The following is a 102,524-nucleotide window of genomic DNA, read 5'->3' on the forward strand; positions in this document are numbered from 1 at the left end:
AATAGTGGAGAAGATAGGAAGATTAAATGCCCGGGCCTTAGGGTCAAGCAGACCCCTGGTGGAATCGAGCTTTACCACTTCCTAGCTATGTGGTCTCAGCCATGTCACTTTACCTCTGTCCCAATTCCCTTGCATATTCAGAGAAATGGCCTCCAAGTACCCAATCAAGGGCCAGGCTTAGTGAAAAAAACACATGCCCATTATATTTCCATAGTGCCTGGCCCGCTACAAATGGGTGAAAGGACTGGATACCGAAGGTACAGAAGTTTCAATGCCAACCACTCCCAATCCTGCAGTCACTGGGCACAAGTGCCCAGTAGGGTTGGGGCTAGCAGGTCAAGTCCATGACGCAATCACAGCTTCCTGCTAAGAGGTGAACCATGACCCTTAGGAAATAGAAAAATAGTCCATTAACAAGCAGTACAAAACAAAACCTCGGTGAACTTTTATTTCTCATCATACAGAACTGGTAACAAAGCCAGACTTGTGCACTTGAACACTGAATACCTCTCCCTATCCACCCACACGACATTTACAGAGTCATCATGTCCTCTCTCGACTCTAAACCCAGGCTGGGGCCTCTTCCCTCCTGCCCAGCTTCACTGCAGGGAGGGCTGTGAGGTCTGAGGGTGCCAGTCGCTTCCCCATGCCTGCATGGGTATGAAATGTGGCACACTGACCAGGCTCCTCTCCTGCCCCACCCCAGGGAGGAGGGTCAGAAGAAGCAGCATCTGGCCCTTGCCTTTCTTCAGTCACCTCCAAACTGGTCAGAGAGGAGGCACATACTGCCGGAAGAAGGGCAAGGGAAGTCGTAATTCACAGCTTGTCTGCTATAGAAAGTGCCTGGGGTCAGTCCTTGGCTGCTTCTGCCTCCAAGTGATCCACCTAAAACTGAGGAGAGGGGACAGAATCTGGGTGGTCCTCGGAAGGCAGCCAGGAGACTGGCTGCAAGAGTGGGAGTCCCCGGAGGCCTTCAAAATCCTGCACGATTTGCAGTTCACTGTTGGCAGGTTGGCCTGAGACACCCAGAGTGAAGACTCAGGCATGAAAAGTATCCCCTCCCCTTAGTCTGAAACCCAGGAAATCGGGGTTAAGGAGGTTTGGCAACATAGCCATGGTCACCCAGCCAGTGGCAGGGCCCAAACAACCCTGGGGTCTCCCATCTCTCCCACTGGGCCATGTGCCACCTAGAAAGGATCAAGTTTTTGGCAAATATCTGCAGCAGAGCTCAGGAGACAGGAGAGGCGCAAGCTCTGGGGAGAAGATTGCCCCGTCCTCCTCCTCACAGCCATTGACTGTGGCTCTAAAGGTGAGGCCCTGGAGAGGTTTGGACTTTATCCATAAAGGACCAAAATACAGAGAATTTATAATCTAATACTCCCTACACTTCAAAAGGCAAAGTGACCCACAAAGCTACTCAAATTCTCTAGAGATCATCTACTTTTTTGATGTGCTTGGTCTCTCCTCTGGGGCCTCACACCACCAGGTGTGGGAGAAAGGCGGGGAGGTCAGAGGAGGTCAAAGGAAATGAAATAGGATTGGGGCAATGAGGAAACAAAGGGCCTTCAGGCTGCCCAACTGAACAGGTTTTTGGGGAGCCGGATGCACAGACCAGCTGTGACCCCGACTTTCACATTGATGGGTTAATGGCAGGTGAGAGGTAATGAAATAGGAATGATGGAGGAAAAGGAAAGCTGCTTGGAGTGTCAGTCCCTGCAGGTGTTTGCCCCTCTCCCTCAGGGGCCAGCCGGGGACCTTCCTATTCCAGGAAGGCCACAGTACTTGTGGTGGGCCCCACCTGGAGGTACATAAATCTGAACTCAGCCCATTTTACTTCCTGTGCCTTCTGACTCTGGGTTCAGGGGCAGGAAGAGGGCATGGCCCCTGGGGATCTGCTAGTCCTCTTCCAGCTCCCAGGGCCAAGGCTGAGATCCCAGAGATCCTGTCCATTCCAGTGAGAAAATGTAGGGTGTGGCTTGGGGGCTGCACCTCACACAAAAGCCCACCCCCTGAGTGTGGTGGGTGGGCGTGGGACAGAAAGGGATTGGGTCTGTCTCCAGACAGAAAAGTTCCTGCAGAGAGGATGCCCCGAGAGTTAGCTGCTCCGGGCCCGGGTCCTATGTGGGAGTCATGTCATGTAGCGGGTGATGGCACGGAGGGCATAGAGCAGGGCAGCTTGCATGCGGGCCTCCAGGAGCAGCAAGTTCACGTGGACCTGGGGCACAGAGGAGGGCTTGTCAGTAAATGATGTCAGTCCTCGCCATCCCCATCCCTCCCACATTGCCACCATCCCTGACCACTCATCTCATCCTTCTATTTCCTATGGCTCTGAGCGATTTGGGGCAAGGACTGCTCAGGAATTTCAAGCATATTCATCTTTGTTGTGACTAATCTCTTTATCCCCAAAGCTAAACTAAGAGCTAACACTGAGCACCTGTTTGGGACTGGAGATTTACGTTCATTTTCCCATTTCATCCTCCCAGCAATCGAAATGCAGGTAGTATTTATTCCCACTGTCAAAATAAAAAAGCTTGAGGAGGCAGAGTGACTTGCCCAAGGTTATACTGCTACTGATGGGTTATGGTTTCAGCTCAGATCCTCCTGGCTGCCATGGAGGACCCTGCAAAGCACATTCCCCTCATGTAGGTGCATCAGTGGAGTCTGAAATCACTTTGTGGAGTAGTACTTAAACCCAGTACAATATACCCAGGTATCTTAGCTGGCAGTACAGACTCAGTCTGGTGTACCTTATTGGACCCTGACCCCTTGCCCTCTCCACTGGCCAGGCTTATCCAGTTCCACCCGGCCCCTGTACCTTCTCTGAGTGGCGGAAGTGCCTCCAGAAGAGTCTGTACATTCTCTGGGTGGTCTTCTCTGGGTAGCAGGCCACTGTCTTGATATAGACTTTGAGGTTCCGCTCCAGGAGCTGGTTCACCTCCCCATAGTCATAGTCATCATACCTAGATGAAAAGGCACAACAGCATCACTCAGCTTCCAGAACTAGCTCCTCTCTTCCAGCCCCACCCTGTAAAAGAAGGAACAGAGAGTAGCAAGAAAGGCAGAAGGGAGGAAGCAACTAGAAGCTTGGTTCCTCTTAGAAAAATAGCTGATGTCATATGTCACGGACCAAGAAATGAATAGAGAATAAGCATGCTTTATTTGGTATCAACTATGTACCATGTGAACATATACTCAAGGAATCCTTAAAACTATTCTACACTACTGTATACAAAACTATTACATACAATATACTGTATTCATCAGCCTCATTTTGTAGATGAAACTGAGATTCAGAGAAGTAAAATCACTTGTCCCAGGTCACACAGCTGGGAATGGGATTCAAAGTCAGCTCTACCTGGCTCCAAAGTCATATTTACTACTTTACAGTAAAGGCCTGGAAGATGGGACAGGAGGTGAGTGCGAGTCTTTACCCTGGAGAAGGAAGGTGGAAATGGCAAAAAGGAGATGGCACTCACTTTAGAGATGGGCAAACTAAGGCCTGGAGAAGACAATTAAATTGTTCAAGTCAAAGAGCAAGTTGGTGACCAGTCTAAAGCTACTTTATCATTCGCCAGTCCTGTGAGCCAGTGAGTCAGCTCAAATCAGTGTGGATGGGGAAGATTGGTTAAAAACTGGAAGACAGATTCAGTAGATACAGGTATCACATCAAGGACTGTGTTGGAGAATTGAGGATCCTGGACCTGAGAGCTGGGCAGGAACTAGCCTGTGCCTATCTATCCTTGGTCTCCTCTGAGTTAGAAACCTAACAATGGCGAGTGGGATGGCAGCCAATTAAGTACAACTCAACCCACCCAGTGAAATATGATTAACAGTTAGGAATACACAGAAATTTACATTTATACCCTTTTAAAAACTGGGGGATTTTTTTGATGCTTGAACTAAACTGTTAAATGAGAAAATCAAGAAAAGAATCATGGTTCACTAAAATATGCTCATGTTTGTGTAAGTAAAATAGTGACACACGCAAGAAAATATTGTTTTCATAAAATTGTACGTATGTTTTGGTTATTTGTGCATGGAAAACAGGAAGGAAATACTTGACAAGAAGAAGAAAGGATGGTTATCATGGATAGTTTTTATTTTCTTCTTTTTGTTATCGGTTTTCTAAATTTACTAAAAATCAGGCTGTATCTCTTTACAAACATCAAGTATATATATATATTTTTAAAATGAAATAACCATTATAATTTCAACTATACAAAAGCAACTACATAAGAAAGAAAAGAAGCAATATAGAAAAATGTCACAGCCCAGCCTGTGTGGATCAGTGATGAGCATCAACCTATGACCCAGGAGGTCACGGTTTGATTCCTGGTCAGTGTGGGACATGCAGGAGGCAGTCAAACAATGATTCTCTCTCCTCATTGGTATTTCTCTCTCTCTCTCTGATTACACACACACACACACACACACACACACACACACACACACACACGTGTGGCCTGGTGCACGAAATTCGTGCACATTAAAAGGGGATTAAGCCCTAGCCAGTCTGGCTCAGTGGATAGAGCATCGGCCTGAGGACTGAAGGGTCCCAGGTTTGATTCCAGCCAGGGGCACATGCCTGAGTTGTGGGCTCGATCCCCAGTGGGGGGTGTGCAGGAGGCAGCCGATCAATGATTCTCTCTCATCATTGATGTTTCTATCTCTATCCCTCTCCCTTCCTCTCTAAAATCAATAAAAATATATAAAAAGGGGGGATTAATTAGAGGAAATATTTTAATATTGCATTTGCCCTTTCTCTATAATAGAAGTGTCAGAGATGAAAGAAAATTAGTAAAATGTATATGAAAATCTTCCTCCTGTCAGAGTCTGAGGCGCACCACAGGACCCAGAGTTGTCCCTGCCCACCCACATGTGCCTCAAAATCGCGGAGACCCAGACCTGGCTGCCCCCCACCCCCACCCCATTGGGCTAGATCCAGACCTGGCCAGTCCCACCCTTGTCAAGCCCCACTGGGTGGGGGGGTGTGGCCTGAGGTCCCCTGTCAAGCCCTGCTAGGTGGGGGGGCGGAGCCTGAAGTTCCCCAGCCTGGCACCAAGGTGGGGGGCGTGGCCTGAGGTCCCCTGTCAAGCCCCACAGGGGGCGGGGGGAGGGCACGCAGCCTCAGGTCTCTGCTGATTGCTCGTTAAGGCTCATTATAGGAGCTCAGCTTCAGCTGTGGGTGCAGCTATCTTGTGTTATAGAAACCCCACCTCTGCTATGGGCGCAGCCATCTTTGTGGCAGAGTGACAGCCAATTTGCATATTCCCTCTTTATTATATAGGATAGCTATCTCTATGGAGTGGGATTAAAGTGTTTCATTTATGAGGTTCAAACAGTAAGCATATTTATTATCTTTTGTAATCAGCAAAGAAAAAAATTTGCTTTGAAAAATAGCACAGGCAGGAAGAAAGGAAAAGGAAACAACAAAAAAGGAAACCGCTGTGAGTGCAGACTGGACTTGCAGCGCACACATGTCCTGGATGAGGAGACCTGTGCTTACCTGATGCCAAAGACGCAGTGGATGTAGTTCCAGATGGCCCTGCGGAGCATGGAGGTGTCCACTCCGCTGTGCATGGCCATGGTGTTGTAGGTGAGGCTGTAGGCTGCCTGGAACTTCTCATCCAGCAGCTGCCCACCCTCCGGGTAAAGCCTCTGGATCAGGGAGTAGCCATGGTCTTCCCAGGTATAATCCTGAGAAACGTGGGAAGGGATCAATAAATGGCTCAAGGCTGGGCAGAGAGACCCCCATCCTCTAGAGCACACCTCCCCACCCCACAGGTCTAACCTACTGCTTAGTCTGGGCCTGAGAAGCCAAGAGGGACGCACTTAAGGCACAGAGGGGTCCCTTCATGATCCAGGGTCTCCCACTTCCCTCAAGGAATCTTGAGGGAGAGAAGGTAGCCAACTCTAATCACTCATATCATCCACCCTTTGATTGTAAATCAGGAGCAATGCCAAGTTCAGTGGGGAAAGCCCACCTGGGCACGGAAGGTAGGGGGCGCCTGCGTCCCTCGCCGGGTGAAGTCCTCATATCCGAAAGTGGGGTCTTCTACAAAGCACAGCATGTCTGGGTGTGGAGAGGACTCCAGAATGTCAGCTGAGAATATCAGAAGGAGATCACAGTGAGGCCAAGGCATGGAGCACAGAAATCTTCAGTCCTGAGTAATCCTCAATGTGGGGCCAGGCAACGCAGACTGTAAGGCCAGAGAAAGCCCCTCCCTACAGCGAGTGGAACCAGGATTCCCGCGGGAGGAGGCGAATCAGGCCCAGGGTTGAGGCTCCCAGTAATAATAACAGTCATAGCAGTAGGAGCCACTCATCCTGGGTTGGGCTCTGTGTAAAGAGCTTTGCTTTTCTTGTTCCATTTACCCTACACATCAATCCTTTATGCGTGAGGAGACAGGCCCCGAGGCAGGAAGTGATTTATTAGTGGTCACTCTGACAGAAAGGCTAACACAGGCCAGATTCAAACTCAGGTCTGACCCCAAAATACAAGAGATGCAGTACACAGAGGTGCCTACTCCTCAACAGAGATGGCAGAAGAAGGGGGCAGGCCCTGGAACCTGGACGCCTGTGATCCCGTACCCGAGGGGGTCACCAGCAAGCTCTCCGACTTCTCCAGCTCAAAGCGGCTCTCCATCTCTTCCTGAGACGCTCCCTCATCCCGCAATAGGTTCTCCTGCAGCTGCCTCATGCGTTCCATCAAAGCCTCCACGTCTCGGGCAGCCTCGAAGCCCTGCAGGGGGGACCCAAAGATGACCATCTACTCCTCTCTTGGCTGCCCCAAGAAATCCCACACATCTTTCCCACATGCCAGGCCTTTCTGAACAGGCAGCTCTTGCTTGGTCTATGCTTCCCCAAGTGAAGTTTAAGAAGCTACAGAATCAGCCCTGGCCCAGGTAGCTCATTTGGTTAGAGCGTCATCCTGATACACCAAGGTTGTGGGTTTGACCCCTGGTCAGGGTACATACAAGAATCCACCAATGAATGCATAAATAAGTGAAACAACAAATCAATGTTTCTCTCTCTGTCTCAAATCAAGCAATAATTTAAAAAACACAAAACTACAGAACAGACATGTCTTCTCTGAGCATCAACTACCCTCACAGGTAAGGGACTTTTAAAATACCTGTATTTTCGTATTAAAACAAGCAAGGCCACTTTACAAAATAAGAAGCAAACTTTGTATTTTGAAAGTGGTAAATCCCAGGAGACTTTTAGTCTATGGAGCTACATGTTGAGGGGCCAGTCACATGGTTATTTCATTTAGTCCTCACAACTCATTATGAAGTAGTGGTCTTTACCCCCATTTTATAGATGAGGAAATGGAACTTCAAAGTCAGATAACTTTTCTAAGGCTTATCACTGTGAGGTAGTGAGGCAATGGCTTCTGTCCAGGGATGACAGGCCATGCCAGCTTCCTCTCCCACCCAAACCTGGGCCAGTGACTTACCCCAGAATTGTTCAATGAGTCTCTGCTGGGGGGGCTGCTTTGCTCGCTGGGGGGTGAAGGTGCCTGGGGTACAGGGCTGCCCTCCGGGTCCCCCTCAGGGAGGATGCCACAGCCAAACACGAAGGAGGCCAGTGAGTGACAGTGGGTGAGCAGGACCAGGGCCTGGATGAGCTCAGCCAGGGACCAGCTATGCTCACCCGTCTTCAGCAAGGCCTGGAGAGGAAAGAAGGCCAGACTTGCTCAGTGCCTGCCCCTGGGCTAGCGGCCATACCCCAGCCCGGCCCCTGTGCTGCCTGGGGGACCTGCCTCTCTACCCACTGTACCTGGATATGCTCCTTGGTGATGAGCCATGGGCGATGTGCCAGCAACTTGTTGATCTCATTAAGCTTACGCAGCTTCTTAGGGGCACGGTGGAGGCCAAGCAGCCAGTCAGGGTCACCGCCAGTCTGCAGAAACTCGGCCATGTGGGAGCCCACCAGGTAGGAACACTGGTGGCGGGCAGCAGCCTATGGAGGTAAGGGCACATACAGCAGCGTGAGCTTAGGTCATGCTATTCTTTCTGTGCCCTCCTCAGGGTGAGTAGCCCATGGAAGGTGACAGCGTAGACCTCACTGTTGCCTGAGAGGCAGGAAATTTAGGTTTTAAATTTGCCACTGGCTTGTTGTGACCTTGGGCAGGTCATTTACTCCTTTATGCCTCAGTTTCCCAAGCTGTAGAGCAGGCACTAAAGATGCCTCTTTTCTAAAATTCTATAGTCAAATAAAGCCAGGGCTTTCCTCTCCTCCTCCTCATCTATGGAATCAGTTCAGAAAGTCCCCAGCAAAGAGATTTGCAGACTGAACCCTCCGCCATGTGGCCACCCCTAAGAGCAGGGGTCCTCAAACTTTTTAAACAGGGGGCCAGTTCACTGTCCCTCATACCGTTGGAGGGCTGGACTATAGTTTAAAAAAAAAGAACTATGAACAAATTCCTATGCACACTGCACATATCTTATTTTGAAGTAAAAAACCAAAACAGGAACAAATACAATATTTGTATTTGCATGTGGCCTGCGGGCCGTAGTTTGAGGACCCCGCCTAAGAGAGTCAGGGTCAGACAGGCTCACCATGATGGCAATGTAGTGGCGCCAGGAGCTGGCCAGGGGCCCATCTGTGTGCAGCAGTAGGTAGTGCAGGCGCCAGAATCTGCTAAGGTAGTCGGGGTGCAGGCCCATCACCACTGCCAGGTTGTCCACACGCCCACAGGACATCAGTGCCTCCAGCCCCAGGTTCTGCTCGAGGCTCTCAGCTCCCTCCCGTAGGACCTGCCAAGCAAAGGTGAGGAGAGGATGGGTTCCCCTCCCGTCCTTCCCCCCAAAGAGACCAACACATTCATTACAGTGGGATTATAATAGCAAGAAACTGAAAACAACCATGCCCCAAGAGAATGAGAGTAAAATATAATTCATTAAGTGATCAAATACTTACCAGATACCTTATATAATAACCAATACTTTTATAATGCTTACAATGTGCCAAGCACTGTTTGAGCACTTTATATGTATTTACTCATTTAATTCTTACAAGTATGAGATAATTCTATTCTCTATTTTTAGATAGAAAAACTGAGGCACAGAGATGAAAATACAGTTTTCTCTGGCCTTCATGGAGCTTCTGTTTTAACAGTGCAAAACCGTACAGCCATGGGAAGTGGGTGCAAAATAGTTCACACTTCCCAAGTGCTATCTCCATGCCAGGGCTGAGTTTAGAGCATCCCTTGCATTATCTCATTGAATTTTCCCAATTATCTTGTGAAGTAAATACTACTTTCCCCCCATTGACAGATGAAGAAATCAAGGCCCAGAGAGGTTTCATTCCTTGATCAAGGTTACAGATCTAGTAAAAGACAAAACCAGGATTCAAATCCAGATTAACCCCAAAGCCTAGTTCTTTTCTTTATTATAAAAGAGGAGTGGTTCTTTCTTTTTCTAAAAAAAATATGTTTATTGATTTCAGAGAGGAATGGAGAGGGAGAGAGAGATAGAAACATCAATGATGAGAATCATTGGTCAGCTGTCTCCTGCACACCCCTCAGTGGGGATCAAGCCCACAGCCCAGGCATGTGTTCTTGACCAGAATTGGACCCGGGAGCCCTCAGTCTGCAGGCCGACACTCTATCCATTAAGCCAAGCCGGCCAGGGCAGGAGTGGTTATTTCTAAATGAAAATATAAAATACAAGAACAAAACTTGAGCTTCAAATTCTGGGCTGCAGACATGAATAACCAGCTAGTGGTTGTTTATTTCCATTTACAAAGGGTGGAGGGAACTGGGGGCTAAGACATTTGTTAACAGTTCATTAACTACTTGGCCTACACGTTTAGGAGAGAAAAGAGGACAAGGAAACAAACAGTTGTTTCCAAAGAAAAAGAAGAAAACTATTATTTAAAAAATGTTCTGTGCATGTGCTTTGAAGGCACCCCCATACACCAACTCCACACTAGAATGTCAGTTCCATGATGGCAAGGACTTTTGTCTGTCTTGTTATCTGTGGTATCCCCAGCACCCCGGACAGTACCTGACACAGATTAATCATCCAATAGCTATCTGTTAAAAACAATGATGAATGATCTGACTCAGTAAATGAAAGGAGTCTCTGTTATATTAAATGAGAAAACAGAACAAAATAATAAACTCCCCCCAAAAACATGCTGTAAACTATGACCTTGGTTCTGCATGAAAAAAACAAAAAAACAAAACCCGCCAGAAAACAATGGCAAATGGTTAGGCAACACTGATTACTTCTCAGGGGAGAAGGAGATTCTGAAACATTGGGGAAATGTTTATAATGAACATATACTTATGAAGTAAAATAAAACTTTAATATATGCACAGTCAAGAGTGAGAAGATAAACACAGATGGTTCTATCTTCTTGAGGAAAAGCAGGCCTTGTTCTGGGGATCAAAAGTTTGTTCGTTACCTAGTTGTGTTATTACCACTTTATCTCTTTGAGCCTGTTTCTTCCCAGCAAAATGGGGTGAATTTGCCTGCTTCCTAGAGCTGTTCTGTACATTAAATGAGTCAAGAACCTGAAGGGATAGTTTCAAAACTGCTATTTCAAGTGACAGGAAAAGACCCTCCTCACCAACCCAGTGTTGCATGTCCCTTCTTCCCAGCGACCAACAATTACGAACCCCTTCCAAGCTTACCTCCTCCACTGGGATGAAGGCGCTGGGTCCTCGAGGGCCTCCCCGAGCCCACCTCATCCTCTGCTCCTAGAAGGAAACACATCATGGTTAGTTGGAGGTAAAGGGGAGGACTAAAAGGAATGTTCTCTAGTCTTCTCCTCCTACCCAAGGGGCCACATTGAACTTGGAAAACCTCCTTTCTGGTGCAGCCTGCATAGAGGAGTCATTTGGGAGATATACACCTGTTTGGTGGGTGGAGAGAGAACAAACAAGAGAGAGGGCTTAGCTCTTCAGAAACTGGGCAGGGAGTCGGGAGCCCCCGTACTGAGTAGGGAGGGCCTGGGAAAGGGAAATACACAGCCACCATACTGCACATCTCCAGGAGACCACCTGCTTGGCAGCCCTGGAGAACCCATACAAGAACCCCCTCATTTACATCCTGAAGCCAGGTTACCAAGTACCCTAGACCCCTATGATGCAGCTGCTGTCTCTCTCCAATTGTCATTTCTTCATCCCTCCCACCATCACCACCTCACAGACCACTACCATCTCTTGTCTGGACTACCAACCACAGCCTCACCAATGGTCTCCCTGCCCTATCCTACCCATTCCTCTACCAAATTAACAAAAATAAATAAAATATGCCCCCTGAGCACCAACTCTAGGAGTAGGAGCAGATTTGGTGAGTACGTGACCTTAGTGGTTTCTAAAGAGGGCAACCTTTCTACAGCCAGAGTAAACTTTATGTGCAAAACTGATCAACTGGCTTAAAACTCTGCCTCCACCTCCCTTGGCCTGTGAGATAAATTAGTGACTCGGGCCCACTGTCCTCCCACTAGTCATTCCTTTTGCAGAGCTAACTTTTACAGTCTTCCAGGGCCTGGAAAACTTCTTTCAGACCCTCATCTGTGATGCCACCATTCCCAGTGCTTCTGCTTCTGAAAACATTGTCTTCTACTTGTCTGAGTTAGGCCTCCCTGCTACCAGATCACATTTTGTGGAGCGCGGGGCCAGGTCATCATTCACACTGGCCTATGAATTAAGAACACACAAAGAAAGCACAGAGGCTTCAAGAGAGTCAGGACAGGGCATGCATGGCTGACAGCAGCAGCGCTCTGACATGCATGTATTGGAGCTTCTCTGGAAACCACCAATCATGTGCTCACTCAATCCGCTCCTAGTCCTAGAGGTGAGGTTCACAGAGGATGTTTTACTTATTCATTTGTTTTAATAACTGCAAGGGGGGCTCTCAGCACTGGCCTTAGAAAGAGTTCAGCCCGCCCTATTCGGTTTAGCTCAGTGGATAGAGCATTGACCTGCAGACTGAAGGGTCCCGGGTATGATTCCCGTCAAGGGCATGTACCTCGGTTACATGCAGGCTAAAACCCCAGCCCTGGTCGGGGTACGTGTGGGAGGCAACCAACTGATGTGTCTCTCACATCAATAGTTTCTCTCTCTCTGTCTCTCCCCCTCCCTTTCACTCTCTCTAAAAATCAATGGAAAAATATCGAGTGAGGATTAAAAAAAAAAAAAAGAGAGAGTTTTCCTGAAGCAGTTATACCTTCACCGGACAGAAATAACTCTCCCCATCTCATTAAAATCCAGACTCATTACCAATCGACCTACCTGTCCAGAACTAAATATTATAACTGAACCTCCCTTCTCAGATGGCCAAAACCCCCCCATAGGAGGCAGAGCTCTGGGGCTCTGAAAGAGGACAAAGGAAAGAACAATGGGACCTGGAAGTCTCCGATGTGAATAATTCTGCCACTAACTTGCTGTGTGCCTCTGAGAAAGTAACCTAAACTCTCTGGGCCTTAAGCTGGGACAAAAAAAGATAGTTGGGCTGATTACTCAGGTCCCTTTCAGCCCACACTTCTGGGAGCTACCAGGCCAGGTGGGTCCAAGTCTAGCATAGAAACCAGCAGAAGCCCCAAGCACTCCTGTTTCAGCTTCCCCTCCTCCCTCACCAAAGAGAAAAAGCCTAACAGCTCTGTGTGGGAGATAAGAATTGCTGACTCCACAAAAAGGGCCTCCCCCTCAGGGGATGTGAGGACAGAGAGGAAACCACAGCCAGGTGGGGTAGGGAAGGGCAGGATGGAACTGGGACTTGGGGGTTGGGGGGATAGAGGACCCACTAGAGTGCTAGCAAGGTACAGGGAACAGCCTTAGGAGTCCCATTTCACTCTAAAATCTGCCCCATAAGCTGTCAAGGAAAGGAACCTGTGGGTCTTAAGTAGTAAGTCAGCCCTGATGATGAGGATGATGATAATGGAGTACAGTAAAAGATAGGGGCTCTGACAATTGCCTAGGCTCAAATGACATCTCCACCATCTACCTATGTGAGCCTCGGTTTCCTCAACAAATAATGGGGCTAATAGTACCTAGTTTTACTGGGTAGTCATAAGGATTTAATGAGATAATTCCTTTACCTCAGTACCTCTATCACAGTAAGCACTTAATAGAAGTCAGCTATCATTAACCTCCTTGTTTTTTCAAACAATGGCATCTCAACCCAAGCAGGACTTTAGAATCCCTTTAAAAGCTTTTAAAAAATACCAGTGCGCTCTAGCCAGTTTGGCTCAGTGGATAGAGTATCAGCCTGTGAGCCAAAGGGTCCCGGGTTTGATTCTGGTGCATGCAGGAGGCAACCAATAGATGTGTTTCTTTCACATCAATGTTTCTCTCTGTCTTTCCCTCTCTCTTCCACTCTCTCTAAAAATCAATAGAAATTGATTTATAACTGAACCTCCCTTCTCAGGTGGCCAAAACCCCCCGAAGGAGGCAGAGCTCTGGGACTCTGAAAGAGGACAAAGGAAAGAACAATGGGACCTGGAAGTCCCCGTGTGAATAATTCTGCCACTAACTTGCTGTGTGCCTCTGAGAAAGTAACTTAAACTCTCTGGGCCTTAAGAGAGTCAAAGAAAATAGAAATTGCAAAGCTTTGAAGGCAAGACCAAGTAGATTCTAACCCGGAGCTCTGATGCTAGGAATGCTTCTCTGACCTTGACACCCAGAACTTCAGAGGAAGCAGACAGGGCAGGAGACGCCTAGAGATGATGCCTCCAAATCAGCTCTCCCCTATTCCCTGAGACAGGAAGTCAATAATAATAATGGTAGATAACAACCGTGATTACCATTGGCTAAGCATTTATTTCACATGCACTTTAAGGCAGGTACTACTGCTACTAGGGTGCCTATTTTACAGCTGAGGAGTAAGGCTCAGAGAGAGAGTCACTTTTAGTCACTCAGCCAAGGAGGTAGCAAAGTTGGGATCCAAACCAGGTTTCTGCAACAGCAGACACTATTCCCATTCTCTAAACTTTTCAAGGTCTCAACAGCCCCAAGACTTTGCATCTGGGGTTCACCAGGATCCAGGAGCTCCTTCTCCCTGCCCACATCCCCAGAAATCCAGTACCCCCAAGCACAGCACCTGTCATACTGCATCGTTTCTTACCTTGAGGGAGCACACTGGAACCAGTTCCCTGTTCTTAACCCCCATGTCTAGCACAGAGCAGTCCAACAGAACTTTCTGCAATGATGGAATAGTCTATCTGCATGTCAAAGGTGGTAGCCCCTAGCCATGGGGGCTGAGCATTTGAAATGTCACTAGTGCAACTAAAAACTGAATTTTAATTTTTAAAACAATTATCAAAATTTAAATAGCCACATGTGGCTAAGGGCTACCATATTAGACAGTGCAGTTTCAGCACACATGATAAAGGCAAACCCCCCCCTCCCCCCGATTTACAGATTAAAGAAAGGAAACCAGAAGGGGCAGGTGACCTACCAAAGTAACACAGCTAGTATGGGCAGAGGGAAGATCAACGGTTACTATCCCTATAGTTCCAACTGAGGGGGTCCCTCAGGGCAGCAAGAACACTAATCAGTCAGCCCTCTGGGCGGCCACTCAACAGGGAGGGTTTCAGGCAAGTTGTGAAAAGAGGATAATCACCTCCGAGCTCAGTGCCTGGCTCCTAATTTAAGTGCTTGCTAAATGTGAGTTCTTATATTAGCTTAGGCACTTGTATACAGTTTCCATCTAATCTTCATCAGTTCTGGTGTGGGGGTGGGGTCTCTATTTTGCACTTGAGGAAAGATTAAGGTTCCACAAGTGGCCAATCTGAGATTTACTCTCAGTTCAGTCTGGCTTCCAGGGGTTCTGTCCACCACCCATATCAGCCTCTTGGAGTAGCCCCAGCCTTCATTCCTGGTATCCTAGCCGCAGCTTGCAACCCCCAGGACTCAGCTACAGACACCTGCGAAGTCACTCTGCCAGCTGGGAAGGGCAGAGCCTACTCCACCCCACCCCACCCCACCCCACCCCGAGAGCAGCTGTGGTCTGCTGAACTCAGACACATGCCTGGGTTTACACCTGAGGGGGATACATAGCTCAAGCACCCTCTGACCAGCCTTGGGGGAGGGGAGTGTGCCTGGTGCCTCAAACTTACCATGGGCGGGGCACCAGGCTAAGTGCCTTACACATCTGACCTGGCTGATTTCTCCCAACCATGTGCAGGGAAACAGGTCCTATTATCCCTTCTTCAGCGACAGCTCACTGAAGCTCTTTCTGAGTCCTGTTCCAGACTAGCACAGCTCAGATCGAACTTCAAAGCCTGCGCGGTTCACCAGGGTCAGCTAAGCCAAGAGGGGCAAATAGTTACACGCACTTACTAGGTGCTAAGAACAGTGCTGGGGATGTGACCTATAGTGTTTCTAGCCCAGCAAGGGGAACAGACAAGAAATGCCTGGTTATACAACTGTCACACTGTAATTGGGATAAAAAGCTCCTACAAGAAGGGGGACTGGGAGAGGGTATGCAGAGGGGCCTTATCTGTCGGGGAGGAAAGGCTTCCCTGAGGAAATGAGGTTTGAGGAAGTGATTCTTGAGCCTAACAGGGCTCTGAACACATGCTACCAATACTAGAGTGAAGTGTCTACCGGCATAAATGCCTTGAAAGGGTGTGTGAAGTGATGGTGGTTGAGGGGACCATACATGTGGGTTTCTCCTGGACCTCGGGCTACCAGGCTTTGTAAGTTTAGCACCTTGCTGTCTTCTAAGGAAGATATCTTCCCAAGGTCCTCTTTAAGAGAAAATATGTAGAGAGGGTTCAGGCACCACCCACATTCCCCTCTCAGACCTGTGGCTTCCATCTAAAGGCCACTCCCTCACAGCTTGCCCAGACCACTACCCAGGCATTGTCCCAAAGAGGGATGGACCAACCCTCACCTCAGGCAGGAGGGACACCCTCAAACACACCCTGTGAGACACCCTGGGGAAAAGAGATATAAATGTTTGCTGGCCACATTCTACAGGAGCTAGCATTTTTGACAAGGTTACTGTGTTCCAGGTATTGTGCTTTGGCCTTTGTAATCTCAGTCAATTCCCCCAACAATCCCTCCGAGATACTATCAAATCTGCATGGCCAAGTTCACACAGCAAGTGAGTGGGAGGGCTAGTACATGAACTCAGAGCTCTGCCCAGGTGCTCTTATTTTTATTATTATTATTTTTAAGCCTCACCTGAGGATACGCTCACAAAGAGGGAGAGGAAGAGAAAAATGGATCAGTTGCCTTCCATACATGCCCTGACCTGAGATCGAACACGCCACCCAGGTATGTGCTCAACTGAGCCACTCCGGCCAGGCTAGGCACTCTTAATAAATATTACAGCCCTGGCTGATGTGGCTCAGTTGGTTGAGCATCATCCTGTGCACTGAAAGGTTGCCGATTGATTCCCAAGTCAGGGCACATACCTGGGTGGTGGGTTTGATTCTGTCAGGGCACATATGGAAGGCAACCATTGATGTTTCTCTCTCTAAAAAAATCAATTAAAAATCTTTAAAAATATATATATATATATATATATATTACACCAGGTTCTTAAATAACATTCAATGTTTCATTCAACATTGTTTATATCAATTAGCCTATGATAAGGTTGGTTTCCTTATGCATCGTTTTGCATAAAGTCACAGAACCTATAGACCATGTTAAATGAGGACTTACTGTATTTCCATTTTAAAAAAAATACATTTTTATTTATTTCAGAGAGGAAGGGAAAGGGAGAGAGAGAGAGACAGAAACACCAGTGATGAGAGAGAATCATTGATAGGCTGCCTCCTGTACACGCCACACTGGGGATCGAGCCCAAAACCCAGGCATGTGCCCTGACCAGGAATCGAACTGTGACCTCCTGGTTCATAGGTCGATGCTCAACCACTGAGCCATGCCGGCCAGGCTGTATTTCCATTTTTTCACAAAGAAGGTAACAGAGTGGAGTGTCTTGGTCAAAGTCACACAGCTGAGAGTGGTTTTATTCCTCCACGTGTGACTCCTAAACCATGGTGGGGAAGGGTAAACAGAGTAACAGAAAACGCAGGACACAAACCATCCACTGGTGGAGGTAGGACCTCCCCAGAAACCATGCTGCTCAGAGAAGCCCAGCGATTTTCCCAGGATCACCATTTGGTACTAGCAATTGTCTGTCTCCCAACCGCAGTAATACACTTGTGCCACTCTCCAGGCCAGGAAACTAAAGAAACAAACAAAACTCCCTGTAGTGCCAAGCACATTCGGAAATCCTAGAGACACCCAGGCCAAAAAAAGAGCTACTCTGTGGTGTTAGAGAAGGAAGCGTCTCCATACTCCCTCCTGGACCTCAATTTTCCCCTCCTGTAAAATGGGACTACAGTATAGCTCATATTTTGCTAGTTTAGTCCGGAGGACTCAGAGAAAAGGCAAAACCTGAGCCTGGAATCTAATAGGTGCTTTATAAGGTATCCATTATCGGGGGGGGGGGGGGGGGGGGCCGGGGACATGGGGGAGGCGAATGGTCAGATTAGGCCCAGCCTTATTCCTAGCCTCACTGCAAAGAGAGTCCCCGCGAAACAAACTTTTGAGACCTCAGACCACCTAGTCGGGCACAGCCTAATCCGCGCTTGATTTGGGAGCTACGGTCAGGGTTTTCGCCTTCTTCCCGGAGCTTTGGCCGCCGCCGCCGGCCGCGTACCCGGTAGCCGGCCAAGGCCCGGAAGCAACCGCGCCCCCTTCCAAATTGGGGTGCAGGTGGGGCGGGGGACCAGGTCAATCTTCGTTGGCTAGCCCCAGGGGCCCCGCTCCCCGCGCTGGGGGGCTGGATTGGGAACGCATCCCACCCAGAAAGAGCCGCCCGCCCGCCAGCCCCGGCCCGGAGGAGGGCATCTTCGGCGGGGGGCGGGGAGGAGGAGCGGTCGGGCCGCTGCGGCGGAGATTTGCCCGGACTTGACGACTCCCCCGACCAGAGCCCAAACCCCAGGCAGCCTCGAGGAGGCTCTGCTTTCATTGGCCAGGAGTCCGAGGAGCCAGGAGGGCTCCACAACCCTGGGGGAAGGGGAGGGGCGAAGAGGGTCGAGGTTGCCAGTTGATGCAACCCCACTCCAGGTTTACGCGCTCCACTCCTCCTTCCCGAGGCGGGGGTGGAGGAAATGGGGGGGAGAGAGGGGGCTGCGCACCGGCTCAGCCCAGGCTAGCCCGGAGCTCGGACGAGGCTCGGGGTTCAAGGGAAAAGTGGCGCGGCTCGGCCGCTGCTTACCTCTCCGGCCCCGGGGCTGCTGCCGCCGCCGCCGCCGCCGCCGCCCCGGGAGAACGGCAGGTAGCCCTTCAGCTCCGTGCGGCATTCAGAGTCCGCAACGATCATGGTGTGCGCCAGGACCCAGGCGCGGCTGGCCGCCGACCCGGGCACCGGAGGGGTTTGTGGCCGGACGCCCGCAGGAAGCCGGGACCGGGGGCCGCTGGGGAGGTTCTAGAACCCGGGGTGTCTCTCAGGGCTCCAGACGCTCCCAAAGCCCAGAGTCCAGGAACGGCCGCTGCCTCGCCGGACTCTCCTCGCGCCGGGCTTCTGGAGCGGCGAATGGACTCGGAAGCCGGGGGTTGGCCGCGGCGCGCGGGTCTTCACGGCCTGGGGCGCCTCTGAAGTCCTCAGTGGCAGGGGCTGCCGGTGGACACCGCGCTGCTCGGCATCCCCGCCGCGGAACTGCCAGCTTTCGCAGGGCTCTGACACCAGCAGCGCCTCCAGCCCGCTGCGGTCCCCGGGGGAGGGCGGGGACACAAAAGCCCACGCCGCAGCCAATCAGATGCCTGTTTCCTAGGGAGGCGGGGCGACACCCTCCTCAGGAGCCAGCGGCTCGGCCAATCCACGCCGGGAAGCGCCCGGGAACTCTGGGAGCTGTAGTCAGCCCCGCACGAAGGCTGCAAACTTTTGCAAAAGGATTTAGTCAGATTGTTGACAACACCGGACGAGAGTGACAGCCTGGAGAGTCATTACAGCTGCGTGATGAAACGGGCCTTCAGCGGGCTGGGCCGGAGAGCCAGGTGTGAAGTCCCTCCCAAGTACGTTCTTCAGCTTTGCAGTTCCTGGAGGGACGGGTTGGGGTTCAGAGAGGTCGTGCTAATTATAGAGCCAGATCTGGGCACGCCCCTGTTCTCCTGGTCTCCGGGAGGGCTCCACCCTTAAAATGTATCAGACACAGAGCATCCACCTTATTTGTAGAGCCCCTGGGAAAGCCTTCATTCTTTGAAATGTCCTTGGCAACCCCCAGGCTAACTTCAGTCCCTATTGCTGCAGGTGTCCCCCGGGTCCTGTTTTCCATCCCTGCCACCCCTTTCTAAAAACTTTGTGATAAGGCGGTCCACTGGATCTCTCTCACCTCTCTGGCCACACCTTCTCTGACTCCTCTTTATCCTTCCACCCCCTGGAACGTGGTGTTTTCCTAGTCTGTTTTTATCCCTCATCTATCCAGATATAGTCTCCGTCCTTGATCTCATTCCTTTCCTGGCCTTCGACTCTCCCTTTGGGAGGAAGTCTCTTCCACCAGCCCCTCAGCACCTGTAAGCTGATTTAATCTTTGGTCCCCTTCCCACAGATTCTCTTCCTTCACAGTTTTTCTTCGGTGCTCCACTTTTTTTTTGTTTCCATTTTAAAGCCAGTGTTAACTCTGAATAGAGAATCATGGCTGGAGTGAGGGTGGACTAAATGACCCACAAGGTCCCCTCTGAAACTTCCAAGTCTAGGCTTATGATTCCAAAGATGACCCTAATGACTTGGTCTCCTGCCTCCAACTTCTGGGGAGAAGGAAATTAATCTCACCCTCTGCTGACCTCCCAAGGCACTTTATAGGTCTCCTTTATAAGACCTATCACTTTCTACCTTGTATTGTAATTTTCTGTGTGCAGGTCTTATCTGACTCTTTTGATTATGAGTTATTTGAAGGTAGGGTCCACATCTTGACATCTTTGTCTTCTGCCACATGCCACTTGGCCCAATGTTCTGGCCTTCAAGCCTTTCTTCCTTAAGTTCCCTCTGCAAATCTCTGCCTACTGAAATCCTCCTACCCAGCATTCAATGTCTTCATTCATGTTTGTGGCCTGAATGAAGGCTTTGAAATGCCACTTCCTACAGAAAACATTGCTTCTTCAGCTCAGCTCAAAGTCCTCTCTCCCACTCTTCAACACATTGTTTCTACCTCTTTATGGTCTTCAACATGATGCAGCCTTGTTATGTCTACATACTTTACTGCTTCTCTCTAACAAACAATGGAATTTGTTATTGACCACTTTTGCAAAGGGAAGAAACTTGAGCTTACTTAGAAAGGTAAAACTTCACATCAGGGTCATATAATATCTTCTTTTGACTGTACCAGGCTGTGCCAGAGCTCCTTTATTTATTTATTTATTTTTAATATATCCTATATAATAAAAGGCTAATAATATGCAAATTGACCAAACTGCAGAACAAGTGGTTGCTATGATGCACACTGACCACTAGGGGGCAGGCTCTCAACACAGGAGCTGCCCCCTGCTGGTCAGTGTGCTCCCACAGGGCGAGTGCTGCTCAGACAGAAGCCGGGCTCACAGCTGGCATGCCAGCGGCAGTGGCAGGAGCCTCTGGCCTAAGCCGGCAGTCGGACATCCCCCAAGGGCTCTCGGACTGTGAGAGGGCTCCTGAACTGCAAATCTCATGCACTGGACCTCTAGTATTTTTATATATTTCAGAGAGGAAGAGAAAGGGAGAGAGATAGAAACATTAGCGATGAGAGAGAATCATTAATTGGCTGCCTCCTGCATGCCCCCCACTGGGGATGGAGCCCACAACCCGGGCATGTGCCCTGACCTGGAATTAAACCCTAACTTCCTGGTTAATAGGTCAACGCTCAACCACTGAGCCAGGCTGGCTGGGCTGTCAAAGCTCCTTTAAAGCAGGAACTGTGTGCCCAGTTGTGTCTGTATCCCCCACTATCATGTAGTGATGCCTCAGTAAATATTTTTGACTGAGTCAATATGAATACTTTCCTCTGTAGAATAACCCTTTAGAATCTTCAAGGGACTAAATTTTTTCAAGGTTTCACTTACAAAGTTAGTGATTTTGTGAAAAGAAAAGGCAATACTGATATACTAAATTGCATGAGCTTTTGTGACGCAGCCTCTAAGGAAGGAAAAGCTCAGTAGAGGCACCGACACTACATTTTGCTGAACTCCAACAACAGTCCAGGATACATCTGTCATCTCCTGTAACTCTCACTACAACCTGGTGAGGCAGGCATTATTCCCCCATTTGACAAATGAGGAAACTGAGGTTTAAGAGGTGTGTTGGCCATGGTCTGAGAGTTTGCTAAAATGTTGAGTAAGGATTCAAATTCAGGCAGGAATGACTCTACAGCAGAAACTCCACTGTACCACTAATGAGAGAAGAAGCTGAGTGTACAGGTAAGAAGCAGGCTAGCACAGGAACTAGTGCATAAAGCAGAATTCCAATTAATTGGGAGTGAGAAACACAGTGATCAAGAGGCCTATAACAGATGGGCCAGACATGCCTTTTGATAGGAGAGCCTCCATGAAAAGCCAAGCTATCTTCTGAAGGTGGTTAGGGCAGCTGGATTCTGAGCCAAAAGGAACCAATGAAAATAGAAGTCACTGAACTGGCTCCATGCAGAGCAAACCTGCTGGTCAGTGTTCTGGATTCTTCCTTTTTTCTTTCATTCAGTAAATATTTACTGACTATCTAGTATGCACCAGACACTGTCCTGGGCTCTGGAAATCCAAACAGTAAAGCTTCCAGTTCAGTGGGTCATGGCCCAGTGACTCTGGCTGAGTTTATTCCTCCCCTCCCCTATGTCTAGTAGGTTGGGTTCAGTAAGGACCTCTACTTCCTATTGCCATCCTCTCTGTACTCTTGCATCAGCCATGCTGAGGCCACTGATTGACCAAAGTTTTATTATTCCTCAGTCACATTCCAGTCCTGAAGCTACGTCTACATTGCATTTGAAATGTTTTTGGTTTCCTCCTCTTCAGACCCTCTCTCAGATTTTAACTCTAATGGAAGTCTCTTCTGTTTTGTATTCATTCTTTCTGAATTAATTTTATAATCCCAAATTATTTGCTATAATGACTTATCACCCATATGTAATTTTCTAAACTCTTCTCATTGTTCTCAACACACTCCCCCCTACCATCTCAGAATACAATTCCTGCCTTGGGGGAGCTTTCAGGAAAAAAAGCCCAACTCCTTCAGGTTTAATAAAGCCAAAGCGGACTCCCCCTCTGTGGCTCATTCACACATTCATCCATTCAATCACTCATTAAGCAGTCATTGTGGTAGATGCTGAGGGAGGTCCTCCTCGCTGACAGGTGCTGAGCTGAGGAGCCACACAATTAAAATTGAAATTGTCCCCTGGAGTTGTGCACCAGGAGGCAGAACAAACAGACTCTGAATCACAGCCAACTATCTCTTAAGAGCACTGCCCAGGAGTCCTAGTTTTTAGCTATATGACTGAAAGAGAATTCTTTTTTCAGCTCTTAGAACCTGCTTTCTCATCTGTAAAACAAAGGAATTGGAAATTAGCTCTAGCCACCGTGGAGAGGACTAGGCAATGCATATAATTCGGTTTAATTGATTATATACTGGGGACAGAAACCAGGTTTCAAAAAACTCACCGCTCTTAGTAAAAACAAATCAAATACAAAAACTGACCAGCTGGGTGCTTTTGGATAATTCACTAAGAATTTAGGTTGGCTTTGTCGGCTGAATGAGTCCTTAGCGCCCCCTACAGGCAGGAAAGGACTGGGAAGAAGGGTGGATTGAGGTGCCCCACACCATTTTGAGTTTAGAGGATGGTCAAGTCCCATATCACAGCCTGAAGGTTCTGGAAACTGGCCAGGCAACAGCTAAGTAAAGATCGTGTGGATGCTGAAAATTCCCTGCTTCCAGGAGGGACCAGACCAGACTCCTCAAGTACCTTCCAGTCTGAATGCACTTCCCATTGTTTTGGCTTAATCCTGCATTTCACAGACAGGAAGCCTGAGGTCCAGAGAGAATCATTCATTTGCCCAAGGTCCTCAGAAAGTTGGTCACAGAATGGAGACTAGAACCTTGGGGTCCAGACCTCCAAGTCCAGGGCCACCGACAAAGGCTGCCCCAGGAGTGACACCTTTCCAGGAAGAACAATTCTCTTTGTTCTGGTGTCTTCCTCTATTTCCCCCTCTCCACTTCTAGAGGACCTACATCCACTTCTCAAACACCCCGAGGCTGTCCCTGGAGCAAGGCCCCTGGCTCTTATCACCATCCTGGCCCATCTCTTCCTACCTTTAAGATTTCCCTCCTCTCCTCCCCCCACAAAAAAGTTGCGCTTGGATTAGGATAGCAGAACTGAAGGTTTCTAGCTGTGTGAACCTAGGCAAGTCACATCACCTCTCTGAACGTGTTTCCTGTGTAAAATGGGGCAATGAAGTTTACCTCCACTGGGGCTGTTGTGAGGATGAGCGCTAATGCATACAAATCCCTTAACAAGGCTTGATGCAGATCAAGTGCTCAATAAACTGTAATTATTATTAGTATTTGTATTGTTGCTGTTATTTTAAAGTACCTAACTTAGTGCAGGAAGACAGCGGGTGCTCAAGAAAGATGATTATAACCATTAATATTCAAGAGTTTGAAGCACGGAGCCTGGCATTGGGCAGGAACTGAATACATAAACGGTGGTTAGTACTCTGGCTTTTTTCACCCAAAGGCTCCCAGTACGTTGGCAGTCCTGTCTTTTCTTTTTTTTTTATTGTTGACACTATTACAGATGTCCCCAATTCTCACCCCCGAACCCCCGCCCCGTCCTTTGTGATGTCTCTCTGGAGGAAAAGCTGCACCACTTATTTTTGCTCAGCAACAGGCTCCTCTTACGTAAACCGCCCTGGCCAGTGAGCAGGGAGATGGGCGGGGCTACCCGGCAGCCAATAGCAGCCCGAAGCGGCGCGCAGGACTGACCCTTGCCGGTTTCCAGGCGGTTAGAATAGCTAACCCCTGAGGAGGTTCTCGGGGGCGGGGATTGTCTCCAAATGCTCCTGGGTCTGCCTATCAACCAGGCTCTGATTGGTGCGGACCTTGGAGCCCCACCCCTTCGTTCTCCCGGCCCCGCCTTCGTGGGAGGGGGCCGGGACTACCCCGTCTGTTTTTTATTTTTCTCCCCTCTTTCTTTCTTTTTACTTTATTTTTAATGAAATTTTGGTTATAACTTAGTTTTTCCCTTCCAAATTATTTGACATGTATTATGTAAGGAAGTTTGGGATATACAGAAAAGCATAAAAGTACAAAAGAGATGAACCGAATAGTTTCACCTTTTGTTTTTTAATGTGTTCCAGGCTTTCTGACTTAAGCTAGTATTTCACTTGTTCGTCGCGCTATTGTAAAAGCGTAAAACTGGAAGCGACCAAAATGCCCTTCAAAGGGGACTTGGTTGAAGTAATAAACAGATTCGTCCTCACAATGAAACATCACGCAGCACAGACACGGAGGGATGTAGCTCTACTGCTCTACGTGAAATGAAACTGTGTTCAGGATTTAATATTAGGTTAAAACAAAAAGCAAGTTGCACAGTCATACATATGGAATGATCTCAAAAATATATATGTACATGACTATACAGAGGCAAGAAAAGTCTGGAATTAACGTGCAGTTTGCAACAAATTGTTAGCATCCGGTTACCTCTGGGGTGAGGGGGATAGAGAAATTGTAAGACTTTTTATTCATTTCTATAATATTTGTTTTTTTTAAAATTGTTTTAATTGATTCTAGAGAGAGGAAGAGAAATATCGATCTGTTGTTCCATCCATGGATGCATTTATTCTGTTTTGCTTTTTAAAAGAATATATATTTTTATTGAATTCAGAGAGGAAGGGAGAGAGAGAGAGAGAGATAGAAACATCAATCAATAATGAGAGAGAATCATTGATTGGCTGCTTCCTGCACGCCCCACACTGGTTATAAAAATCGAGCCTGCCAAAGGAACTAAATAGGCACTTTTTGAAAGAGGATATACAGAAGGCCAAGAGACATATGAAAACATGCTCAAAGTCTAATCATCCAAGAGATGCAAATCAAAACAACAATGAGGTACCATCTCACACGTGTCAGAATGGCTACCATCAACAAATCAACAAACTGACAAGTGCTGGCGAGGATGTGGAGAAAAAGGAACCCTCGTGCACTGCTGGTGGGAATGCAGACTGGTGCAGCCACTGTGGAAAACAGCCACTGTGAAAAACAGCTGATCAATGATTCTCTTTCATCATTGATGTTTCTATTTCTCTCTCCCTTTCTCTTCCTCTCTGAAATATAAAAATATATTTAAAAAATTTTGAATAAAAAGTTTGCTTCTGTGAACATTATTGATGCTTGTCTTATTCAGCTCTGGCTACCATAATAAAATATCAAAGACAGGGTAGCCTAAACAACAGAAATATATTTTGTCGCAATTCTGGAGAGGGAAAGTCAGAGATCAAGGTGCCAGCACGGTTGGGTTCTGGTGAGAGCTCCCTTACTGGCTTGTAGGTGGAGCCATTGTGGGGACTATGTAGCTGAACTTGTCTTTTCCAGTTCTCAGTTCCCATAATAATAAGAACACACAGACCTCTTTGACTCATTTATTTTATCTGCCTGGCTTCTGTAGGAACCCGAGTCTGAAACCCCTGAATGGGGTCAAGATTATTTAACAAGGTATTCAAAGCCCCATGATAGTCCTGTGCCTTCCTTTTCATCTGAACTTCCTTCTACTCTTGCTCAAACACACTGTTGCTCAAGATCAAAGGGTAAGGCAGTGACAGAAGGGAGATTAGAACCGGAGCTTCTCATCTCACTACCCAGGCACTTTTAACTACCTCATTTGGTTCTTTACTCATTAACTTGAGGTGCTTATTTTTCTTGATAAGACCAGGCCAAAGTCAGCCAATTTGAATAAAACCAAATGGAATGGAATGTGCAGAGGTGGAAATTTATGCTACCAGATGTGCAGTCTCATATATGGCTCTCATCAGCTTCTCACTCCCCTTGCTCACTGTGCCCCAACTTTCTGGCCACTTCGCTGTTCTTTGGCCATGTTAAGCCTCTCATCTCAGGTTCTTTGCCTTTCCTACTAGACTTCAGCTTGGAATATTTTGCATCTTCATAGCTTATGCTAATATAATCTTTAGGCCTCACGCTATCAGCTCATTCCATAAGGTGACCACCTTTTCAGATCACACTATATAAAATAGTTCACCTCCAGCCACTTTAAATCCCTTTACCCAACTTTATTTTTTCTTTCACCTAACATATATATATATACTTGTTTTTTCCTCCCTCACATTATTGAAGCTGTGTGAGGGCAAGATTGTTTTGTTGTTGTTTTCCTGGCACCTAGCACAGTCCTGACACAGTAGGCACTCAATAAATATATATCAGATAGGTTGTGACCAATGGTTTGGCTGGATGGTCAGGGATTTGGAAGAAAGACGTTAGGGGGTGATAAGAAAATGTCTCTAAAGGGCGAGGGAGATATTTGTGTCCAATGTGAATACTTACCAAAGGGTGACCTTGGCAGAGGAAATGTTAATAATCAAGTGGAGTCCTGACTGGCACAGTGGTTGGCGTGTTGGCCTGTGCACCACAGGGTCGAGGGTTTGATTCCCGGTCAAGGGCAGTACCTGGGTTGCAGGTTTGATCCCTGCCCTGGTTGGGAGTGTGGGAGGCAACCAATGGATGTTTGTCTCTCACATCAATGTTTCTTTCTCTCTCCCCCTACCCCCTTCCCCTTTCTCTAAAAATCGATGGAGCTTGGTTGGTGTGGTTCAGTGGTTGGATGTCAAACTATGAAGCAGGAGGTCATGGTCAGATTCTCTCTCATCATTGATGTTTCTCTCTCTGCCTCTGTGAAATCAATACAAAATTTTTTTAAAAAGATAAAAGAGTAAAGATCACAGCAACAGGAGTGAACCTAGGATGAACTACCTAGATCAGTGATGGTGAACCTTTTGAGCTCGGCGTGTCAGCATTTTGAAAAACCCTAACTTAACTCTGGTGCCGTGTCACATATAGAAATTTTTTGATATTTGCAACCATAGTAAAACAAAGATTTATATTTTTGATATTTATTTTATATATTTAAATGCCATTTAACAAAGAAAAATAAACCAAAAAAATGAGTTCGCATGTCACCCGTGACACGCGTGTCATAGGTTCGCCATCACTGACCTAGACTCAGGAAAGGAGGTCACAGAGGCAGAAGTGAGCCATGCTGGGCTGCATGGACTCAGGAAACAAGTTATAGAGGCAAAAGGCAGGGGGGTCCTTGGAGACAGGTTCAGGGCATTAGTCTGGGACAAGCTGCTGCTCCCCTGGTTGCAAGTCTCATGGGACTCCTCAGAGCTTAGGAGAAAGATAGCAAAGTATACACCCTAGGGAAGAAGTGGGGGGCAGGGCCTGCAGGTGTGCTCAAGGCAGATCAGGCACTGGTATCCTTTGTCTTAAGGGTTTTTATGTTTTCTGAAGGTGGGAGTTTTAGGGAAGGTCTCAACAGAATATTCAACAGCTTTCTAGGTGTGCCCTTTAATAAGCTGGTGCATCAAAATGAGTGTATAGGGGAGTTTGGCATCATTCTCTGGTCAGCTTCACTACTTTACTTTTATTTTGGCTCTAATTGTTGTTGTTTTCTGTTGTTGTTATTTATTTCCCTGACTTCATCTGCTCTGGGGTTTGGCTGGCACTAATGGCACTAACTGGGTCCTGTTATCTATCTCCTTGACTAGGGTGATTTAAACTACTCACTCTCTAGTTGGGGAGCAGAGGTGTAAACCATCTGCTCCTAAGCATCCTTGCTTAGGGGAGATAAGACCTTGGTTAGCAGGCTGTTAATTGCTCGACCTTGTTTAACTACTTGTCTCAGTTTCCCTCATTGCACTTGCCAAGTAAGTTTTCCTAGCTTCTTGCCTCAACATCAGAAAGTCAGATACAACAAGTATTGGTGAGGATGTGGAGAATCTGGAACTCTTGTACATTGCCAATGGGATTGTAAAATACTGCAGCTGCTATGAAAAAGTTTGGCAGTTTGTCAATAAGTTAAACATAGAATTACCACATGACTCAGCAATTCCCACTCCTAGGCATATATCCAAAAGGACTGAAAACAGATGTCCAAACTAATACTGGTACATGAATGTTTTTAGCAGCATTATTCACAATAGCCAAAAGGTGGAAACAAGCCAAATGTCCATCAACTAGTGAATGGATAACCAAATATTGTATATCTATACAATAGAATACTAGTCTGCCATAAACAAGGAACGAAGTATTAAAACACGCTACGTGGATAAACCTTGGAAACATCACACTAGGTAAAAGAAGCTAGATACAAAAGGTCACATATTATATGATTTCATTTAGATGAAATATTCAGAATAGACAAGTTTATAGAGATAGAAAGCAGACTAGTAGTTGGGTGGTTGGGCGAATAGAGAGTGACTGCTTAATGGGTGTGGAATTTGGGATGAAATAAAAATACACTCAAACTGCTGGAGGTGGTGTTGGCACGTGTTGAAGATACCAAATGCCACTGAATCTTACACTTTAAATGGTTAATGATTCATTGTTTTTTTAAAAATATATTTTATTGATTTTTTTACAGAGAGGAAGAGAGAGGGATAGAAAGTTAGAAACAACAATGAGAGACAAACATTGATCAGCTGCCTCCTGCACACCCCCCACTGGGGATGTGCCCGCAACCAAGGTACATGCCCTTGACTGGAATCAAACCTGGGACCCTTGAGTCCACAGGCCGACGCTCTATCCACTGAGCCAAACTGGTTATGGCAATGATTCTTTTTTGTTACGTGAATTTTACCCAATTAAAGAAGAGTGGTGAACAAGGAGGAATTTGTGGAATCTGATAATTGTGAATTTGTGCCAGGGGGCACCAAGCGAAGCAGTGGTATATGTATCCCCATGCTCTTAGTTCCTTTGCCTGCTCTCAAGCTTTTTGTTCCTTTCCAGTGCTTGGAGTTAAAGATTCCTTTAAAAAACAAACATATTTTACTGATTTTTCACAGACAGGAAGGGAGAGGGATATAGAGTTAGAAACATCCATCAGCTGCCTCCTGCACACCCCCTACTGGGGATGTTCCCCGCAACCAAGGTACATGCCCTTGACTGGAATTGAACCTGGGACCCTTCAGTCCGCAGGCTGACATTCTATCCAATGAGCCAAAGCAGTTAGGGCAAGATTCCTTGAAGCAGGGTACAAGTGGTTTAGGTATTTTCTGCTCTAATAAAGGACGATACCTAAAGAGAAGAGGTAAAAGAGGGCAGGAGGGAGGTTGGAAAGAAGAAAGGGGGGAGGAGGGGCTGAGAAGAGGGACAGAATGATTATGCTTTCAAGTAGCCAACTCCTCCCTTGGAAGATTGGTGGGATCTCAACCACACTACCTCCTCTTTCCCCATCATTCCCCTCCATGTTCCAGCTGGCCAGGCTGAACTGTTAATTCCCCCAAACCCATGCTTCTTCAAATGCTGTCACTCAGCCTTGAATGCCACCCCTTCCTGTTACCTGGCTGCTGTTACACCTTTTCCAATGTGAGGGCCCTTCAAGCCCCAGGTCTGGGTAGTGCCTGTCCAGTATCCTCCCCAAGCATTCTGTACTCCTCACCATCAGAATATTTCCCGCGTTGTTTAGTCAGTTGTCTTTCCCAGTCAGCTGTGGGTCCCGTAAGGACAGGAGCTTTGTTTTGTAGTTGTATTCCCAGTGTATATCAAGTGCCCAGCATACAGTAGATGTTAAATATAAACTTTATTTATGTATATTTTATTGATTTTGAGAGACAGGGTAGAGAGAGAGAGAAACAACAATTTGTTGTTGAATGCATTGGTTGATTCTTTTTAAAAAATTTTTTTAAAAATATATATTTTATTGATTTTTCACAGAGAGGAAGGGAGAGGAGAGGGATAGAGAGTTAGAAACATCGATGAGAGAGAAACATTGATCAGCTGCCTCCTGCACACTCCCCACTGGGGATGTGCCCGCAACCAAAGTACATGCGCTTGACCGGAATTGAACCTGGGACCCTGAGTCCGCAGGCCGACGCTCTAGCCACTGAGCCAAACTGGTCAGGCTCTTTTTTTAAAATATATTTTATTGATTTTTTTACAGAGAGGAAGGGAGAGGGATAGAGAGTTAGAAACATCCACGAGAGAGAAACATCCATCAGCTGCCTCTTGCACACCCCCTACTGGGGATGTGCCCACAACCAAGGTACATGCCCTTGACGGGAATCGAACCTGGGACTCTTCAGTCCACAGGCCGACCCTCTAGCCACTGAGCCAAACTGGTCAGGGCTGCATTGGTTGATTCTTGTATGTGGCCTGACTGGTGAATGAACCAGAAACCTTGGCATATCTGGACAGTGCTCTAACCAACTGAGCTACCTGGCCAGGGCTTAATTTTTAATCTATACATTTTAAAAGATTTGAAAATGGAATATGTAGGTTACGCAGCAATGCATATTTGAGAATAGTGAATGACCCGGAGTCTTTTTTATGGAAATCAGACGACAAAAGGTGACCCTTTTTTTCAGAATATTACTCTAAACTAGAGTATACTGCTTGTTGAGCAGAATTTCAGTCCTCCCTGGCCCCTTCAACTAGGCGTCCTTATGCAGTGAACAACCCGCAGCCCATACCTTATGCAGCAGATCTGGGAGGATCCTTTACACCAGTGGTTCTCAACTCGAGCCACCTATTGGAAAAACCTAGGGAGCTTTTTGAAAATACTCATGCCCAGGCCCCCACCTCAGAGATTTGGATTTAATTGGTCCTGAGGCATTGGTTTAATTTTAAAACTCCCCAGGTATTTCAAAGCACAGCCTGGGTTGAGGATTACAACTTTGTATTTACTGATGTGAAACTCTAAATTCAGCTCTATTGCAAATGTGTTTGCACTATATAGGCAAGTATTGACATGCTGATGGGATTCACGGCACAGCCAAAATCTAGCACAATGCCATGTACTGGCATTTCAACATTTACTGCCAGGAACCTCTGCCTTTACCACCCGCCCCCAGATGTCCAGGCAAGCTCCCTGACCTGTCTCCCTGAGGAGCGAGCGAATAGGCAGCTGAACCAAGACACTGGAACTGCAACTCGAGATTGTGGGACTAGGAATTCTGAAGTCAAGTCTGGGCTCAGCACAAGCCTGGTTGTGCGACCTTGAAAAGTTACTTCACTGTCCCCTGCTTCAGTTACTTTGGTTATGAAATTAAACTAATGGTATGGACACATTTGCCAGAAATATAATGAGATTTAATGAGTAAAGTATTTGTAAAGTGCTTCATGAATATAAATTGTTGTGCAATTGTTAAGTAACTTCATGGTGTGAAATTCCATTGAAATATTTATTTTTAAAATGGCCCCGTGATTTTTAAAAATATGTATTTTTATTCATTCTAGAGAGGGAGAGGGAGAAACATCAATGATGAGAGAGAATCATTGACTGGCTGCCTCCTGCATGCCTCACACTGAGGATGGAGCCCACACCTGGGCATGTGCCCTGACCAGAAATCTAACTAACCATTCATAGGTCGACTCTCCACCACTGAGACACCCAGCTGGGCTGGTCCCAATGATTCTGACACAGGTGGTTAGGAAGTTGTTTAGACAGATCTGCTCAGAGTTCTCTGGCCCCTGCCTTTTCCAAGTTTTGTTTGTTCAAGTCTTCGTGAGATTCTTAAACAATAGCCCCTGTTCTTTTAATAAATTACCTTTTCTCTTCCTTAAGCCAGCCAGTACTGGTTTCTGTAACTTGTAAACAAAAAGAATTTAAACTAATACAATAAATCAGGATAGTATTTTCCAAATTGTATTCTATGAAAGGCTATGTTCTAAAATGTTAATGTTACTCTGGGCCAGGGTAACTCAGTCGGTTAGTATTTTCTGATATAATACCAAGGTTGCAGGTTTGATCCCCCGTCAGGACACATACAAGAATCAACCAAATAAATCGTAAATGGAACAAAAAATTGATGTTTCAAAAAAAAAAATTGATGTTTCTCTCTAAAATCAATTTTAAAAAGATTAAAAAATAAAATATTCAAGTTTTGTACAAGAATAATGTTTAATATACTTTAATTTTTAAATCCTCAAATACCTTTCATATTAAAAACTATATTATGGGGGGAGAGATCAACCAAAGGACTTATATGTAAGCATATAGGCCTAACCAATGGACACAGACAACAGGGGGGTGAGCGCATGAGTGGTGGGGGGTAGTTAGGGGTAATGTGGGGATAAGGACACATATGTAAAAACTTAATAAAGAAATAAAAAAACCCTATATTATGGTGATGAAAGGATATTTGACTCGGGGTGGTAAATACACAATACAATATACAATGTATTGCAGAATTGTATACCCGAAACCTATATAATTGTATTAACCAATGTCACCCCAATAAATTCAATTAAAAAAAAGAAATATGTATCATGATTATACTTAATAAAATGCCTTTACAAAGGTGTTCTATGCCCAAGGCCAGCAAATTTCAGAAACTATTGTATTTGTAGTATAGTGGTCCTCAAACTTTAGTGCAAATCAGAATCACCTGGGGGAGCTTGTTAAAAGATTGCTGGGTCCCACCCTCAGTCTCAGCAAGTCTGTGATGAGAATTTCCATTCCTAACAAGTTTCCCGGATGCTGCTGGATCATGGATATTTGCTAGTCTTTTTTTTTTTTTTTTTTTAATGTATTTTATTGATTTTTTTTACAGAGAGGAAGGGAGAGGGATAAAGAGTTAGAAACATCAGATCAGCTGCCTCCTGCATACCCCCTACTGGGGATGTGCCCGCAACCAAGGTACATACCCTTGACTGGAATCAAACCTGGGACCCTTCAGTCCACAGGCTGACGCTCTATCCACTGAACCAAACTGGCCAGGGTGATATTTGCTAGTCTTAAATTAGGCTGCTCCAAAAATTATTTTACTTCTTTAAGAATTCACGTTACGATTCTTCATCTTCATTTTATTTTATTTATTTAAAATATATTTTAGCCGAAACCGGTTTGGCTCAGTGGATAGAGCGTTGGCCTGCGGACTGAAAGGTCCCAGGTTCGATTCCGGTCAAGGGCATGTACCTGGGTTGCAGGCACATCCCCAGTGGGAGATGTGCAGGAGGCAGCTGATCGATGTTTCTCTCTCATCGATGTTTCTAACTCTCTATCCCTCTCCCTTCCTCTCTGTAAAAAATCAATAAAATATATTAAAAAAAAAAAAATAAAATAAAATATATTTTATTGATTTTTTTCAGAGAGGAAGGGAGAGGGCTAGAGAATTAGAAACATCAATGAGAGAGAAACATCGTTCAGCTGCCTCCTGCACACCTCCCACTGGGGATGTGCCCGCAACCAAGGTACATGCCCTTGACTAGAATCGAACCTGGGACCCTTGAATCCGGAGGCCGATGCTCTGTCCACTGAGCCAAACCGGTTAGGGCATCTTCATCTTCATTTTAAAGTTTCAACTTCTGTTTGCTTTACCCAATCTTATCATTAGACTTTTAGGGGATTTTGTATGCTTTTTTAATTTTAGTAAAAAAAAAAGAGCAAAATGATCCTGATTGTGTGGTTCAGTTGGTTGGAGCACCGAAAGGCTGCCAAAGGCTGCCAGTTCGTTTCTGGGATGGGGGAACAGGCCTAGGTTTTGGATTCGATCCCTGGTTGGGCGCACACAGGAGGCAACCTTCCCCTTTCTCTAAAATCAGTAAAAACATATCCTTGGGTGAAGATTTTTTTTAAAAGCAAAATGAAAGATATTACTTGTTTCTTATGTCATTTGTAAACTTTCCAAATTTTGTACTGCTGTAAAATTTTCAAAAAGGCATGTGACCTTAGCATGGTCATTTCTTGTACTTTGTCTTGGAGATCATTTTGTTGTTGGCCACTTGAATTTCAGTACTTGTACCTCAGGACTATTTATAAACTGTCCATCAGCAGCATCACGGGCAAGTGTTTTGAAAACGGCCATCTAGTGTCTAGTCTGCAAGATCAGGGTCACTGACTTGTCCAAGGTTTTATCATTCAATGGCCCTAAAGCCTTTCTGTACAAGTAAAAATAGGGTCTTGCAACAAATTGTTCATAGTAATTCTGGGGCAAATGATCTAATGGATTGTTGAATTGAAAATGTCTTGCCAATGGCCCTAAAAATCACCTCAAAAATAACTTTTTTGGGGGGCTTAGAGGAGTTATACTACTAGTTTGTTAAAATCTATTTTGAATCAAGAGCAAACTCGGCGGAGCAAAATATAACCTAGGATATAATTGTGATTCTCTGCTATTAATAGACTTGGATTAGAAATCAAAAACCTTAGATGCCAAATTTCAACTCTAATTTACTAACTGTAGGCAACACATCATTTCTAATTCCAGTTCTCTCCATCTGCACAAAAATAATTAGAACAAGGATAACTAGTTCATATGAAGAGTTCTCTAATCCATTTTATAAATGCAAAATGGACTGATGGTTCCTTGGATTGTACCTTTTAAGCAACTACTCATCTGTTTTCCAGGCTGCTCTTGACCTTGGGTTGGGGTTTACCCTTCAAGAAGCTTTCTCTGACTCAGAGAGGGAAAGGGGCCTCTCCCTATGTCACACCTGTGCCCCCCCCCTTCTCCCCACGTGACACAGCACTTATCCTGCTGTGCTTTGTCTGTAAGTGCAGATACCCTGTCTGATACATTTTAGCATTTAGTGTTCCCACCCCTCTCCAGACCGTAGAAGGCATTAGACACAGTTCACTGATCACAATTTATTATAATCTGCTGGCAGCACAGATATTAGTTACCAGAACTATGTCTTCATAGAAGTGGACGGTATGTAGCCATTCTATGGGGAACTGTGTGCACTTAATCATCACCATGATCTTTCAGTTTCTTGATGTTCTGCTTGTGCCGCTCAATTTCTTTCTGCAGACGCTCAATCTCCTTTTTGTGATGATTGATCTCTTCTTCATGGTGTTTCTTCAGGGCTGCCAGTTGTTCTTTAGTCCGCTCTCTACAAGTAAACAATGGCTCTGGGTTTAATCCTAATCCATCACCCCAAGGAGATCTTTAAGCATAACCTGCAATACCTAAGGTGAAGGAGTCCCAATCCCACGGGAGTCTGGCTGGTCATTCTCTTCTACCTCCTCAAGCCCCACTGGTGAAAGAATACTCCACCTTAACATGTACCCATCTTTAGGAAATGACCAAAATGATTCCATTTTTTCTGGTGCTAGTGCCTGAAATTACACCATTCACGAGCTACTCCTTTTACATTCCTCTCTAGAACAGAAAACTCCACAGAGGTGTGATGTATGACCCAATACATTATCAGAGGAATAACCAAGAGAACAGAATCCCTTTTTGGGGAAATGAGGAATAGACAAAGGGGTATAGTTAAAGGACAAATATTTGCAACCTATCCTAATTTACCTAGGGCTTTCTTGGCCTAGAGAAATGCATGGCCCACTGTAAAGGCCAAAAAGAAGTGGGGAAAGAGAGACCTATTGCATGGGCAGCACTTGGCAGTCCAATTTAGAAACAATATAGCCCTGGCTGGGTGGCCCTGTTGGTTGGAATGTCGTCCTATACATCGAAAGGTTGCGGGACTGCTTCCTGGTCAGGGCACATATCTAGGTTGTGGGCTCGAACCTGTGTTGCAGTGTGTATGGGAGGCAACCAATCAATATTTTTCTCACTTTGATGTTTCTCTCTCTCTCTAAAAAACAAAAAAACAATAAAAACATCTTCGGGTGAGGAGAGAGAGAGAGAGAGAGAGAGAGAGAGAGAGAGAGAGAGAGAGAAAGAAAGAGAGAGAGCCCCCTACTAGCTGGTTTGGCTCAGTGGATAGAGTGTCAGCCTGCAGACTGAAGGGTCCCAGGTTTGATTCTGGTCAAGGCCACATGCCAGGGTTTGATCCCAAGTAGGGGGCATGCAGGAGGCAGCCGATCAATGATTCTCTCTCATCATAGATGTTTCTCTCTCTCTCTCTTCCTGTCTGAAATAAAAAAATATATTTAAAAATATATAGGAGCCCACTTAGGTGGTCTTTAAGGGCTGTACTTTGGATTTCTGGTATGGCAAGGGCCATGGTGATAATTCTTTTTTTTTCCCCTTTAACAATAGTTTATTGATTTTTATAGAGAAAGAGGAAGGGAGAAGAGAGAAACATTCATGGAATGTAATCAGCAACCCTTCCGAACATGGGTGAGGCTTAACCACCTGAGGCACAGCGGCCAGGGTCAAGGTGATAATTCTTAAGAGTGAGGAAGAGAAGGCAGAAGTGAAAAGATGGCCAAAGGAGAAGCAGAGATAAGTTCTATGCTATTCCTTACTGTGCAGAGAAGTCAGTAAAAGATAACTCAGGGTTGGTAAAAATGTAGAGGCCCAGGCCACTCCATACTCTTTTTTTTGTTAATCCTCACCCGGGGATATTTTTCCATTGATTTTTAGGACGAGTGGAAGAGAGAGAGAAAGAGAAACATCCATGTGTTGCCTCCTGCATGAGCCGGACCAGGACCCTGGCGGGGAGGAACCCTGGTCCTGCATGAGCGGGACGAGGACCCTGGCGGGGAGGCACTGCCCTTCCGGGCCCGGTCTGCATGCCAGTCGCTCTGTCCACTAAGCCAAACCAGCTAGGGCCCCACTCCATACTGTTTTTTAAAAATTTTTTTAAAAAATTGATTTCAGAGAGGAAAAGAGGTATGGAAACGTCAATGATAGAATCATTGATCGGCTGCCTCCTGCACAGCCCCCACTGGGGATAGAGCCCGTCACCTGGGCATGTGCCCTGACCGGGAATCCAACGGTTACCTCCTGCTTTATAGGTGATGCCCAACCACTGAGCCACACCGGTGGGCCCCACTCCAGAGTCTTAAGAGAGAAAGTCATCCAGCTGGGCGGAGCCGGGCAAAAGTCTCCAGGAAATGAGGAAGGGAATTTCAAATCTGGAGCACTCAGCTCCTATATGACCCCCTCGCTCTGGCCAAGTTAGGCCTGTGGAGGTCGAGGAGTGGGTCTGAAGAGTCAGGGGATCCATCCTTCAGGGGCCAGAGTATGGAGTGGCCTCCATACTCTAAGGCGTGTGGAGGAGAAAACATCACAGAAGGATCCTGGGTGTTGGCGCAGGGAGCAAACTCGGAGATTGGATCCAGACAATGCAAAGGCTCGGGGGCGTTCCGCACGATCTGGGAAGAGCTCCACGGGTGGGGATGGCAAACGATTCTGGAAGAATCGGGCCGTGGCTTGAGAGTAATGGAGAAGCGCAGGTGGAAATGGCTTGGACTGGGGGCCCTGGGGCTACTCAGCAGGGCACTAGGAGCAAGGGTGTCAGGGCTCCGGAACCCGGGGGCTCTGCGGGGGAGGGGGCGACCCGGCACTGGGGAGGGGAGGGGAGGGGAGGGGAGGGCGACCGGCAGTGTCAGAAGGCCGGCGGGCTCTGCGAGATCGAGGCTGGACTCCGCCCCGGGGTCTCACCGGAAGTATCGTTCCTCTTCAGCCTTCTCTCTTTTCGCGAAGCTCCCACCGGCTTCCCTGATGGCGCCCGAGTCGTTGCTGAAATTCGCTGACTGCGGAGAGAGACATGACATTGGGAAAGGTGTGGGGGGCGGGGGGCGGCGTCCGCGCTCAGGGCGGGGGCAGCGGCCGCTGCCGCGGGCCTACCCGTCCGCAGCCGAAGCTTCCGGCTTGCATGGCCCGCACTCCCCACGTTCCGAGCCGCAGCCGCGACGCCGTCGCCGGGACCGCCATGGTCGTCAGTGCCGCGCAGCTCCGGACGCAAATGGTGCGGGCTCCCGGGTGCTAACAGCGCGGACGGCCGGCGACCAATCCTTTCCCCGGAGGGGCGGGATGAGCCCGGGAGCAGCGAATCATGGAAGGGAGAAGGCGGGGCGGGTGTGGTTCGCGGCGAATCCTGAGCAGGAGGCGGGCCTATTCGCAGCCAACCCCGAGCAAGGTCTCCTGGGCCAAAGGATAGGAAAACAAGAATGGAGGACGTTGGAGGAGAGTCCCCGGCAAGGGAGGGTCAGAATCCAATAGATTGAAGCGAGGCGTCCACTCCCCACCCCACGATTCCAATCCCAAATTTATTATTGTTGAACACCCAAAGGAAACCTTCCCTTTCCTGGACCGCTAGGGTCAATCAGATACTAGACGAGCCTTGGCCGGTAGTTCAGTGGTTAGAGCGAAGGGCCCATGTACGCAAGGGTCACGTGTTCGATCCCCAGTCAAGAGAACAGGTACTTGGATTCAAGGTTGCACCCCCCGCCTTTGGGATGTTTCTCTCTCTCTCTCCCCCTCCCCTCCTCCCTCCCTTCTACTCTCACTCAAATCAATGGAAAAAATATCTTCTGGTGAGATTAACAACAATAGCAAAGATGCTATAAGAATAGTTAGATAAAAAAAGATTGGTAAGATGTTATAGGGATTGGAGTGGGGATATCTATGTCCAAGATAGCCAGACTTAGTTGGTTTGTGGGTAAAAATGTTGTATATATACATGCATATAGTCTCTTTTTTTCAAAAAATATATTTTATTGATTTTTTTTCTTACAGAGAGGAACGGAGAGGGATAGAGAGTTAGAAACATGGATGAGAGAGAAACCTTGATCAGCTGCCTCCTGCACACCCCCTACTGGGGATGTGCCCACAATCAAGGTACATGCCCTTGACCGGAATCGAACCTGGGACAAGGTCAGGGCCATGTATATGGTCTCTTAAGAGGTATCAATGTTGTTTTGTTGCATTGACATTTCACTCTAAAGTCTCAGTTTAAATGTCACCTCAAATAAATCATCCCTGATCTCCTTAGTCATTCTATCATAGCTCCCTGTTTTGTTCTTTCTCTCTCTTTGCACTTTTCACTTTCTGGAGTTATCAGAGTCGTGATCAAATAGGCATTAAATTAATATTTGTAAAATGAATTAATATGTTATCAAATGGTGTGGTGCAATGAAGAGAAGAGCATAAGTAGGAGTCTAGGGAAGGCTTTGCCTTGACATTCCTTCAGCCACGAACAAATATGAACAAGAAAATAGTAGTTTATAGTCTTTGCCTGCCTATGTCATATTTTCTCTCTGTTCTGTTTTTTTTGTCCTGTGGATGAGAGAGTTAGGCCAGATTATCTGTGTTACTCATGATTATAACACTTTTTTGTTTTCTATGAAATGGTAGAACTGTTTTTATTAATCATCTTAAAAACTTTTTTTTAACATTTTTTTATTGATTTCAGGGAGGAAGGGAGCGGGAGAGAGAGATGGAAACATCAATGATGAGAGAGAATCATTGACTGGCTGCCTCTTGCATGCCCCCTACTGGGGATCAAGCCTGCATGTGCCCTTGACCAGAATCGAACGTAGGACCTTTCAGTCCACAGGCCGGTGCTCTAGCCATTGAGCTAAACCAGCCAGGGCTATTAATCATCTTTTGGTTGGAAAAATGCCAGTCCTGTATGACTTGGGAGAGTGGATGTTGGGGCACATTTTCAAATGTTCATTTCAGAAATTTTGGAAAAAGACAAAAGCATGGTAGAAATAATAATCATTTGTAATTTCTACCTGGTGACAATAATTTGGTGTGTTTCTAGATGATCTTTAAATACCATTTCACTTTCAGAAACTCTGTTTCTACTTCTCATATTGCTATTTCTTGACTATCTCCTAGGCTGGGCATCCAGTGGAGGGTCTTACAGAGTTTGTGTGAAAGATCCATCTAGGCCAGTGATGGCGAACCTTTTTAGCTCGGCGTGTCAGCATTTTGAAAAACCCTAACTTAACTCTGGTGCCGTGTCACATATAGAAATTTTTTGATATTTGCAACCATAGTAAAACAAAGATTTATATTTTTGATATTTATTTTATATATTTAAATGCCATTTAACAAAGAAAAATAAACCAAAAAAATGAGTTTGCGTGTCACCTCTGACATGCATGTCATAGGTTTGCCATCACTGATCTAGGCACTAGGATGACTGTAATAAAAACAAATGGAGAAATTGTAAAATTTCAACATTGCTGGTGGGAATATAAAATGTTTCAGCTGCTGTGGAAAACAGCTTGGCAGTTGTTCAAAAGTTAAATATAGAATTTCCATATGACTCAGCAATTTCACTTTAGGTATTTGGTATAGACACCCCCCACCCCCTACCCCCAATAGAAAATTGGTACTCAAATACATGTAGCTTCAGGTTCATAGCGGTACTATTATCACAATAGCCAAAAGCCAAAAGATGGAAACAACCCAAATGTACATCAACTGATGAATGAATAAACGAACTGTGGTATATACACACAGAACAGTGGAATATTATTCAACCATAAAAAGTAATGAAGTAATGAAACATGCAATACCTTAGAATGTGGTTCTCAACCTTCCTAATGCCGCAGCCCTTTAATACAGTTCCTCATGTTGTGACCCAACCATAAAGTTATTTTCGTTGCTACTTCCTAACTGTAATGTTGCTACTGTTATGAATCGTCATGTAAATATCTGATATGCAGGATGTATTTTCATTGTTCGCGACCCACAGGTTGAGAACCTTGAAAACATGCTAAGGTGAAAGAAGGCAGACACAATAGGTCACATATTGTATGGCTGCATTCATATGAAATGTCCGGAATATGTAAATCTATAGAGACAGAACATAGAATGGTTGTCAGGGTTTGGGAAGTAAGGGGAATGGGAGAAACGGCTTAATTGGTGCCAGATATACTTTCTAAAGGCCAATGAGTTGTGCACTTTAAAACGGTTAACTGTATGTCATGTGTGTTTCACCTTAATTAAAAAAAAAAAAAAAGGGGGGCCTTCAGTTAGCCGTGTCAGGCTGGGCTCCGAGCCCTTTAAGGGTCCCCAGGAAGGAGGCGAGGCCGGAGGTGGGGCTGGGAGCATCACGTGAAGCAGCGCCTGCGCAGAAGAGTCACGTGGTGGCTGGGCCCGGGGAAAATGGCGGCTTCTGGAGAGAGCGGGGCTTCGGCCGGCGGGGGCAGTACGGAGGAGGCGTTTATGACCTTCTACAGCGAGGTGAACCACGAGGGATGAGTAATGACACCCGGGCGACCCCTCCTGGGCCCACTCTCCCGCCGGCGGAGGCGGGGGTCCTCCTGGCCTGGACCGTTGCGCGGCTCCTCCGGTTTGGCCTTCGGGGCGGCGCGGGGCCGGGGGTGTGTGTGTGCGTCTCTCCTTGATGGCTGCTGGGGGCTCCCTTGGGCCACGAAAAAGGGGTCGGGGCCCGACGGCTGCGGGTAGACGGCGATTCTGGCCAACGAAGCCTCGGGGCGCGCGTGGAGTTGCCAAGTCGGCGGAGTGGGGGCCGGCCTTCCTGGGGGCCCCCGTTTTTACTTGTAAACGGAAGCACTCTCTACTTAGTCCTCCGTCATGCATGGTATTAGTGGTTACTTCTGCCATTCGCGAATGCCAGGCACCATGCGTCATGCCAGGGAGGCATCTCCATGTTACAGATGACAAACCCGAGGTTTAGGGAGACGGAGTCATTTGTAACGGCTGGTGTCCTGTTAGGACAGGAGTCAGTTGGGTCTGAGCTTCGTTTGCTATCGCATTTCCAGCACCTACCAGCTACGGTGGTTCAGTAAGTATTTGTTGAGCAGGTTAATGAATGAGAAAATGAAGGAAAAGCGTACCATTTGGAGTCAGAGGCCCTCGGGTTGGATTCGTGCATGGCAGTTACTGAATTCTCTCAAGGCGGTGATTTTGCAGATCTCATTTCCACGTCTGTAAAACGAATTAATATTAAAACGAGTTTTTACGAGGGTTAATGGAGTGAGTATATAAGAAAGAGTTTCATAAGCAGCAGCGTCTCTCACGGCGGTTCTCAACCTGTGGGTCGCGACCCCTTTGGCCGTCCAACGACCCTTTCACAGGGGTCGCCTAAGACCATCCTGCATATCAGATATTTACATGACGATTCATAACAGTAGCAACATTACAGTTACGAAGTAGCAACGAAAATAATGTTATGGTTGGGTCACAACATGAGGAACTGTGTTTAAAGGGCCAGAAGGTTGAGAGCCGCTGCAGATGGAGCCCGTTAAGTTGGCATGGATTTGCGGGGCAGAGTTGCTTCTCGCCAGGCTGTGAGCTACTCAGAGGGAAGCACCGGGTCACGCGCATCTTTTGTCTTTGCTCTTTTTAACAGTGTGTTACGTAGTAGTTTCTCCCAAGAATTACATTTAAAAACGGAAATTAGCGCATATAGTCTGTCCTTTTGAAATGCCTGATTCACGTGAAAGTGTTCAGCAATTATAATGGAACTTGTTTCACTTACCAACTCTTAGTTTAAAAAGAAAACAAACAAACAAACAAACCAGTTTTGGTTTGTTTGAATTAGATGAGAGAAAACTCGTAAAGGAGGACCCTTAAATCGTCAGTGTGTAGTGAGCACCTGACATGTACCAGTGTGCTGTTTGTGTGTGGCAGATAGGGTAATGACCAGCAGAGAGAAAAGGCCTGTCTTCATTTCATTGAGCTTGCATTCTATAGAGAAGGATAAACAGTAAACAGACAGATATACAGTATAATGTCAGGTAGTGATTTAAGTGCTATGAGGAAACATAAGCCTGAGAAAGATGATGGGGGTGAGGAAGTGGCATGCTATGTTAAAGAGAGTGAAGAGGGAAGATGCTGAGAGGGAACGGCTTCTTATGTTGTAGGAATGATTCCCAAAGTCATTTGATCAGAGGAATAAAGATGGTAAATAATATACCAGGCATTCATTTCAACCAGCATTCCAGTTCTGATAGTGGCCCCAAAGATGTTTTCCTGGGACTTCCTGGTGCCTGTTCTTCTTCTAATTGTCTTCGGGCCAGGAATTTTTCTAACTCTGTTAGCGTTAGGTAGGCAGAGTTATTTGCTCTCTCCCACATACTTCTTTAATGCTGCCTTTAATCTATATTGCAGTGTAATTGCATTTTTTTTCTTTTAAAAAGTTGTAAATTAAGATCTCATGATGTAGCTTGAGTTGATTTCCTTTCCCCTGAGGGAAAAAGAAGACATATACTTACATTTAATCATAAGAAAATGAGGTTTTGTGTGTGAAATGTAGGCTATCTTTAAATTATTTGACAGCAGCCTATATATCTTATATTCAATAAACTTATAAATTAAACACATTCTTTTTTTTTTTTTTAAGTATATTTTACTGATTTTTTACAGAGAGAAAGGGAGAGAGATAGAGAGTTAGAAACATCGATGAGAGAGAAACATCGATCAGCTGCCTCCTGCACACCCCCTACTGGGGATGTGCCCGCAACCCAGGTACATGCCCTTGACCGGAATCGAACCTGCGACCTCTCAGTCTGCAGGCCGACGCTCTATCCACTGAGCCAAACCGGTTTCGGCAAATTAAACACATTCTTAAAAAAAGTTGTAAATTAAGTATGAACACACTTGAGTACATCTTCTATTGTTAGAGTGGAAACTGAAGGTGGTGGATGTGACTTTGAAATCTCTCAATGGTTGCTCTGGAATCAAACTGTTAAGATTAAAATTCTTATAAGTTGGGTAATTGGGAACAACTCCGTTAACTTCTCTAAGTCTCAGTTTTCTTATCTGTAGAATGGGGATGATAGTACTTACTGTGTAGGATTGTTGAGAGGAATAAATACGTGTAAAGTTTTCATATTATTAAAATTCAGCAGATGGTAGCTGTTGTAATTATTCTTCAGAATGGTTAGTAAAATAGCTTGCACATGTAGATACACAAATATTTGCTGGACATGTCAGTGAGTAACTAGTTAAGGTAACAATTCAGAATTTATTTTTAAACTTTACTAATGAAGTTTTTATCTCTTTTATTTTAGGTGAAACAAATAGAGAAAAGAGATTCAGTTCTAACATCCAAAAATCAGATTGAAAGATTGACCCGTCCTGGTTCTTCCTACTTCAATTTGAACCCATTTGAGGTGAGCGGTTTGATGTTGCTGTGGTGTCATGATGGGGAGCTTTGCATAGTTACAGGCAGACTTACATCAGAACACACAACTAATTTGTATTATAGTTGGAATTGAACTGGGTGTTTTTATTGTGAGCAGAACCTGAGAGGTATCATGTTAAGGAAAAAGAGATAGTCTTTGCTCTATCAGATATTCTCCATCATCTTTAAGCAACCCAAATATATATGGGTTTATTTTCAGATGTAAAGGGATCACCAGCTTTGATAAATTTAGGATTTTCTGTTTACTTTGCTTGTTAAAATTTTCTGTTTCACCACAGTTTAAAAAAATATGAAAAATCCCAACAGCTAAAAAATGATCACAAGATTTTAGACAAGGAGATAGAGTTTTTTGGTTTCCTTAGTTTTATAACTTTAAACTTTTCCTTTTTATAAAAGTAAATCATATTTCTTATTAAAATTTGAAATATAAAGAAAGCAAGAATAAACAGTCATATATAATTCTCCCTAAGAGAAATTCTAGCTGCTCTTTACTGTTTATATTTAAACGTTTTAATAGTTTTATTTAAAAAAAGGAGGATCATATGGATACTTCATGCTACTTATTTATTCAAGCTATTTTAAATGCGTTGTTACATAAAATATAGTTTTTGCAACATGTTAAAAGTCTCTATTATTTAAACAATTCTTTTATTGTACGATTTTTAAATTAGCTTCTACTTATTCACAGTTATAAATTGAAATGAATATTGTTAGCATAAAAATAACACTTATGGAGTACTTAAAAAAACCTCGTTATTGTGGTAAAAGATACATAATCTAAAAGTAACCATTTTAACCAGTTGTAGGTATAGAGTTAAGTGGCATTAAGTACGTTTACAGTGTTGTGCAAACCATCATCACCATTTCTAGAACTTTTTCATCATTTAAAACAGAAACCCCAAAACCATTAAACAATAACTCCTCATTCCTCCTAACCCCTGTACCTTGGTAACCTCTGTTCTGCTTTCTGTCTATGAATTTGCCTGTTCTAGGTGCCTCAAATAGTGGAATCATACAACATTTGTTCTTTATACAAATGTTGGCGTAGTTCACTTATACTGTTTTCAAGGTTCATCCATTGTTTCTGTATTTTTTTTTAATAGTTTCTTTCTTTTTAGACACATTTTTATTAATTTTAGAGAGGAAGGGAGAGGGAGAGAGAAACATCAATTGGCTGCCTCCCGCATGCTCCCTACTAGGGGTGGAGCCTGCACCTCAGACATGTGCCCGATGGGAATGGAACCAGTGATTTAACTGAGCCGCACTGGCCAGGGCATTGTGTCTGTTTTTCAAAGGCAGGAGCCACTGACTAGAATTGTCCCTATCTGGGGCCTATAGGGATTAGTGAGGAAGGGGCATGGATACTGACTGACTGACTGACTCTGGCTGGCCTCGTCTGCACAGCCCCTGCCCAGCCATGTCTTGTGTTGGAGGGGGGAACCTATCTTAGCAAAGTCCCCAGGTAATTCCTCTCACTGGGGTCACAGCTACTTAGGTCTAGAAGTTGACCCCTTGGTGGGAGCAGTGCCACCCTGCTTCCTTCTGTCACTGGCCCCAGAGTTTCTCCCTGAGTTACTAGTTGTTAGCAGAGAGAAGATCTTTTTCCTCCCCTCTCAGATCCTCCACCTTGAAGATATGTAAGGACCCATGTGTTCTGAGTGAGATAGTGCCTCCCACTTGCTCCCCAAGTCTTTGTTCTTTCCCACCTATCATTGTCCCCATTCTTAGTTCTAATAAAAGACAAAAAAAAAGAAGAAAATTTTTATTTTAAAATAATCTCAGATTTGCAGAAAGGTTGCAAGTACACTGTGAAGACGATTTCTTGAACTGTTTGCAACTTAGTTGGCAATACATTTTCCCATCATCCTGAAATATTTTATGCTCTTCCTACAAATAACATTTCCTACTGAACCACAGTATAACCATCTAAATCCTCAGACCACATTCAAATTTGTTCATTGTATCAATAATGACCTTTATAACAAAAAGATCCAGTTAAGAATCTCCTGTTACATTTAATTGTCATGGCTCTTTAATCTTCAGTCTGGAACAGTTCCTCAGTCTTACCTTGACTTTTGTGATCTTGACATTTCTGAAGATTATAGGCCACTTATTTTGTAGCAAGTCTCTCAGCTTGAGTTTATCTGATATTTCTTCATGTTAGAATAGGATTATGCAATATTGGCAGGAATATCACAGAAGTGATACTGCATTCATGTCTTTGTAACTTAAAAAGTGGTACATGGGCCCTGACCAGTTTGGCTCAGTGGATAGAGCGTCAGCCTGCGGACTGAAGGGTCCCAGGTTCGATTCCGGTCAAGGGCATATGCCTTGGTTGCAGGCATATCCCCAGTGGGGGTTGTGCAAGAGGCAGCTGATGGATGTTTCTCTCTCATGGATGTTTCTAACTCTCTATCCCTCTCCCTTCCTCTCTGTAAAAAAAAATCAATAAAATATATTTTAAAAAAAAAAAGTGGTACATAGTTGCCTGGCTGGTGTGATGTAGTGTTTGAGCATCAACCCATGCACCAAGAGGTTGCAGGTTCAATTTCTGATCAGGGCACATGCCCAGGTTATAGGCTCGATCCTCAGTGCGGGGTGTGCAGGAGGCAGCTGATCGATGTTGATTCTCTCCCATTGATGTTTCTATCTGTCCCTCTACCTTCCTCTCTCACAAAAATTAATAAAAACATTTAAAAAAAATTGGTACATGATTTTGATTTATCCCATTACTATTCATGTTAACTTGATCACTTGAAGAGTTGCCTGCTTGCCCTGGCTGGTGTGCTAAGTGGTTATTGCTTTGACCCATGCACCAAAGGGTCATGGGTTTGATTCCCTGTCAAGGGCATGTACCTGGGTTTCAGTTGCATGCAGGATGCAACCAGTGGATGTGCCTCTCTCCCCCCACCCCCATTCCTCCCTCCCTTCCACTTTCTCTGAAAAGCAGTGGGAAAAAAATATCCTCCCATGAGGATTAACAACAACAACAAAAAAGTTGCCTGATAGCCCTGGCTGGGGAGCTCAGTTGGTTAGTGTTGTTCTGATAATGCCAAGTGGTGAGTTCGATCCCCTGTCAGGGCACATAACAAGAATCAACCAATGAATGCATAAATAAGTGGAATAACAAATCTCTCAAGCCAATTAAAAAAATAAAAATAAGAGTTGCCCGCTAGGTTTTTTTCATGAAGTTACTTTTTTTTCCTTTTTTGTAATTAATAAGTATTTTATGGGGAAGTACTTTGAGATTGTATAAATATCCTGTCCTTAATCAGAGTTTCATTTTATTAATTTATTTGTCAGTATGAACTTGGGGTTTCTATATTAGTCACTGGGTTATATTTAGATATTTATTTTGATGCTCAAATTGTCCCAAATTTGGCTAGTAGGTTACCTTTCAAGTGAGCTCCTGTCTTTTTAATATTCTTCATCATTCTTGGATTACTAAGCACTCTTGTACTTTTCCTGACCCAGCCTGAAATTAACTATTTCACAGAGGAGCCCTGGTTCATTTCAGTGAAGAATGGTATTTAAAATCAAGATTTGGCCCTAGCCAGTTTGGCTCAGTGGATAGGGTGTCCGCCTGCGGACTGAAGTGCCCCGGGTTCGATTCCAGTTTGTGGGCTCGATCCCCAGTTGGTTGTGGGCTGATGGAGAGGCTGTTGCTGCAGGAACTCAGGGATGCAGTGAGAGTGCAGGTGGGGCAGTTTACGTGGAAAGAGGCCATGCACCTGCTGGGAAGCCACCACTCTCCACTCTCATTTCCTCTGGTAAAAATCTCAGGTCCAAGCAAGACGGATGTCATAAATAAATCCCTCCCTAAGAGTCAGCGAAGCGGTGCCACGTCGCTGAAGCGCTTCATGTGTTTTCTGCTGGCTATTGCAAACAGGCTTCACCCCTAGTAGGGGGCATGAGGGAGACTGCCGATCAATGAGTCTCTCATCATTGATGTTTCTGTTTCTCTCTCCCTCTCCCTTCCTCTCTGAAATATATATAAAGATTTGAATGGTAGGTGTATTCAATGCAATTGGGATTTCTCTCTCCCAGATTCTATTGGTAGGTAGAGCTAAGGAGAGAGAGTGTATGTGTGTACATACATATTTACACCCAATTTTAATCCAACACCACGGTTTATTCTAGGTTTTTTCCCCTTCCATGTTTATATTTTCCTTCTCTAGTGAAAAATCTTTAATATGTATTTACTTAATTGACCCCTTACATGCAAATGATCTTCCATTACCATGCCTTCCCTTATGTGAATGCCCTCATCCCACTTTACTCTGACACCAGCACCTTGCTGCCTCACTGCACAACCATTCTCTCCACAACGGAGCTCAAAACTCCCACGCCAGCTCATCCTTCCATGCGGTATGTTCCTCACCTGATTCTGGTTCTCTGTGCCCACCCTCCACCCCCAGGGGCTCTTTTCATTCCTCTTAGGCTGCAGCATCCTCACTGCCAAACAGGCACCCTTTCTACCCTCTTCATCTTATTTGGGCTTTGAGTCCACACCCCTCTACATGGAGTCCCTCTTCATTCTGCTCAGGTTCTAGCTCTCTGTGCCAGCCATACTTTACATAAATGCTCTCTACATCCTGCTGGAGCTCCAACATCTTGTATTGGGCAGCCCTTTTGCATTGGATGTCCTCCTGTATGGGCATCTCCCCTACATGTCCAAGCTTCCACACATGCTAGGCCACTCCTTTGTGGAGATGGCCTTCCCTGGCCTCCGGTACCCTGTGCCAGACCGCCTTTCCTGTGGACACTCTTCTTACCCTGCTTAGTCTCAAACACCTGTATTGGGGTTTATTCAGTGGCCGTGCCTCCCTCTTTCCTCTTGAGCTCTCACCCTGCACTGGGCCACCCTCCAGTGTTAACAGTCTCACCCTGCTTGTGTTCTAACACGCTATGCCAGGGTGCCCTCCTTAGCCTACTTCGGCATTTCATGTTGGTCTGCTCTTCTATGTGAATGCTCCTCTCACCCAGGTTGGGCTCTAGCACTGTGTGACTGGCCACCACTCCCAGTGTTGTCACTGTCTTTTTCTTCATTTCAGATGGGCTCTCACACTCTGCTCTGGGCCATCTTGACTCCCCACCCAAAGTAGATGTCTGCTTTGCCTGGCGCCACTTAATGTATTTGTATTGCATTGCTCAGAAAGAGAAGGGGAAGGCGAAAACCTTAAAAAATACTTTTGATAAGATTTTGGGGAGGGTGGGCATAGGGGGAGATAATTTGAGGGGGTAATAAAGAACTTGATGGTATGTTCTTTCTGTCAACTTCTGTTAAGTCATACTTTTAATATATTTTTTTTTATTGATTTTCTACAGAGAGGAAGGGAGAGAGATAGAGAGTTAGAAACATCGATGAGAGAGAAACATCGATCAGCTGCCTCCTGCACATCTCCCACTGGGGATATGCCCGCAACCCAGGTACATGCCCTTGACCGGAATCGAACCTGGGACCCTTCAGTCCGCAGGCCGACGCTCTATCCACTGAGCCAAACCGGTTTTGGCTAAGTCATACTTTTAAATTGAGCATAGTACATGAAAAGGGGACAAGTGATCAGACTAGTATAACTTAGCCATTTATTTGTTAAGGTAATTAGGGTTTCTGTGGAGATCTGATTGCTGAGGAGTGACAGATAATAGGACCAGTATGAAAAGCTAGGATTTTAATGCCCTACTAGTTAATGTGGTTCTGGAAGTGGAACTCACTACTCTGTAGCTCCTGTTTTGACTATAGGAAACATATTTGGATGCATAAAGATATGAGGAGGTGGGCACACTTAGGAAGGTGTGAGATTGTATTTGAGTGGGCAGGATTCCATGCCTGTCCATTAGAACTTTTGTCTTTTCTATTTCATATAAATGTGCTGGCCTCTCTATAGGATGGGTGTCATAAAGTTGCTTTTTCATGTTGTTAATCCTCACATGAGGATATCTTTTCCATTGCCTTTCAGAGAGAGTGGAAGGAAGGAGGAGGAAGAGAGAGAGAAACATCAATGTGAGAGAGACACATTGGCTCCTGCATGTGCCCTGACGGTTGGTGGGGGGAGGGGGACGGTCCAGGTGGGGGATGGGGAGCAAACCTGCAACGCAGGTATGTGCCCTTGACCAGAAATGAAACTCAAGTCCCGATGGTCTAACCACTTAGCTCACTGGCCAGGGTGACACTAAGTTGTTTTTTAACACTTAAGTCAGAATTAGGTGTTCCTAATGATTTAGGAAATCAGTGATGTATTTTTTATGTAACAACTTTCAAAACATCTAAATCAGAGGTGGGGAACGTCTGGCCCATGGGCTCAAGAAATCATTTGGTCTGGTGCTGCCAACGCAACCACAGGTGGGACTCAAAATTCAATAAATCTAGGAGCTTATTGCATAACAACAAATTTATATTAAGTAAGTTAATTATATTAAGTGAATGATGTTATAAATATCCAAATAACCCTTGGCAGAAAAACTTTCCCCACCCCTGATCTAAATGAATCAGATTTTTCTATAGATGTAAGCAGACTGGTCTTTTTCTAGTAAGGAGAAATAATGCAGTAATAGCTGTCCTCTCAGCTATCAATTGAAATGTAAATAATCTTCCTATACACCACCTTACTGAGCAGCAGGTAGAAAAGGCAGAAATTAGTCTGGGAATTAGGAGTCTTATTACAGGAATCCTTTTCCAGGGAGCATTTTTTTTCCTGACTGCCATCTCAACAGCTCTGTATTTGAATATATTTCTAACCTTCAGCCATTATGCAGTCATCTTTCTTATGCATTCTATAATTCTTAGATTAAGAACTCTCTCCCGCTTCCTTCCATAAGCTCCAGTAGACCTGTGTCCCTGCTCAGTCCTACCTTTTTCATGTTCCTTTAAAAAACAAAACAAAAAAAGCTTTATTGATTTCGGGGACAGGAAGGGAGAGGGAGCGAGTGAGAGAGAATCTTGCACGTGAAAGAGAAACATTGACCGGCTGCCTCCCACACGCACCCCAACGGGAGAACACACCCACAATCTGGGCATATGCCCTGACCAGGAATTGAACTGGTGACCTTTTGGTGCATGGGATGACACTCAACCAACTGAGCCACACCAGCTGGGCTCTTTTTAAAAAATTTTAATTTAACTTTAAGGCTCCAGCAGATGGTACCACATATTTTATTTTCTGTTTATCTTGTTCAGCACCTTGGAAATAAAGGTATTTAACCTGTCAGAGAATTCAGGTGTGATGTTAAGGCTGGATTCCTCTTTTAAGTCTAAGGCCCCAAAGGAGGAGACTTACAGTTTATTTGAGTTTGGGAAGTTATATAAATGCCACAGTCAAGCATTTTTGTTGCTGTATGATGATTAATTAACTCTTTGTGTTCCAAGACTGTGGGTTTTTCATTGCAGTATCCCCAAAGCCCGAGACACAGCTCAGAAAAATCTTCCAAGAATGTGAACATCCCGTGTGCTTCCTTAGAGCCATATTGGTAATGTGGCACTTATCATTTTTGTTTGTTTGTTTTTTTTTGAAATTTTATAAGAGTTTATTCGGGCCATACTGATAACATGCAGGGAGCAAGATCTCAAACACTTCCTGGCATTTATCATTTCTGTAAGGGTTACTTATTACTTGTTGATACCCACCCTGCTAGACCTTAAATTCCATGAAAATAGTCTGTGAGCACAGTATCTATGCCCTAAAAGTTTGTATTCAATGTATAAATCTGGCTTCAAAGAGATTTGGGCCACAGGTAATGGTCATTGTCTTCACTGTGTTTCATGGCTACCTACAACTCTAAAAGATAGGAAAGGACTTGGATTAGCTTTGAAGGCACTCGGTGAATATTTGTTGCTGGTAATCAGTGCACACATGCTATAACTTGGAAAAATACCTTTTTGTGTGTGTGTGTTATGTATTTATTTATGTAAGTATACATACCCTCTTCCTTTTTGCCAAATCATCTAAAAGTAAGCTGCAGACATTGTGACTCTTTATGCCTAAAACTTGAGCATTATCTTTTCAAAACAGGGGCACATTTCCACATAACCACAAAACATGACCACACCTAGGAAAAACAACGTTATTTCAATAATATAATCCAGCCTAGAGTCCACTTGCAAATAGTCCCAATTGCCCCCCAAAATATAAATTATGACTTTAAAAAAAAACACTTAGGAACCAGTTTATGAATTATATTTGGCATGATTAGTTCTTGGCTCGTTTTATTGGAGTCTGTGTGTGAGTGTGGGTGTGTGTGCGCGCTCGTGAAGGTGGGAAGTTTACCATCCTTTTTCATTCATTTTGGACACCTTCTGGGGTTTGTTGGACTTTGATTTGCTCTAATGCATTCCTTTTCCCCAGAACCAAGGTAAGGTAAAGTTCTCTGAATATTTGTGTACATACAGTTATCTCTCTTTATCTGTAAATCTTATATGGCTGCATTCTTTCTCTCTGAGTTTTTCCCAATTCCTTTCTCCCTTAGGAAGGTATGAAGGGGTACACTGACTCTTGAAAATTCTGTTTTAAAGTTCTTTCTCCCTCACCTCTGGTTGCATGCCTTGCATTTGAGAATGGGTATGCTCTTGTCATAACCTGCAAAGGTCTGTTGAGCCCTGGCCTGTGTAGCTCAGTTGGTTGAGCATCATCCCATGCACTGAAAAGTTGCTGGTTCGATTCCCATTCAGGGCACATACCCAGGTTTAGGGTTCGATCCCCAGTCAGGGTGTGTGTGGGAGGCAACCGATCGATTTCTCTCTCTCTCTCCCTCTCTCTCTCTCCCTATCCCTTCTTCTCTCAAATTAATAAGAGCATCTCAAAAGTCTTTTGAATGTTATGGTTGATTCAGCTTCATTGCATACCAATAATTCTGCTATAGGTGGGCTGTTTGAATGCTTTGAAAGCTTGCTATAAATCTTGACATTACTTGACAGGTTTTTCTAAGACCCTTTAAGCATCTGATTAAGCTTAGCAGATTACTTTTCAGTTTTAATTTCTCTGGTTTGTATTTTTCTTTTTTTGTTAATCTTCACCCAAGGATATTTTTTCCCATTGATTTTTAGAGAGAATGGAAAGAAGGAAGGAAGGAAGGAAGGAAGGAAGGGAGAGAGAGAGAGAGAGAGAGAGAGAGAGAGAGAGAGAGAGAGAGAGAGAGAGAGAAAGAAAGAGAAACGTTGATGAGAGAGACACATCAATTGGTTGCTTCCCGCATGCACCCCGACCGGGAGCTGGGATTGAACCTGCAACCCAGGTATGTGCCCTTGACCTGAATCAAACCTGTGACCCGTTGGTCCCCAGGCCGATGCTCTAACCACTGAACAACCAGCCAGGGCAGTAGGTATTTTTCATATCAAGATTTATTTTTTTCCTCTCCCACCTCCCTTAATAACTGATCCTTAGTTGATGTTTATCTCTCTCCCTCTCCTCTCTTTCTAAAAAAAAAAAAAATCTTAAAAAAAGTAAAGTTTGCCCTAACCCAGTGGTTGGCAAACCGCGGCTCACGAGCCACATGTGGCTCTTTGGCCCCTTGAGTGTGGCTCTTCCACAAAATACCACGTGTGGGCGTGCAGGTACAGTGCGATTGAAACTTCGTGGCCCATGCACAGAAGTCGGTATTTTGTGGAAGAGCCACACTCAAGGGGCCAAAGAGCCGCATGTGGCTTGCGAGCCGCAGTTTGCTGAGCTGCAGTTTGCCGACCACTGCCCTAACCGGTTTGGCTCATTGGATAGAGCATCAGCCTGCGGACTGAAGGGTCCCAGGTTCGATTCCGGTCAAGGGCATGTACCTTGGTTGCGGGCACATCCTAGGAGGGGGTGTGCAGGAGGCAGCTGATCGATGTTTCTCTCTCATCGATGTTTCTGACTACCCTCTCTCTTCCTCTCTGTAAAAAATCAATAAAATATATATTAAAAAAAAAAAGTTCTTTAAACACACACACACGCACACACGTTCCCTTGCCTGTTTATCTTTGCATTTCTAGTACATAGCAGTGTATTCAGCAGGTAGTAGCTACTGCATAAAATACTTGAATGAATGTATGTATTTGTGGTAATGGGATTAGAATCCTTGATGAGGAATGTCAACACCAGGATACCCACCCAGGCTTGGAGAAGAATAGTTAAATTTATTTTTTAAAACAGTATTGCTAAAAAAACAAAACAGATATTTATGCCATTTGGAATCAGACTTTCCTACAGGGGGACTCAGGCATTGATGTCAGATTTCCACAGGTGATTGCGATGTTCACTCTGGGTTGAGAACTATTGGGCCATGTAAATTATAGATATAAAGTGGCGCCAAGTGGGCACTTCTCAATTGAGGTGAAAATCAGCCAGCCTTATTTTTTCCCTGTTGAGTTCTTTGCTTTTTCCACATTTGCAAAGGTAAGTAGGGGATAGGAGGTGTGGGTACTTTTATTAATGAATGAAGGAGAAATACAATATTTTCTTACAGTTTGGAAATATGTCTCTGGGTATAAGGTAAGTTATTATTTTTCTGATGGAGTGAAAGTAACTACTGTATTGGAAACCTAAAACAGAATAGCTATTATTCTGTTATTGATTTGCTCATTAACATTTCTGGAGCATTTTTAGAACTGTGTGCCAGGCACAGTTCTAGAATGCTGAGTACTATTCTCTCTATTTTTTTATTGATTTAAGAGAGGAAGGGAGAGGGAGAGAGAGATAGAAACACAATGATGAGAGAAAATCATTGATTGACTGCCTCCTGCACGCCCCCTACTAGGGATCCAGCCTGCAGCCCAGGCATATGCCCTTGACTGGAATCAAACCTGGGACTCTTTGGTCCATAGGCCAACACTCTATCCACTGAGCCAAACTGTCTAGGACTGAGAACTATTCCAGAAGTTGATTAGAATATGTATACTTATTGGGCATCTCTTAAATTTATGAAGTCTTTTAATTTTTTTTACAGTGTTGATTTTGATTCTTTCAGGTTCTTCAAATAGATCCTGAAGTGACAGATGAAGAAATAAAAAAGAGGTTTCGGCAGGTATAGTACTATTTCTCTGTAATGGATGGAGTTTGAACATTTTGAAAATGTAAGCATGTGATGGTTTTCTTAAGATTTGCTGTTATGACGTTTGGGCCAACATTTAACTTTTTTTTTTTTTAAACTTAAGGCTATGTAATTCAGATAAAAACCTTATAGTGACATAAAATCTTAAGTAATTTGATGGTCATACCTCTGAATGGAATGAATTTTATATCCAAATAGAATCTCTTTAGCCCCTTAATTAAAAGGGAGAAGTACAAGTAGAATTGTAGCGCTTACATGGAGTCATGCTTACTAAGTCCCCTGGCTTCCAGGCGAGAACATGTTAAATGATTTGTAACAGTTCTTTATTCTTTTAAGACCCCACTCCTTAGTAATTTTCTTTTGTAAATTTAAATGACTATCCAGGAGATAACTGGTTTAATATAAGGAGTGCTTTGTAGAAATTCTCTAGGAAAAGAGATCCACAATGTCTTATTCTTGTTCAGTCTAATCCTATATCCTATATAATAAAAGCCTAATATGCAAATTGCCCAAATGGCGGAACGACCAGTCACTATGACATGCACTGACCACCAGGCAGTAAATGCTCAATGCAGGAGCCTGCTCCTTGGTGGTCAGTGCGCTCAGCCAGAAGCCGGGCTCACAGCTGGCAAGCACAGTGGCGGTGGTGGGAGCCTCTCCTGCCTCTGTGGCAGTGCTGAGGATGTCCAACTGCCGGCTTAGGCGGAGAATGGGCCTAAGCTGTCAGTTGGTTATCCCCTGAGGGCTCCCAGGCTTCGAGAGGGTGCAGGCTGGACTGAGGGTCCCCCTCCCCCAAGTGCACAAATTTCATGCACTGGGCCGCTAGTGTTTAATAACTTGAGCTACAAAGTAGTTTTGAGAGTTGAGTAAACCTTCAGTCTTTCCTTCTGTGAGTTGAATAATCACACTCCCGATAATGTCTTTAAAAATTGGATTTTCTATGTATTTCATGTTTTGTTTTGTTTTTAACTTTCCCCAATGTCTTTATTTCTGTTATGTACTACAGTTTTCAACCGGTGTGCCGCAAGAATTTGAAAAACATGCAATACCTGACTATTTAGTCAGGGGCACTGACCTCTTTTCCCTTAGATTATCAAATAAAAAAATGATGACAACCAACACAACAATAGCCATTTGGTGTGAATGAATCAAAATTATACTTATTGTACCTGGCCAGTGTGGCTTAGTTGGTTGAACATTGTCCCATGCACCAAGAGGTTGCTGGTACATTTCCTGGTCAGGGCACATACCCGGATTTTGGGCCCCATCTCTAGTGGGTGTGTAGGAGGCAGCCGATCAATGTTTCTCTCTCATTGATGTTTCTATCTCTCTGTCCCTCTCCCTTCTGCTCTCTCTCTAAAAATCAATAAAAAAAATATTAAAAAAACCTAGGATGTTAATTTAAAAAAATTAAATTATGCCTATTTCTTTTTTGTCAATTCGACAAAAAATATATTTTTTGGTGTGTTGCAGAATTTAGTAATTAGTTTGTGTGCTACAAGATGAAAAAGGTTGAAAACCACTGTACTACATATTTAAAAGGGCTTGACCAGTGCTGAATATTATTCTTAGCTCCTGCATGACATCCTTGTTAATACCCAGTGTTATGCTTGCTTCTTTTTGTCTTTTGATGCTCATCCAAAGATATTTTTCCATTGATTTTTTTTGTTACTCCTCACCTGAGGGTATTTTTTCCATTGATTTTTAGAGTGGAAGGGAAGGGTAGAGACACAGAGAGAAACATCGATGTGAGAGAGATTTGTCGATTAGTTGCCTCTGGCACACGCCCCAACGGGTTGGGACCAAGCCTGTAACTGAGGTATGTGCCCTTGACTGGAATTGAACCCAGTCTGCGAGCTGAAGCTCTATCCACTGAGTCAAACTGGCTAGGGCTTTCCATTAATTTTTAGAGAGAGTGGAAGGGAGGGAGGAGGGGGAGAGAGAAAGAGAGAGAGAAACAGAAACATTGATGTGAGAGAGACACACTGGTTGCCTCCTGCACACACCCTGACCTGGGCTGGGGATCGAGCCTGCAACCGAGGTATGTGCCCTTGACCAGGAATCGAACCTGAGACTCTGGTCTGCAGGCCGATGCTCTAACCACTGAGAAAAACTGGCTACAGCATGCTTGCCTCTTGAATACAGTAATTGCCCCCTCATTGCTGACTCATAATCATCTTATGATCTGCTATTAAGCCAAGATGTTTTTTATCTTTGCCTACTTAATCTTTTCCCATTATGTAATTTTATAGTTTTTTTTTCTTCCTGAGTTCTCTGCACTTACATGTATTCAGTTTTTTTCTTTCTCTAAAATTTCAAGTTTGAACTGGGCAAGTTACTTTCAGCCTCTCTGTGTCTGTTAACCTTAATTGTGAAATGCACATAATAATGGTGTCTACCTTGTGGGGTTGTTAATGAGGGTTAAATGAGGTACTACAGTAATGCACTAGAATAGGTCTTGTCATATATGTCCTCGTTATATGGTAACTGTTGTCACTGTGGGTTAGACAATATGCTAAGTTATTTACTTGCATTATTTCATTTCGACCTTAAAACAACACAGTGAAATATAAGTACCTAATATAGGTGGAAGATGAGGCAGATAGGTTAAGTGAGTTGCTTAAGGTCTTACAGCTAGTACATGATGGAAGTTGGAATTAGACCCCGGGATTCTGTCTCTAGGTAATGTAGGATTTAGCATTAGATTCCCACTTGCTGTCATTCCTCAACACAGTCCCTCTATTCCAACTAGTTGGTTTCTGTCTGTCCGTGGCAGTAGGTCAGTGGTTCTTAACCATGGCTGTCTAAAAGAATCAGCTGTGGAGATTTTTGTTTTTTATTTTGACTTAAAAAAATTTTTTTTTTAAATTAAATCTTTATTGTTCAGATTATTACATTTGTTCCTCTTTTTCCCCCCCCATAACTCCCCTCCTCCCAGTTCCCGCCCCACCCTCCGCCCTCACTCCCCACCCACTGTCCTCATCCATAGGTGCACGATTTTTGTCCAGTCTCTTCCCGCATCTCCCACACCCCTTTTCCCCCCAAGAATAGTCAGTCCATTCCCTTTCTATGTCCCTGATTCTATTATAATCAACAGTTCATTCTGTTCATCAGATTATTTATTCACTTGATTCTTAGATTCACTTGTTGATAGATGCATATTTGTTGTTCATAATTTGTATCTTTACCTTTTTCTTCCTCTTCCTCTTCTTAAAGGATACCTTTCAGCATTTCATGTAATCCTGGTTTGGTGGTGATGAACTCCTTTAGCTTTTCCTTATCTGTGAAGCTCTTTATCTGACCTTCAATTCTGAATGATAGCTTTGCTGGATAAAGTAATCTTGGTTGTAGGTTCTTGGTATTCATCACTTTGAATATTTCTTGCCACTCCCTTCTGGACTGCAAAGTTTCTGTTGAGAAATCAGCTGACAGTCGTATGGGTATTCCCTTGTAGGTAACTGAGTTTCTTTCTCTTGCTGTTTTTAAGATTCTCTCTTTATCTTTTGCTCTTGGCATTTTAATTATGATGTGTCTTGGTGTGGTCCTCTTTGGATTCCTTTTGTTTGGGGTTCTCCGTGCTTCTTGGACCTGTAAGTCCATTTCTTTAACCAGGTGGGGGAAGTTTTCTGTCATTATTTCTTCAAATAGGTTTTCAATATCTTGCTCTCTCTCATCTTCTGGCACCCCTATAATTCTGATGTTGGTACGCTTGAAGCTGTCCCAGAGGCTCCTTACACTATCCTCGCATTTTTGGATTCTTTTTTCATTTTGCTTTTCCGGTTGGGTGTTTTTTGCTTCCTCGCATTTCAAATCATTGACTTGATTCTTGCGCTCCTCTGGTCTGCTGTTGGGAGTCTGTATAATATTCTTTATTTCAGTCCGTGTATGCTTAATTTCTAGTTGGTTCCCCAATATAACATCGAGGGTCTCATTAGTTTTCTTGTAGATCTCATTAAGTTTATCGGCGGCTTCTAAACAGTTCTTGAGAGACCTTAAAAGTGTGGTTCTGAACTCTATATCTTCCATTGACAATTTTGCCCTGTTTCTTTGTCTCCGCATTTTGTTATGCTTTCTTGGTGCACCCCCTAGTGGTCTTTGTGGGCAGTCTTATAGTTAAACCTTGATTGTTGTAGCTAATTCCAGGGAGGGTTTGACCTCCAGGCCAAGTGGCTATGAGAATCAGCTGTGTCAGCAGTGAGAGAACTTCTGTCCTCTAGGGAGGTGCTAATCTAGCCTTTGCCTGAGGCTATCTGGCAAATGCCTCTGTGCAGGGCTTGGGCGGGGCGGGTCGCACAGGATCAACAGGGTGGGCCGGAGAGAGCAGTTATGGCGGCTCTCAGTCCTGTCCCCAGGGGCTCTGCCTCTCTGAGTCCCAGCATCGGCTGCAAACCTCAGAGAGAAAGCTGCACTCGCTTTGACCGAAGCCAGACAGTCCCGCTTCTCCCGTTTGAGTCTGGGTCCCTAGAGACTCGCCCGGATCTGGAGCTCAGAGTCTGTGACTCCCTCCTGATTGAAAACGCCAACCGCGCCCTCCGCCGCCAGCCCCTCCGCGCACTCCGCACCTCAGAATTTGACTTCAGCACTGCGCCTCCTCTGAGTGTCCGTATGCGTTTCTCTTTCCTCCTAGTTGTAGGACTTCCACTCAGCCAGCGTTCCTGTGGTTCTGGGTGATGTCCCTTCCGTTTTTTGGTTTCACTTTTGAAGTAGTTGTTCAAAGCAGCAAACTCCGGCGTTAACTTATGCCGCCATCTTGGTTCTCTTCATCTGACTTAAAATTTTTAAGTTATAAGGATAAAGCAATGAACACCCATATACTCACCATCTATTTGCAACAGTTTGCTTCATTATACATATATTTTTGACAAGTAAATCACAGACACCTGATACTCCAGCATGAATCTCCTTAAATAAAAAAGGACATTTTTTTTGGCATAACTACTTGTTACACCTAACAAAATTAACACTAATTCCTTACTATTATTTGATACCCATTCCAGTAGAGGTTTAACAAGTACAGATGCCAGAGACTCATTCAGAAGCTCTGAGGGTGGAAAGTAGACATCTGTATTTTTTGAAAGCTTCACAGGATTGGAGCACAGCCAGAACTGAGAACCACAGTTTTATATTAGAAGTTCTTTTAGGAAAGAGATGATGTCCCATACCTATTCCTTAGTGCTCAGAATAAGGAACCTAACAGGAACTTGGTAGTTTTCAATATCCCTCCTCCCCCCTGTGATCACAACATCTTCATAATACTAGGCTTACATTTATCCTCAACTTTGTGATTAAAACCCTAAATGTTTCCCAGTTGTGCATTTACCTTTTGGTGCTTGAATTTTGTTAAAGACCAGTATTTCTAGGCATTTTATGATATTTATTAATTAAAAAAAAATGCTTCTGGCCTGACTGGTATTGCTCAGTGGTTGAGCATTGACTCACGAACCAGGAGGTCACCGTTCAATTACCGGTCACGGCACATGCCAGGTTGCAGGCTTGATCCCCAGAGAGGGGCATACAGGAGGCAGCCATTCAATTATTCCCTCTCATCATTGATGTTTCTCTCTTTTCCTCTCCCTTCCTCTCTGAAATCAATTAAAAAATATTTTTAAAAAATGCTTCTGGCTAACAGTCTTTTTTGCCACAGTATCTTAGAGCTTTTGGGTTAAAGAATGCAGGCAAAGAGTAAATGTTCCTTTTCCCTTATAGTTATCCATCTTGGTGCATCCTGACAAAAATCAAGATGATGCTGACAGAGCACAAAAGGCTTTTGAAGGTATTTGTAAGTTTACCTGCTTCTGAATAATATAGTCAATGTTAGGGACGAATTGTTCCTTGTCCTGGATCAAGAAAAGAATATAATAGTTTTGTCTTCTGGTCATGAAGAAGCTGGTTTTCAGTAGAAGAACAGTTGTCATTCCAAAGCAAAATGTCGCTGTTTAAGAAATAGACCTTAAGTTTGCTTTGTTAAAGCTTCTGTGTGCCAACAAAGACTGTTACTGCATAGGATCCTTTTTTTCTCTGAACATAAAAAATAATTGGCCATGTTTTATCACTGGATTAAACCTGGATGTGGTGTATTTAGCCTTGAGTGTATATTTAATTTTTTCCAAGGCTCTCAAGGAAAGTCATTGCTATAGTTATATGTTTTTAAAATTAGTTTAACAACAGTAAATAATTTAACAAAGTAGGGAATGCTTTTAGATGGCACAAGTCCGTTTACACTGCCTGAGTATAGTTCAGACTTGCAGAGGGTGTTTGCAGAAACAGTTAATTTCAATGTTTTGCATTAGCTGTGGACAAAGCTTACAAGTTGCTACTGGATCAGGAACAAAAGAAGAGGGCCCTGGATGTAATTCAGGCAGGAAAAGAATACGTGGAACACACTGTAAGTATTTATAGAGCTGCTGTGTTTACAGGAAGTATTAGCAAGCCATGGGCATCTTGTAGAAGGGTAAATGTTAACATAGCAATGCCTACTGTTGAAATTGTGATTGCATATGTGGTCTCCACCACTTTGCTGTGGTGGTCCTGAATAGTGTGTGCCTAAAACTATTAATTCACCCCTAGACCTCAGGATGAAGAGTGGTTAGGACGCTGCTCCGACCTCTTTCCTTACCAGTCCTGTGTTGTGGAGAGATGGCTTTTTGTCCTCTCTTTACATGTCACATTGCTCCATTTGAGAGTGGAGAAGTGGAGCAGCCATGGTCACACTTGACCCTTGATTTTTATGCTTATCCCTGTGAAGGGGTTGGAACATGGGGTTGAAGTAGGCTGGCAAGAGGATGTGAGTAAATTTTTTAAAAAGGAGGAGCTACCTGTTTGTATTAACAACAGGGAAGGACTCAGTTGAAACAAATTTAGTTAGAGCTGGTGGTGTTATTTTTTCATTACTGAAATCTGAGTGGCGGGAAATGTTAAGGTGGCTTGCTTGAGGTAAGAAAGGTCTTTGTTTAATTTTTTACTTGCGGGACCAGACTCTTGAGACCATTTATAAGGGCTATTTCAGTCGGGAGTGAATATGGATGTTTTCTTTGAAGAGCTTTGGAATCTAAAACAGAACTTCATAACCAGTAATAATAATGACTCCAAGTTTAATGAGGAAAAGGAGTAAAAAGAGATGGACGACCATAATTATATCCTACTGGTCTTGTGTTGGAAATGGCACGTGTAGGCCCAATTCTGAAAAAATCAGAAAAGTACCTGAAAATTTGTGCTTGAACCATTGTAGTAGTTTCCTTGCATCTGAATTTGCTTGTAAAGGAGCCGCCCTCAGTCTTTCTGACCACAAGGTGGCAGTGGGGCCTTTCTGAGCTTGGAAAGCACTGCTTTTCGCTGGTTACGACACTGAGTGATGCTTAATGGAGTGATGTCATTCTGTGTGGATGAGTATATTTGATTTTTTGGGGGGATCTCAATAGTTGCCAAAGTGGTAAGAACACCAATTAACATGATGTGAAAATTATTGGTATAAAGGGGTTTCACAGTGAAAATAAAAGAATGCAGTTGTAGAAATGCCAAAAAACAGCACGCCAATATTTATTCTGTGGCTGCTTCTAAAACTTGACACATAATGTTTTCTTTACTAAACACATAACCACAAACTGTGAAAGATAAGTGGGTGATGTGTTGAATTCATTGGATCTGGCCTAGGATTTGATGAGTGGGGACAGCTCCCTCACGGTCCCATCATCCTGCCAGTCGACTGGATTTAGATGAGGCGAGAGAAAGAACCCCTTGCTCCTCCTAGTTCTTGCTGATTGCATTGCTGTTTTGGAGGGAGGCTCTTCTTTTCGCAATGGAAACTTTTGTTGTGCGTATAGAAAAGTCCACATAACCGTGTGTGCAGGCTCGTGGGTATTCCTAAATTATGAGTGCTCATTTTTTGATGAAAACAATTTTTTTTTAGGTGAAAGAGCGAAAAAAGCAATTAAAGAAGGAAGGAAAACCTACAAATGTAGAGGAGGATGATCCAGAGCTGGTGAGTTAAATGAGGGAAAAGCCACCTTACCTGGTGTGTGTGGGTTCACTGGTGAGTTAAAGAGAGGGAAGTCTAAAGAATGATGCACACATGCATAAACATTTATTGAGTATATATTGGAGTTTGTAGTTGACTTTATTTTATGAAACACACACATGAAGCATTATCTATAGTTTTTAGTACTTTTAATTTCTTTTGAAGTACTTTAAAAATGTCGGTACTTGTGAAATATAGATTAAAGTCCTAGATATTTATGATTTTATTCCTAATCTTTTCAGATATCTCACCTGTACTTCATTCAATAGCAGTTATTTTAGGGACTTATGTTTATTGAATTTTTATAAAGCATTGTACTTAGTTTTAAAAGAAACAGTAGCCATTTTTATAACCATATTTATGAATTTCTGTGATATTTAAATCACACAAGTATAGTATTAATTGCAACTGGCACAGACAGCTTTAAGAAAAATCACAGATGACTCTTATTTTCATTTATATATGTGTTGACTGATTTTAGAGAGAGGAAGTGGGGGAGAGAGAGAGACAGAAACATCGAAGTGAGAGAAAAACATCTATCAGTTGCCTCCTGCATGTACCCCGGCCGAGGATCCAACTCGAAACCTGGGTATGTGCCCTGACTGGGAATCGAACCTGCCACCTTTTGGTGTACAGGATGACCCTCCAGTCAACTGAGCCATGTCAGCCAGGCCACAAGTGACTCTTAAACAGCTGTCTATGAGCCATGAGTTCATTGTGCTCTCTAGGTAATAATCTACAGAGTTATGGAGAGCATTGGATAATCCAGTAGGTTATTTATTGGAGATTGGTTAAGCGAGAGATTCTACTTAAATATTTGTGTCTTTTTGCCTGTTTAGCCTGAAAAATTTAAAGTCATCTTAATCTTGCCTCAACTTAGGTCAGCATGTAAGTTATCCATATACCTATCTTGGTTTTAAAGATTTATAGAGAAGAGGCTGTCTTGCTAGGGAAACTTCTTTGCAACTTCTCTTGCTTCATTGATTTTGCTAACAGTGACTGGTCCCATCATCCGGACAGTAATGTTGCTTGAGAACTACTAGGCTATATTTTCCAATGGTCACCTATTTTGGGTTTACTCTCTTCCAGTATTTTAGTTTTTTTCTCCTCAGTCTTATTTTTTCTTCCTTTTAATTACCCTCTGTAGTCTTTTCTGAAGGCCCTCTTACAAATATTCCTTGGTTCTTCTAAGTTGTTAAGAACCCTATTTTTTTTTAAAATAAATTTTTATTGATTTTTAGAAAGAGAGGAAGGGAGAGGAATAGATAGAAATATCGTTGAGAGAGAAATATCATTGATCGAAGCTGTCTCCTGCATGCCCCCTACCTGGGGATCGAGCATGTATGTGCTCTGACTGGGGATCAAACTGGTGACCTCTTGGTTCCTGGGTCAGTGCTCAACTACTGAGCCACACCAGCCAGACAAGCACCCTAACTTTATGTTAGTTGTCTTTTTTTCTGATTATAAAGGAACATATACTAATAGAAAATTTGGAAAAAGCAGAAAAATATAAAATATTGACAGTCACCAGTAGCTGTTCACCCAGGAGAGTTTAGAGCTTTTAAAGATATTAAAATATTCATGACAGACTCTTTTACTCCTTTGATGTTTGTCTTTATTAGAGATTGGAGTTGGTCACTGCTTTCATTGTGGACAGTAACAATATTATAACAAGCGAGAAATTTTTGGGCTCTTTTACTTACTTTTCTCTTCATATATTACTCTTTTCCCCAGTGCCTCTGATTTTAGGCTGTAGGTTCTATGAAATCTGCATGATGAGTTATTTTCTAACTTTCTTTGTATATTTAAAATCCTTTATATTTGGAGGGAACGTTTTAGAGATAGAGTTCTGTTTTCTTTTTAAAAAAAATATATTTTTATTGACTTCAGAGAGGAAGGGAGAGGGAGATTGAAACATCAGTAATGAAAGTGTCATTGATTGGCTGCCTTCACACCCCCCGACTGAGGACCAAGCCCTCAACCTGGGCATGTGTCCTGACCAGAATTGAACCATGACCTCTTGGTTCCTAGGTTGATGTTCAGCCACTGAGCTACGTCCGGCCAGCCAGAGTTCTGTTTTCTATCTAATATGTTAACTCTTTCTGACTCTTCCAACAAGGATGTTGCCCCATCCTCAGAGTTCAGAGTAGAGGAAAGGAGCAAGAAGGGATAAGCCTGCTCTTTCTAAGAACATCCAGGAAGTTGCTACATCACTTTTCCTATTATCCTATGGGCTGAAACTTAAGTTACGTGGACCTCACTCTGCTACAAGGAAGCCTAGGAACACAGGCTTTTATGTTAGGTGACAATGTGCCTGAAGGTAAGGGATTTTAGATGGAGGGAGAGGAGATAATGAGATGGGTGGGGGTGGCAATTACAGCCCTGCCACAGTTAATAGACCCCTAAGACTGGTCGTCTTGATAACAACTTCATATCTCTAGTATCTAGTCTGGTGCCTAGCACAGAGTAATTATAAAATTTTTGTGAAAAGAAAAAGAAAAGGAAGTTAATTTTGGAAGGTCTTTGGCACAAAGGATCCTCCAAAATCTCAAATGGTTGTGATGAGTAGGTAGTGCTTTTTACAAGAGCAAGTTTCCTATGTATCATCTGATGGTGAAAGTGGTGGAAATATCTCAGAGGTGGATGTGTTATTTATCTCTCGAGAGCATCATTAAGTGGTTCTCTCTGAAGATCCTTTTCTTTGCCGAGTTCTAGTTTGCTTTTGTTTTGGGCTCCATCTGAAAGTACTTGATTCAAGTAGTTGGTAAAATAATTTAATTTTATTTTCTTTGGTTCTTAACTTTCTTGTAGTTCAAACAAGCAGTATACAAACAGACCATGAAACTCTTTGCTGAGCTGGAAATTAAAAGGAAGGAGAGAGAAGCCAAAGAGATGCATGAAAGGTATATATCAATATATTCACTTAAACCATATTTAAATACCTAGATTAACTAACATTGCTCTTTGGGGATTTTTCCAAAGAAGGAATAATGTAATAGGTCATTTAAACAATTATCTAAAATAGTTATCTGAAACAGCCAACGTTTTGAATTACAAGGGTAAGAAATTCTGACTTTGGGAAATACTGAATAGACCTGTCCACAGGGAGTTTATAATCAGGGGTGCTGTGTACTTTCTTCCTGATTTCTTGGAGTGAAATAGGCAGTTATTGAGGCCGTTGTTACTGAGGCCAGAACTTTTTGTGTCTGGTGGCTGCAGCTTTGGTGAGTAGTAGTAGTATCTCACACACACACACACACACACACACACACGTATGTATAATCACATATACAATGTCTGTTGTCCTAAAGTATGTTTTCCCTGGCTCATCAAAAATCTTGAGTTTACTGGTAACTTATTTTATGTATTTTGTGGCGTGGATTGGTGTTAAGCAATAATTAGGTTTTGCTAGTTGAAGTTGTATGAAATGTTCTTCTTTTGGGATAGGATTTTGTGCAGAGATCCTTTTGAGTAAGAACCTCTGTAATTGTAATGGTCATTCTACTGAAGTAGGTGGCCTGGGTTCTCGAGATAGTTTGTCAGTGGCTGAATGCAGAACGTCCAATTAGGGTTGGCTGGGTTTTGATGGTCTTGTCTATCTGTGTAATGAGAATTTATCTCTTCCCCATAGTCTTATCTGCATGTTTTAAAATGAGACATTTATGAAACAACTTAAATTTATTTTATTTCATTGTTGATAATATTACAGATGCCCCCCAATTTTCCCCCTTTTACCTCCTCTATCCCTCTCCTCCCAGCCCCACCCCAGGCCTTAACCACACTATTGTACTTCGGGCCCTTTTCAGATAGCTATCTTTGGTTGTGTTTCTTTTGTTGTTTTTAATCCTCACCTAAGGATATTTTTTCATTGATTTTTAGAGAGAGTGGAGGGGGAGAGTCAGAGAGAGAGAAATATTGATGTGAGAGGGACACATCTATTTGTTGCCTCTCAGAGATAGAGAAACATTGATGTGAAAGAGACATATCTATTGGCTGCCTCTTGCATGGGGATTGAGCCTGCAACTGAGGTATATGCCCTTAACCTGAATTGAACCTGAGACCCTTCAGTCTGCAGGCTGACCTTCTATCCACTGAGCCAAACTGGCTAGGGCAAGACAGCTGCTATCTTTGTAGAATCCTAGGAAATCGAATTACTTTATATGTTTGCTTCTGTGGGGAGATGCTTTAACTTGTATAGTTAGCACACACTCTTAAGTATTGTATAAATACCACAGTCTGGCTTTCCTTATAGGAAGCGACAAAGGGAAGAAGAAATTGAAGCTCAAGAAAAAGCCAAACGCGAAAGGGAGTGGCAAAAAAACTTTGAGGTAAATTTCCAAGGTGGTCAGGGAGGGATTCTTTTTTTTTTTTTTTTTTAATATATTTTATTGATTTTTTACAGAGAGGAAGAGAGAGGGATAGAGAGTTAGAAACATCGATGAGAGAGAAACATTGATCAGCTGCCTCCTGCACACCTCCTACTGGGGATGTGCCTGCAAGCAAGGTACATGCCCTTGGCTGGAATCGAACCTGGGACCTTTCAGTCCGCTGCTCTATCCACTGAGCCAAACTGGTCAGGGCAGGGAGGGATTCTTATTCCAGAGTAAGAAAACTTCCCAGCAAAGAAACTTGGTTTCCGGGGCATTCCCAGGATTGACTGGAGCTGACAGTCAGGGAAATGGGATATGGGGGAAGAGTGAGTTGCCCTGCCTCAGCCTCCTGTGAGCTCTGTCGCCTTGGCAAGGGCAGTGAGGATCCCGGAATGGTGTCTTAGAGATTGTGGTAGGCACACGCTGCTAAGTAGGCTCAAGAAAAATGGCCTGCCCGTTTAATTTAGGGGCAGACAAGGAGAGGTGCCCTACTTAGAGGTCTTTTAGTAGAACTGAGGTTCTTATGGACCCGATGTCCTGCCTACAGAGAGACTTGTGGTTTCTGAACCTGACTCCCCTTTGACACTCTAGTTACATCCTTCAGGTGCACAGCTAGTTATCTGAATTGAGCAACACTTGGTCTCAGGGTAGGGATTGGCTAGCCAGAGTTGATGACTTTGTACCATGCATGCATGAATACAGAGATGAGCAGGCCCCTTGATAAGGAGGAAGAAGTCCCCAGTGGCCCTCTCAGTACAGCTGGTGCTGGCTTTGAGCCTCCATCCAAGTGTTGGTGGGAAGTAGGACAGGTGCGGGAAGGAGTGGCTGTGTTATACTGGCTGGCCATATGGCTTCGAGAAAATGATTTGACTTCTCTGAGCCTTGGTGTTGTCATTTGTGAAATGCTAGTGGCACTGTACACAGATCAGTCAGCTTTTTGTGAGGATTAGAAATAGCATATGCTAACTGTCCAGCCCAGAGGTCCCCAACAAAGAGTGGCCTCCTTGTTGATATGAGTATTACTCATTTTGTTTTCCACTTCTGACCTGCGGCTGCCTTATCCTGCCTTCTAGGGGTGGTATGACTTTCCTGGGCAAAGGCTTGTTCCAGATGCTGAGCTGGGTTACAGGCAATGGCAGAGCAGGTCAGGCCCTTCCTCTTATTGACTAGTTTCCTTCCCTCCAACCACTTTTGTGTTTAGGAAAGTCGAGATGGTCGTGTGGACAGCTGGCGAAACTTCCAAGCAAATACAAAGGGGAAGAAAGAGAAGAAAAATCGGACCTTCCTGAGACCACCGAAAGTCAAAATGGAGCAGCGAGAGTGACGCCTGGGCCACAGCCACGGACCTTCCCCCACTGTCTCCCACCTGCTCTGAAGGACTCATTCTTTCCTCCCATTTCCCCCCAACATAGAATAGTATTTGCTTTTTAGGCCATTTTGTTTTCAAAACAATTTAATATCAATCAGAGTAATTCTTTTGTACATTGAAATGAGGGGCTTGGTTTAAAAAGAAACCTTCCTCCAGCCCTTACCCCCAGGCCAACCAAGATTGGAAGGTGCCACCGCTGGTGCTGCCTTCTCCACCCTGTAACTTAATGTTTTGTACTTCACTGAATTGTCATGGTTAGAGACTTCGTGTATAGTTTGTGGAAATCATCCGATTAAACATATTGCTTAAAATGGTGTTGCTGTGACTTCAGATCCAAGCCTGGGCCACCTGGGGAAGCCCCTTTGCCTCACTGTCTCGCTTCTGGGTGTGGCACCCTTCAGAGCCACAGGTCAGACAGGGAAGGCAGTGGGCACACAGAGCAGTCGCTTGACGCCCTGACATCCTGGGGTGTTCGGCATGTGTTCTTCCGTCTGACTGGCCAGTCTGTGTGGCATGAAGCTCTGCGCCATCCAGACCTGCTCACTTCCCAAAGAGCTTGCTGTCCTCCATCTAACACCATTATGTCCTAGCCTGTCTGCATTCATTAGTGATCGTATTCTGTATGTGTAATAAATTTTTATACCCTAACCATTACTGTAGTCTTAGGTGTTATTCCAAGGTGGGTCCCTTGTCTGACTTGGTCCAACCCTGATATCCTTTGGAGTTCTGGCTCCCTTATTGGCTAAACCTTATTTGCTAAACCTTAGTTTCTTCATCTGCCAAATGGGAATATAGACTACTGTGGCAGTTTTTAGGGAGGAGTAGCTATCTATACTAGTATACATAAAAGGTTAAGCGACTGGCCGGCTGTTCGACTGGCCAATGGGATGACGTGCACTGACCACCAGGGGGCAGACACTCAATGCAGGAGCTGCTGAACGACAGCAACTTTGCAGAGTGCCCTCTCGCACTCTGGGACCCCTTGGGGGATGTCAGACTGCTGGTTTGGGCCCGATCCCTGCAGGCCAAGGGACCCCACCTGCTGGAGGGACCCTGCTCATTCCACAGACATCCTTTGAGCCCTGGCACTGCCCCAGGTGCAGCTGGCCAAGGAGGGACTGCAGGAGATTGGCTCCAGGGTGGGTCTGGCCCATCTTGCCCAGTCCTCCCCTGCTGGTCACCTTCTAATTAATTTCCTTTCAATGTGCATGAATCCATGCACTGGGCCTCTAGTGGCATATATAAGGTAGCTCCACAGTGCCCAATGGGTGTTGCCAGTATTCTTTCTGTGTTACGTGAAGGTCCTGATTACTTTGAGAATTAAATAATGTGTGAAAGTACACGGCTCATTGTATATACTCAAATGTCCTGCTGGCTATGAGAGACAGCCCTTGGGAGGGACATAAGGTGAGATACAGAGAAATGACGAAGATAGGAGACACTGGGTGACTTGAAATTAGACTTGCTACAGTGTTTCGTAGATGAGTAAAGAGGAATCAATCACAAGGCACAATCTCTTGTATACTGCAACTTTGATTTGCTTCCTTTGGAGGGGTCAGAAACTTGGGTGTCTTACTGTCCTCCAAGTGCAGCTGAGCACATCCCAACTACCGCTGAGTTCGAGCATGAGGGTGGGTGGGGTGGTTAACACTGGACCGAGGCAGGGGGGGGGGGTGCATGTCATGAGATAATGCAGACTCCTGTGCTGGAGCAGCCACTCTCTTCTAGCCAGGCGAGTGACACCCACCTCATGCAGCAGGTGTGCACACACTGCCTCCTTACAGGGTCTACAAGCTTGTGCTCGGCGGGCCCAGGCTTTGCTCTCAGGAGGTTGTGCCAGCAATCAGCTATGGGTGTGCTGATTCCTTCAGCAACTATGCTGGTTTAGAAGTGAAGTGGTGAACACGATGGGGCCCTGGCTGCCCACCTCAGCCCGCTGGGGACATGGGTGCACGGACAGGTACAGAGATCATGAAAGGCACAACGTGCCCACTGCTCTGAGGAGAGGGCCCTCGATCCCGTTCTCAGCAGTTGGGGAATGTTTCCTGGAGGAAGTGAAATTTTTAAAAACGTCCTCACCCGAAGATATATTTTACTGATTTTAGAGAGGAAGAGAGGGATGAATAAAGGGGGGGCGGGGAGGGAGAGAGAGACATCAATGTATGAGAGAAACATCGATTGGTTCCTCCCATAGGTGCTCCTAAATGGGGATGGAACCTGAAACCCAGGTATGTGCCCTGACTGGAATCGGAATTGAACCGGCAAACTTTCAGTGCATGGGATGACACTCCAACCACTGAGCCACGCCAGCCAGGGCAGGGAGTGACCTTTGTAAAGGTGGTACCGAGAGGCTGATGCATCAGTTGGGAATGTTTTCAGGTGCAAGGAATGCCCAGCATAAGCAGATCGGGAATATCTGCTTGCATTAGAAGCCTGGTGGCAGGCACTTCAGGTATTTTTCATGGGCTCAAGAGTATCCCCAGGGAACCAGGTTTTTACTGAGCCTCCTCTCCATCCTCTCTGGAGGGCTTGTCGTCTCATAGTCACATAGTTCCATAGGAGGTGGTGGCAGTACCACAGGGCACACACACCAATTACCAAGCAGAAATAACTCATCTGGGAGGCCACGCTTCCCCTGAAAGACGTCACTGGCCAATAATGGTCACATGTCCACCTCTAACTGTAAATCTGGGAAATCTGCAAAGCAGAACGGGCCGGCCACAGACCAGGACTTGTCCCTGTGGCTGAGTACCTACCGTTCCCACTTCACTTTTGTTGGCAAGGAAGGAAGACGGGCAGATTGCCTGCTGGGGATGACTAACTGTCTGGCACAGGTGGGCTAGAACTTGAGGGAAAGATGTTTCAGTCGGAGGGAACAGCATGTGCAAAGACCCGGAGTCAGAGCATAGCCAATTTGTGGAACCGAACATCCTTTGTTTTGCCTGGAGCAGAAAAATGGCTTGAGATGATGGAAATCTGAGATTCAAATTAAGAAATTTGGCTTTCAGCCGTGATGTCCTATTTCCCCAGATGGATCAAAGCCTTCCCATTTCCTTCCCGGCATATGGTAGCCACAGACCCACTCGGAAGATGAGCAGCAGACCCCGCCCATTCTCAACTCCGCTCGAAGCAATTTCTTCAGTGCTGAGCTGGCCGGGGAGAAGGGTGTGCACTGGGGTTGGAACTGAGGGAGCATTAGTCAAGATGCCTCCAGGGCGGGGCTGTCGCTGCGGCAGCTTCTCCAGCCCCTTTATCTGTGAGTAGGTCCAGGGGTTCTTTGGGCAGGAAAGGCTTGCTGGAGGAGTGCCAGGGCCCAGGCAGACCGATCGGCTGGATGAGCCACTCCACTCCTCTTCCTGTGAATAACAAGCAGGTTGCCAGCACCCATCCCCACTCCCCACTGGGCACATACCACAGGCAGAGATGAAGTGGAAGGAGCCAGACAGGGAGGTTAGAATCCTAGCATTTGGGCCGGAGACTTCAGTGCTGAGGCCTGCTTCCTTATGTGTACAGTGGGAATTAACCATCTAAGGCATCAGTTGCGGCCGTTGGCAGTCCAGTCGCCCTCCGTCTCCCATGCCCGCGGCTGTGGTCTCTCAGCGGCTGCCTGGGCAAGCCACAGCCAGGCCCCGCCTTCTGTTTCCTTGAAGCCCCGGTGAGTGAGGGCGGAACCTCAGTGAAGCAGGATCAGCCCCTCTCCGTTTCCTCTCCCCCTCTCCACCCCCCATAGCCATCCTGGGGCATCTGGTTCATCTGCCCCCCCCCCCCCCCGCCCTGCTGCTGGGGGTTGCCAAGCGCTTCTCACCATCGAAACTGGGGGACGGGATGTGTGACCTGAGTATTGTGGAAGGGCTTGGGGACACCTTACCGAGAATTGGCTCTGCCCATTGGAATCCTGGCAAGTCATTCCCCCCCCCCCCCCCCCTGCTCTGGGCTTTAGCTTCCTCTTCTGGGGTAAAATGAGGGTAAAATACCTCCTCCGTCCTCGTTCCGTGAACTCTAGTGAGGTTCTGTGGATCGTGGAAAGCCCAAACCTTGCAAATGGAGGCAACAGGCCTGCGTTTGAGGTCAGACGACTGAAGTCTTGAAACTTCCCTGAGCCTCAGCTTCCTCATCTCTCAGGTTTTCGCCTTGCGTGTCAAGAACATCAGGGAACCAGGTGCCTGGCACCTGTGGGGTGCACAGTGAGTACTCCCTGCCCCCTCTCCCGGCCTGGTGGTCCCAGTTCCCAAAACAGTGAAAGAACAGAGGATTGAGGACACCTGGGAAACTTGTTAAAGGGACAATCCCTGAAGATTCGGATTCAGAGTTCAAGGTGGGGTGTGTGTGGTGGGGAGACGGCTGGAACTTGAACAAGCCCCCAGGATAACTCAGCCAGCGCTGGAACATCAGGCAGGGGAGCCAGTCCTCCATGAGGTGGGGTGGTTGGTGGAGCTCGAGGTTCTGTCAGAGATACCAGTATCCTCACCCCACACCTGTGCTCAGCGGGCAGCCCTTATTTGAGGTGGGTGGTAGGTGAGCATGGCTGGAAAGAGCCCTTCGGTGATTGAACTCTCCTTGCCAGGCCGGGGTTTCCCCTGGGCTCCCTCTGCTCCACCTGCCTTGGTGCTTGTTAAACATTTATTTCACCGGTGGCCCACCACCAGCACTGCTATCTCAGAATCTCTCTCTCTCTCCTCTTTTTTTTTTTTTTTTTTTACATTTTTTCTTTATTAATTAAGGTATTACATATGTGCCCTTATCCCCCCAATACTCCCCCCCCACCCCACTCATGCCCTCACCCCCTGGTGTCTGTGTCCATTGGTTAGGCTTACATGCATGCATACAAGTTCTTTGGTTGATCTCTCCCTCTTACCCCCACCCTCCCCTACCTTCCCTCTGAGTTTCGACGGTCTGATTGATGCTTCTCTGTCTCTGGATCTGTTTTTGTTTATCAGTTTATGTTGTTCATTATATTTCACAAATGAGTGAGATCATGTGATATTTATCTTGCTCTGACTGGCTTTTTTCGGTTATCATAATGCTCTCCAGGTCCATCCATGCTGTTGCAAATGGTAGGAGTTCCTTCCTTTTTACAGCAGCATAGTATTCCATTGTGTAGATGTACCACAATTTTTTAATCCACTCATCTGCTGATGGGCACTTAGGTTGTTTCCAAATCTTAGCTATGGTGAATTGTGCTGCTATGAACATAGGGGTGCATATATCCTTTCTGATTGGTATTTCTAGTTTCTTGGGGTATATTCCTAGCAGTGGGATTACTGGGTCAAATGGAAGTTTCATTTTTAGTTTTTTTGAGGAAACTCCATACTGTCTTCCATAGTGGCTGCACCAGTCTGCATTCCCACCAGCAGTGCACGAGGGTTCCTTTTTCTCCGCATCCTCGCCAGCACTTGTCGTTTGTTGATTTGTTGATGATAGCCATTCTGACAGGTGTGAGATGGTACCTCATTGTCGTTTTGATTTGCATCTCTTGGATGATTAGTGACTTTGAGCATGTTTTCATATGGCTCTTGGCCTTCCTTATGTCCTCTTTTGAAAAGTATCTATTTAGGTCCGTTGCCCATCTTTTGATTGGGTTGTTTATCTTCCTTTTGCTAAGTTGTTCAGAATCTCTTGAAGTGGAATCTGAAAAACTGGTTTGTTAAACCTTCATTCTAAAGAAGTTGTCACCCAGCCGAGGTGGCTCAGTGGTTGAGCTTCGACCTATGAACCAGGAGGTGATGGTTCGATTCCTGGTCAGGGCACATGCCCGGGGTGCAGGCTGGATTCCTGGTCGTGCAGGAGGCAGCCAATCAATGATTCTCTCTCATCATTAATATTTCTATCTCTCTCTCCCACTCTGTTCCTCTCCAAAATCAATAAAAAATATATATATATATATATTTTAAATATATTTTATTGATTTTTCTACAGAGAGGAAGGGAGAGAGACAGAGAGTTAGAAACATCGATGAGAGAGAAACATCGACCAGCTGCCTCCTGCACATCCCCCACTGGGGATATGCCCGCAACCCAGGTACATGCCCCCAACCAGAATCGAACCCGGGACCCTTCAGTCCGCAGGCCGACGCTCCATCCACTGAGCCAAACCGGTCTCGGCAAAAAAATATATTTTAAAAAAGAAAAAGAAGTTGTCCAACTGACATAGAGAAAGGATTTGATCCCCAGTTCTGGGACGTTAGGAGGAGCTTGGGTAAATAAGATGATTTTCATTTACTGAGTTTCTATGATGTACCAGGCATCACACTAGGTATAAATTTTTTTTTTTAATATATTTTATTGATTTTTTACAGAGAGGAAGGGAGAGAGATAGAGAGTTAGAAACATCGATGAGAGAGAATCATCGATCAGCTGCCTCCTGCACATCTCCTACCGGGGATATGCCCGCAAACCAGGTACATGCCCTTGACCGGACTCGAACCCGGGACCCCTCAGTCTGCAGGCCGACGCTCCATCCACTGAGCCAAACCGGTTTCGGCAACACACTAGGTATAATGCAGGGAGAATGTGTTGCTGTGACTGACCCAGGCTCAGAGATGCTCCATGGAGGGTTCAGGCTGAATTCCAGAGGTGGCAGTCACACCCTGGTCCAGTGGATTCTTAGACTCGGTATTTGAGGATGTCCACCTGAGGCCTAAACACCTTTGCTTCCTGCTAAGCCCAATCAGGTGTGGGTGTGGGTGGAGGTGGAGGTTGAGAGAAGGAGTAATTTTCAGGCAGAGCACCTGAAGTCGGAGCTCCAGGTGCAGTCCTAGGCTTTGGTCAGACAATGGGCCTCCTCAGAGCAAGGATTTTTTTCTCACTCCGACTGGGGGTTCAGGGCAGGGATGGTGGCGTCTCCCCGTCAGATGGGGGTGGCTTCAGAGGCAGGATTTTCTCTTTCCCAGCGGACTGGGCCTCCTGAAGGCAAGGCTGTCTCTTCCTTTTCTGGGGGCACCTGTGGGCAGGTTATGTCAGACACATTGGAAAATGGCCTCCTATGGGCAAGACTGCAGTGTCCCCGCCTACAGGGGTATCTTCTGAGAGCAGCTTTGGATCTTTTCCACCAGCTTGGCGCTCACTATAGATGGGACTGTGCCCATTGAAACTTGGGCTCCTAAGGACAGGGCTGGGGGCTTCCTTAGGTCAGGGCCCATCTCCCCTTCAGACAAGGGACCCAGTCTCTCCCTCCTTTGCCCACCCAGGCCCAGCCCTTCTTCCGAGAGAGGCTACGCATTGAATGGGCCCAGCCCTGTGCTGTTGGCTGAGCTGGTATACAGGGAGAGATTCCTTGGCCGAATGTGCATATTCCTGGTGACCTTGGGGTTGGGGTCCCACCCAAGCAGCTGGCTTCTTGGATTTATGCCCTGATCACCCAGCAGAGCCGGCAGGCAGGCCTCCCCTAATTCTTTATCCTACTGCTGAACTGGGATTGGAGCATAGAGGAAAGTGAGTCACGCACCTAGGCCTGGGCCTGCCTCCTGCCTCCTGCCTCCTCCTCCTTCCCTGCCCAGCTTCCTGAGTTCCCTGAGAAGCCTTCCAGGAAACATGCTCTCAGCGGCCCCCACCACTCCTCAGCTGCTTTGTCACCTCCTAGACCACTGTCCCTGCTGGTGCACAGGTAAGAGGCGGTGGCCGGGGTGAGAGGGTGAGGTTTGGCTGCTTTTTCTAGCTGTCCCCCAGTATCCTTGAGGCTAGACAGGCTCTGGAGGGGTCTGAAGAGCTGGGTTATGCCTGACTTCCCTGCCATCAGCAGCCGCTCATGGACACATAGTCCCCCTGCGTCACTCACAGACACAGTCTTTCGCCCTCAGAGACATGTAGCACACACAACCACCAACAGATACAGCATCCAGCACATCACACAAAACATCCTCATCACCCACAGACACAATTCATGGCCCTTCACAGCCACGCAACACACAGAGACTCTTGGCATCCACTGAGACAACCCATGACCCTTCACTGCACATAATACGCAAACCGTCAAAACTGACACAGTCCTCTCAAGGGGTGCATATCATATCCATGGGATGAAACACCTAGACACAATGAGCCATGGGAGACCCTCCATCACTTACTGCAAGCAAACCTATCCCACGTACACACACACACACACACGCACACACACACACATCCATGCAATCATCTCTACATGTCACAGAAACTCCCCTTACCCCCTCATCCCCAAGATCCTGGGGTGCTGCTGCTCAGCTGGGGTAGGGGCAGGGCCTGAGCCTAGTGAGCAACACCATCCCCACTTCTCACACTGCCCCCACCCGCCCCAGCCCTGCTTGTGCATTGGGGGCAGCCAGGGGCACAGCCAGGAGTCCTGGCCACATCACAGAGCATCATAGGAGGAACTCTATGCTGCTTCCCATGCCCTGGGACTAAGCACAAGATGTGAATACACAAAGCTTGCTAGCAAGTTTGCAAGGAGGCCTTCCTAAGGATAGCCTGCTATGGTAATGCTTTTCTGCTCAAGGGGCGAGTAGCATGATTGATTGGGAAACTCTGACGTGAAGATAAGCTCATTATCAATGATCGAGCAATAGGATTTCTGAGGTTTAGCTTGAGGCTAAGAAGGGACAGACCTCAAGTCAAAGTGGCCCTTGATGTCGTGTGATTAAACTGGCGGTGGGATCAGACTGTGCCATCTTCATGAGAAGTTCAGATTGATGGTCACTTCCCCACTCTCCCACCCCCATCTTTGCTCTGAGCATGTCTGGGCCAATCAATGGAACATAAACTATTGTATTTTAAAATGACATGAGGTGTTCTCTTCTGGGATAACATTTACAAATTCTTTTGCTTATTGGCTTGAAAGATTTACAGCTAGAGTTCTTACTAGACTCTCAGAACTTGTAAGCATTTCAAAGCCGCCCCACAAGTGTCCATATAGGGGTTTTCTTCCTAGGAGTGTCAGTTGTTAATGTTACACATTCTGACATCGTGACTAAGTTTGTATCTATGGAGACTCTGAATATGGTGTGTCATTAAACCTGAACTTCTCTATTAAAAAAAACTTGCTAGCATTTATCATATGCTTACTGTGTGTCAGACGTCATGCTCAATGCTTCTGCAAGTATTATCTTACTTAATTTTACAATTCCTTAATGAAGTAGATTAGGGGCCCAGTGCACAAATTCATGCACCTTAAAGGAACTGTGGGCCGAGAGACTGTGGTGAGCACAGGGGCGGGTCTCGGCCCATCCTCCACACCCCTGTCTGGCCCCTCCCGCCACGGCCCCCAATCCCCTGTCTGCCGGCAGCCCCACTACCACCTGCTGACAGCGCAGAGTGATTGGGACTGGCACCAGCAGTGGGTGTGAGCAGGGCCGGTGCCGTGAGCGGGTGTGAGTGGCAGCTGCTGCCCCAATCAACCCTCAGGAGCAGGGGGAGATGGAGAAGCCCTCAGGGCGATCAGGGCCGGCAGCTGCCACTTGCACCCGCTGATGGCGCTGAGTGATTGGGACCGGCACTGGGCAGAAGCTCCAGTGCTGGCTACGGGTGCAAGCGGGGCCAGTGCTGGCAGCAGGTGCGAGCTCTGGGTGGGACTGCGGTGCGTGGGAGCAAAGGATTTTTAGTAACCACCAGAGGCTCGCCCCGATGACAGCGACCGGCACCCTGCCTTGGTCTGGCACTCCCGCTCACCTGTGCCACCATCCCGCTGCGGCCAACTAGCGCCCGCCATGTTCCGCACACGCCCCCTGTTGGTCAGCGCATGTCATAGCGACCAGTTGTTCGGATGCTCCGGTTGTTCTGCCGTTTGGTCTATTTGCATATTAGCCTTTTATTATATAGGAAGAATACCCAGCCTCATTTCATAGCTATGTTTCCATGTAGACTCAGAGTGGTTAGGAAACCTGCCCAATATGCCATGGCTAGGAAGCAGCAATGGGGCTTAGATGTAGAGAAGTCTAACATCAGAGTCCACCTCTTTTTTATTTATTACTAGAAGCCCATTGCATGAAGATTCGCGCAACAGGCCTTCCTTCCCCTGGCTGCCAGCACCGGTTTTCCTCCGGCACCCGGGACCCAGGCCTTTGGTCCGGCCGCAGCAGAGAAGCCAAGCCTCTTCAGTCTTCAGCCTTCAGTCTTCACTCTGGCTGGAGCCTTTAGTCTTCGCTCCATGCCTGCGTATGCAAATTAACCCCTAGAGTGCTGGGGGGTGCAATCGCACTCCTCCTGTCCTTTTTTTTTTTTTTTTTTAATGAAAACACCCTCTTTATTGATAATAAGCTTAGAGAGATTTAGTTGGGTAAATTCCTGACAATACTTCCTTCAAGTTCTATGCCAGCTTTTGTTCTCAAATGCCAGGTGTGGATTTCCCAATATAATATCTTTTTTTTTCCTTTTTTATTTTTATTTTTTTAAATTAAATCTTTATTGTTCAGATTATTACAGTTGTTCCTCTTTTTTACCCCCATAGCTCCCCTCCACACAGTTCCCACCCCATCCTCTGCCCTTACCCCCCACCCCCACTGTCCTCACCCATAGGTGTACGAATTTTGTCCAGTCTCTTCCCGCACCCCCAAACCCCTTTCCCCCCCTGAGATTAGTCAGTCCACTCCCTTTCTATGCCCCTGATTCTATTTTATTCACCAGTTTATTCTGTTCAGCAGATTATTTATTCACTTGATTTTCAGATTCACTTGTTGATAGATGTGTATTTGTTGTTCATAATTTGTATCTTTACCTTTTTCTTCTTCTTCCTCTTCTTAAAGGATACCTTTCAGCATTTCATATAATACTGGTTTGGTGGTGATGAACTCCTTTAGCTTTTCCTTATCTGTGAAGCTCTTTATCTGACCTTCAATTCTGAATGATAGCTTTGCTGGATAAAGTAATCTTGGTTGTAGGTTCTTGGTATTCATCACTTTGAATATTTCTTGCCACTCCCTTCTGGCCTGCATAGTTTCTGTTGAGAAATCAGCTGACAGTTGTATGGGTACTCCCTTGTAGGTGACTGACTGTTTTTCTCTTGCTGCTTTTAAGATTCTCTCTTTGTCTTTTGCTCTTGGCCTTTTAATTATGATGTGTCTTGGTGTGGTCCTCTTTGGATTCCTTTTTTTTTTTTTTTTAAATATATTTTATTGAGTTTTTACAGAGAGGAAAAGAGAGAGATAGAGAGTTAGAAACATTGATGAGAGAGAAACATCGACCAGCCGCCTCCTGCACACTTCCCACTGGGGATGTGCCCCCAACCAAGGTACATGCCCTTGACCGGAATCGAACCTGGGACCCTTTAGTCCGCAGGCCGACGCTCTATCCACTGAGCCAAACCAGTTTCGGCTTTGGATTCCTTCTGTTTGGGGTTCTCTGCGCTTCCTGGACTTGTAAGTCTATTTCTTTCACTAGGTAGGGGAAGTTTTCTGTCATTATTTCTTCAAATAGGTTTTCAATATCTTGCTCTCTCTCTTCTTCTGGCACCCCCATAATTCGGATGTTGGGACGCTTGAAGTTGTCCCAGAGGCTTCTTACACTATCTTCATATTTTTGGATTCTTTTTTCTTTTTGTTTTTCCGGTTGGTTGTTTTTTGCTTCTTCGTATTTCAAATCTTTGACTTGATTCTTGCAATCCTCTAGTCTGCTGTTGGATCTCTGTATAATATTCTTTATTTCAGTCAGTGTATGCTTAATTTCTAGTTGTTCCTTTTTCATAACCTTGAGGGTCTCATTTGATTTCTTGAGGGTCTCACTAAATTTATTGGCAGTTTCTAGAAAATTCTTGAAAACCCTTATTTTTTTCTTTTATTTTATTGCTTACAGTCTTACAAAAGGTATTACATATGTGTCCCTTTTGCCCCCCTGCCCTTGACAATCCCCTGGCCTCCCCTACCCCCCAGTGTCTTATGTCCATTGGTTATGCTTATATGCATGCATACAAGTCCTTTGGTTGATCTCTTACCCCCTTGAAAAACCTTTTAAGTGTGGTTTTGAACTCTATATCCAGTAGTTTGCTTTCCTCCATTTCTGTCATTTGTGACCTGTTTCTTTGTCTCCGCATTTTTTATGCTTCCCTGTGTTGGTAGAGCGGCTTTCTGTGCTAGGTGTCCTATAGGGCCCAGTGGCTCAGCCTCCCCAATTACCTGAGGTGGACACTCTTGGTGCACCCCTTTGTGGGCTTTGTGCTCAGTCTTGTTGTAGTTAAGCCTTGGTTGTTGTAGGTATCACTGGGAGGAATTGACTTCCAGGCCAATTGGCTGTGAGAATCAGCTGTGTCTACAGTGGGAGAACTTCTGTGCTGGAGACAGCCTTCTGGGGCAAGACTTGCTTTAGTGGGGCTTTGGTGCTCACTGAGTCTGCCCCCTGATTGTGTCCCTTATGGATCTGAGGAGTTGTAATCTGGATGGTCCCAATCTGACCACTGGGTACACTGGCTCTTGGATCTCTAAGGAGGTGCTAATTTAGCCTCTGCCTGAGGCTACCCAGCAGGAGCTATGGAGATATCTGCAGATTCCTCTTCTTTGTTTGGGGTTTGGAGGTGCCCCAATGAGGCCCAGCTGTGAAGCAATGCAAGCTACTGTGGGGTCTTGGGCCTTCTTTTGGAAGTTCTGGGTCTTTCTGACCCAGCTGCAGTTTGTTAGGTGATTTTCAGATTGCAAAGGGCCAGGCCTTTCATATGCAAAAGCCTCTGCCGCAGCTTGGGTGGGGCGGGGTCTCAGGGAATCAACAGGGCGGAGTAAGCAGCTATGGCTACTCCTCAGTCCTGCCCCAAGAGGCCCCACGTCTCAGTGTCCTGGTAATCACTGCAAACACCTCTGAGAGAAAGCCGCCCTCGAGTTCCGCCCGTTGCCAGACAGTCCAGTTTCTCCCCGTATGAGTCTAGGTCCCCAGAGACTCTCCCGGAATTGGAGTTCGGAACTGTTGGGAGCCAGCCCTTTCCACATGCACCATGTCCTCAGTTGCCAGCCCTTTTCATGTGCGCCTCCGTACCTCTGCACTTTACTTCTGCACCTCCTCTAAGTCTCAATGTGTGTTTCTCTTTCCTTCTAGTTGTAGAATTTCCACTCAGCCAGCCTTCCTGTGGTTCTGGGTGATGTCTGTTTTGTCTTTTGGTTGTATTTTTGAAGTGGTTGTGCGAGGCAGCAATTTCCGGTGTTTACTTAAGCCGCCATCTTGGTTTCTCGTGCTCCTCTTGTTCTTTGCCAAAAGTGCCGGGAGCGCTATCATGCTCCTCCTGCAGTGTCACTATTAGATGCTAGTAGTTCACTCTTTATTGACAGATAGCACCTAAGTGCAGATTACTTATGACGCCGAATGTTTGTAGTTCTAAAATTGAATATGTAACTTCATTTACTTGCAATTCATAATTTTTTTCCTAAACTGCTGTAAAATCAGCAAAAATGCCTTGGCAATTTTAGCATAGTTCCTAGGATATTGGTTGGCACTCAAAGGGTTAACCACCATCTTTATTGGGTTAATTTGCATACTCATCCTGATTAGCTGGTGGGCATAGTGGAGTGACACCAATTTGCATGTTTCTCTTTTATTAGTTTAGATTATTACTAGCGGCCCAATGCACGATATTCGTGCAAGGGGCTCAGCCCTCACAGCCATGGCTTCGTCTGGAAGGTCATTTGGCTGTCTGGTCTAATTAGCATATTACCCTTTTATTATTATAGATTTTTTTTACCTTTTAGAGGTAACAAATGTGAACACTGAAAGTTCAATAGGTATGAAAGAATACACAGTGAAAAGATGCCCTCCAATCCTTGTTCTCCAGCCACCTGAGTTACCTCTTGGAAACCTCTCTGTGAGAGGGGGTTCCAGCCCAAAGGGTTCCCAGAACAGTGTCCAGACTCTGGGGCTTTCCCATGCCCTCCCCCTGCCCAGGGACACAGGCAGCTGCCTCTATTTGCTCCTGGGGCTCCTTCCAACCTAAGTCCTAAGTTCTCTTTTGTCCAAAGTCCTCAGGGACCCCCCCTATTTGAGTCCCCTGGACCTGGATCTTTCCCCCTTATCTCACTGCTGAGGGCCCTGGCCACACTCCTGAGGCTTCCTTTCAGGATCCAGCACACGATGATGTGACCCTTCTTACAAGCTGGGGCTTTTCCCCTGAGCAGTGCTCACTTTGCTGTAGAAAGTGCCCAGTCTGGGGAGGGAGGACAGATGAGACTCAGCCCTAGCCAAGGAAGAAAGGACGAGGGAGAAGAGGAAGAGGAGCGAGGAGACTGAGGACTAGCTGCCAGACACTGTGCTTCATAGACCTAACCCCACTGGGAGGTGGGGCTGCCACCCCCACTTCACAGATAAAGAATCCGAGGCTCCAGGCCCGGCCAGTGTGGCTTAGGGATTGAGCGTTGACCTATGAACCAGGAGGTCACAGTTCAATTCCTGGTCAGGGCACATGCCTGGGTTGTGGGTTCAATCCCCAGTGTGGGGTGTGCAGGAGGCAGCCAATCGATGATTCTCTCTCATCATGGATATTTTATCTCCTTCCCCCTTCCTGTTTGAAATGAATAAAAATTTATATTAAAAGAAAAGAATCTGAGGCTCCGCTGGTGCAGTTGTTAAGTGGCAGAGTTGGGATTTAAAATCCCAAAGTTTGAGGAGGACGAGTCAATCAGAAAGAGAGGGCCAGAGAGAGAAACCGAGGTGAGGATGGTGAGAACGAAGAGAGGATTCAGAGCTGTCAAGCATCGGCTGGCCGTCCAAGAAAGGGGCCTCAGGCTTTGTAGTAACCCCCCCTCCCCCCCGCCCGAGTGACTCTTTCTTTATTCTGTTTATTTGCATCATTTGTCTATCTGTGTGCTTAAATCATCCTGTCTTAATTACTGAAATTTATAAAATCTTGATATATGATGCTACATGTTTTTTGACTTCTCATTCTCCAAATTGTCTTGGCTAATTCCATGTTTACACACACACACACACACACACACACACACACACCCCAAATACTTGTGTACCCATTAAGTTAAATAGAATATTATGGGTATAATAAAAGCCTCCTATGTACTTCGCACATCTTGCCTCTTCCCTCTCTCCCCAGAGACAGTCCCATCCCGAACTTTCTATATGGATGAAGACGTATTGTGTCCATGACTTAGAGTTTTAAGAATAGTAGGGAACTACGTTTGTCCTTCTGCAACTTGCGTGTTTAGTTAAGCTCCGTGTTTACTGCCCATGTTATTGCATGTAGCTCTGTTCATTTTAAGGTATTTGCAGAATGACACTGTAGAGACATACAAATATATATCAACCTTGCCAGTGTACCTAGGAAGGATGTGCATATTTTCAACTTTATAGTTAATAGTTAACTTTATAGTTAACTTCAACTTTTGAAGTTAATTTTCAAAATGATGGTGCCATTTTTAATCTCTTCTTAGCAGTGTTATGAGAGCTTCCATTGTTCTACATCCTCCCAATAATTGAACTTGGCAGACTTTAATTTTTTCCATTCCGGTGGTTGTTGTTGTTTTTTTTCTTTCTTCTTTAAGATTTTTAAAATTGATTTTTAGAGAGAGGAAGGGAGAGGGGGTGAGAAACATGGACGTGGGAGTGAACCATCCCACCTGGAACGAGCCCACAGCCCAGGCATGTGCTCTGGCCAGAAATTAAACCAGCGACCTTTCGGTGCATGGGACGATGCCCAACCAACTGAGCTACACTGGCCAGGGGTGGGATTGCTTGTTTTAATATGAACTCCTGATTTCCTGAAACATTGACCATATTTTTAATCTTTCTTAGCCTTCAGGCTTTTGCTTCTGTGAATTGCTTACTCCTTCCTTGTCCCATTTTTTAAAAATCCTCACCTGAGGATATTTTTCCATTGGTATTTGGACAGAGTAGAAGGGAAGGAGGAGAGGGGGAGAGAGAGAGATTGGATCGAGCCTGCAACCGAAGTACGTGCCCTTGACCAGGAATTGAACCTACGACCCTTCAGTCCATGGGCTGACGCTCTAACCACTGAGCAAAACTGGCTAGGGCATTCCTTGACTTATTTTTATTGGGCTTGTCTTTAAGTTATTAATTTGTAGAAATTGATACCATAGTGTGTCTGAAAATTCTTTGATACATCTGTTGCAAATATCTTCTCCTGGTCTGTGACTTGCCTTTTTACTATTTTTGTAGTATCTTTTGAAATACACAGTTAATAATTTATTTTTTGCTTATAATAAAAATAGTATTTTTATTCATTTATTTACTTTGGTATTCATCAGATTAACCTAGCTTTATCATTTCAGGTTCCTGTTGATTTCTCCCCCCCTCCCCCGGTATTTTATTTATTTATTTATTTATTTATTTATTTATTTATTTATTATTTTTTAAAAAAATATATTTTATTGAGAGGAAGGGACAGAGATAGAGAGTTAGAAACATTGATGAGAGAGAAACATCGATCAGCTGCCTCCTGCACATCTCCTACTGGGGATGTGCCTGCAACCAAGGTACATGCCCTTGACCGGAATCGAACCTGGGACCTTTCAGTCCGCAGGCCGATGCTCTATCCACGGAGCCAAACCGGTTACGGCTATTTATTTATTTTTAATTCTTTATTGATTAAAGTATTATATATGTCTCCCTTTTCCCCCATTGACCTCTCCCCGGCCACTCCCCTCCCCACGCCCTCCCCCCCAGTTCTAAATTTTATGTGGTCGGATTTATCCAACTTTTTTTAAAATTTCTATATCTTAATTTAAGAAAAATTTCCCTTTCCTTATATCACGAATATATTTTCCCCTCATTTTCTTCCAAAACTTTTAATATTTTGCTTTTCATGGTGAGGTCTTTATGCCAGCTAGAGTTGAAATCTAGATATGGTGTGAGGATGTGATCTCGTTTTATTATTATTTTTCCCTAATGAATAGCAGGGATTTACACCAATACCTCCTCTTCTTTTATTGATCTGTAATGACAGCTCTGTCATATCTCCTAAGTTTCCATACGTGTGCTCTCTACTTCGGGGACCGCTGTTCTGTTTCTGTGGACTATTTGCTATCCTTTTGTTAACACTGCCCTGTCTTAACACTGCAATTTTATAATAAGACCTGATATATGACAGAGAAAATCTGATGATGGGTCCTTATTGTTGTTCTTAAAAAAATGTGTTGGCTAGTTTTGGATCTTTGGTTTTCATTTGGAATTTTAGAATCAGCTCATAAAGTTTCTTGAAGAGCCTATTGAGATTTTTTTCAAGTGCTTTATTATGTGATTTTTATTCCCCCACCTTTATTAACATCTATTGGGATTTTGATTGGATTGGCACTGAATTTATAGGTTAAACTGGGAAAAATATATCTTATAATACTGATAGTCTAATAATATAGATATATTATTTATTCATATAGTCCTTTTTTTGTAAAGAACTTGATCCTTTTTAAATACACACACACACACACACATATATATATATTGATTGATTTCAGAGAGGAAGGGAGAGGGAGAGAGAGAAACATCAATGATGAGAGAGAATCATTGATCGGCTGCCTCCTGCATACCCCACACTGGGGATTGAGCCTGCAACCCAGGCATGTGCCCTTGGCCGGAATAGAACCCAAGACCCTTCAGTCCACAGGCCGACACTCTATCCACTGAGTCAGACCAGCGAGGGCCATATAGTTCTTACTTAATTATTTTTCAATGATTTTTATAATTTCCTGTATCAAGATAAAATTGCACATCTTGGCTTCCTCAAAAATTATTTGCCCAGATAGTTTCCTTGCTATTACAAACTGTGTCTTTTTAAAATTGACATTTTCTGTTGATTGCTTATTTATAGGAACACCATTGATTTTTTTTTATAAAATATTTTATTGATTTTTTACAGAGAGGAAGGGAGAGGGATAGAGAGTTAGAAACATCGATGAGAGAGAAGCATCGATCAGCTGCCTTCTGCACACCCACTACTGGTCATGCCCTTGACTGGAATCGAATCTGGGACCCTTCAGTCTCCGGGCTGCCGCTCTATCCAGTGAGCCGAATGAGCCAAACCAGCTAGGGCACCAAATGAGCCAAACCAGCTAGGGCACCATTGATTTTTATATAGTGAATTTATATCCAGAAACCTTGTTGAAGTTTTTGTTGGTTCTAATAATTTGTCCATGACCTTCCCTTACGTTTTCTATGTAAACAATCATATTGCCTGTGAAAATGACAGTTTTGCTAGTCTTTTCCAATCTTCATAACCATCCTTTTGTTCTCATATTCTTCACAACAGAGTGAGGTACTTATGATTATTCCCAGTTTACAGGTTAAAAAACTGAGGCTCAAAGAAGTAAATTACCTTTTCCAAGTTCACACAGAGTTGGTGATGGTCAAAATTTGAATTCAAGTCTCTGGTTCTAAAACCCATGCTCTTTTGCTTGGGGTGTTCTTCCTCCCGCATTATTCTCCGCCGCAGAAGAGCAAAGCGACGCTCACAGAAACGAGGTGTCCACAGCCCTCAAGTGAAGGGCAGACTGAGGGCAGAAGAAGCGAACAAGGCTCTGACAGCAGTGTGCAAGCGTGAACCGGGTTAAGGGTATTGGGGTCCTAATTTCAGTTCTGCCACCTCCCAGCTGTGTTACCTTGGACACGTCATTTGCTCTCCTCTAACCCCATTCACTCATGCAATAAGCATTATGGAGGTGTACCTGCAATGTGCCAGGCAGTGTTCTAGATAATGGGGTGTAGTAGTCAACAAGCGAACTGAAACAGGGGATTGTTCCTGCTCTCAAGGAACTTATAGTTTGGCTGGGGAGCCAGATAATGAACAAAGTAAAGCAGCAAAACATACGGTTTGTTCGATGTGGTAGGTGTGATAAGTGAGAAAAGTGTGATAAGTGAGAAAAGTGTGATAAGTGAGAAGAGTGTGATAAGTGAGAAAAAGAAAGCAGTGTAGGGGCCCAGGTCATGTCGGAGATGGTTGTAGTGTGTTGGGGTTATTAAGAAGTCCTCGCCAACAAGGTGGCATTGGGATAAAGACATGGGGAAAGCTTGAGGCAGGAGTGTCCCTGGTTATTTGAAGAAAACGAAGCCAGTGCAACGATGCGGGAGGGGAGGCCCTAGAGGTGGGAGGTGAGGTCAGGTTTTGCAGGCGTTCTAAAGGACTTTGGGTTTTTGTTAAGTGAGATGGAAGCCACCAGAGACTTTTGAGCAGAAGAATGATGTGATTTCCTGTTGAAGAGGCTCAACCACTGCTGTGCTGAGAACAAATGAAAAGGGGGTGAAAGGGTGGAAGCAAGGAGACCAATGAGGGAGCCACATCCAGGTGAGAGATGATGGTGGCTGGAACCAGGGCCATAGCAGTGGAGATTTTGAAAGTGTCTATCTATCTATCTATCTATCTATCTATCTATCTATCTATCTATCTCTATCATCTATCATTTTAAGTTGAAAGTAAATTTATATACTTAGTTTAAAATTAAAAATAAGTTGGCCTGCCCTACCTGGTTTGGCTCAGTGGATAGAGCGTTGGCTTGCAGACTGAAAGGTCTCAGGTTCGATTCCAGTCAAGGGCATGTATCTTGGTTGCAGGCACATCCCTAGTGGGGGGTGTGCAGGAGGCAGCTGATCGATGTTTCTCTCTCATCGATGCTTCTGGCTCTCTATCTCTCTCCCTTCCTCTCTGTAAAATATCAATAAAATATATTAAAAAAAATAAAAAAAATAAGTCGGCCTGATAAAACCGTGAGTGGACTGCCCGCTCAGTGAGCACGTGCTCCAGACTATGTGCGTGTGCACCCTCCTGCAGGAGTAAAGATATTTGTCTGCAAAAAAAGAGTTGGCCTGGCTGGTGTGGCTCAGTTGGTTGGGTGTCATCCTGTGCACCAAAAGGTTGTAGGTTTGATTCCCAGTCAAGGCACCTCCCCCAGGTTGCAGGTTTGATCCCCAGTGGAGGGCAGCCGATCATTGTTTCTCCGTCGATGTTTGCATCTCTCTGCCTCTCCTTTCCTCTTTCTCTAAAAACCAATTAAAAACATTTAAAATTAAAAATAAGTTTATTTGGTGAAGGAATTTTTAAAATATCTCATAAATACAAACATAAGGTAACTTCTTAGATAAGCAATCCTCTATTTTTCTGATGATGAGATCCCCAAAAGGATTTTAGACCAACCTGAATGTATAATCTCTTAGGAATGTAGAGTATATAAATAGTCCAGAGTTCCTCAACCTCACTTGTATTAACATTGAGAGCCAAATACATTTTTGCTGTAGGGACTGTTTTGTGCATTGTAGGATGTTTAGCAGCATTGCTGGCCTCTACCCACCACATGTCAGCTGCCCCCAATCCTCTTCCTCTCCCCTGCCAGTGTGACAACCAAAAATGACTTGAGACATTGACAAATGTCCCTGGAAGGCAAAATAGCCCCCATTGAAAATCACTGATATAGTCAAATGCCAACTTATAATAATTAATTTCTTCATTTAGTCATTCACACACTTAAATATCCTATATAATAAAGAGGAAATATGCAAATTGACCCTCACTCCATCACACTGTCACAAGATGGCTGCGCCCACAGAGGAGGCAGGGTTCCCGTAACGAGCCGTAGTGAGCTATCAGCAGGGACCTGAGGCTGCATGGTGCTGGGCCATGGCAGGGGACCTGAGGCTGTACCCCCCCCCCCTCGCCTGGTGGGGCTTGACAGGGGACCTCAGGCCATTCCCCAACACCTGGTGGGGCTTGATGGGGGACCTCAGGCCGCACTCTCCACCCCAGAGCTGGGCTGGGGGACATCAGGCCATGCCCCCTGCCCTGGCACCAGGCTGGGGGACCTGAGGGTGCTCTGGGGACCTGAGGCTGTGTCCCCACCCGGCACCTGTCTGGGGAACCTGAGGCTGTGCCCCCTGCCCAGCGGGGCTTAATGGGGTGGGGCCGGCCGGGTCTGGGTCTCACGCGATTTTGAGGCGCACATGGGTGGGCGGGGACTTGACTCTGGGTCCCGCGGCGTGCCCCAGACTCTGACAGGAGGAAGATTTTCATATACATTTTACTACTTTTCTTTCATCTCTGATACTTCTATTATAGAGAAAGGGAAAATAGCAATATTAAAATATTTCCTCTAATTAATTCCCTTTAATATGCATGAATTTCATGCACCAGGCCACTAGTTTCAGGCAGTAATTTATTATTTTATATATAATGCTTTTTTCCAATCTCAAATTTCATGAAACCAACTTACATCAACCCTTCATGTTTATCGTTGATGTTGGCATCTTTGTTGTTATTGCTCTTTTCTGTCATCTGATAGAGTTTTCCAGGCTACATCATTTTCACTTCTTTCTATATTGTAGGAGATGCAGCACCTAACATCATATATGCTGTTTTATAATGAGAGACTATCACAGGAACATGACATCCCAAGACATAACTATCCATCACATAGCATCAGGACAGTTCCCTTTTTCATCGTCATTCTGATCTGAAATCTAAACAAGTGCTGAATTACTTTAGATAACAAACAACAACAAAAAACCTTTCTTATAAAAACTTGAAAACACATACAAAAGTGCACTTGCCATCAGCCAGCTTCAACAATTATCAACCCATTTTTAAAAATTGGGGTATGTCCCATATTATTTTGAAGCAAATCCCAAATATATAATTTAAAAAACATATATTTTTATTGATTTCAGAGAGGAAGGGACAGGGAGAGATAGAAACATCAATTCAGCTGCCTCCCTCATGTGCCCTACTGGGGACTGAGCCTGCAACCTGGGCATGTGCCCTGACCAGGAATTGAACCAGGAACCTCTTGGTTCTGGGACTACGCTCAATCCACTAAGCCACACCTGCCAAACTGCATTTGATTTTGTGTCTCATAAGTCTCTATGTCTTTCAATCTTGAACAGTCTATTCCCCTCCACCCCCCCACCCCCCCCCCCCCCGCCTCGCCTCCCATGTGGTTGGCCTGTTGAAGGAACCGGATCAATTGTCCTTCGGGAAAAATACCACATGATCTCACTCATTCATGGATAATAGAGACCATTATAAACTTTTGAACAATAATAGATTCAGAGGCAGAGCTGCCTCAAACAGATTGTCAAACTGCAGTGGGAAGGCCGGGGAGGGTTGGGGGGCAGGAGGGAGGGGGGTAAGAGATCAACTAAAGGACTTGTATGCATGCATATAAGCATAACCAATGGACATAAGACACTGGGGGATAGGGGAGGCTGGGGGACTGTCTAGGGCGGGGGGATAAAATGGACACATATGTAATACCCTTTGTAATACCTTAAGCAATAAAAAAATTAAAAAAAAAAAAAAATTGTCCTTCGGAATGTCCTTGTCCCTCATTCCGGGTTTGACTGATTGCTTCCTTGCGAGGTCCTTTAATTTGTTTCTCTGTCCGCTGTGTTTCCTACACACTGAAGCTTAGGTCTAGAGGCTTGATTAGATACAGAGCTGAATATATTTTTAAGTAGAACTGACAGAGTTTGCTAATGGAATGGGTGTGGGTATGAGAGAAGAAAAGAGTCCGCTTGCTCACTTGATGATGATGTGGATAATAATCTCTGCCTACCCACCTGCTTATTGATAATCTCAAAAGAGGTACCCCTCCACAACTGCTACATGAATGTACACGAGGGACTATTGAAAAACAGGCTGAGCCAACAGTCCTGGATTTGAGCCAGGCGTCCTGGAGACTCTGGTCACGTGGGGGCTGGCTGATCCTGGAGGTCCCTCCTTGGTCTCAGCTCGCTCTGGAGTGTGGTGGCTGGAGGACGGCTGAGGAGGTGAAGCCAATTTTGGGAAAAAGGATCTGGGCTGGGGAGCTGAGCGAGGGCCTGGGATTTCAGGAGGAATTTTGCGTGAAGGTTAAACTCCATGACCAGACCATGTCCTCTGTGTTTCACGGTACCCAAGGCTCAACAGAGATCTGGGGAGGCGACCAAACGACCTTTTCAAAGTCCCTACCGGAGACCTAGGGAGGCTTGAGGCGAGTGTGGGTGGTGGGGGTGTGGAGCAGTTGTGGGCGAAGGAGGTGGCTCTGGGCAGGTGTGAGGTGATGGGTGTGGGCACCTAATGTGCACGTGGGTGGAGGGACGTCCTAGTGAGAGAGCCTTTGCATGGCCCTGTGTATTGTGAATACGCGAGTGTGCAAGCATTCGAGTGTGCAAGCGTCCTGTGCGTAGGTTGTTGGAGCGTGTCTGCCTGTGGGTGAAGGGGGCAGAGCTGGGGGAGCGGGGCAGACCTTTGGCTCCCGTTCTTAGGGCCGTGGCGCATGGAAAGGGGTTTTGTTCTTTGGGGTTGGTTTTTGGCTCTGACAAGAAGCAGTGTGTTTCAGGCAGCGGAGGGGGCTGAAGCTGGATCCTGCCAGATGGAGGAGGCTGGCCCAGACCCCCCGGGGGGCTGAGGCTGGACCCTGCCAGATGGAGGAGGCTGGCCCAGACCTCCCGGGGGGCTGAGGCTGGATCCTGCCAGATGGAGGAGGCTGGCCCAGACCCCCCGGGGGGCTGAGGCTGGATCCTGCCAGATGGAGGAGGCTGGCCCAGACCCCCCGGGGGGCTGAGGCTGGATCCTGCCAGATGGAGGAGGCTGGCCCAGACCCCCTTGGGGAGCTGAGGCTGGGCCCTGCATGGGGAGCAGGAGCCGGCATCCTGGCTCTGCTTGCACCTGCCTCTGCGTAGGAGGGCATGGAGGGACTGACAGCGGCGGGGCTTGCTTCCTTAGACAGCGTCCACTACAGCGCCAGTGCCTGGGGGAGTTCAGTACATGGTGGTTGAATAAAACAGTGGGCAAATGGGCTCAAACCCGAGGCAGGGAGCTCCGGCCCATCCTTTCCTGATGTGCACGCGGAGCCTCCACCCAGCTGACTTTGCCACTCACTCACCCTCACTCCCATGGACACTCCCAGACTCACATCAGCTGCCCATCCCTGTTCACCCTCACTGTCTCCCACAGACGCCCAGCTGCCCTCTCCCCCCCCCCCCCCATCTGCCACAGGAGTCCCTTGGGCTCAGTGCTTCTTGGTCACCAGGGATGCCCAGCCCACTCACGCCTCTGGCACAGCGGCTCCTCTGAGCTCCTCCCTTCTCATCCATTTCATGTCCTGGCTGTCTCTCCCTTTGCTCCTCGCCCTTTCTTCCATTCTGTCCCTCACGCCCACACACAGACACACACACATGCACACACACGTGCACACACAGGAGCCCCCTCGGCCTGTTGCATCTTTTCCTTGTTGAACTCCCTGCACCTCCTCATTCTTCTCAGGCGGCTCTCCGTTTACGAGTCCCTGTCTTTCTCCCTCCATCTCTCATTTCATCCTGACTCCCACTCCTACTGTTTTCTTGGTCACTCAGTTACTTGTGCCTCCTCCGCTTCCTCTCTCTCTCTCTCTCTCTCTCTCTCCCTCCCTCCCTCCCTCCTCTCTCTCTCTCTCTCTCTCTCTCTCTCTCTCTCTCTCTCTCTCTCTCTCTTGTGCACGCTTGCTCATTTCTTGCTTTCTCTCTCCCACCCCAGCTCCCTGGCACGGTGGCTGCTGCTGGCACCCCACGCCGCCCTCTGCTCTGTGAGACACCTCCGAGCGGCGTCCAGGGCCTGGGTGCCCCAACTTGGAGGTTCCTGTGGCATCTGTTGGAGGGGCCCGAGGGTCACAGCACTTCCTCCCCAGGGTGACTGGGCAGTGGCTTGCTGTTTCCTCATTTCTGCCTCTTCCAGAAAGCGCAGAGACCGGGCCTGCCGACGGAGACGCTCGGACCCCGCAGCTGCAGCCACTGCCCCTGGAGCAGGTAAGGGGGTCCCCGCCCTGGCTGGCAAGGGGGAGGCATATGAAAGTGTCCTCAGGAGGCCAAGGTCATGCCCCTAGACTGCACCAAAGCAACTGGTGGTTCTGTTTTTCAGGAACCATTGGGCATCCTCCTCGGGCTCAGAGTCTCACGTTTACAAATAATTTTCCCAGGAAACCCAGCTCCCCTCTTTGGTTCTCTGAGGCCTCACTGGGAGGCGACGGGCGGTGAGAGCGGGCTGCTAGCTCGCAGGGAGCCGAATGTCATGTGTTTCACTAGCTGTGTGACCTTGGCCACTTCGCACCCTCTCGCAGCACCTCAGTCTCTCTCCTAAAGTGTCCAATGAGGCGAATAGCGTCTCCCCGGCAGGGTGTGGGAGAGGTGAAGGGCCTGAGGGCACAGGGCTGGGTGCTTAGGAACTCACTGGATCTTCTTCCCGGGGTCGGGTCGGGGTGAGGAAGATAACCAAGTGCCTTCAAAGGGCCGGGCCCACCACCAGTTTCCCCCATTGGGTCCCAGGATGCTAGGGACAGGGCACAAGCTGGTGACCCTCTCCGCACTCCATTTTCTCTGGCAGGAGGTGAGCCAGGGCTGCTGCCCAGACACTTGGTCACCTGGAAAGAATGAGAGAACCTGCAGAGTCTCTCTAGAGAGACAGAGGGGCAGAGGGGCAGAAGGACGGAGAGAGAATGTGGGTGGGGGAGACCACCACTCAGCAGCCCTCCCACCCCCTTAGTTCCGCAGGAGGGGGCCCTCAGGGCCGGGTTTGGCGTTGAGCTCAGCTGGCTGCCGGGAGAAGTGTGTCAAAGGGGTGTGCAGATCGCTTCACAGTTTATAAAGTCCCTTCCACTTACCAGTGTTTTTCAGTTTGCCAAACGCTTATCACACCCCTAATCGTACTTCCTTTTCACAACAATACGTGAGGTGGGAGTGGCACCCCATTTTGCAGATAAGATCCCAAGGCTCCGCGTGTGCTGGTTGGTGGCACCGCTGAGGCCGCAGCCTGCACCCCCTGATCCCAGTTCCTGCCATTTCCCTTCAGCCGCCCCTGGCGGCTGCTTCCAAAGGGGGAGATGTGGCCGGGCTGGTCCTGGCTGGGCTGTTTTTGTTTGGTTACTTACTCACTCCTGCATTCAGCAGACATTTTCTTGAGGTGGGGGGAGGGGAGAGGAACTCACAGCTATTGAGCAGGCAGCATGGGCACGCATTGCTTCATTCCCTCTTACGACTACTTGGCAAAGAAGGTTTTATGGTCAACATTTTGCAAATTAAGAAAGAGAGGCTTTGAGAGCCAAACATCAGCTGGGACAGAGCAGAGCCTGGGGCAGATCTGGGTCTGTGAGATCCCCCGGGGGCCAGGCCCTCTGTACCCAGAGGGTGCCAGCAGGACCCCGGGTGGGGAAGATGGCAGTGTGATTCCTGGTATCACAGAGGGGTGTACCCTGCGCTGGGGAAGCCCCAGAAGAGGTAGAGTCTCCCCAGTTCCTCCTGCCTGCCCTGCCTGACTTCCAGGAAGCAAGGAGAGGCAAGGCTGACTTGGACAGATACCATCTGAGTATCTGGGAGCCAGGAGGAGAGACGTCGGCCAGGCTCAGGGCCCCCCAGCACCACAAGAACGTCCTAGTCCAGCTGAGTGAAGACTGAGTCTCAACAACGTAATTCACATGCCTGGCGTCAGGGTGGGCCCCAGGGAAAGGGGAACTGGGAAATTCTGGCCCCAGGCCACCCCTATCCCTGGGGCCCCAGGTCCTGACCTATCTCCAGACAAGGAGCTCCATTCATCCACCAATAAGTACACCTGGCATGGCCCTAACTCCTTGTACTGGGGAGCCCAGTGCGGAGTTCCCCGGAGGCCAGTACATTTGCTCCCCTAACTTTCCCCTCAAAGCCCTCTGCTTCTTGGAGAAATTGTAATGAATCTGCTCACGAGGGGTATCTTTAGATGGTGTGGCCATCAGGGCCAGGCCAGGGCACAAATGTCAAGCATCGGGAAAGATCGGAATGGGAGGTAGCTTACTTACTGAGCACCTACTGTATGCCAAGTACTTTCGAGTTTAGGTTTATCTGCCGTTAACCTCAGGGCTATCTTGTGAGGTTAATGCTGATATTATTCCCATTTTACAGATGAGAAAACTTGGACTCATAGAAGGGAAATGATTAAACTGTGGTGTTTTAGTGGCCCCAGGGAATCTAAAAACTGGGAGTAGTTGAGGCCGGTGTGTAAGGTTTAGAAGTGAAAGATGAGGGACAATGTGACTCTGTGTGTGTGTGTGTGAGTGTGAGTGTGTGTGTGTGTATTTAGTAACTATTTCTTGAGTGTTGCTGTGTAAGAGGCCCTATACTGTTGAAATACCAGAAGCCTTGCATCCAGGGAAGTCCCAACCCAGAAAAAGAGAAATCAACAGCCATGTATATTTTGTGTTATTATGAGGACCAGAGGTGGCACCTTGAACTCTGGCTGGGGTAGAGAAATAAGACTAACAGTAGCCAGCATTCACTGAACTCTGAGTATGGATCAGGCATTTTCTATTTAATCCTTACAACAACCCTATGAGGTAGGTAGTATTGTTATTGTTACTATTGTTATTATTATTATTATTTACAGATGAGTAAACAGAGAGGCTCATGGAGGTTAAATGAATTGTCTTGAGCAAGAATTGGCTGATAGCATTTTGCCAACTGTCCCAGCTGCCATAAAAAGACGTGACTGGTTCCCAGAGCCTTTAGGGTTAATGATATAGCTGGAAGCCTGATACAGGAGGCTTCAAGCTGGCATGAACTTTGTGTGAGCAGTCACAATGACAGTGGCATGCTATTTTGAGAAACATTTGATCTGGTCTAATCAGAAGGTTGTCTGGATTTCCTGTAGATACAGCTTTTCAGAGCTGTTGATTGTGAATCCCTTCACTTGTACCAAGCACTTTACATACATTGCTCATGGAATCTACATACCACTCTGGGGAGATATGTGCATGTAATATTATCAGATCCATTTATGCGGAAAGGACCCGAGGCTCAGAGAGTGATGTGCTTGACCATGGTCATTAAGCTAGAATGGGACAGAGACAGGATTTGAACCCAGGTTTGTCTGACTCCAGAGTCTGTGGTCTTAACCACTGTCCTTTCCAAATACATATATCTTCCTGGGTGCTCACAAAAGCTCTATAAGGTAGATGTGCTATTTTAAAAATATATATATGTATATGTATGTGTATATCTATATCATCTATGTCTACCTCTATCTATCTATCTATCTATCTATCTATCTATCTATCTATCTAATTTCATAGAGGAAGGAGAGGGAGAGATAGAAACATAAATGATGAGAGAAAATCATTGATCAGTTGCCTGACTGAGCCCACAACCTAGGCATGTGCCCTGACTGGGAATTGAACAGTGACCTCCTGGTTCATAGGTGGATGCTCAACCACTGAACCACCCCAGCCGAGCGAGGTAGATGTGCTATTATCCCATTTTACAGATGAAGCTCAGAGAGGGGAAGCAGTTTTACCAAAGGTTGCACAGCTATGAAGTCATAAAAAACTGAGACATATCATTCCAAATTACAAGCACACAAGGTAACTTGCAAATCTGCCATCTCTTGGGCCTGCTTTTCAAACATATTTATTGTATCGTAGTAAAAAACACATAAGATAAATGGATTATCTTAACAATCTGAAGTGTGCATTAGAGTAGTCCTAGCTATATGCACATTGTTGCACAACAGGTCTCTAAAACACTTTCACCTTGCATGCCTGGAACTCTATACCCATTGAACAACAGCTCCCTATTTCTCCCTTTCCCAGCACCCGGCAACCACCATTTTACTTTCTGTTTCTATAAGTTTGATTACTTTAGATACCTCATCTAAGTGTGATCATTCAGTATGTCCTTTTGTAATTGGCTTATTTTACTTCATAATATCTTCAAGTTTTATCCATGTTGTAACATACCACAGGATTTCCTTTCCGTTAAAGGCCGCGGAGTGTTCCGTCGTACATATGTGCCATATTTGTTCACCCATTCATCTGCTGATGGGCATCTGGGTCACTTGCACCTCTTGGCTATTGTGAATATGCTGCTATGAACACGTGTGTGCAACTGTATCTCCAAGATCCCGTTTTCTTTTCTTTTGGATATACACCCCAAAGTGAGACTTCTGGATCATCTGATAGTTCCTTTTTCAATTTTTTTTGAGGAGCCTCTAGACTGTTTTCCATCGTCGCTGCATCATTTTGTCTTTCCACCAATAGTGCACAAATGTTCCAGTTCACCCACATCCTCACCAGTACCTGTCCTTCTCTGCCTTTGTTGATAGTGGTCATCCTACTGGGTGTGAGGTGATATGTCATTGTGGCTTTGATTTGCATTTCCCAGTTGATTCGTGATGGTTGAGCATCTTTTTATATACCTGTTGGCCATTTGTATGTCTTTGGAGTAATGTCTATTCCCATTCTTTGGCTATTTTTAAATTATGTATTTATTGTTATCAAGTTGTAAGAGGTTTTTTTTATATATTCTGGATATTAACTTCTTCTCCAACATATGGCTTGCAAATATTTTCTTCCATTATGTACTTTTAGTTTGCCTTTTTTACCCTGTTGATTGTTTCCTTAAGTTTGGTGTAGTCCCATATGTCTATTTTTGCTTTTATTTCTTGTACTTTTTATGTCATACCTAAGTAATCATTGCCCATTCCAATATCATTAAGATTTACACATTTCCTTCCATGAGTTTTATAGTTTCAAGCCTTACATTTAAGTCTTTAATCCATTTTGAGTTCATTTTTGTATACGGTGTATGATAAGGGTTCATCTTCCCTTTTTGGCATGTGAATATCCACTTTCCCCATCACCATTTGTTGAGTAGACTATCTTTCTCCCGTTGTGTAGTCTTAGCAACCTTATCAAAGATCATTCGACTATATATGTGAGGTGTTTTTTTTTCTATATGTCTATCTAGAAATTGATCTGTATGTCTGTCTTTATGTCAATACCATACTGTTCCGATTATTGCACTTTGTAGTATATTTTAAAATCAGGAAGTGTGAGACCCCCAGCTTTTCTTTCTTAAGATTATTTTGGCTATTCAGGGTGTTTGAGATAAGATTTCACATGAATTTTGTAAATTTTTTTTCTATTTCTGCAAAAACTGCTATTGGTATTTTTATAGGGCATTGAATCTGTAAATAGCTTTTGGTAGCGTGGACATTTTAATAATAGTAAGTCTCCCAATCCATGAACACCACATGTCTTTCCATTTATTTGTGTCTTCTTTAATTCCTTTCATCAATGTCCTGTGATTTCCTGTGTGCAAGTCTTTTGCCTCCTCGGTTAAATTTATTCCTGAGTGTTTTATTCTTTTTGATGCTATTGTAAATGGTATTGTTTTCATAATTTCCTTTTAGACCCATTTAAAAATCTTCCGTTTACTAATGAGAAAATAGAGACTCAGAGTCATGGGGTGAGTTTAGTGTTTGAACCAGGATTTGATTCCCACGCCAGCAATTCCCGGCCGCAGTGAGATGGACGCAGCAGTCCCTCCCCTCCCTTTGCCCCATGCAGTTTCTGAATTTGGGGAGGAAAGGTGAAAGCAAGGCCCCTGGTCAAAGACATCTCTTTCTGGGGCCGCACGGCATCCAAGATTCCCGTCCTCAGGCCCGTGAGAGGCCGAGTTGGCCACGGAGTGGTTTGCTACAGCTTGGCCTAGGAGAGAGAGGATGGGCCTTGGGCTTCAAAATCCCACCAGCTACCGCCCAGCTGTCTGGCTGGGGACAAGTGTGTTACCCGCTCTGACTTCACTTTCTTCCCCGGGAACGTGGGCATTTTGTAACGCTTACCTCCCAAGGCCGGTTGGAGGAGGAAATGTGATCATGGGTAAGAGCATCTACCCATTTAATTGGAAACTCATGCCCAGCGCCCCGAGTTTAGGTGGGTTGGCTCTGGCTCCCCTACAGTCAAGCCCTCCCTACGGAGCAAGGAGTCCTTAGATCCATGTGGGACTGGCCACTCGGAGCCTGTGTCCTGCCCGCACCCCTTCTCGCCCACACTCTTACTGGTGCAGGCGCCCACAAGCTTGCTGGATTGCCAGGAGCTGCTGGTGCATGGGATGTGCATGAACTTGGACGTGACTGATTTATAGCTTGTAAATACGTATTTATTTTTTTAAATATATTTTATTGATTTTTTACAGAGAGGAAGGGAGAGAGATAGAGAGTTAGAAACATCGATGAGAGAGAAACATCGATCAGCCGCCTCCTGCACAGCTCCTACTGGGGATGTGCCCGCAACCCAGGTACATGCCCTTGACCGGAATCGAACCTGGGACCTCTCAGTCCGCAAGCCGACGCTCTATCCACTGAGCCAAACCGGTTTTGGCACGTATTTATTTTTAAGTGTGTTTTTTTTTAGACCTAATCAATTTTGTAGGTATGTAAGAAAAAATATATATTTGTGAGAGAGAAAGAGCAAGAGGGAGATATATTCACGTCAGAGAGATAAACGTTGACCGGTTGCCTCCCGCAGTGCCCTGACCAGAGATTGAACCTGCAACGTGGGTATGAGCCCTGACCGGGAATGGAACCTGCCACCTTTTGGTGCACAGGACAATGCTCCGACCAACTGAGCCACGCCGGCCAGTGTAATACCTTGTAAATATTTAAACATGTGTGCTCTTGACCACATATGACACCACAAATGTCAGGGGCCAGACTGACTGGTAAACCCAACTTCCCAACCCACAGTCCACACTGGGGAAGTAACCAGCATATAGCTTCTGCTCAGATCCTGGTCGTCCCTCCCCTCTGATTGTCCCGCTTTCTCAGGTCCCAGGGACTGGGAATAGTAGGCAGGATGGGAGTGGTAGGCAGCGTGTGGTTGGGGCTAAATGTTCTGCAGGGCAGAGGGTGGGACATCCAGATGGCAGGATCTTATCTCCGTGAATTTTTATGGCCCTCTTAGCCCACTCACAGCTGAGTGCTGGGCCTGGGCCTGCTGCCCAGCCTTGATCCTCAGGGGACTGTGCCTGCATGTTAAGTTGAACTGTTGATAGCTTTGTTGGCGTTTGGCTAAAGCCTTGCTGGAGCTGGCAGGAAAGTCAGTGGTGAGTTAGAACTCCGGAAGTCAGTGGTACCCACAGTCCCCTCCCCGGGCTCCAGTGGGGAGCTGGGCCAATGGGGAGTGGAGGGCAGCCTGGCCATTTGTGGCCACTTTACATGCTTATTTTTGGAAGTACTGTAAGGATTGCAAGCTTTTGCAAACGAAGAAACTGAGGCTCAGAGAAGTGAGTACGCTTGTCCACAGTCACACAGCAAGTAAGCGGCAGAGCCAGGGATGAACCCAGGCCTTTCTAACTCCAGGGGCCTTGTTCTCCCCGCCTGCTCTGCCTTCCCGAGAGGCTGGGTACCTTTCCTTCGTGTCCGTTTCCTCTGAAGAGTCACCTGGGGCTTGGCTATTCAGTCCCCATTGTCTGACACTGGGGACAAAGAGATGAAAATCTAATCTCTGCTCTCAAGAAGTTCCCAGCGTGGTGAGTAAAGGGGCCACAGAAATCAATACGTACAGCTACCTGGTATGTGTCAGGTTCTATATCGAAGAATGTGCCCAGTATCATGGTGACTCAGAGAGAAGAAGGCAACTCCTTCTACCTGGGGCAAACCAGGAAGGCGTCCCGGAGAAAGCATTCTTTAGCTTAGGTCTTCCTGAGTAAGATTTTGCGAGGTAGAATAACAGGCAAAAGGCAGGCTCAGTAGGGCCCACAGCATGTGCAAAGACAGAGGTTTGAAGAGAAATGGAGTTTTCAGAGCAGCAGCTGGAAGTTCCGTGTGGCTGGAGTAGAGGGCGAGTAGCAGTAGAGGCTGGTGGGAGATGAGTTTGGACAGGAGCGTGGCCTTGATCCTGGACAGAGCGGCGCCATGGACGGTGTTAGGTCAGACAGGTATGTGGCTGGCAGTGTGCTGGGCACAGCATTTCTCGAACTCCAGGGTGCTCATGAATCAAGATCGCATGAATCTTGTTAAAAGACAGCTTGAAGCAGCAGGTCTCAGGTGGAGCTGAGCTTCTGCGTGCCTAACAAACTCACAGCTGATGCTCGTGCTCTGGCCCCAGGGCCACAGTCTGAGTAGGGAGGTGGTGGAGGGCATCCTCTGCCTTGTGAGGAGGCTGCCACTGGTGCTCTATGCCCCTGGGTAGATGAGGCCTCTACTATCTTCTTGGGTGACCCCTCTCACCGTCCTCACAAAGAGGTCAGTCTTGTCAGTTGTTAGAGATTTGTTCACTCGACAAATGTGTACCCAGCTCCTGCTCTGGCTAAGCTTGTGCTGGATGCTGGGGATACAGAGAAAACTTGGAAATGCCACTTTCTGGCCCCTGTCACCACCATCTCTTGCCTCCAAAATGGTCTCTTTGCTTCCATTCTTGCTCCCTACCATCTATTCTCTGCCCAACGTCCAGAGCGAGTCCGGTCATGCTTCTCACCTGCTTGACATGCTCCATGTCTCTGTGATGCTAAAGGGGTACAGTCTGAACCCCTCATCACGGGGACGCAGGGCTGTTCCTCTCTGGTCGCAGCCCACGCTTCCCCGTTCTCACACCTGCAGGCCGCTCTGACCTTTCTGTCCCTTGAACACGACAAATTTATTCCTCTCTCAGAATATGATGGACTTAAATAATTTCTCTTGACTGGTTTCTTTTCACTTTTTAGATTTCAGCCAGAGGAAGATACAGGTTTTGCAGGACCATAATTTTTATACACCTTTGGGGCCCTTCTTTGAAGGAACGATATTAAATTACAAACACACAATTAGGTACAAGGCCGAGGAGGGGGCCCTGAAGGTGAAGCTTCATTGGCTTCATGGCAAATGGGCCTCTGGTTTTGTTTATTGTCACCTCCTCTGAGAAGCCTTCCCTGGTCACTTTCCTTAAAGCAGCCCTCTAATCTGGCTTCATCATGTTACTACTTTTATTTCTTTTATTGAATTCATCACAATTTGAAAGTGTATTTATTTATTTTTCTACTTCTTTCTCTCTACTTCTTTCAACTTATTAAGCTTCTTGAATGAGAATTTGACGTTCCACTTCCTTGCTTCTCATTCACTCTTCAACTCATCTTAGGAAACTGCTCTCCCTCCGATCACGCGAGACAGATTTCCGTGTTGCCATATCCAATATTTGCTTTTCTGTCTGCATTGTG

The 102,524-nt window shown here is 45.6% G+C and overlaps 3 protein-coding genes across 3 annotated transcripts; 1 reads left to right on the forward strand and 2 right to left on the reverse strand.

Annotated features, from left to right (window-relative positions):
* Nucleotides 1-421: 421 nt before the first annotated feature.
* On the reverse strand, nt 422-18,695 carry SESN2 (sestrin 2). The gene is made up of 10 exons (XM_081088064.1): nt 18,198-18,695; nt 10,646-10,711; nt 8,565-8,762; nt 7,783-7,965; nt 7,460-7,672; nt 6,592-6,742; nt 5,985-6,103; nt 5,507-5,697; nt 2,816-2,960; nt 422-2,215 (listed from the first exon to the last, which is right to left on the reverse strand). The coding sequence occupies exons 1-10, from the start codon at nt 18,300-18,302 to the stop codon at nt 2,129-2,131; spliced, it is 1,458 nt and encodes a 485-aa protein (XP_080944190.1). The 5' UTR covers nt 18,303-18,695; the 3' UTR covers nt 422-2,128.
* Nucleotides 18,696-34,734: 16,039 nt separating this feature from the next.
* On the reverse strand, nt 34,735-37,795 carry ATP5IF1 (ATP synthase inhibitory factor subunit 1). Its single transcript, XM_081086696.1, has 3 exons — nt 37,643-37,795; nt 37,457-37,548; nt 34,735-34,994 (listed from the first exon to the last, which is right to left on the reverse strand). The coding sequence occupies exons 1-3, from the start codon at nt 37,727-37,729 to the stop codon at nt 34,847-34,849; spliced, it is 327 nt and encodes a 108-aa protein (XP_080942822.1). The 5' UTR covers nt 37,730-37,795; the 3' UTR covers nt 34,735-34,846.
* Nucleotides 37,796-40,889: 3,094 nt separating this feature from the next.
* Nucleotides 40,890-69,348, forward strand: DNAJC8 (DnaJ heat shock protein family (Hsp40) member C8). Its single transcript, XM_081086274.1, has 9 exons — nt 40,890-40,996; nt 43,792-43,893; nt 54,858-54,914; nt 60,648-60,714; nt 61,232-61,326; nt 62,848-62,919; nt 65,767-65,858; nt 67,208-67,283; nt 68,527-69,348. The coding sequence occupies exons 1-9, from the start codon at nt 40,919-40,921 to the stop codon at nt 68,647-68,649; spliced, it is 762 nt and encodes a 253-aa protein (XP_080942400.1). The 5' UTR covers nt 40,890-40,918; the 3' UTR covers nt 68,650-69,348.
* Nucleotides 69,349-102,524: the final 33,176 nt, after the last annotated feature.

Source organism: Myotis nattereri (genome assembly GCF_964212035.1).
Source record: "Myotis nattereri genome assembly, chromosome: 3".
NCBI classification, from domain to species: domain Eukaryota; kingdom Metazoa; phylum Chordata; class Mammalia; order Chiroptera; family Vespertilionidae; genus Myotis; species Myotis nattereri.

Bases quoted from the DNA above. Each gene is read 5' to 3' on its own strand.
- DNAJC8 (XM_081086274.1), top strand. From the start codon at position 40,919: ATGGCGGCTTCTGGAGAGAGCGGGGCTTCGGCCGGCGGGGGCAGTACG. The intron at 43,894-54,857 runs GTGAGCGGTTTG...TGATTCTTTCAG, and splicing joins TCAATTTGAACCCATTTGAG to GTTCTTCAAATAGATCCTGA. The intron at 65,859-67,207 runs GTATATATCAAT...CTTTCCTTATAG, and splicing joins GCCAAAGAGATGCATGAAAG to GAAGCGACAAAGGGAAGAAG.
- ATP5IF1 (XM_081086696.1), bottom strand. From the start codon at position 37,729: ATGGCGGTCCCGGCGACGGCGTCGCGGCTGCGGCTCGGAACGTGGGGA. The intron at 37,549-37,642 runs GTAGGCCCGCGG...CTCTCTCCGCAG, and splicing joins GAAGCTTCGGCTGCGGACGG to TCAGCGAATTTCAGCAACGA. The intron at 34,995-37,456 runs GTGAGACCCCGG...GTTTACTTGTAG, and splicing joins GAAGAGGAACGATACTTCCG to AGAGCGGACTAAAGAACAAC.
- SESN2 (XM_081088064.1), bottom strand. From the start codon at position 18,302: ATGATCGTTGCGGACTCTGAATGCCGCACGGAGCTGAAGGGCTACCTG. The intron at 6,743-7,459 runs GTAAGTCACTGG...TCCCCCCTGCAG, and splicing joins ACTCATTGAACAATTCTGGG to GGCTTCGAGGCTGCCCGAGA. The intron at 5,698-5,984 runs GTGGGCTTTCCC...CACGTTTCTCAG, and splicing joins CCCCTACCTTCCGTGCCCAG to GATTATACCTGGGAAGACCA.